Source organism: Netta rufina (assembly GCF_964035555.1).
Source record: "Netta rufina genome assembly, chromosome: Z".
In the NCBI taxonomy this organism is placed as follows: domain Eukaryota; kingdom Metazoa; phylum Chordata; class Aves; order Anseriformes; family Anatidae; genus Netta; species Netta rufina.
The window spans coordinates 70728335-70872513 of NC_140126.1; positions in this window are offsets into that span (position 1 = coordinate 70728335).

Sequence of the window (144179 nt, forward strand, 5' to 3'; positions counted from 1 at the left end):
CATGCAAATCCATTATTATCATACAACCAAGTTAGCACAGTTTGTGCAATGGTTAAACTGACATGCAATCATGAAGTTCCTGAAGACCATGTACACTGCATCAGAAACTGTTGCAGATAAGCCTGTTAGTCTGGAAAAGTCCTGTTTCAAAATTATTTCTTTTCCTTTTCTGAATTCATTTCACTTGTCCCAAAGAGTTATATTCCTGTAAGACATACAGGCATAGCAAGTAACGGCTGGTCTCTCACCTGGGCTGGTCTCTCACCTGTTGCTGATAGTACTAGCAAGGGTGGTTTCTCTTTAGTGCATCTATTCAATAATCATAGTAGATATGATAGTTGGTAACAGTAGCAGTAGTAGTAGCACTAGAAATAATAATAACAACAATTTATCCTTAGCTGAATCTTGTTTCTTTCTGCTGTCAAGCATGTATAAACATCATGACAGAAACTGACTTCAGTGAGAGTAGAACACAAAAAGGGACTCTGCAATGCTGAACATAGTAATTACAAGCTAACCTCTCTGTGAAAGAGGTGCATTGTCATGGGAATTGAGTAGTTTCTCCTCTAGCAATATATTGTAACACACAATATCAACACCAAATCTTTCACAGTCACAGAAAAGTTTACTTAGCTAGTTAATGCTTGATACCATTTAAACTGATTTAAAAAAAAAAAAAAGCAAGCCTGTCATCATGTATATTTGTAATGCTCCAAGCACAGTCCGACCATGGCTCATAGTAGTAATACCAGCCATTGCAATGATGATTACCTTGACATATTTTAAAGATTATAGTAGGATACAAGCTGCTGAAGCCTTGCTATTTTGGCTTTCTGCCACTACATGTAACAACCTGCTTAGTAATAATTAACTAAGTTATTCAGCTTCTTATTTCTCTGTCACTTCAATAGTGATTCAGCTGCTCCTGGGAGAAAGAGTATGGTGCCTATCTACTTACTTGTTACTTAGGTATGAAGGGACAGAATACAGTCTGTTCTCTTCATGTTTCCTGGCTCAGAATGAAATTGTTTCATGAAATTGGAAAACAAACAAACAAACATTTTTTTTTTTTTTTTTTTTAACCTATGATCTAGTGCAAATACTGAAATCCTCCAAACTGGGCTAGAAACTCGTATTTATTTGTATGTCAGCAGCAATTCTGAGCTCAGGAAATTGTCATAGGACCATTAAAGAAAAAAAAAAAAAAAAAAAAAGTTAAACAAACCAAAACACAACAAAAAACACAAGGCAATCTGGATTCAGGTGTGTTCATGACTTTCATGGGACCCAATCACCCCATGAGACATTAAAGATGGTTAATTCTGGAGCAGTAAAACACAGACATTTGCTATTCCATGACTGAATTCCCACTCTATGAATTTTGATAAAGTGCCTGTCTTTATCTCCTGCTTTTGATTCTACACTGTGAAGCTGCAGTGTCCCACCATAGGAAGTAGGAAGCTCTCCTCCAGCATAGATAGGGGATGGTGCAAATCCTCTTAGCCTCCCCAGACTTATTCTCTGGACCTACAGATAGGCAAATTAGATGTTCATGCCCAGATCAGAATCTTCTGTGGTAAATAACTGTTTTTAACACTTAAGACAAAAAATTCTAAGATACCATTTTCTACTTCCCCTTCTTCAACATTACATCTTTCTTCTGACTGAAGTTTTTATGGTAGCAGAAAACTGATGCTCTTTTGTGGAGGGAGAGGTGATGTCCTAAGTAGCTGTATGTATATATATATATATATATTTCAGAGGGCTTTGAATACTGCTAACAAAACCTTGACCTGGTCTCCATGTCCTCTGTAGAAGTAGCAAAGACAGAGTGCAGATTACTGGGCTGATGTATTTATTGTGACATCTTCCTAGGCAGAAAGGCCGCTGTACTCTGCAACAGATGGGGATTTTCAGTCTGCTAGGCTTCATTCCTCAATATAGTATGATGCTAGAATCAACTGTGGATGTGAAATGTTTTGCAATCCATCAGGATTAAAAGGGTTACATAAATGTGATATGCCATAAACTATTATGCTTTGATGTGATATCTACAGGTCTATACGTTCAACTTACGGAATTGCAAAGATGGAAAAAATAGTAGCAAAACCACAGTCCTGTCTTCACTAGAAAGCAAGATAATTGTTTTCCTGGGCTATTGAGATAAGAGCTCTTATTTTCTTTTGGAGTTTTACTACTCAGAACATTCTTTCTTGTATCTGGACAGGTTATTACTTTTTTTTGCAAACAAAAGGCTGGTTATAGACACAAAAAGTCTGTAGGACTTTCTAATCTGCATCATTTGGGGAAAAATGGAGACTCCATTATGAGTTACATCTATTTCAGGGTTATACATGTAAGAACAGCCTTCCTGGCTGTTTTCAGTCATGTGGCATCAACTTCTTCTGGGTATGCTCCTTCTACAGCCAGACTCTCATGTTGGGGAAATTCTTAGCTACCCTCTTGAATGGCTTTACATGTATTTTTAAACAACTAAAAGTGGTACAATTGTACAATATCATGTCTGATCACACTATGATTAAAGCTGTCAATAAAGTGAAAAAATAAAGCAGAAAAATCACTAAGACTGAGTCTTCTCTCTCTCTCTCCCCTCCCCTCCCACCCCCTTCCTTCCTCCAAAATTATTAGCTACAGAAAGTAAAGAAATTTCAACCCAAAACTGAATCAGCATACAGACCATCCAATTTAAGGTATACTGGATCTTTAATGAAAAGGCAAAATGAATGATTATGATGTGATAAACAAACAAAAATCTCTTAAAATTAATCAGTTTTCTACCTATTAACTTGTTCATCCAAGAACTCTTTGGAGAGTCAATAGTACATGTGCACTCATGGGATACCTTCAACAACAATTTCCTGCATCTCAGTTCCCTCCTGTAATAAATATGTAAAAGTTTTGATAGAATTTAGCTACTCTTCTGGGATAGTTCTTTGAACTAAAGATCATCTTGGAATTATTGGTATCATGCCCTATACCTGGAAGTGTTCAAGGCCAAGCTGCATGGGGCTATGAATAACCTTGTCTGGTGGAAGGTGTCCCTGCTCAAGGCAAGTGGTTATGACTGGATGATATTTAAGGTCCTTTCAAACCCAAAACATTCTATGATTCTGTATTTTTAATTAGAGATAACATTTTTTTCTGTTCTTATGAGCAACTTCTTATACTGAATGCTTTATTTGCTTCAGTTTTCGCTTCAAGGGCTCCCCCTCAGGATTACTCGACCCTGGAGGGAGGAGAAAGTGTCTGGGAAGTGGAGATCTCCCACCTTGTTGATGAGGGAATGGTTTGGGAGTGTCTGAGTGGGCTCAATGCACACAAATCCACGGGTCCCAATGGGATGCATCCACGTGTGCAAATGGAGTTGGCAGAGGTGATTGCTGAACCACTCTCCATCATCTTTGAAAGGCCCTGGAGAACAGGAGAGGTGCCTGAAGACTGGAGGATAGCCAATGTCACTCCGGTCTTCAAGAAGGGCAAGAAGGAGGATCCGGGCCACTACAGGCCAGTCAGTCTCACCTCTGTCCCTGGCAAGGTGTTGGAACAGCTTGTTCTGGATGCCATCTCCAAGCAATTGGAAGAGAAGAAGGTTATGAGGAGTAGTCAGCATGGATTCACCAAAGGGGAATTCGTGCTCGATCAACCTCATTGCCTTCTGTGATGGCATCACCAGCTGGGTAGATGAGGGGAGAGCAGTGGATGTCATCTACCTTGACTTTGGCAAGGCTTTCGATACTGTCTCCCATGACATCCTGCTAGCAAAGCTGAGAAAGTGTGGGATAGAGGAGTGGACAGTAAGGTGGGTTGAGAACTGGCTGACTGGCCAAGCTCAGAGGGTGGTGATCGACAGAGCAGAGTCCAGCTGGAGACATGTGACTAGCGGTGTTCCCCAGGGGTTGGTGCTGGGTCCAGTCTTGTTCAACATCTTCATCGATGACCTCGATGAGGGAATAGTGTTTGCCCTCAGCAAGTACGTCAACGACACAAAGCTGGGAGGAGTGGCTGACACGCCAGAAGGCTGTGCTGCCATTCAGCGAGACCTGGACTGGCTCAAGAGATGAGTAGGAAGAAAGCAAATGAGGTTTAATAAGAGCAAGTGTAGAGTCCTGCACCTGGGAAGGAACAACCGGACACATCAGTACAGGCTGGGGGATGACCTGTTGACGAGGAGCTCTGAGGAGAAGGACCTGGGGGTCTTGGTGGACAACAGGTTGACCATGAGCCAGCAGTGTGCCCTGGTGGCCAAGAGAGCCAATGGGATCCTGGCATGCATGAAAAGGAGCATGGCCAGCAGGTGAGGGGAGGTGATCCTCCCCCTCTACTCTGCCTTGCTCAGGCCTCACCTGGAGTACTGTGTCCGGTTCTGGGCTCCCCAGTACAAGAAAGACAGGGATCTCCTGGAAAGAGTCCAGCGGAGGGCCACAAAGATGATACGGGGCCTGGAGCATCTTCCCTATGAAGAAAGGCTGAGAAACCTGGGTCTGTTCAGCCTGGAGAAGACTTAGAGGGGATCTCATCAATGTGTATAAATAGCTGAGGTGTGGGAGACAGAGGGATTTGGCCAACCTCTTTTCAGTGGTTTGTGGTGACAGGAAAAGGAGCAATGGCCACAAGATGGAGCACAGCAAGTTCCGCACCAACATGCAAAAGAATGTCATGGTGAGGGTGGCAGAGCACAGGAACAGGCTGCCTAGGGAGGTTGTGGAGTCTCCTTCTCTGGAGAGACTCAAGGCCTGTCTGAACGACTAGCTTGGCAGCCTGCTCTAAGGAACCTGCTCTAAGGATCCTGCTTTGGCAGGGGGGGTCTACCAGATGATCTTTTGAGGTCCCTTCCAGCCCCTTCAATTCTGTGATTTTGTGATCCTGTGATTATGTGGTTCTTATGTGTAAGTGGATTCCTCTGTGGATACCAAACTCCTCTTGTTCTCAGAGAAGTTAGGAAGATACTCAATATATTAGCACTTTTCTATTCACATAACACTTACTTTGTTGTTGTTTTGTCTTTCTTCGCAGAAAAAAAAAAAAAAAAGGTGTGACTTCATCATAAAAAATACACAGAGAAAATACTTTCCCTTAATCTGTGCCAGGAGCAAGATGAAAAAATAATTTGCTTGCAAATAGCATTTTCAGGCTAACCTCCTTTCTTTGTGTGGGTTATGTTTTTTGGTAAGCTTCTTTTCTTCATGTTGTTGCTTAAGTGCAAGTATATTATAAAGCTCCAGTTTTTGTAACAACACAGTGCACTTAGCTGCTCTTTCTTCCATGAAATGAAGGCAAAGATAGGATATTTATCAATAGCTTATGTAGGAATGTATTTGTGACAAATATAAACTATGAATGATAGCTTTAGGAGAACTTTCTATTTACTTTATGCCTAAGTACTTGTTTCCCCTTTTTTACCCTTTAGCAGGACAACAATTTTTGGATTCCTAAACTGGGTCTACTCCAGAGAAACATGAAGGATGGATTTTTCTCCTTTTTGTTGCCCAGCCTTAACTGGTAAATGGAAGCTATTTCTGTATATGCACCTGCATATTTATGTTTCTGGAAGTGTACAGCCCTTGTCCTACAGTAATGTTTAGTTATGTGCCTGAATGCCAAATTCTTTTATGTTAGGTCTGTTAACCACGGAACCTTACAACAGGATGCAGAACAGGTGACACAAAAAACCTTTGCCATCCTCTCAATAACTTTTGCTCCAAAATCACTCTTCACATGCTAGTGATGTTAAAGTGCAATCAGCCCATTGATGGTCTTCCTGGACTGTCTGTGAGAGTATGACAAAATGTATATTACCCAGATCAGAAGGGGTTTGATTCTTTTTATCTCCATTTTCTCTTAACTATATTACCAACTCATAAAATTGCAGAACAGGAAAATTCACATACAATGTGATCCAAAGTCCACTGAAGCTGCTGAAGTGTATTCATTCCTTTAACTGGAACTGGATCAAATCTTCTACATATTCCAGTGTCCTAAAACAGATGGGGAAGATATAATAGTCTAGACTAACCTTACCAGATTCTGTTCCTGTTGACTGCACTCTGAGAAGCAGCAACTGATCCACAGCCTTTCTGTGTCCTTTGGTAATAATTCATACACAAAATTCACATTATTCCACTGTAGCCCTTAATTAACATAATTTAACCCACTCATTTTAAAATAACACTTTGAAGTTCTTACTGTAGAAAGACATCAGGTCATATAATGCAAAAATGGAAGCAACTAGAAGGGCTCATTGTTTTCTGAGAAAACTTTCTTCAGAATGTTGAGTGTATAGACAAATGTATATAACAAGTCAAAGATTATTTACTTCCCAGCATTCCCTAGTTACAAGCTCTGGAAATTGTAAGTGATGCGTGCTTTTCCTTTCCCACTTCAGTGCCAAGGTCAAATCTAAGTATATGCCAATAATATTCATTAAAATGCTATGCTACTACATCAGATAAAGCATGGGAAGAACTTCCTTGCTCTTCCTTTTTTGTTTATAAGTAACCTCCAGACTTCTTATAAGTAATCTTCCAGAAAAGTAATTTGAAATAAATACCAGGCATTATAAAAATGAATCCAATTTTTGTTGCAGTCCTGATACTGAATTTAGGTATAGATGATCAGATGAGAAGAAAATAATGTGAGGAATAAGATTAAATATTTCTCAGGAAATTTAATTTTAATTAAAAATTATTCTCTCTTGATCATCAGACAAGTGTCCAACATTTATTTTAATGAAGTGCTGGTGCAATACCCTGTAATCAACAATACTCAAATCTTTCACAGACTGATCTGAGAAGGTACAGATGTTTCTGTGGTGGTTCCACTCGAGTGGGCAGCCAAGCTCCACCACAGCCGCTCTCTCACTCCCCCTCCTCAAAAAGGAACACGGAGAAAATACGATGAAAAGGGCTCAAAGGTTGAGATAAGGACAAGGAGATCACACAGTAATTATTGTAACGGGCAAAACAGACTCAGCATAGGGAGATAGTAAGATTTACTGCTTATTACTAACAAGCGAGAGAAGTGAGAAACAGAGGAAAGAAACCAAAAGCACCTTCCCCCCCTCATCTGCCCTCTTCCACCTCTTCCCCCTGAGTGGTGCAGGGGAACAGGGGAATGGGGGTTATGGTCAGTCTATAGCACTTCTTCTCTGACACTCCTTCTCAGTCACTCTCGTCCCCTGTGCTGTGGGGTCCCTCCCATGGAATGCAGTCCTTCATGAACTGATCCGGTGTGGGCTTCCCACAGGCAGCAGCTCTTCCAGAACTGCTCCAGATATGGGTCCGTGCCACAGGGTCCATCCCTCAGGAGCAAACTGCTCCAAGCTGGGTCCCCCACGGGCAACAGCTCCTGCCAGGTCACCTGCTCCTGTGTGGTCTCCTCTCTACGAGCTACAGGTCTGGCCCGGAATCTGCTCCGGCAGGGGTCTTCCACAGGCTGCAGCTTCCATCGGTGCAGGTCTACCTGCTCCACCGTGGTCTCCTCAACAGGCTGCAGCGTGGAACCCTGCTCCACAGTGGTACTCCATGGGCTGCAGGGGGACATCCTGCTTCACCATGGTCCTCACCACAGGCCACAGGGGTCTTCCGCTCTGGCGCCTGGAGCACCTGTCCCCTTCCTTCTGGACTGACCTTGGTGCCTGCAAGGCTGTTCCTCACTCTCACTCTCCCAGCTGCTATGTGGCGCAACATTTTTCTTTCTCCTGTCTTAAATATGCTCTCACAGAGGCGCAAAACAACATCACTTATTGGCTCAGCTCTGGTCAGCAGTGTGGCCCTTACCAAACATGGGGCAGCTTCTAGATCCTTCTCACAGAAACCACTCCTATAATCCCCTGCTACCAAAACCTTGCCACGTAAACCAACTACAGTTTCTCACCATACAGAAATGGTATAGTCAAAGTCATCTTCTTCTGTTCTTGGACTGGATGCCATAAAAAAAAAATAAATAATTGAAAAAAAATTATACATCCTGCAGAAAACCAAGAGAAAACGTGGTAGCTGGACTCACAGGACCAAAGTCAAAGGCATAAGAGGTGGAATTAATTTGTCCAAATCGAGATGACTGCTTCGTAAATGACTACATGTAATTAATTAAATTAGACTTCCCTTCATAGTTCAGGAAAAGAGAAATGTACTTTTAATAAATGATACTTTTTAACACTTGTAGACTTTGATGTAATTCAAATGATACGCGGAATAGAAAATCCTATTTCTCTCCACTAGATGAGTAAGCAGTTAAAAAGTTTGCGGTGTTGATGCCTAAACTTAGATGAGACAAATCCTGTTTATCTGGTGGAGGCTGTTGACAGGTCAGTGGGGCACTTTGTTATCTAGTGAGAAAGTATTTGGTCAGGCAGCTAAGAAGTGTGTTAAACCAGACTGCACATGAACTACCTGTGTATTTTACTTGTAAAAATGAATAATTCTGCTTGTCCATTTCTATTAAACAGGAAAGACTAATCCATCATTGATAATTAGTGCAATAAAAGCAAAGGGCACTCTTTTGCTATATTCTTCTGTGATACTCCCCAGGGACACTGAGTCAGTGTTGTGGTTTAAACCAGCAGGGAGCTAATCACCACACAGATGTTTCCTCCCTCCCTCCTGCTCCACAGTGGGATGGGGGAAAGAATCAGAAAAAAAGAAAGGCATAACAAACAATCAAGCAACAACAAAAATACAATCATGGGAGAGATAAGGACAGTTTAATGGGAGAGAAAATGAAGGGATAAAAATAATAATTATAATAACAATAATGATAAAAGAATATATAAAGTAAGAGATGTACAATGCAATTGCTCTCCACCAAATGACCAATGCTCATCTTGTCCCTGAGCAGTTGCCCCCAGCCCAACAAACACCCTCAGTGTTATTGTCCCTCATGATCCCACATGCTATGGGACATCCACTAGCTTAGGGATATGGTTTAGTGGGGACTGTTAGCGTTAGGTCAGAGGTTGGACTCGATGATCTTGAGGTCTCTTCCAACCTAGAAATTCTGTGATTCTGTGATTCTGTAAGGGGTGTCAGTGTCCAGGTTTACATTGGGAGGGTAGGGGAGGGTGGGAGTTGCTGCACAGGTGGCCTCGGTGAGAAGACACCAGGAGCTGCCCCATGTCTTACCAGACAGTTCAAGCAAGCTCCGTGATGGACCTGTTGCTGGCCAAGTTGAGTCCATCAGTGATGCTGGTGGCACCTCTGTGATAAAATATACAAGTGTGCTGGGTCTGGCTGGGATGGAGTTAGATTTCCCTGCAGCAGCTCACACAGTACTGTACTCTACGCTTGTAGCTAGAACAGCACTGGTATCACACCAGTGTTGTGTCTGCTGCTGCACAACACAGGCACTGAATCAGGACTTCCTCCAAGCCCCAAGAGCCACCAGGCTGGGGCTGAAAAAGAGGTGGGGAGGGGATATCACCACGGCAGCTGACCTAAACCACTCAAAGGGATATTCCATGCCATATGATGTCACAATCTGCAATAAAAGGTGGCAACAATTAAAACATCAGCATGTTATCAGCACTCTTCTCATCCTAATCCAAAACATATCACCCTACTAGCTACTAGGAGGAAAATTAATTCTGTCCTAACTGAAACCAGGACAGGTGGGAAAGGGGATAAAAATTGGGGGTGTAGGGTGTGGGGGGGGAGCTCTCATCTAAGAAAACAATAACAAGAATAAACAAAGCAGGTGATGAACAATGCAACTGGTCACCACAAGCCAACCGATGCCCGCCTTGACCCTCAGCAACAGTGTCCTCTCCTGCTACTCCCTCCCCCGTCCCCCCCGACTTACTGTCCCACATGACACCACATGCTATGGGACATCCCTGTGGCCAGTTGGGGTCAGCTGTCCTGGCCATGTTCCCTCCCACCTCCCTGTGCACCCACAGCCTCCTCACTGGTGGGTATATCACTAGGGCAGCTGACCTAAACCGCTCAAACCGATATTCCATGCAATATGATGTCACAGTCTGCAATAAAAGATGGGAGAGGGGAAGGAGATGGGGGGGCTCTTGTTGTGGAAGCGTCTGTACTCCTGAACAACTGTACGTTTATTGAGGCCATGCTTCCTGGGACGTGGCCGAACACCGCTCATTGATAGGAAGAAGAGAGTAACTGCTTTTCTCTCTGTGCTTCTGCACAGTCTTTTTTTTTTTTTTTTTTTTCTTTTTCTCCCTCTTCCTCTTTCATTTAATTAAATCAGCCCTATCTCAAGCCTTGAGGTCTTTGTGTTGTATTTTCTGCCCCTTTCCCTTTGATGAGGGGGAGTGAAAGAGTGGTCGTGGTGGAACTCAGCTGCCCACCTGAGTAAAAGCACCACAGTACTGAAGACCTATTTTCTCAGTCTTTACTAGGAAGACTGAACTTTAGTAATCCCAGGTCCTAGAAACCAAGGGGAAAAGCTGGAATATGGAAGATGAATCCTTGATAGATGAGGATCAGGTCAGAGAGTACTTAAGCAAACTGGACATTTGTAAGCCCATGGGCCCTGATGGGATACACCCACAAATGCTCAGGGAACTGGCAGATGTAATGGCCGTCCTTGATAATCCTCGGTCAGTCACAGTGATTCGGAAGAGTGCCCAAAGACAGATGAAAAGAGAACATCACTCCTATCTTTAAGAAGGGTGAGAAGAAGGAGGAGGGAACGATAGGCGAATCAGCTTCACCTCAGTCCCTGGGAAGGTGATGGGACAGCTAACCGTGGAAACCATTTTCTGGCACGTGAACAAGAGAATCATTAGCAGTGGTCAGCACAGATTCACCAGGAGGAAGTCATGCTTGATAAACATCTTAAAATTATGTGATGAAAGGACTGTCTTGGAAGACAAGAAGAGGGTATTGCATATAGACAGGGGGACAGATGCCTGAAGTGCAGCCCTGCAGAAAGAGAGTTGAGTACTGAGCTGAACAAATGCTCTGCTGCTACCACACTTCTATTAGAATTCAACAAGTGTGTAATTCAGAGCTTAACCCAGCCTCACAGAAGGAAGTGAAGTCCCAAATGAGTCCTCCTGAAAACTAACAGCCTAAACACAAGTGCGACATCAGGGGAAATTCAAAGAAGATGGGACCGGTGTTGCAAAGGACAAGGCAAACTAGAATAAACAGAACATATGGTAAGAACAAAGAAAGAAAAGGTTATTCATCCCTCGAGATGTAAAAATAAGATTTCAATGGCAAGAAAAAGTGAAACAGCACTGTAAAACAGGTAAAAAGTAAAACAGGTGCATTATTTATTATATACTCTACATCTTCCCTTGGAATGGTCTTACTGAGGTCCCAACTCCCCACCCACCCCATTTTCCCTCTAACCTTTGCTGATAAGATTAGTAGATTAAGAAGATGAATAAATCTTGCCATCTTTGCTCACTGTCTCTGAGATAAGAAGCCTGCACACAGGCAGAGACGGACAAGTCTTTCTCTCAGAAAATGTAAATGAATAAATAAAAAAATAACAAAAATAAAACAGCAACACACAGAAGTAACAGCCACCTGTGAGAGAGAACTGGCACAGGGTGCCCAGAGAGGCTGTGGAGTCTTGCCCAACAGAGATCCTCAAAAGCAGCCTGCACATGCTCCTCGGCAACTTGCTGTAGGTGGCCCTGCTTGAGCGGGGCAGTAGGGTGCTGTTGGACCTCCAGAAGTCCCGTCCAACCTCAACTATTCTCTGATTCATGATTCCGTGATTCTCTTAATTTTGAAAGCAAAGAATTCACCTGAACATCAAAAGCAGCTTGAAGAAAACAGCCACGCTCTGGAAGAACACTTTGAAGGAGCATATGCAACTAAGCTGGGCCTGACTGGCAAGCAGCCATACTGCAGCCTCCAATTTGTTAGGACATGGTTTGCTCAGAACTTGGAAAAAACAACACAGGCAGAGTGAGCAGGAAGGGCACCCTTACTGCTTTTTTCTAACGCTCTTTCCCAATGGTGGTTGTAACCTAATCATGAAGAGCCTGGCCATGTTATCCTTCACGCAGAAAACCTTGGCCTCCACACCTCTTGCGGCAACTCCAGACACAGTCACCAATGGGCTACCCAGACAGAGGTCTTGGGGAAACACACAGCCGTCCAGGTCTTGGGCTGCAGGGTGTATCTGAGTCTTCTGTTGGTGTCTGACCACAGAAGCGGTAGGTGTGCCTGTGGGAGGTGTGCCCAGATGGAAGAACTGCTCAGTCCAGTGGCGGAGCTTCGGGTGGAGATAACAAAGTAAGTAACAAAGGTGCCTCTATCCCACTAGGCAGCCGCTACACAGAAGACAAATATTGCCTGCCTGTCCCCAGCCCCAGGAGAATAATGCTGCATGTGATTGTGTTTTCCTTACCTGCAGGGAGTGTGCTCTGTGAGCACTCAGAGGAAAGACAGCTCCGAATACAGATGGCCCACAAGCACAAAGAGCTTGAGGCTGAAGTGTGGAGCCAATAACATGAAGGCACCCTCTGAAGACTAAAGTGAGCCTGTGTGAGGCACTTGCCTTAGCAGAATCACACACACAGGTAGAAATGCCAAGCCATGCCCTGGGCTCGCAGAGCTAGGGCTGCAGCCTTGAAAGTGCTGTCTGTTGGTAGGAGACCCCATTGGAGAGGGTAGCCGGCTGCTGCTCAGAGCCATTTCTTTCAGGAATGCACTGGGAGGAGCAGCCTCAGCTCCTTGCAGCAGTTCTTTAGGAGACTTCCTTCTGGACTTGTAGAACTTCCACCACCCACTGGAGGGTGACCGATGTCCTTCTGTCCTCATCGGAATGGAGTACAATGAGAAGCTGAAGGAGAGGATGAATCAAAATGTCAAAGGCCAAGGCCATGTGAACCAGATGGCACCAGACGGGTGGCAGGAAGAGCCACAGATCCCCATTAGAGCACAGACAGAGTAAGTGTGTGCCAGGCCTGCTGAAGCCTGGGAACAGCTTTGGAGGCCTAGAGTCCTGCAGACATTTTCTGTGGTTCCCTGGGCTCAGAGTCTCCCCCTTCTTGGTGACACGGGAAGGAGCTGGGTGCGATGCCATGCACAGGGGCCTTCTCCACGGAAGTCGGGGAAGTGAGATGGTTTTGTGCCAGTGAGATGTTTCTCTCTCGGCTGCAGTGCATGTACTCATGCCAAAAGGCACTGGAAACATCAAAGGGACAGCTGTTGTCCTGTGGTCTTCCTCTGGCAGAAGCACCTTGTGCTGATGGAGCTAAGGTGTGAGCTATGAGCCCAGCTCTTAGAAACTGCCTCCAAGTGTACTCCCATAAGCTAAGCCTACTGTGTCTTTCTATATTACTGCCACCACTTCATGAGACATCTGAGGAGGAGATGAAGAAGCCAACACCTCCAGCTCATCCACAGCCTAAGCCACGTGAGCGCGGGGCTTTTGCTCAGGACCCTCCAACATTGGTACGCCATAGGCATTTCCCAGCCCTGTGTCCCCTTGGAGACTCCAGAGCAGGGCAGAAGCAGCAACTGTTGCTGCCCACCACCCCTGTGCTCCTGCCTGTCCCCAGCCCCAGGAGACTAATGCTGCATGCGTTTGAGTTTCTCTTGCCTGCAGGGAAGAGAAACACTCTGTAAGCACTAAGATAGAAGAAAGACAACACTGCATACTTATGGCTCATAAGCTCAAAAATCTTGAGACTAAAATGTGGAACCAATATGATTCAATGTTGTGGAGGCTGATGATGGAGCACAGGCAGCTATGGCATGCATTCAGAGCCCCCAGGAAAAAAATGTCCCCTGTGTCCCCTCCCAGCTCTTTGTGCATCCCCAGCTGCCTCGCTGGTGGAGCAGCACAAGAAGCTGGAAAACCCTTGATTCTGTGTAAGACTGCTTGCAACAACTAAAACATGGGTGTGCTATCAGCAGTGTTTTCATGCAAAACACAGAATCATATGAGCTTCTGTGAAGAAAATTAACTCTATCTCAACTGAAAACCATGACACACTTCCTTGGGATTACTTAATTTAGACTCATTTTCAGATAGTGACAATTAGTTCCAAGATTATTATCTGTTGGACAGTTTTGATAAGACGTGCATAACTATGTATGTAGTCTTTGGTGTTACTTGGTTTAACATGTTGTTAGAAGTCCTAATATCTGTTTGAAATTAAAATCATAATAGCACATCCCTTAAAATACAAAATGTCAAATCTCACTATTGCAGGGATCATGAAGGGAATCTTGTTATATTGCTAGACTATGTAACAGGTAGATGAAAGCAAATGGTTGGAAATGAATGCCCACAAATTCGTACATGTGCCTGCAAGTAACTAGGAGCTGAATTATATGAAAACAGGGAAACCATTACATATTAAGAGCTGATCATTACAGTTCTTTCTCTTGGAGTGACCTAGGGAAAAAACTTACCATCCCCTGCTGCACCCAGTTGTTGCCAGTCTGCAGGTACTGCAGGTCCAAATCAGTTACAAACACCCTGTATGTCTCTCTCATCTGGTCAGTTCTTTCTGTCTGTCTAGCTGTCCATTCATCCATCAGCATATTGGCCTTTTTTCGGAGTGAGGAATATCAAGTGACTATGCATTCAGTGTGTTCAGTAGTCATTTCCTTCTGCCAACAGAGATACTTAGCATGCATGCAGAAGTCAGTGTGTCTCCAGTAAGTACAATCAAAGTTCTGATTATTATTTTAGCATGTTCGACTGTAAACATTTGAATTTTGTCCTGTAGGCTGCATCTTCTGTGGGATTCTGCAACTAAGTGTGCTGGCAGATTGCTGTTTGATTTGACTTTCTTGTGTTTGTGCCATGAGGAGCATCCACAGTTGGTAGTACTGTGCCTGTGTCTATTTTATGGGCACTCACATGTAAGAAAAAGTGCACACTGGGAGAACTTATGTTACATGTGAAATTGTATATGGTACAGAAAATAAGGAGTCAGTTTTTAACAAAGTTCAAAATTTTTATTGTTAATGTTAATTAACATTACAATTAATTGTAAAATGTTAAAAAACAGTTTTTAACAGCTGTTTAACAAAGATCACAGTAATATTTCACTAACCAGAGCTAGAACAACACCAGGGGAAAGAACCAAGATACATTTATTTATTTGGATATTTTTCTTTTTGTAATACTCTATACCATTAATTCATATGTAAGGGAGAAGGATACTACCAGCAAATAAATCTGGTAATATTTCAGATGAACTAGATGCCAGGAGTTTTCCTAGAGCATCCTGCAGACGTTCTGTGGTGCTACCTGTTGGATTATACTTAGCTTCTAGGGAATCTGACAATCTGACGGAGTTGGATCACAAGGAAAATGAATCTGACAATCCCGGACAGAGCTGGTTCAGACCTTTTTGTTTGGTATCGCTTACAGCTATTTCCTCCCCAAAGTTTTTTGACCTACTTTCCCTCCCATAGATCATGTAAAAATAACAAGATGCAGTTTAAATTAGGTCTTCCAGCACTTTCTGACAAAATACATAGATACTAATGTGGAAGCCTAGAGGGCAGACTATGTATCTCCTGCTGCTCTGAGTAGGGCAACAGCCTTCTGGTATTTCAATATATTTGTATTAAGCACTTTCAACATATTGATTGCCAACAGCAGCTAGTCTGTTCATGTTAAGGTACAGATACTATGAGGCTGGAAGGGGAACTGCCAGTGTTTTGGTAGCATGACTGGAGATTATGCCATCATCTAAAATCATCAAAAGGTAGATGCCAATGTCAATGAAAGCAGTAAGACAGCTAAATAATGGTCTGACCATGTTTGAATAAGCACCATTTAATTCACAGGATCCTTTGTGGTCATTTACAGTTTCAATGATGTTTCTGTGGGTGTTGATGCACATGAACTCAGAGAAAACCCATGCTTTTTATCCATTGAGGGTGAGCCAGCCCTACTATGCTCACTCTGCCCAGTATAAAAAGGCAGCTGTCCAAGAGTACTTGGTTCTCAGACCAAGTAGATAACTCTAGTCCTTAGCAATGTCTGGTTCTCAGACAATGATAGCTACAGTCCTTATGTTTGAGGGGGAGAGTGAGACAAGGGACACACTCCCCTCCCACTTATTTTGAGAAAGGAATTTCTTTATATTCCTCAGTGTTTCCACACAGCCATGACGTCCAAATGGCAGTCAAGCCCTTTATGATTCAAATAATTCATTTTAGAATCTGAACTTGCTATATCATTGCTTCAGTATACATTCTCTGTCACATGCTATTGACTTTGCTGGTACTATTGCTGCTCTTTCAAGTGATGAATCTTTCTTTGCAGGCCAGGAAGAAAAAAAATCAATTCCAGAGCCCCAGAGTAGGATTTAATTTGTCAGGACTTCCGTGTTCACTATTAGCTGTATATGACATAAGTTTCATTCACCAGATCAAAGTTATGTTGTAGTAATGCCTTAGAATGTTTTTGTGACATACAGAAGGAAAGTGGCAATGAATATTTTTCTTTGTGATAAGCTTCAGTCATCTGCTTTACATACTTATGTTTGTGTGTGTGCATAAGTCATTTGTTCAAGTGTGTGGACAAGCTGTCACTGCATTAGGTTTCAACTACCTGCTCATTTTGGCCTTTCAGATTTGAAGTTTTCACACATAGTTTACTGTTTTAATTTAAATGGTAAATTTGTCAAAATATTTTATTTCAATAGAATAAAAGTCTTACTGGTGAACCAGTTTGAGGAAGGCAAACATGATTTGAAAAAAGGAGCCTTAGATCAATTGAAGGAAGAAAATCTATTGAAGAAGTGGGTGGCTGAATAAGCTAAAGAAAACATTTTAAAATCATTTTTAATCATGTGTTATGTTGTTACCTAATGACAGATTCTCCCTCCATAGAGTTCAATTCAACTTCACTGCTTTCTGTATAATCAGATTAACTAATTGTGGGGAGAGTATGGAAAGTACCCTACTAGTTGAGAAAACAAAGTGGATGAAGTATTTAAATACTGAAAACCTACACTAGTTGTTGCACATCTACATCGTTGCACAAATGTTTGTTTGCCCCACCTCTCTTGATTACCATGTTCATGCAATACTGTTTATTTCCTGATAAAATGTAACCAGAATGTTACTGTCTGATTTTTATGTTATTTCCTTTTGGATAGCCAACAGGTCTCTATCCTGAGAGATACATTTAATTTCAATTTCTACTGAACAGGTTTCTTTTTGTTTCTTTCTTTTTTTAATTGTATTAAGTCTATATGTTACATTTTTGAGACCGTGACAACAACTAATAGTCAGGACAAGACCTTGCATTAAGGAAAATGTAGATGAGTGTTTGTGGCATGTTCATGGGAACTGGGAATTAACAGAGGAAGGAGCTTTCAACAGGAACACCTGATAGAACGTTTAGCAAAAAATGTTGTTTTAGAAAGCTTTTCTAACACATAAGCTGAGTTTTGTGAACTCATCCATTCTTTATCTTCGATTGTTGCAGTTAATTAGATGTTGTGGCATGCTGGTGATGGGATGGTCACTGGGTGGAGGAAGGCATTGAGAAAAAATTGAAAAGTGTTAGCAGAAGCAAGATGGAAAAAAAAGTTCATTAAAGTTTTTAATTGGGTGTCAGCAGCTTTTCAGTATTTTATAGCAACATAATTATATTCTAATGCATCAGAATTTAGCTCCTTTCACTAAGTCCTCGGAATTACAGTTACTAGTTGGTCATAGTGTTTTGAGAGGTTGATTTGGGTTCTTTTTTTTTGAAACTGAATAACTGTAATTCTGATGAGAATGTTCTATAGGTTCCTAAATGTCTTGCTTTTACTTTCTTTTTTTTTTTTTTCTTTTCTTTTTTTTTTTTTTCTTTTCATTATAGGCAGTCTTTCTACCTCTAAGTTTAAAATAAAATATAAACAATGGGAGATGTTCACTGTAGTGAATTCAGATTTCAAATATTCGAGCACTTTGCAAAGCAAATATAATGTTAATTGATTTAGTTTAAGGAAGTTGGCAATAGAACAGGAACATAGTAAGTCATTAAAAAAAAAAAAAAAAACACAAAATAAATATACATGAAAACTTATGACAAGGGACATGATTAATGAAGTTCATGAACTACAGACAGTACAAAAGAGAGCTACTGACCTCTCAAATTATGGGAGAATAGCCACAATGACATTTTTGTAGAAAGAATGGGTGGAATCTTATCTGGAAATCTCTACAAGCAAGTGCAAGGCAAATAATTGAAGAGAAGAAAATATACATGTGTAAGGTAACTTGCCTGTTACAGATATTTAATGTCTCCTAAACAGAGTGAGTGACCAGGAAAGATGCATCCAGACAAGCAAGATTACTGAAACTGCCAGAGGAGGATCAAAGTGTGTGTTCTGGCTCTGCTTTCTCTGGAAGGCAAATCTGGTATCTTTGACCTGTTACTCACTTGACCCTCTGAGGGGACCACATGCCATCTTATGTAACTGGTTACTTTTAGGGTGAGTTATCTGGAATAGGTATTTCTTGTATTTACCTCATCTCTTGCTTCCTTTCATGAAATACTTCTTATTCCTCATATAGAGTCTTGTTACTACCATATAGTCTCAGTGATGACTCTTTATTTTTTCTGAGAGAAGAGGTTTATCTGGTCTTACCAAAAAATCCATTTCCTTTTTCTCTGGTAACTGCAATTAAAAAAATATATTAGGTTTATTATATTGTATTGTATTGTATTATATTATATTAATTATTTTTGTATTTTTTATTTCATTATTATTACTGCTGCTGCTACTATTATTACTATTGCAGTTAGTATAAGTACAGAAAACAGGAGTTGATGGTGTTGCCAATTGAGCAAAATGCGCTTTTCTAAGGTCTTGAATAGAAGTCTTCAGGATGGTACATGGTAAACTCTTTATGGACATGTATGTCTGCTCATCTTAGAGCTGGCTTAATATCTAGCTTTAGGATGGCTACAGAAAATGCAAATCTGACATGTCTGTTGGCTGCTGGGTGAACACTCCACATCCCTTGCTAAGCATTATCATGGTGTTGAGCTCTTTTTAACCCCTCTTCTTCCCTGAGGTCCAAATAGTAAATGTGTTGAGTTTTAAATAAAAAAAAAAAAAAACAAAAAAAAACAAACAAACAAACAAAAAAAACAAACAAACATAAATTAACTACACATTTTAAGTCAGTTCCTCCACATCTCTGTTGCAGTGTGGAGTGGGACCTTCCCATCTAGCATGGTTACACAGGATAGGAGGACTACCAGGAGATGGGATGGCCAAACCTTGGAGGGCTGACCCAAGGGAAGTCAGGAGCCTGCCACTGTTGGTCACTGGATGTGGAACTGGACCTTAAGGGAGACCTTGGTGCACAGGTGAGCTTTGGGGAAACATCACCAGGGAGAAAAAGTGCAGAGTGAAGTGACTGGGCAAAGTGCAGCAGCTAAACTGCATACCTTGCATTAAGTAAAGGATCTTTCATAAATACACAGTCAAGCACAGCTCCCCCTTATTTTTCCACCACCACTTTAGTGAGATCTCTCTCCTGTGCATTCCTGTTCCAGTATTGATTCCTGATTAAACAGAACTCACCCAGAAAACAGATACCACTGCAGTTCATTTTTAATGCAGATACCTACATACTATGTACTACATAGCACAATTTGTGCACCCTGACTCCTTTTCCTGACACTGGGTTAGACAGAAATTCCTTTGCCTGCAGTGGGCAGGGAGTGCAGATAGTCATAATTCTATGAAGAAAATTGGACAGCTTACGTGAATAATACTAAAATTATGCAAATTCTGAGTAGGAGGCTTGAGCAGAAGTGTAGAGAAAGATAAGACTGCACACCAGGAACAAAGTGGGTCTAGATCATCTCTTCCATGCTTCAGAAATCTATTTGTTTCATTCTGATCTGGACTGGCAATGAATTAAATTATGTGGCTTTGAATCAAATTAAGAGTCTTTAAATTATTATAAATTAAATTCAATATTCAAGAGAATAAAATGTTTGAGGACTCCTTTTCGGTCAACTCAAAATTTCATTCTGAAAAAAAAAAAAAAAGACAGTTTTTTTGTGTCAGCTCCTGTTCCATAACTCATACAATGTATATTACTTAATTGTTGTTATCAACATCATGTTCATCATCACATAGTTTTCTGTTCAAGTTAAGGAGATATTCAATATTACAATATATATTTACTTTTATTTTTTCTTTGTAAAAACACAGTATTCAAAGAGCTTGTGGACATTATTATGAGACCTCTCTCTCAACCAATTTTTAGTTGTCTTAGGAATCTGGAGAGGTTCCAGTTGACTGCAAATTGCAAAATAGCCCAATTGTAAAGAAGGTTAACAAAGAAGACCCTAACAATTACAAGCCTGTCAGTCTCATTTCAGTGCCCAGTAAAATTACGGAGAAAAATTTTCTGGGAGATACTGAGAAACAGTTGAAATACAATGCAGTCATTGGTCATGACAAAAATGGGTTGAAAAGGAGAAAGTGCACTTTAATGAACTTCATTTCCCATAATGAAAATGTTAACCACCTGGTTGACCAAGAAAAAACAGTTGACATAATCTTTTTGGATATCAGCAAAGCTTTCAATACTGTCTCTCACAGTATCATTCTCAAAGAAAAATGTCCAGCATACAGCTAAATAAGTCCAGAGACGCATGCCATGCCTCTCTTCACTCCATTATCTGTCTCCGTGTGCCTGAGTCATATTGGTCCCACAATTCACCTTCAATATTTTTGATATTATGGGCCATCAGTATTCAGTGCTGTCATTCATCCATCTGAGCACGCACAGAGCGCAATCCCTGCAGGCAAGGGAAACACAACCACATGCAGAGTTAGTCTCCTGGGACTGGGTACAGGCAGGAGCATAGGGATGGTGAGCAGCAACAGCTGCTGCTTCTGCCCTGCTCTGGAACCCCCAGGGTGAAACGGGGCTGGATAATGCCTATGGCAAAACATTGCTGAAGGCTTCTGAGAACAAGCTGGGTGCTTAGGGCTCTCAGACTGTAGATGAGCTGCAGGTTTTAGCTTCAGCAGGCTACCCTCATCAGGCTATCCTCTCCAATGGGGTCTCTTCAACAGCTACCACTGCCAAGGCTGCAGCCCTAGCTCAGTGAACCCAGGGCATGGCTTGGCATTTATGCCTCTGGGTGTGCTTCTGTTAAGGCAAGTGCCTCACACAGGCTTACTTTAGTCTTCAGAGGGTGCCTTCATATTACTGGCCCCACACTTCAGCCTCAAGCTCTTTGTGCTTGTGGGCCATCTGTATTCGGAGCTGTCTTTCCTCTGAGTGCTCACAGAGCACACTCCCTGCAGGTAAGGAAAACACAATCACATGCAGCATTATTCTCCTGGGGCTGGGGACAGGCAGGCAATATTTGTCTTCTGTGTAGCGGCTGCCTAGTGGGATAGAGGCACCTTTGTTACTTACTTTGTTATCTCCACCCGAAGCTCCGCCACTGGACTGAGCAGTTCTTCCATCTGGGCACACCTCCCACAGGCACACCTACCGCTTCTGTGGTCAGACACCAACAGAAGACTCAGATACACCCTGCAGCCCAAGACCTGGACGGCTGTGTGTTTCCCCAAGACCTCTGTCTGGGTAGCCCATTGGTGACTGTGTCTGGAGTTGCCGCAAGAGGTGTGGAGGCCAAGGTTTTCTGCGTGAAGGATAACATGGCCAGGCTCTTCATGATTAGGTTACAACCACCATTGGGAAAGAGCGTTAGAAAAAAGCAGTAAGGGTGCCCTTCCTGCTCACTCTGCCTGTGTTGTTTTTTCCAAGTTCTGAGCAAACCATGTCCTAACAAATTGGAGGCTGCAGTATGGCTGCTTGCCAGTCAGGCCCAGCTTAGTTGCATATGCTCCTTCAAAGTGTTCTTCCAGAGCGTGGCTGTTTTCTTCAAGCTGCTTTTGATGTTCAGGTGAATTCTTTGCTTTCAAAATTAAGAGAATCACGGAATCATGAATCAGAGAATAGTTGAGGTTGGACGGGACTTCTGGAGGTCCAACAGCACCCTACTGCCCCGCTCAAGCAGGGCCACCTACAGCAAGTTGCCGAGGAGCATGTGCAGGCTGCTTTTGAGGATCTCTGTTGGGCAAGACTCCACAGCCTCTCTGGGCACCCTGTGCCAGTTCTCCCTCACAGGTGGCTGTTACCTCTGCGTGTTACTGTTTTGTTTTGTTTTGTTTTATTTTATTTTATTTTATTTTATTTTATTTTATTTTATTTTATTTTATTTTATTTTATTTTATTTTATTTTATTTTATTTTATTTTATTTTATTTTATTTTTACCATACGCTGTGTTTATTCTAGTTTGCCCTGTCCTTTACAACACCGGTCCCATCTTCTCTGAATTTCCCCTGATGTCGCACTCGTGTTTAGGCTGTTAGTTTTCAGGAGGACACATTTGGGACTTCACTTCCCTCTGTGAGGCTGGGTTAAGCTCTGAATTACACACTTGTTGAATACTAATAGCAGTGTGGTAGCAGCAGAGCATTTGTGCAGCTCAGTACTCAACTCTCTTTCTGCAGGGCTGCACTTCAGCCATCAGTCCCCCTGTCTATATCCATGCAGTGGGTTTACATGCAAGGTTTTGGGAGCAGCGGGCCTTAGGAGTGGATTCTGTGAGAAGGATCTAGAAGCTGCCCCATGTTTGCTAAGAGCCCCACTGTTGACCAGAGCCAAGCCAATTTATGATGTTGTTTTGAGCCTGTATAGGTGAGAGCATATATAAGACAGGAGAAAGAAAAATGCTGCACCACACAGCAGCTGGGAGAGTGAGAGGAGTGAGGAAAAGCCTTGCCTGCACCAAGGTCAGTGAAAGTGAAGGAGGGGGATAGGTGCTCCAGGTGCCAGAGCAGAAGTCTCCTGCGGCCTGTGGTGAGGACCATGGTGGAGCAGGATTTCCCCCTGCAGCCCATGGAGTACCACTGTGGAGCAGGGTTCCACACTACAGTCCATGGAGGAAACCGGGGTGGAGCAGTTGGACCTGCACCGATGGAGGCTGCAGCCTGTGGAAGACATTCTGGTCCGAGAAGAGATTCCAGGCTGGACCTGTAGCCTGTGTAGAGGAGACCACACAGGAGCAGGTGACCTGACAGGAGCTGCTGCCCGTGGGGAACCCAGGCTGGAGCAGTTTGCTCCTGAGGGATGGACCCCGTGGTACGGACCCATATCTGGAGCAGTTCTGAAAGAGCTGCTGCCTGTGGGAAGAGGCAGTTTCTAAGAGCTGGGCTCACAGCTCACAGCTTAGCTCCAGCAGCACAAGGTGCTTCCGCAGGAGGAAGACCACGACCACACCAGGGCAACAGCTGTCTCTTTGATGTTTCCAGTGCCTTTTGGCATGAGCACATTCACTGCAGCCAAGGGAAACATCTCACTGGCACAAAACCATCTGACTTCCTCCACTTGTGTGGGGAGGAAGGGACAGAATTGTCCCAAGGCCTCACTCAATCCCCTAGCTGCGGGATGTGTTGCTATGTCCCACGCAGACGCACACCATCAGACACGGCCCCCTTGGCCCTTTGCACGCACAGCCTTCCCCTCCGGACCTGTGTCGTGGAAAGGCCTGGGGATGCCGAGAAGCCCCTGGGTTGGCATTGCACCCAGCTCCTTCCTGTGTCAAGGGGAAGGGGAGGGCTTCAAGCCCAGGAAACCCAGAACACAGTGCAGGGGCTCAGGGCCTCCAGGGCTGTTCCCAGGCCTCAGCTGGACCGGTGCACACTTTACTTTCTCTGTGCTGTCCTTGGTTGCTGTGGCACTTGCTGCCACCCCTTTGGTGCCTTCTGGCTCGTAGGCATTTGGCCTTTCAACTTGTCCTTTATTCTCTGCTTCAGCATCTTATCATACACCTTTCTCACAATGTGGGAAGGAACTCGCGTGCACTTGAGTATTTGGCAGAACGATTTCTGCAAAACGAGAAGAGAATCTCCTAAAGAACTGCTGCAAGCAGCTGAGGCTGCTCCTCCCAGTGCGTTCCTGCAGGAAATGGCTCTGAGCAGCAGCGGGCCACGCTCTCCAATGGGGTCTCCTACCAACAGACAGTGCTTTCAAGGCTGCAGCCCTTGCTCCCTGAGCCCAGGGCAGGGCCTGCTTTTTCTGCTTGCGTGTGTGCTTCTGTGAAGGCAGGTGCCTCTCACAGCCTCACTTTAGCCTTCAGGGTGCAGGTACAGCGGGCAATCATCCCCCGCAGGGCGGTACAGACCCTCGGCAGATCCTTGCCCATGCCCAGCTTGCTGCTGGCTTTGCCCTTTGCTCACTGCAACAGCTCCTCCCGCATGGCAAAACACAGGGGAGCGGGCAGACAGCAGGCACGTGCCTGGCCAGGTGGGGACTGCAACGCTGCCGTGCCGGAGACCTGCACTGCTCCCCGCCCTCCCAAGGAGCAGGGCAAAAGCCTGCTGGGGGCATTTTTTCCTAGGCTCTCTGAAAACACGCCATGCTCCTTGCTCCTACTCCATATGCATACACAGCATTGGTCCCACATTTCAGCTTCAATCTTTCTGAGCCTGTGGACCAGCAGCATTCATGCCCGTCTTCTATCTGAGCGCGCACAGAGCGCACTCCCTGCAGGCAAGGGAAACACATCTGCATGCAGCGTTAGTCTCCTGGGGCTGGGCACAGGCAGGAGCACAGGGACAGTGGGCAGCAACAGCTGCTGCTTCTGCCTTGCTCTGGAACCCCCAAAGTGAAACGGGACTGACAAATGCCTATGGCATACCATTGTTGGAGTGTCCTTATCACAAGCCGGGATTATGGATGACCGTGGATAAGCTGAAGGTGTTGGTTTCTTCAGCTCCTCCTCAGACCTCTCATGAATTGGTGGCAGGGATCTAGAAAGACACAGCAGGTTTAGCTTATGGGAGGCAGTTTCTAAAAGGCGGGCTCGCAGCTCACATCTTAGCTCCAGCAGCACAAGGTGCTTCTGCAGGAGGAAGACCACGGCCCCGCCCGGACAACTCCTGTCCCTTTGATGTTTCCAGTGCCTGCTGGCATGAGCACCGGCACTGCAGCCTATGGAAACTTCTCACTGGCACAAATGGCAAGAGCACAGCGAGTCCCCTAACTCCGCCACAACACTTCCCCAGCAGGCTCACCTGGCTTGGTCACCCTGCTTCTCTGCATCCTCCATTCTTTTCTTCTCTGCCCTCTTGGCTAGAGAAACCCTCCTCCGAGCCATCACCACCGGGTCCAGCACACTCACTGCAAGACAACACCACGATGTCACCTCTGTGTCTGTGCAGGGGAGCGGCAGCAGCAGAGCTGCTCAGCCATGCCCACCCACACTCATTGCCACCGCTGGGAGCCACCGCTCCTGGGGCATTTTATCCCACACAGCTGCCTTCTCTCCCATCCCCCCCACATCAACATTGGCTCTCCTGCCCTGCGAGGACAAAAGGAGAACACGCAACCCCCTGCCAGGAGCCCACTGGGACATTACATCTTCGGCCACCCATGCCCCAAGGCTGCGGATCTCTTCTGGGCTTGATGCAAATCGGTTTGCGTTGTGGGTCCTTAAGTATAAGCCTGCAAACAGGAAGACACCAGTTGTCAAATAAGGCACCATGTTCCCTTGGTGCCCCACACTAAGAAGCTGCTGGCAGGGTTCTTTGGGAGCCACTGCCGAGCCTCTGGAGGACACAATGGCCTGTGCGAGCTGAGGGGCCCCACAGCCTCCAGCAGCTTCTTCCCGTGCTTCTTATGCCTTACTGCCAGACCCAACACAAGTCCTCCTCACTGTCCCCTCACACCCTCCCACCGCTCTCAGGGACCCTCAACTGCAGACTGGCTGCTTCATCTGCACTGCCCAGAAGGACTGAGCAGGGGGTCAGCCTGGAAGGCCTCCCAGGAACGAGCTGGTCCTGCCTCGCTCTGGCAGGAGAGAAGCATCAAGAAGAGGCTGCACCCAAAGCACGAGCTGGGCACCAGCTCCCCTGGCCAGTCAGATGTTATAGAAGAGAAGGTACTCACGTTGGTAGTGTGAGGAAAGTATTTCCACTGATACGAGTATATTTATTTTTGCCGTTGAACGCAAGCATATCCATCATCTTGGGGTTCTGCAATGGGACAGACACACGTCAGCAGAAGCCAAGGATATGTGCTCCTTGCTCCCAAAGGTAGCAAACGTTCCCACTGCTCAGGAACGTGGCTAGCTCTCCAAAATCCTTGCCCCACTTTGTCCTTTGGTGTCATTAGCCCCCAACACAAACAGGCCAAGGTGCTACCGACAGTTTGTGTAGCTCCTCAAGCCTGTCTCACCCAAAGGTGAGGCAGGCAAGGAGAAAGCAGTTTGAGAGAGCTTTGACAGCATTGCCAGAGCTGCAAGCTGCCCTGGAGACATGATCCGCTCACCGTGAGAAGAGCTTCACGCATATTGCGTGTGTCATCCACTTCCATCAGGAACTCAGTGTAATAGTTCATGGTGACCACTCTTCTTCGCACAGTAAGAATGCCAATGCCCTTGAAGAAGAATTCCACATCGTGTTTGTCCAAGAGGCCACCAGCATAGAGAAGCAGGGTCTCGTGGATGCACTGCTCTACTATTTGTGGTCGGTAGTAGATGTCTGCGGCAATTTTCTCAAAGTCCAGCGGATCAATTAGGGTCTCGACTAGAAAACAACCATGAAGGAACAATGTCAGTCCTCACTCAGTTCAGCAAACTCACAGACTAAGTGTGTGCAGCACCCAGCCGTCGCGCGATGCTATGCCACGGGGAAGGTCCTTGCCAGCTTTGGCCACATCTCCAGAGCACAGCAGATGGGGAACAGAAGGCCAAGGGAAGCTCTGCCACCTGCTACGAGCATCCTGCTAGAGGGTGGGATGAGCTGCAGACGGGGCTGACTCCCAGGGCAGGGGCGTGTTCTGGGATGCTGTATGTGCACCCACACTCAGCCTCTCCATGGTGCAAGAGACTTTGCTCTGCCGTGGCACAAGGATGACTGCATGGAGCGAAAGGCAAGGGCTGCAGAGGGACAGCAAAGCAAAAATCTTCTTACTAGGAATTCTGCTCTCAGCACACTTGAGCTTGTAAAACATCTTCATAAACCTGCAGGGCTTGAATATGGGTTTGCGAACAACCATAGCCCTGCCATCCGCACCAGTGGTCTTCGCTGACACAACGGCAAATGTCCCGATTCCAATATTCACCGCCTGAAAACGCAAGCAAGAAGAGGGACCAATGGCAGTGCTGGGCAGAGCTGGAAGGGTGCTGGGTGACTTGCTGGCCCTGAAGATGGTGCTGTGTGGCCCAGGTCCAAAGGGGCAGGATGTAAGGCTCACCTTCTTCTGCAGCAGTTGCCTTCTGATGTATCTGCATGTACTATTCCACACTTGGGCAATTTCTGGAAAGCAAAAGACAGATCCCAAGATGCTGTGAGTTGGCAATGCCCATGAAGTCTGAACCCCCATAGCCACAGAGGTGACAGTGGTGTGTGATCAAGCTCTGCCTGGCCCTCAACCAGCACTCGCACCGCTGGGGCAAGCTGCTGCACAGCTCCTGAACCTTGCCCAGCTTGCAAGACGCCCACGCTGTGCCCAGGACAGGCCTGGGGAGGGAGAGGAGGCGTTAGATGCGCTTTGGGAAGCACATTGGATGCACTCAGGGCTCTCCTTGCAGACGCCAGGACCCTTCGGCAGCCCCAGCCCCAAGCTTTCCACAGCTCATGTTCATCTTCACAACAACAGCGCTCCCACAAGGGCCCCCCAGGGCCTTACCTTTCCTGGTGAGCTCCTTAATTAATGAAAGGTCCGCAGGCTTCAAGGGGTTGAACAGCAAGTAGTGCTTCATCTTTACCCTAGCCTTACAGAAGCCGGGAAAGACGTGCTCTTCGTGCTACAAAACTCCCTTGGCTCCTCCTCCTTTTCCTCAACACTTCCCAACCAGCGTTCTCTACCACAGGCTCCCCTCGCCTTCTGCTGCCGGCAGAGCAGCTCCTGTGGAGCAGAGTAGCGCTGGCGAGAGCAGCTCCAACACTTCCCAGGCCTTGCTGGGGAGTGTGGCCAGGCATGGTGGGGACAGTACTTATAACCGAGCCCCATGACAACACCCACCATGTCACGAAGGGGCCGACACCTCACAGGCCACGCACATCTGGCCTCAGCATGGGCAGGGGTGCAGAGGGAGGCCCCTGAGGGGGCGGTGCAGACACCTCTGCCTCCATCTCTCACCTCAGCTTGTTACCATATGCTCCTGTTACTCCAGCGCACCGTTTTCTTTGATATACTGCCTCTACCTTTCCAGCACCCCCACGTCCATTGCGATTACAGCTGTGAGGAGGACACATTTTGGACTTCACTCCCTTGTGCGAGGCTGCTTTGAGCTCAGAACTCCACACAGGCTGAATATAGGTATCACCGCAGTGCCTGTAGAGAATTTGTTCAGCTCGCTGCTCAAAACAAGACCCACAGCCTGGTTTTGCCAGGGTCTGCGCAAACCGTGTCCCGACAAGCTGGAGGCTGCAGTAAGGCTCCTTGCCAGTCAGGCCCAGCTTAGTTGCATATGCTCCTTCAAAGTGTTCTTCCAGAGCACGGCTGTCTTCTTCAGGCTGCTTTTGATGTTCAGGTGAATTCTTTGCTTTCAAAATTAAGAGAATCACGGAACCATAGATCAGAGAGGAATCCTAGATCCTCTCAAGCAGGGCCACCTACAGCAGGTTGCCGAGGAGCATGCACAGGCTGCTTTTGAGGATCTCTGTTGGGGGAGACTCCACAGCCTCTCTGGGCACCCTGTGCCAGTTCTCTGTCACAGGTGTCCCTTACGCCCGAGTGTGGATGTTTTATTTTGTTTATTAATTTATTTATCAATTTCTGAGAGAAACACTTGACTGTCTCTGCCTGGCCTGTGTGCAGGTTTCTGACTGGGGAGTGTGAGAAACAAAGATTGTGTTGTTGCAGTAGAATACCACTGAGTGTGGCTGTTTTATTTTTCGTTTGTTTGTTTGTTCTGTTGTTGTTTCTTTTTTTTTTTTTCTTTTAATTATTTTTAATTTATTTATTTATTTATTTTTCTGAGAGGTACACTTACCTCTCTCTGCCTGCGTGCAGGTTTCTTACTTGGGAGACAGCGACCAAAGATGACAAGAGTTGTTCATCTCCTTAATCTGCTGATCTTATCAGCAAGGGTTAGAGGGAAAATGGGATGGGAGGGGAGTCGGGACCTCACTGTGGCTGTTCCAAGGGAAGATGCAGGGTATATAATAAATAACGCTGTTTTTTTATTTTGTGCTGTGCTGTTTTACTTTCTCTTCGCATTGAAATCTTATTTTTATGTCTCAAGGGATGAACAACCTTTTCCTTCTTTGATCCTACCGTATGCTGTGTTTATTCTAGTTTGCCCTGTCCTTCACAACACCGGTCCCATCTTCTCTGAATTTCCCCTGATGTCGCACTTGTGTTTAGGCTGTTAGTTTTCAGGAGGACACATTTGGGACTTCACTTCCTTCTGTGAGGCTGGGTTAAGCTCTGAATTACACACTTGTTGAATACTAATAGCAGTGTGGTAGCAGCAGAGCATTTGTTCAGCTCAGTACTCAACTCTCTTTCTGCAGGGCTGCACTTCAGCCATCAGTCCCCCTGTCTATATGCAATACCCTCTTCTTGTCTTCCAAGCCAGTCCTTTCATCATGCAATTTTAAGCAGTTTATCAAGCATGATTTCCTCCCGGTGAACCTGAGAAGGCTGGGGGTGCACAGGGAGGTGGGAAGGGACACGGCCAGGACAGCTGACCCCAACTGGCCACAGGGATGTCCTATAGCATGTGGTGTCATGTGGGACAATAACGCTGGGGGGGTTGGCAGGAGAGGTCACTGTTGCTCTCTTGGGACCAGGTGGGCATCAGTTGGCTTGTGGTGACCAGCTGCATTGTGCATCACCTGCTTCTTTTATTTGTGTTATTGTTTTCTGATTTTTTTCCCTTTCTTTATTCCTTTGTCAACTGTCCTGATCTAACCCCTTTTTTGTCACATTTTCTCCTCACTTTCCTTTGAGCAGGGGTAGGGTGAGAGACCGGTGTGGTAAAGCTGAGCTAGCCATCACTGTGAAAGCACCTCCTGGCTACCACTGTTTTCTTTTGCTAATCTGAATTTTCCCTGCTACTGCTTGTTTTTTGCTCCTGGACAGTTTGTTTGGCTATCTCATGTATTCCTACACACCCATAAAATTTTAGAAATTGATCACTCAATGCTGTTGTTCCCTAATGGGTTTGTAGTAATAACTGTAGAAGTACACGCCTAGCTTGTTCCTTTGGCGGTATTTCTCTTCCATCTGGCAGAATCCATTTTCCTTCTTTCAGTTCTGCCCCTATTGTCTTTATAGTTTTTATTTCTGCTTCTGTATACTTTTTCTCTTGTGTCCCTTTTTCATTATCCGATTCCTGTAGGGTTAGAACGACATCATGCTTCCTAAGAGCTGCTTCCCTAGCTTCTTTATCTGCTAGGTTACTTCCTCTTATGTGGAAACCAGTTCCCTTTTGATGTCCTCTGACATGTACTACGGCAATTTCCCTAGGTCCTCCCAATGCGTGCAATATTTGAGTAACTACAGTTTGGTGAATTAGCCCTTTTCCTTGAGTGCCTATGAGTCCCTTTTCTTCCCCAATTTTCCCAATTTAAATTTCTGGTATTGCAAAAAAAAACAACCACCTTTTCCTGTTGGCCAGTTGCTCCTATTACACTTACAGACTAATTAACACAGAGGAAGAAGCTCCCATAACCAACAAAAAAATTCAAGCCTCTCTCTTCGTTTCCTAGTTTTATTTCAACTAGTGGACCTGCTAGGGTAGATGCTCCTGGTCCCCGTCATTCCTGACTGTTGTAAGTTTATCCTGCAGCCTAAGACAATTTCTTTCTGATATCAAGGGCCGATTGCCCTAGAAAGAGGCTAGCCAATTGCCTCTGTTTGTTTTCAGATGCCAGGTCCATGTTTTTTTTTTTTCATTGCATTTAAAAGTTGGCCCAAAAATTTGAAAATTCCATAGGGGTTCTTTTGGACCTTGTTGGAAAAGATTCTCAATTCCCAAGCTAACCAGATTTTGGTATTTACATAATTTCCAGAGTGATTAGGGTCTCAGTGAGGGGGGTGGTCAGGGTAATGCAATCGTTGACAGTTCCCTGAGCGGTCCCATTGGCAATCTGAGCTCATGCATGAACTCAGGTTGTTTTAAGAGTTAGCACCTTTTTTGTTTCCATGACAACTCTCTTGGACCCATCATGTGTGCCTTAATGAACAGGAGTAGTATCTGACCATGTTTACTAAAAGAAGTAGTGTGGAGGAATGGTTAAGTGAGGTAGGACATGTGGATGTTGAGCAGTTAGGAGGTCATGGGCTAGGGAGGTACCGTCCTCAACTCATATGATCCTGTGCATGTGCGCCGCCGGTTGAGAAACAATCAGGCCCAAGGACACGATGCCCTTGTGTGGCTGGGAAAGTCCCTAAGGCGGGACGGTAGCTAAAAGAAGGAGGAACTAACTGACAAGATAGGGAAGTGTTAGCCAATCCTGAGCTTAGTTTTTGCAATATGTATGAGTTGATTATGTTCGAACTAGATAAAAGGCGACTGAGCTATCCATTAAAGTTCAAGTTCACTGTTCACTCATATTGAGCGTCTGTGTCTTCCTTCCGTCGACAACAAAGTAGGCAGAGGCAGTGAGATTTATTCCAACGGGGTTGATAGCAAGTCCAAGAATCCTAAAGACCTCTAGTTTAGGCAAGAAAAAGGAATCATAGAATGGCTTGGGTGGAAGGGCTCTCAAGCATCACCTAGATCCAACCTCCTGCCACGGGGGCTCTGAATGCGTGACATAGCTGTTTTTGCTCTCTGCTCCTACTCCGTAGGATTGCATCGTATTCCCCACCAATTTCATCTTCAAGCTCGGTGCGCTTGTGGGCCATGAGTATTCTGTGTTGTCTTTCTGCCATCCGAGCACGCACAGAGCGCCACCTCTGCAGGCAAGGGAAACACAACCGCATGCAGCGTTAGTCTCCTGGGGCTGGGCACAGGCAGGAGGACAGGGACGGTGGGCAGCAACAGCTGCTGCTTCTGCCTTGCTCTAGAACCCCCAAAGTGAAACGGGACTGACAAATGCCTATGGCGTACCATTGTTGGAGAGTCCTTATCACAAGCCGGGATTATGGATGACTGTCGATAAGCTGAAGGTGTTGGTTTCTTCAGCTCCTCCTCAGATCTCTCATGCATTGGTGGCAGGGATCTAGAAAGACACAGCAGGTTTAGCTTATGGGAGGCAGTTTCTAAAAGGCGGGCTCGCAGCTCACATCTTAGCTCCAGCAGCACAAGGTGCTTCTGCAGGAGGAAGACCACGCCCCCGCCCGGACAACTCCTGTCCCTTTGATGTTTCCAGTGCCTGCTGGCATGAGCACCGGCACTGCAGCCTATGGAAACTTCTCACTGGCACAAAAGGCAAGAGCACAGCGAGTCCCCTAACTCCGCCACAACACTTCCCCAGCAGGCTCACCTGGCTTGGTCACCCTGCTTCTTTGCATCCTCCATTCTTTTCTTCTCTGCCCTCTTGGCTAGAGAAACCCTCCTCCGAGCCATCACCACCGGGTCCAGCACACTCACTGCAAGACAACACCACGATGTCACCTCTGTGTCTGTGCAGGGGAGCGGCAGCAGCAGAGCTGCTCAGCCATGCCCACCCACACTCATTGCTACCGCTTGCACCACCCTTCTCTCCCATCCCCCCCACATCAACATTGGCTCTCCTGCCCTGCGAGGACAAAAGGAGAACACGCAACCCCCTGCCAGGAGCCCACTGGGACATTACCTCTTCGGCCACCCATGCCCCAAGGCTGCGGATCTCTTTTGGGCTTGATGCAAATCGGTTTGTGTTGTGGGTCCTGAAGTATAAGCTGGCAGCAGGCACCAGCACTCTTTATTTGGCAGGTCCCCCTTTGGAAGGCTCTCTTCACACCCCTTGTTGACAGCTCTCACACTGCAAAGGGGGCAGCGCCATGAGCAGAGGTGGGAGCTTCTTCTCAAGTGTCCCTGGTACTGGTGCCGAGGCCTGCTCCAGCTTTTGGTATTGGTGCTGATGGCTACGGCCTCTGCAGCTGGAAGCTGCAGGGCCGCTTGCGGTTTCCTGGTGTGGACGGCACGCCCTGGGCCTTCTCACAGTGGTCCAAGAGCCTCGTCTTCTCCCCTTTCCTGCAGGATCCAAAAGAAAGGCCATCAGTTTGGGTGGGTGTGGTGTAAATGCCTGAAGTAACTAGGAAAATAAAACTAACATTCACGTTTTAAGGAAAAGGTACAGCATTGAAGAGGCTTTCAGGGTAGGGCATAACTGCATTACCTGAGCGTTCCCTAGGCTCCCAACCTTAGATGCTATCACGCTGGGGAAACTTGGTGTGCTAGCTCTAAGGAACAGCACAGAGCGTAGAGTGGAGTGGAGACACCACGGCTAGGCTCTGTAATCAGGTGGGGCCTCGATTGTTCTTGTGCACAAAGCTGCTCTTTTTGCCACCCTGAGCCAAAGAGCTGTCATGTTTTGACAAATGCTGTACCCTAGTGTACTTTTTGCTCATTATAATATCATTATAATACCAAAACACACCTCCATCCCAAAAGCTACCCGCCTCCAAGGTGCGACCACCCCTCACTGAGCATGCGCCCTGACTTTCTCGGAGCCTATTACTTTAAACGGAGACGGGAAAACTTTACTCCAATCATAACTAAGATATGCTTGACTAGAGCCACTCAAGCTCCACCTAAAAGATAGAAAATCATATAAATTGGCCCAAGAGAAAGGGGATGTTGGGGAAGATACCACCGTCAGGGGAGATACCATCCCAAGGACAACATCCTTAGGACCTCCTGACTCCTGGGATCAGTCGACGGGCTGAGCCTCTCTTCCCCCCCCATTGGGACACCTTTGGGTGAGATCTGAATACTTGCTTATAAATCTCTACAGAGTCTTTGATCCTTTTAACGCGTTTATTTCTAGGCTGCGCACCTGTGGCATCTGTGACACCTGTAAACACCTGTAACATCTGTAACATCTATAACATCTATAACACCTGTAATATCTATAACATCTATCACACCTGTAACATCTGTAACACCTACAGCACCTATAACACCTGTAACATCTGTAACACCTATAACACCTGTGTATTTCATGCATACTAGCTTGCTTTTGCAGACAGTCCCTATCACCGGCAATCCAAAAGAACCTGATTATCTGTTGCTGTAATAAACCATACTTGATTGCATTGTGATAACTCTCATTAAGTGCAACGAGGGTGAGGGTGGTTGTCCGTGATAGTTCAGTGTTCTGAATCTAACCAGACCCCCAGACGGTTAATGCATTTTTGGTGAATGTCCGAACGGACCCCCGGATGGTTAATGCGTTTTTGGTGAATGTCTGAACGGACCCCCAGACCGTTAATGCGTTGATGGTGAATGTCTGACGGGACCCCCAGACGGTTAACGTGCTTTTGGTGAATGTCCAACTGGTTCAGTACTCTGAATCCGACCGAGCCCGTAACGGTTAATCAGCTACACCCCTTAACGCGACAGTGGGGAAGAAGGGACAGAATTGTCCCAAGACCTCTATCAGTCCCCTAGCTGTGGGATGTGTTGATGTGAGGCTGTTCCCAGGCCTCAGCTGGACCGCTGCACACTTACTCTGTCTGTGCTCTCCTCAGGGGCTGTGGCTCTTCCTGCCTCCCCTCTGGTGCCTTCGGGCTCGCACCGCTCTGGCCTTTCTCATTCTGAATCATCCTCTCCATTAGCTTCTCCTTGTACTCCAACGTTGTACTCCAACTTGAAAGTACTACTCCGTTGTACTTTCAAGGCTGCAGCCCTTGCTTCCTGAGCCCAGGGCAGGGTCTGGTTTTTCTGCTTGCGTGTGTGCTTCTGCTCAGGCAGGCGTGCTTCTACCGCGTCAGAGCCCGAGCAGCCACATGCGCAGGCGCAGCGCCCGACCACGAGTGACAGGGACCTCGGGCCCTTGCTTCGCCAGGGGTGGCCCGGGACAGCAGCGCGGCCAGGCCGAAGCCGCCAGCTCTCAGGAGAGAGGCTGAGGGGAGTGTGCGTTGCCAGGGCAACGGCGACTGCGCATGTGCACTCTCGCACTCTGCCTAGAAACAGCCTCGGGGCGGGTGGGGACTTGTCGCTGCCCACTGTGAGCAGGGAGGGGCCAGCAGCGCGGGAACGCCACTCCAACCGACACTCACAAGGCGATTCCAGAGATCACAACGGAATCGCAAAGATTTTGGTAATGTAGTTGGAGCTGCTGGCCAAACTGAGAAAGATTTTTTTAAAGCAACTCCTTAAATATAAGATTGGGAAGAGATTTGTTAAAACAATCAGGAGCATGCATAACGTTTTGCCCAAGGAGCTCCAAGTAAAAGAGACGCAGCTTATCTTATCTTCCATACGAGGAAAGGCTGAGAGACCTAGGTCTGTTCAGCCTGGAGCAAAGAAGACTGAGAGGGGATCTCATCAATGCGTAGAAATAGCTGAGGTGTGGGAGACAGAGGGATTTGGCCAACCTCTTTTCAGTGGTTTGTGGAGACAGGACAAGGAGTAATGGCCACAAGATAGAGCACAGGCAGTTCCGCACCAACATGCCAAAGAACCTCTTCACGGGGAGGGTGACGGAGCACTGGGACAGGCTGCCCAGGGAGGCTGTGGAGTCTCCTTCTCTGGAGATATTCGAGGCCCGTCTGGACGCCTCCCTGGGCAGCCTGCTCTAAGGAACCTGCTTTGGCAGGGGGGTTGGACCCGATGATCTTTCGAGGTCCCTTCCAACCCCCATAGTTCTGTGATTCTGTGATTCAGCTAATCCAATTTTTAAGTTAATACAGGTACCAAAAGTACTCTCGTGCCTAGTGAAATCCTGGAGCACATCTACCCCAAATTCAAAACTGACCACGTGTGATTTACCATGTTGGGCTTGAAAGATGCCTGCTTTTGTCAAAAAGTGTTTGCTTTTGTGTGAGAAAATCCGTTAAATGGCAGAAAGATTCAGTTGTCTTGGACAGCGTTACCTCAAGGGCTTAAAATAGCCTGACGATGTTTGGTAATCAGCTAGCAAAGGAGCTAGAGGCTTGCAGCTCACTCCCAGGCAAAGGCACAGGATGTAGATGACCTAATAGCCACAACTATGCAAGAAGATTATATATATTCAGTGGACTATAAACTTGTTGATTTTTTTTTTGGATTAAGTGGGTACAGCATATCTCAAGAGAAGGCCCAATTCGATCAATATCGAAGTGGAAGTCTGAGGCAATCTGCTCAAAGTCCAGCGGAGCAAGTAGTGTCTCGGCTAAAAAACCACCTTTTCTTTTTTTTGCGCACTGAACCAGGAAAAGCAGAGTACTTCTAGTGAAGGTCTAAAGTGCTGAGAGGGCATGTGGAGAAAACCCCAAAGGAATCCCCAAAGCAGGAGAATGGGTCTGTGGGCCCACAAATGGTAGAACGGATGGCAAGGAAGGTGTCCCAGAGACAGAAGCCTGCTTGTCATTCCCGGCCATTGTTGCAAAGCAGCGAGTCCCTGGTGGCAGATGGTCCTCGTCAGCACTGCGAGAAGCCCTCTGCTGCAGGGCCCGAGGCCCTCCTGCATGAGCTGCCTCCACCAGGAGAGGTGGCTCGCAACCATGGGAGCAGTACCAGGAGTTGCAGGGCTTCTCCTCTCCTCTTCCGTGCAAAAACAAAGGCCATGCAGGGAGCAGTGCGGTCAGTCCAGCTGGCAGCAGGCACCAGCACTCTTTATTTGGCAGGTCACCCTTTGGAAGGCACTCCTCACACCCCTTGCTGACAGCTCTTACACTGCAAAGGGGGCAGAGTCATAAGCAGAGGTGGGAGCTTCTTCTCGAGTGTCCCTGGTACTGGTGCCGGCACCTGCTCCAGCTTTTGGTATGGGAGCTGATGGCTACGGCCTCTGCAGCTGGAAGCTGCAGGGCCGCTTGTGGTTTCCTGGCGTGGAATGCATGCCCTGGGCCTTCTCACGGTGGTCCAAGAGCCTCGTCTTCTCCCCTTTCCTGCAGGATCCAATACAAAGGCCATCAGTTTGGGTGGGGAAGAAGGGTCGCAATTGTCCCAAGGACTCACTCAGACCCCAGCTGTGGGATGTGTTGCTACATCCCATGCAGACGCACACCGTCAGACACGGTCCCCTTGGCCCTTTGCACCCACAGCCTTCCCCTCGGGACCTGTGTCATGCCTCAGTTGTGGGGTGCAGAGAGGTCCCTGGGTTGGCATCGCACCCAGCTCCTTCCCGTGTCACGAGGAAGGGGAAGACGAGAAGGCCTGGAACCCCAGAACACGGCTCAGCGGCTTATGGCCTCCAGGGCTGTTTCCAGGTCTCAGCTGGACAGGTGCACACTTACTCTGTCTGTGTTGTCTTCAGGGGATTTGGCTCTTCCTTCGAGGCATCTGGTGCCGTCTTACTTGCAGGGCTTTGGCCTTTGACATTCTCTTTCATCCTGTCCTTCAGCTTCTTGTCATACTCCTTTCTCACAGTGCTGGAAGGATGTTGGTCACCCTCCAGGAGGTGGTAGACAGGGTTCTGCAAAACCAGAAGAGTCTCCTAAAGACCTGCTGCAAGGAGCTGAGGCTGACCCTCCTAGTACAGTCCTGCAGGAAATGGATCTGAGCAGCAGCGGGCAACCCTCTGCGTGTTACTGTTTTATTTTATTTTATTTTATTTTATTTTATTTTATTTTATTTTATTTTATTTTATTTTTACCATATGCTGTGTTTATTCTAGTTTGCCCTGTCCTTTGCAACACCGGTCCCATCTTCTCTGAATTTCCCCTGATGTCGCACTTGTGTTTAGGCTGTTAGTTTTCAGGAGGACTCATTTGGGACTTCACTTCCTTCTGTGAGGCTGGGTTAAGCTCTGAATTACACACTTGTTGAATTCTAATAGAAGTGTGGTAGCAGCAGAGCATTTGTGCAGCTCAGTACTCAACTCTCTTTCTGCAGGGCTGCACTTCAGCCATCAGTCCCCCTGTCTATATCCATGCAGTGGGTTTACATGCAAGGTTTTGGGAGCAGCGGGCCTTAGGAGTGGTTTCTGTGAGAAGGATCTAGAAGCTGCCCCATGTTTGCTAAGAGCCCCACTGTTGACCAGAGCCAAGCCAATTTATGATGTTGTTTTGTGCCTGTATAGGTGAGAGCGTATTTAAGACAGGAGAGAGAAAAATGCTGCACCACACAGCAGCTGGGAGAGGAGTGAGGAAAAGCCTTGCCTGCACCAAGGTCAGTGAAGGAGGGGGATAGGTGCTCCAGGTGCCAGAGCAGAAGTCTCCTGCGGCCTGTGGTGAGGACCATGGTGGAGCAGGATTTCCCCCTGCAGCCCATGGAGTACCACTGTGGAGCAGGGTTCCACACTACAGTCCATGGAGGAAACCGGGGTGGAGCAGTTGGACCTGCACCGATGGAGGCTGCAGCCTGTGGAAGACATTCTGGTCCGAGAAGAGATTCCAGGCTGGACCTGTAGCCTGTGTAGAGGAGACCACACAGGAGCAAGTGATCTGACAGGAGCTGCTGCCCGTGGGGAACCCAGGCTGGAGCAGTTTGCTCCTGAGGGATGGACCCCGTGGTACGGACCCATATCTGGAGCAGTTCTGAAAGAGCTGCTGCCTGTGGGAAGCCCACGCCGGATCAGTTCATGAAGGACTGCATCCCATGGGAGGGACCCCACAGCACAGGGGACGAGAGTGACTGAGAAGGAGCAGCAGAGAAGTGCTACAGACTGACCATAACCCCCATTCCCCTGTTCCCCTGCACCGCTCGGGGGGAGGAGGTGGAAGAGGGCGGATGAGGGGGGGAAGGTGCTTTTGGTTTCTTTCCTCTGTTTCTCACTTCTCTCGCTTGTTAGTAATAAGCAGTAAATCTTACTACCTCCCTATGCTGAGTCTGTTTTGCCCGTTACGATAATTACTGTGTGATCTCCTTGTTCACATCTCAACCCTTGAGTCCTTTTCATCGTATTTTCTCCGTGTTTCTTCCTCCTGGTGAATCCGAGAAGGCTGGGGGTGCTCAGGGAGGTGGGAGGGGACACAGCCAGGACATCTGACCCCGACTGGTCAAAGGGATGTCCCATAGCATGTGGTGTCATGTGGGACAATAACGCTGGGGGGGTTGGTGGGAGAGGCCACTATTGCTCAGGGACAAGGTGGGCCTCAGTTGGCTTGTGGTGACCAGCTGCATTGCGCATCACCTGCTTCTCTTATTCTTGTTATTGTTTTCTTCTTATTATTATTTTTTAAACATATGAATCAGCAGAATCTTGAAGTTATAATGTACTTATACATCCATCCATCCATCATTGTTATGTACATTACTGAGCTGTTTGGGTTTCAAACAATAAAGTTCCAAACATCCTAATAGCAGAGGTACTCCAGCCCTTTGATCATCCTTGTGGACCTCCTCTGGGCTTGTTCTAATACATCCATGTCCTTCCTGTGCTGGGTAGAGGCCCCAGAGCTGAACGCAGCACTCCTGGTGGGGTCTCATGAGATCAGAGCAGAGGGGAACAATCACCTCCCTCTCCCTGATGGCCACGCTGCTTTTGATGCAACCCAGGATATAGATGGCTTTCTGAGCTACAATCACACATTGCTGACAATGTCGACCTTCATGTCAACCAACACCCCCAGGTCCTTCTTCTAAGAGCTGCTCTCAATCCATTTTTCTCCCAGCTTTTATTTGTGCTGGGGATTGCAGGACCTTGCACTTGGACTGGTTGATCTCCATGAGGTTCACAAAAACTCAATTCTCAGGTCTGCCTGGGTCCTTCTGGATGGCATCCCTTCCCTCCAGCCTGTCTACGGTGCCACACAGCTTCGTGTCATCATCAAACTTGCTGATTGTGCACTCAGTCCCACTGTCCATGTCACCGACAAAGATGTTGAACAGTACCAATCCAAATACTGATCCCTGAGGAATACCAGTCATTACTGATCTCCACCTGGATATTAAGCTGTTGACCACAATTCTTTGAGTGCAACCATCTAGCCAATTCCTTACCCACCAAGTGGTCCATCTGTCAAATCAAGGTCCATCTGTCAAATCTCTCAAATTTAGAGACAAAGATATCATGAGGGACATGGTATGGGCCAATTTCCTCAGGACCTGGATCCATCTTATCAGGCCCCATGGACTTGTGCACCCTTCCGGTTCCTTAGCTTGTCTTGAACCTGACCTCCTACAGTGGGAGATTAACTATCTCACCCAGTACTGGATGGCTCTGGATGGTGAAGATGCTAGCTTTGAAGCACAGCAGAGACTCATAGTGATGTTCTGGCCACTGAACGTATCACAGTACTGGCTCAACAGTGGGAAATAAATGAGGGAGCTTTTCCTAATCTTATAGATTTTACAGCCTGGAATCAAAATGAGCTCAGAAAGCCAAAACAGTTTTGGTAAGGCTTATGCAAAAGGCTACGTCTGATTCACATCACCCAAGGGAGCTATTTCTTTGGAATATGGCCTGACTGCAGTCAGCACTGCCTCACTGCTCTCTGCTCCACGTGGAGAGACAATCTCAACCCAAAGTACACAATGTGTATTGTCATCTGTTTCCTCTAAGGCCATATCATGATAGTGATGAACAAATGGAACTAGCTGAAATAAATATCCCCCACATCAGTAAGGCTCTTTTTAAAGGCCTACGTACAGTACCCAAGCAGGTATCTAATTCTAAGTCCTAAACTTACCTAAGGATGCCATGGATGCTCTGGATCCCACAGTTACTGTGCCATACTCTGAAAGAGAAGCTAGGGAGACTTAAAGACAACTTATGTGCTCAATTGAGATATTAGAAAAGCTTCTGTGGTCTGTATTATGCTGGTTTCAGAAAAGATGATCAGCTCATAAAGCTCATTTCTGGGCTTCAGGGACAAAAAAACACCCCTGTGAGGTCCTTTAAGTATAGGTTTAGAAGTTTCTGTTGTTGCAACACACAGTTCATCTGATGTGGATCACTGGCTTTTTTTATTTTTAAATCAAATATATTTCTGTGTCTTCTGCCTGGAGTAGCCATGGTAAGGTGACTGAAGAAAATTACCGTGAACCAGGCATAGTCCCATGCATACAACATTGTAACTTGTATCTCCAAATTTTAGCTGCATTCTTAAAGATACATTTCTCTCCGGGGGGATTCATTCATATCTTAACTGTAGTTAATGTAGGCATGTTTTCTAAGGCAGACGGGGAAGAAGGGAATAAGAGAGGGAAGAAAGGAGGAAGGGAGAGGATGTGAGGGAGGGGATGTTTCTTTATCCCACAAGTGTTTAAAAAGCACGCAGCAGAGAAATGTCTAAAGGCAAACTCAAAAAAAAAGAAAAGAAAAGAAAAGAAAAAAGAAAAGAAAAGAAAAGAAAAGAAAAGAAAAGAAAAGAAAAGAAAAGAAAAGAAAAGAAAAGAAAAGAAAAGAAAAGAAAAGAAAAGAAAAGAAAAGAAAAGAAAAGAAAAGAAAAGAAAAGACAAATGCTGCAGTATATTGTCCCACCAAATCCATTTTGTCTTACATAATATTGTGAGTATGAATAACAATTGGGAAGGATAGCTTCAGAGATAAAGTGTGTTTGCAATAAAAACTGCTCATGTTTACCAGAAAACTGTAAATTTCATCTCATTAATGAACTCTGGAAAACCACCATGCAGGGTACCACTTATAGCTACAGAAATCAGTTTAGCAGTGAGAACTTCTGTTTACTCATGGTGCAGCAACATCACAATGTGACAGTAACCACACTAGTTGTAAATCCAGTGGTGGAAAATGAGGAAACAGTGTGGACAAATTCCAGAAGCTTGGGACAAAATATCTTAAAAAAAAGAAAACATATCAGAGACATACAAGAAGTGCTTACATGAATTAAATGCCTACATGGATTGGAGATATATTTAAACAGTCCAACCTCTGACCTAACACTAACCCTTCCTCCACTAAACCATATCACTAAGCTCTACATTTAAACGCCTTTTAAAGACGTCCAGGGATGGTGACTCCACCACTTCCCTGGGCAGCCTGTTCCAATGTCTAACAACTCTTTTGGTAAAGAATTTCTTCCTAATATCCAACCTAAACCTCCCCTGGCGCAACTTTAGCCCATTCCCCCTTGTCCTGTCGCCAGGCACTTGGGAGAATAGACCAACCTCCACCTTGCTACAGTCTCCTTTAAGGTACCTATAGAGAGCAATAAGGTCACCCTTGAGCCTCCTCTTTTCCAGATTGAACAAGCCCAGCTCCCTCAGCCACTCCTTGTAAGACTTGTTCTCCAGACCTTCAACAGCTTTGTTGCCCTTTTCTGGACTTGCTCGAGCACCTCCATGTCCTTCTTGTAGCGAGGGGCCCAAAATTGAACACAGTACTCGAGGTGTGGCCTCACCAGAGCCGAGTACAGGGGGACGATCACTTCCCTAGCCCTGCTGGCCACGCTGCTTCTGATACAAGCCAGGATGCTGTTGGCCTTCTTGGCCACCTGAGCATACTGCTGGCTCATATTCAGCCGACTGTCAACCATCACTCCCAGGTCCTTCTCTGCCAGGCAGCTTTTCAACCACTCATCTCCCAGCCTGTAGCTCTGCTTGGGGTTGTTGTGCCCCAGGTGCAGGACCCGGCACTTGGCCTTGTTGAACTTCATACAGTTGACCTCAGCCCATCGGTCCAGCCTATCCAGATCCTCCTGCAGAGCCTTTCTACCCTCAAGCAGATCGACACACGCACCTAACTTGGTGTCATCTGCAAACTTACGGAGGGTGCACTCGATCCCCTCATCCAGATCATCGATAAAGATATTAAAGAGAACTGGCCCTAGTGCTGAGCCCTAGGGGACTCCACTAGTGATGGGCCTCCAACTGCATTTAACTCCATCCACCACGACGCTTTGTGCCAGGCTACCCAGCCAGTTTCTTGTTGCAGGAAGAACGGCCGAAGTCATGACATACCCCAATACGATCAGATCATGCTCTCTCTTTATTACCCGAATAGCCTGATTCTTATGCCAATCTAGTAGGGGCGTACAGCATCTAACACAAGATTATTGGTCAAAAGCACTCAGACAAACAACTACAAGAAAACAACCCCACCTACAAGAAAACAACCCCCTTGTGATAGCAGTCACGTAGACCTTGTCCTTGAAGAAAGTGCCAGCTGCTTGCAACAATATTTTTATTTCCTCAACTGGGGGATAGAAGAGCATTGTTATGGCAACTCCTCGTAGGCGTCCTGGTAGCTTGCTTTGCTCAGCTGCAGCAAGTCATGGCCTCCTTGCTCTTTCCAAAATTCCTCAACAGTTTCTAACCCAACAAAGCGTACGCTAGTCCAAGCCAAGAGCAGCCAGTTTCTTAAGGAGAATGCTGTGGGAAATGGTGTCAAAAGCCTTACTGAAGCTTTTCCCCCATCCACCAAGCGCGTCACTTTGTCATAGAAGGTGATCAGGTTCATCAAGCAGGACCTGCCTCTCATAAACCCATGCTGACTGGGCCTGATCGCCTGGTTGCCCTGCAAGTGCTGTGTGATGACACTCAAGATAATCTGCTCCTTGAGCTTCCCTGGCACTGAGGTCAAACTGACAGGCTTATAGTTTCCCAGGATTTACCTTCTTGTAGATGGGTGTCATGTTTTCTAGCCGCCAGTCAACTGGGACCTCCCCTCATAGCCAGGACTGCCAATAAATGATGGAAAGCAGCTTGGCCAGCTCTTCCACCAGTTCTCTCAGTACCCTCGGGTGGATCCCATATGGCCCAATCGACTTGCACACATCCAAGTGCTGGAGCAGGTCACCGAACATTTCCTGGTGGATTATGAGGGCCACATTCTGCTCCCCATCCCCTTCTACCAGCTCAGGGTACTGGGTATCCAGAGAAGAACTGGTATTGCCGCTAAAGACTGAGGCAAAGAAGGCATTAAGCACCTTAGCCTTTTCCTCATCTTTCGTCACAAAGTTTCCCCCCACATTCAGTAAAGGATGGAGATTCTCCTGAGTCCTCCTTTTTCTGTTATTGTATTTATAAAAACATTTTCTGTTATCCTTAACAGCAGTAGCCAGATTGAGCTCCCGATGAGCTTTGGCCTTTCTAATTTTGTCCCTACACATCCTTACAACATCCTTATAATCCTTCTGCGTGGCCCACCCTCTTTTCCAAAGATCATAAACCCTCTAAGCTCTACCCCCAACTCTGTTCAGCCAGGCTGGTGGTCTTCTATGCCAGCTTGTCTTTGGGCACATGGGGACAGACCGCTCCTGAGCCATTAAGATTTCCTTCTTGAGGAGTGCCTAGCCTTCCTGGACTCCTCTGCCTTTCAGAGCTGCCTCCTAAGGGACTCTACCAACCAGTGTCCTCAATAGCTCAAAGTCAGCCCTCTGGAAGTCCAAGACAGCAGTGTTAGTGGTCCCCCTCCTGACTTCGCCAAGAATAGAGAACTCTACCATTTCGTGGTCACTCTGCCCAAGACAGCTCCCAAACACCACATGTCCCACCAGTCCTTCTCTCTTTGTGAACAGAAGGTCCAGTGGGGTGTCTCCCTTGGTAGGCTCACTAACCAGCTGTGTCAGGAAGTTATCTTCCACACTCTCCAGAAGCCTCCTAGACTGCTACCTCTGAGCTGTATTGTACTTCCAGGATATGTCTGGGAAGTTGAAGTCCCCCACAAGGAGAAGAGCTGACGATTTCACAACTTTTGCCAGCTGCCTGTAGAATTCCTCATCCGTCTCCTCAACCTGGTTTGGCGGTCTGTAACAGACCCCCACCAGGATGCTTGCCTTCTTGGCCTTCCCGCTGATGCTAACCCACAGGGACTCAACCTTATCATTCCCAGTCTCAAGTTCCAAAACATCAAAACACTCTCTAATACAGAGAGCTATGCCACCACCCCTTCTGTGCTGCCTGTTCATTCTGAACAGCCTATAGCCAGTCATTGCAGCACTGCAGTCATGGGAGTGGTCCCACCACGTCTCAGTGATGGCAACCAAGTCATAGCCTGCCTGCTGCATGATTCCAAGACCTCCTGTTTGTTGCCCATGCTGCGTGCATTAGTGTAGATGTACTTCAGCTGGGCCATTGCCTGCTCCCCCAGCTCGGACATTGTTCCCCCTGGCACACCTCCAGCAAACCTTATTTCATCCCCATCTGCTTCCTACCTAGCTTAAAGCCCTCTCAATGAACCCTGCCAGCTCTTGCGCTAGTGTCTGTTTTCCCCTTGCAGGTGGGACCCATCTGCAGCCATCAGGCCGGGTGCCAAGTAAAGCGCCCCATGGTCAAAAAAACACAAAATTTCTGCACCAGCCTCTGAGCCACCTGTTTATCAGGTAGGCTTTCCGGGTCCTTTCTATACCCCTCCCTGCCATTGTAGGGATGGAGGAAAGCATGACCTGTACTCCCATTCCATCTACTAATCGTTCCAGTCCCCTAAAGTGCCATTTGATAGCCTTCAGGCTTCTCTCCTCAATATCATCTCTGCCAGAGTGGACTATCAAAAGAGGATAATAGTCAGAGGGGTGAACCAGGTTGGGAAGGTTTCTGGCAATGTCTCTGACCCAGGCCACAGGGAGGCAGCAGACTTCTCTACGGGTAGGGTCATGTCAACAAATAGGGCCCTCTGTTCCCCTGAGAAGTGAGTCACCTACAACAATCACCCTTCCTTCTTTCTTCGTGGAGGCAGTCCTGAAGCGTGGAGTTGACTTCCTTGCCCTAGGCATCCTCCTGGGTAGACTGTTCACCTCGTCCTCACCCATCAGTCTCTCAAGCTCCAGGGCCTCAAACCTGTTATGTAAGGGCACCTGGGAAGGCAGGGCCAGTAGGGAAGGGGGTTGCCTGCGATGTCTAGCAGGGACCTCTTTCCATTCCTCCTCAACTCCTAGGTCCGCTCCCTCTGCTCAGCAGGTCAGCGGGTCCGCCACTCTTTGGGGTGTCTCACCCCGGTGCCTTTCCTTCAGGCATGGCAGGGAGTTGCTATCTCCCGCTCACACTCCTGATATTCTTTGAAGACATGATCCATTCACCATGAGAAGCATTTTGAGCATGTTGCAAGTGCCAGCCACCTCCAGCATGCAGACAGTAAAGAAGATCACGGTGACCACTTTTATTTGCACGGTAAGAATGCCAATACCGTTGAAGAAGAATTCCACATCCTGTTTGTCCAAGAGGCCACCAGTGAAGAGAAGCAGGGTCTCGCGGATGCACTGCTCTACTATTTGGGGTCAGAAGTGGATGTCTGTCCTGGTTTCAGTTAGAACAGAGTTAATTTTCTTCCTAGTAGCTGGTGGAATGCTGTGTTTTGCTTAGGATGAGAAGAGTGCTGATAACACCCCGATGTTTTAATTGTTGCAGAGCAGTGCTTATACCAAGCCAAGGACACCTCAGCCTTTTGCTCTGTCCTGCAACAGGCAGGCTGGGGGTGCAGTAAGAGCTGGGAGGGGACAGACCCAGGACAGCTGACCCAAACTAGCCAAAGGGGTATTCCATACCATCTGACGTCATGCTAAACAATATATAGGGGTGGCTAGCCGGGGGAGGGGGCTGGACTGCTCGGGGTTAAGCTGGGCATCGGTCAGCGGGTGGTGAGCAATTGCATTGTGCATCACTTGTTTGTACATATTAGTAGTAGTAGTACTATTATTATCATTGTATTATTATTATTATTATTATTATTATTATTATTATTATTATTATTATTTTCCTGTCTTATTAAACTGTCTTTATCTCAACTCACGGGCTTCACTTTCCATTTCTCTCCCCCGTCCCAGAGAGGGAGGGGGGAGGGTGAGCGAACGGCTGCGTGGTGTTTAGCTGCCAGCCGGGTTAAACCACGACAGTCTTTTTGGTGCCCAACGTGGGGCTCGAAAGGTTGAGATAACGGCAGATCTGACCAGAGTGTGTTAAACTAAAATTGGTATAAGTATTAGACCTGCTTAATAGTCACTTGTCATAATGCTGATTGCTTTAATCTCAACTGTGGTGCGCCTGTTTTCCAAATTGAGTATTATAGCACGTTATTTTCCGTATGTGCTCTCTGTCATGTTGTTTATCCTCTCCGGGCCCTGGTTTCAGACCATTATGGTACTGTGTGTTGTATCAGTGGCTTATGAGATGATGAAATATCTGGCCATGACTCTAACCTGGTATTTGTACTCAGTAACATCTTCGATTCTATACTTTGGAAACTGTATTTTGGAAACTATTAGCAATTATATCTGTTGCCTTTTTTCATTAGGGAGTCAATCTGTGGAGGGGAAAGGGGAAGATAATTTTTCTTACTTGATCACTCTCCCTTTCTCCTTCACCACCCCTGTATCCTCCTTGATCACTCTCCCTTCCTCCTTCACCACCCTCTTATCCTCCGAGTTTATTACAATAGCTCTCCAAGATATTGAATATCCTTGGGATACTCAGACCAGCATAGTCTTGTTGTTCTGCCTCCTGAATGCACTTCAGGTTCTGCTTAAAGTTAAACAACTACTTAGGAAGCTCATCCGGAGATCTGCCCAGAGGCAGTATAGTTGTGGGTGGCAGGGAGTATGGGAGGATATGGGCAGGCATCTAGAGCAGTTGGCACCCCCAGTGTTTTGGAAATTCACCCCTGAACAACTGCAAAATCCTCAAAAACTGGCAGAATGCTTGAAAAAAAGGTGTCGCGATTCTGGCAGTTCCAAAGTAACACAAATCATTGTAACATGCTGGGGCCTGGCTCATGCCTATCGAGCTGCCATGGATACTGCTATCAACTTAGTGACAGACCCTGCGGCCACTCCAAGTCCCGTGACAGATCCAACGGTCACTGTGACCCCTACGGTGGACTCTGCAGCTGCTCCAATCCCAGCTCCTGCAGCCACTCCAGATCCAGTTCCTGAAGCCGCTCCAGTCCCAGCTCCTGCAGCCGCTCCAGTCCCAGTTCCTGAAGCCGCTCCAGTCCCAGCTCCTGCAGATGCTCCAGTCCCAGCTCCTGCAGCCGCTCCAGTTCCAGCTCCTGCAGCCGCTCCAGCTCCAGTTCCTGCAGCCGCTCCAGTCCCAGCTCCTGCAGCCGCTCCAGCTCCGGTTCCTGCAGCTGCTCCAGTTCAAGCTCCTGCAGCCGCACCAGTTCCAGCTCCTGCAGCTGCTCCAGCTCCGGTTCCTGCAGCTGCTCCAGTTCAAGCTCCTGCAGCCGCACCAGTTCCAGCTCCTGCAGCTGCTCCAGCTCCGGTTCCTGCAGCTGCTCCAGCTCCTGCAGCCACTCCAGCTCCTGTGGCTGGGTCAGAGAAACGAGCTGTAGCAGTGCAAGCTGACCCTGCAGAGGGTATTCCAACCTCTGTGGCAGACCCTATAACAAGGTCAGAGAAACGAGCTGTAGCAGTGCAAGTTGACCCTGTGGAGGGTATTCCAACCTCTGTGGCAGACCCTGTAACAAGGTCAGAGAAACGAGCAGTAGCAGTGCAAGCTGCCCCTGTAGAGAAGGTGAAAAAATGGTATAGAGATTCAGGTCGTTTAGAACGCAGAGAATCTTCTGCCAAATCTAGGTATAGAGACGACGGAGACGACGACGACGCTGGGACATCAAGGGTTCAGGAGGAAGATGATGGGGATGCCGAAAAATCAACAGTAACTACCCAAAGCCTAAACGAGTGTGAGTTACGAGATGTGCGAAAAGATTTTGGTCGCTGTATAGGTGAGCAGCTTGTCACCTGGCTGCTCCGATGCTGCGACACTGGAGCCAATTGTGTGGAATTAGATGGCAGGGAAGCCAAGCGACTGGGATCCCTTGCTAGAGACGCAGGCATTGACAAAGCAATTGCAGACGGAGCACAATCTCACAGCCTCTGGAGGCGTCTCCTCTCAGCTGTGAGGGAAAGGTATCCCTTCAAGGAAGAACTTTTATGTCTACCAGGCAAGTGGACCACTATGGAGAAGGGAATCCAGTACCTGAGGGAATTAGCCCTACGGGAAGTGATTTATGAGGATCCAGACCTCAGACAAACATCCAAAGATCCAGATGAAGTCAGGTGTACGCGATCCATGTGGCGGAAGTTTGTACAGAGTGCACCATCATCATATGCCAGCTCATTGGCAATAATGGCCTGGAAAGAGGATGAGGAACCCGCAGTGGATGAAGTGGCTAAACAACTCCGGCAGTACGAAGAAAGTCTCTCCTCTTCCTTACAGGCCTGCGTCTCAGCTGTGGAGAAACTTTCTGAAGAGTTCCACCAACTTAAAGAGAATCTATCTTCATCCCCACCTGAACCAACCAGTGTCCACCGACCAAAAGAGAACACTTGGGAGAAACTTTCTGAAAAGGTTCACCAACTTGAAGAGAGATTATTCTCCTCCGTACCTGTACAGAGCAGTGTCTCAGCTATCAGGGGTAGGCGTTCATCCACACAAGGAAGACGATATGGTGGGTACTCACCCCGTGCCACCCTGTGGTTTTACTTACGAGACCATGGAGAGGACATGAGAAAATGGGATGGAAAATCTACCGCGACCCTAGAGGCACGGGTACATGAGTTGCAAAAGAAAACAATCAGGAAAAAGGGGTTCTCTGAAAAGTTTGCTGCTCCAACTTCCAGCAGACAGTCCTTCAAACACAGAAACGAAGAAGATTCTGACCAGGATTAGGGAGGCCCTGCCTCCAGCCAGGGGGAGGAAAGGGATAATCGAGTTTATTGGACTGTGTGGATTCGATGGCCTGGCACATCAGACGCAGAGAAGTATAAGGCTTTAGTAGACACCGGTGCACAATGCACTATAATGCCATCGAGCTATAAAGGACCAGAGCCCATCTATATTTGTGGAGTGACAGGGGGATCTCAGCAGTTGACTGTATTGGAGGCTGAAGTGAGTCTGACTGGGAATGAGTGGGAAAAGCACCGTATTGTGACTGGCCCAGATGCTCCATGTATCCTTGGCATAGACTATCTTAGAAGAGGATATTGCAAGGACCCAAAAGGGTTCCGGTGGGCTTTTGGTATAGCTGCCTTAGAGACAGAGGGCATTAAACAATTATCTACCTTGCCTGGTCTCTCAGAGGACCCCTCTGTTGTGGGGTTGCTGAGGGTCGAAGAACAGCAAGTGCCAATCGCTACCACAACTGTGCACCGGCGGCAATATCACACTAACCGGGACTCCCTGATTCCCATCCATAAGCTAATTCGTCAATTGGAGAGCCAAGGAGTGATCAGCAAGACTCATTCACCTTTCAATAGTCCCATATGGCCAGGGCGAAAGTCTAATGGCGAGTGGAGACTAACAGTGGACTATCGTGGCCTGAACGAAGTGACGCCACCACTGAGTGCTGCAGTGCCAGGCATGCTGGAACTTCAGTACGAACTTGAATCGAAGGCAGCCAAGTGGTACGCCACAACTGATATCGCTAATGCATTTTTCTCCATCCCTCTAGCAGCAGAGTGCAGGCCACAGTTTGCTTTCACTTGGAGGGGAGTCCAATATACTTGGAATCGGCTGCCCCAGGGGTGGAAACACAGCCCTACCATTTGCCATGGACCGATCCAGTCTGCGCTAGAGCAGGGGGAAGCTCCTGAACACCTGCAGTACATCGATGACATTATTGTGTGGGGTGACACAGCAGAGGAAGTTTTCGAGAAAGGGAAGAAAATAGTCCAAATCCTTCTGAAAGCCGGTTTTGCCATAAAACAAAATAAAGTCAAAGGACCTGCACGAGAGATCCAGTTTTTAGGAATAAAATGGCAAGATGGACGTCGTCAAATCCCAATGGATGTGATCAACAAAATAACAGCTATGTCTCCACCAACTAACAAAAAAGAAACACAGACTTTCCTCGGTGTTGTGGGGTTTTGGAGAATGCACATCCCAAATTACAGTCTGATTGTAAACCCGCTCTACCAAGTAACCCATAAGAAGAATGAGTTTGAATGGGGCCCTGAGCAACGACAAGCCTTTGAACAAATCAAGCAGGAAATAGTCCATGCAGTAGCCCTTGGGCCAGTTCGAACAGGACCAGATGTAAAGAATGTGCTCTACACTGCAGCCGGGGAGAACGGCCCCACCTGGAGCCTCTGGCAGAAAGAACCTGGGGAAACTCGAGGTCGGCCCCTGGGGTTTTGGAGCCGGGGATACAGAGGGTCTGAGGCCCGCTATACTCCAACTGAAAAGGAGATATTGGCAGCATATGAAGGAGTTCGATCTGCTTCGGAGGTGGTCGGTACTGAAGCGCAGCTCCTCCTAGCACCCCGATTGCCGGTACTAGGCTGGATGTTCAAGGGAAGGGTCTCTTCTACGCATCATGCAACTGATGCTACATGGAGCAAGTGGGTTGCACTGATTACTCAGCGGGCTCGAATAGGAAACCCCAGTCGCCCAGGAATATTGGAAGTGATTATGGACTGGCCAGAAGGCAAATACTTTGGGATATCATCAGAGGAGGAGGTGGGTCGTGCTGAAGAAGCCCCACTGTACAACCAGTTACCAGAAAATGAAAAGAAATATGCCCTGTTCACTGATGGGTCCTGTCGTATTGTGGGGAAGCATCGGAGATGGAAGGCTGCTGTATGGAGCCCTACACGACGAGTTGCAGAAGCTGCTGAGGGAGAAGGTGAATCGAGTCAGTTTGCAGAAGTGAAGGCCATTCAGCTGGCTTTAGACATTGCTGAACGAGAAAAATGGCCAGTTCTCTATCTCTACACCGATTCATGGATGGTAGCAAATGCCCTGTGGGGATGGTTACAGCAATGGGCGCTGGGACATTCAAAAACTGGGATACGCATTTGGCAAAGGCCACCTGGCTAGTCAATACTAGGGGATCTGCCAACCGAGCTGGACCTGCCCAATCAAACCTGTTACGTACTGTAGATGGGGATAAAGTTCCTGTAGTGCATGTAAAAAATATGCTGGGTAAAACAGGGCTGGGCTACTCCTGCCTCAGCTGGGAGTAGCTGGGCTACTCCTGCCTCAGGAAAAGGCAAACCTATTCGTGGAATTGTTTTCGCTCAGGGACCTGGATACACTTGGTGGGTGATGCAAAAGAACGGAGAGGTCCGGTGTGTACCTCAAGGAGATTTAATACTGGGTGAGAATAGCCCATGAACTGAATTGTACCATGTTAATTACTATATAATATTGTATGTTATCACTACCATGACTACTATAGGTGACTAATTAGAATGTATGGAAAAGAGTGTAACCTGAGCATGACATAAATGGTATGGAATAAGGGGTGGATAGATGTCCTGGTTTCAGTTAGAACAGAATTAATTTTCTTCCTAGTAGCTGGTGGAATGCTGTGTTTTGGCTTAGGATGAGAAGAGTGCTGATAACACCCCGATGTTTTAATTGTTGCAGAGCAGTGCTTATACCAAGCCAAGGACACCTCAGCCTTTTGCTCTGTCCTGCCAACAGGCAGGCTGGGGGTGCAGTAAGAGCTGGGAGGGGACAGACCCAGGACAGCTGACCCAAACTAGCCAAAGGGGTATTCCATACCATCTGACGTCATGCTAAACAATATATAGGGGTGGCTAGCCGGGGGAGGGGGCTGGACTGCTCGGGGTTAAGCTGGGCATCGGTCAGCGGGTGGTGAGCAATTGCATTGTGCATCACTTGTTTGTACATATTAGTAGTAGTAGTACTATTATTATCATTGTATTATTATTATTATTATTATTATTATTATTATTTTCCTGTCTTATTAAACTGTCTTTATCTCAACTCACGGGCTTCACTTTCCATTTCTCTCCCCCGTCCCAGAGAGGGAGGGGGGAGGGTGAGCGAACGGCTGCGTGGTGTTTAGCTGCCAGCCGGGTTAAACCACGACAATGTCTGAGGCAATATGCTCAAAGTCCAGTGGAGCAAGTAGTGTCTCGGCTAGAAAACCACCTTTTCTTTTTTTTTGCGCACTGAACCAGGAAAAGCAGAGTACTTCTAGTGAAGGTCTAAAGTGCTGAGAGGGCATGTGGAGAAAACCCCAAAGGAATCCCCAAAGCAGGAGAATGGGTCTGTGGGCCCACAAATGGTAGAACGGATGGCAAGGAAGGTGTCCCGGAGACAGAAGCCTGCTTGTCATTCCCGGCCACTGTTGCAAAGCAGCAAGTCCCTGGTGGCAGATGGTCCTCGTCAGCAGTGCGAGAAGCCCTCTGCCACAGGGCCCGAGACCCCACTGCATGAGCTACCCTCCACTGGGAGAGGTGGCTCGCAACCGTGGGAGCAGTACCAGGAGTTGCAGGGCTTCTCCTCTCCTCCTCTGTGCAAAAAATAAAGGCCATGCAGGGAGCAGTGCAGTCAGTCCAGCTGGCAGCAGGCACCAGCACTCTTTATTCGGCCACTGACAGGCATCACCCTCTCCTTCAGCTTCTCATCGTACTCTTTTCTAATGTGGAAGGAAGGACGTCGGTCACACATCTGCAAGGGGTTGACGGAGTTCTGCAAAACCAGAAGAGAGTCTCCTAAAGAACTGCAGGAAGCAGCTGAGGCTGCCCCTCCCAGTGCACTGCTGCAGGAACTGGCTCTGAGCAGCTGCGGGCTACCCTCTCCAATGGGGTCTCTTTCCAACAGCCAGCACTTTCTAGGCTGCAGCCCTTACTTCCTGAGCCCAGGGCAGGGCCTGCCTTTTCTGCTTGCGTGTGTGCTTCTGCTGAGGCAGGTGCCTCGCACAGGCTTACTTTAGTCTTCAGAGTGCAGGTACAGCGGGCACTCATCCCTTGCAGGGAGGTACAGTCCTTCGGCAGACCCTTGCCCATGCCCTGCTCGCTGCTGGCTTTGCCCTTTGCTCACTGCAACAGCTCCTCCCGCATGGTAACACACAGGGGAGCGGGCAGACAGCAGGCACCTGCCTGGCCAGGTGGAGACTGCAATGCTGCCGTGCCGGAGACCTGCACTGCTCCCCTCCCTCCCAAGGAGAGAGCGAAGTGCCTGCTTGCGTTTTGTTTTTCCTCGGGGCTCGGAATCCATGTCATACCTTTCTTCGTTCAAAGAGCAGCTTCTGCGTCTTGGAATCATATTCATTCCATGCTTCAGCTAGACGCATTTTGATCCCATGGGCCATCAGCGCTTGTTCCGGTTTTTCCTCTCTTAGAGCACGCATATAGTGCTCTCCCTACAGGTAAGGAAAACACAATTGCATGCAGCATTAGTCTCCGGAGCTTGGGCACAGGCAGGAACACAGCGACAGGTGGGCAGCCAGAGCTGCTGCTTCTGCCCTGCTCTGGAATCTCCAAGGGGAAACGGGGCTGGGAAATGCCTATGGCGTACCGATGTTGCTGTTTTCTGAGCAGCAAAAGACAGGCGCTCATGGGGTTTAGTCTGTGGGTAAGCTGGTGGTTTTGGCTTCTTCAGCTCCTTCTCAGACCTCCCATGAATTGGTGGCAGGAATCTGAAAAGACACAGCAGGCTTAGCTTATGGGAGTACACTTGGAGGCAGTTTCTAAGAGCTGGGCTCACAGCTCACAGCTTAGCTCCAGCAGCACAAGGTGCTCCTGCTGGAGGAAGACCATGTCTCCACCAGGACAACAGCTGTCCCTTTGATGTTTCCAGTGCCTTTTGGCGTGAACACATTCACTGCAGCAAAGGCAAACATCTCACTGGCACAAAACCATCTGACTTCCTCCACTTGTGTGGGGAAGAAGGGACAGAAATGTCCCAAGGCCTCACTCAGGCCCCTAGCTGTGGGATGTGTTGTTACAACCCATGCAGACGCACACCATCAGACACGGCCCCCTTGGCCCTTTGCACCCACAGCCTTCCTCTCTGGACCTGTGTCTTGGAAACGCCTGGGGATGCCGAGAGGCCCCTGGGGGTGGTATCGCACCCAGCTCCTTCCCGTGTCAAGAAGAAGGGGAGGACGACAAGCCGAAAGAACCCCAGAAGATGGTGCAGGGACTCCAGGGCCTCTAGGGCTATTCCCAGGCCTCGGTGGGGCTCGTTCACACTTACTCTGTCTGAGGTCTACTGGGAAGCTGTGCCTTTTCCTTATGCTCATCTGATGTCTTGTGGCTCGCAGGGTTTTTGCCATTGACATGCAACATCCTCTCCTTCAGCTTCTCATCGTATTCTTTTCTCAAGAGGAAGGAAGGACGTTGGTCATACTCCTGTGTGGGGTAGACAGGGTTCTGCAAAACGAGAAGAGAGTCTCCTAAAGACCTGCTGCAAAGAGCTGAGGCTGCCCCTCCCAGTGCACTCCTGCAGGAACTGGCTCTGAGCAGCAGTGGGCTACCCTCTCCAATGGGGTCTCTTTCCAACAGCCAGCACTTTCAAGGCTGCAGCCCTTACTTCCTGAGCCCAGGGCAGGGCCTGCCTTTTCTGCTTGCGTGTGTGCTTCTGCTGAGGCAGGTGCCTCGCACAGCCTCACTTTAGTCTTCAGGGTGCAGGTACAGCGAGCACTCATCCCTCGCAGGGAGGTACAGTCCCTCGGCAGACCCTTGCCCATGCCCCGCTCGCTGCTGGCTTTGCCCTTTGTTCACTGCAACAGCTCCTCCCGCATGGTAACACACAGGGGAGCGGGCAGACAGCAGGCACCTGCCTGGCCAGGTGGGGACTGCAATGCTGCCGTGCCAGAGACCTGCACTGCTCCCCTCCCTCCCAAGGAGAGAGCGAAGTGCCTGCTTGCTTTTTTTTTTTTTTTCTTTGGGGCTCGGAATCCATGTCATACCTTTCTTCGTTCAAAGAGCAGCTTCTGCGTCTTGGAATCATACTCATTCCATGCTTCAACTTGACGCATTTTGATCCTGTGGGCCATCAGCGCTTGTTCCCGTTTTTCTTCTCTTAGAGCACGCATATAGTACACTCCCTGCAGGTAAGGAAAACACAATTGCATGCAGCATTAGTCTCTGGAGCTTGGGCACAGGCAGGAGCACAGCGACAGGTGGGCAGCCAGAGCTGCTGCTTCTGCCCTGCTCTGGAATCTCCAAGGGGAAACGGGGCTGGGAAATGCCTATGGCGTACCGATGTTGCTGTTTTCTGAGCAGCAAAAGACAGGCGCTCATGGGGTTTAGTCTGTGGGTAAGCTGGTGGTTTTGGCTTCTTCAGCTCCTTCTCAGACCTCCCTTTAATTGGTGACAGGAATCTGAAAAGACACAGCAGGCTTAGCTTATGGGAGTACACTTGGAGGCAGTTTCTAAGAGCTGGGCTCACAGCTCACAGCTTAGCTCCAGCAGCACAAGGTGCTCCTGCTGGAGGAAGACCATGTCTCCACCAGGACAACAGCTGTCCATTTGATGTTTCCAGTGCCTTTTGGCATGAGCACATTCACTGCAGCCAAGGGAAATATCTCACTGGCACAAAACCATCTGACTTCCTCCACTTGTGTGGGGAAGAAGGGACAGAATTGTCCCAAGGCCTCACTCAGGCCCCTAGCTGCGGGATGTGTTGTTACAACCCACGCAGACGCACACCATCAGACACGGCCCCCTTGACCCTTTGCACCCACAGCCTTCCCCTCGGGACCTGTGTCATGCCTCTGTTCTAGGGTGCAGAGAGGTCCATGGGTTGGCATCGCACCCAGCTCCTTCCCGTGTCACGAGGAAGGGGAAGACGACAAGGCCTGGAACCCCAGAACACGGCTCAGGGGCTCAGGGCCTCCAGGGCTGTTCCCAGGCCTCAGCCTGACTGGTGCACACTTACTCTGTCTGTGTTGACTTCGTGGCCTTTGGCTCTTCCTTCGAGGCATCTGGTGCCATCTTACTTACAGGGCTTTGGCCTTTGACATTCTCTTTCATCCTGTCCTTCAGCTTCTTGTCATACTCCTTTCTCACAATGCTGGATGGACGTTGGTCACCCTCCAGGAGGTGGTAGACAGGGTTCTGCAAAACCAGAAGAGTCTCCTAAAGACCTGCTGCAAGGAGCTGAGGCTGACCCTCCCAGTGCACTCCAGCAGGAAATGGCTCTGAGCAGCTGCGGGCCACCCTCTCCAATGGGGTCTCTTACCAACACTTTCAAGGCTGTAGCCCTTGCTCCCTAAGACCAGGGCAGGGCCTGTTCTTTCTGCTTGCGTGTGTGCTTCTGCTGAGGGAGGTGCCTCGCACAGCCTCACTTTAGTCTTCAGAGTGCAGGTACAGCGGGCACTGCTCCCTTGCAGGGAGGTACGGTCCCTTGGCAGACCCGTGCCCATGCTCCGCTCGCTGCTGGCTCTGCCCTTTGCTTCTTGCAACAGCTCCTCCCGCATGGCAACGTGCAGGGGAGCGGGCAGACAGCAGGCACGTGCCTGGCCAGGTGGGGACTGCAACGCTGCCATGCCGGAGACCTGCACTGCTCCCCTCCCTCCCAAGGAGTGGGGGAATTGCTTTCCTGGGGCTTTTCTTTCCTGGGGGCTCTGAATACGTGACATACCTGTTTTCGCTCTCTGCTCCTACTCCGTAGGATTGCATCATATTCCCCACAAATTTCATCTTCAAGCTCTGCGCGCTTGTGGGCCATGAGTATTCTGTGCTGTCTTTCTGCCATCCGAGCACGCACAGAGCGCCACCTCTGCAGGCAAGGGAAACACAACCGCATGCAGCGTTAGTCTCCTAGGACTGGGCACAGGCAGGAGCACAGGGACGGTGGGCCGCCACATCTGCTGCTTCTGCCCTGCTCTGGAGTCTCCAAGGGGAAACGGGGCTGGGAAATGCCTATGGCGTACCGATGTTGGAGGGTCCTGAGGATTATCCAGGCACTCAGGGGTCCTAGGCTTTGGGTAAGCTGGAGGTGTTGGTTTCTTCAGCTCCTCAGTCCTCCCATGAATTGGTGGCAGGAATCTGAAAAGACACAGCAGGCTTAGCTTATGGGAGTACACTTGGAGGCAGTTTCTAAGAGCTGGGCTCACAGCTCACAGCTTAGCTCCAGCAGCACAAGGTGCTTCCGCAGGAGGAAGACCACGACCACACCAGGGCAACAGCTGTCCCTTTGATGTTTCCAGTGCCTTTTGGCATGAGCACATTCACTGCAGCCAAGGGAAATATCTCACTGGCACAAAACCATCTGACTTCCTCCACTTGTGTGGGGAGGAAGGGACAGAATTGTCCCAAGGCCTCACTCAGGCCCCTAGCTGCGGGATGTGTTGCTATGTCCCACGCAGACGCACACCATCAGACACGGCCCCCTTGGCCCTTTGCACCCACAGCCTTCCCCTCAGGACCTGTGTTGTGGAAAGGCCTGGGAATGCCAAGAAGCCCCTGGGTTGGCATTGCACCCAGCTCCTTCCTGTGTCAAGGGGAAGGGGAGGGCTTCAAGCCCAGGAAACCCAGAACACAGTGCAGGGGCTCAGGGCCTCCAGGGCTGTTCCCAGGCCTCAGCTGGACTGCTGCACACTTACTCTGTCTGTGCTCTCCTCAGGGGCTGTGGCTCTTCCTGCCTCCCCTCTGGTGCCTTTGGGCTCGCACCGCTCTGGCCTTTCTCGTTCTTTTTCATCCTCTCCATTAGCTTCTCGTTGTAATCCATTCTCACTTGGAATGAAGAACGTTGGTCATGCTCCATCGGCTGGTGAGAGTTTTTCTGCAAAACCAGAAGAGAGTCTCCTAAAGAACTGCAGGAAGCAGCCGAGGCTGCCTCTCCCAGTGCACTGCTGCAGGAACTGGCTCTGAGCAGCTGCGGGCTACCCTCTCCAATGGGGTCTCTTTCCAACAGCCAGCACTTTCAAGGCTGCAGCCCTTACTTCCTGAGCCCAGGGCAGGGCCTGCCTTTTCTGCTTGCGTGTGTGCTTCTGCTGAGGGAGGTGCCTCGCACAGCCTCACTTTAGTCTTCAGGGTGCAGGTACAGCGGGCACTCATCCCTTGCAGGGAGGTACAGTCCCTTGGCAGACCCATGCCCATGCCCAGCTCACTGCTGGCTCTGCCCTTTTCTTCTTGCAATAGCTCGTCCCGCATGGCAACACACAGGGGAGAGGGCAGACAGCAGGCACGTGCCTGGCCAGGTGGGGACTGCAATGCTGCTGTGCCGGAGACCTGCACTGCTCCCCTCCCTCCCAAGGAGCAGGGGAAATGCCTGTTGGGACATTTTCTTCCTGGGGGCTCTGAACGCATGTCATACCTGCTTGTGCTCCATCATCAGCTTTTTCAGCGTTGAGTCATATTGGTTCCATGTTTCAGCCTCAAGATTTTTGAGCTTATGGGCCATCAGTATGCGGTGCCTTCTTTCTTCTATCTTAGCGCGTACAGAGCGCGCTCCCTGCAGGCAAGGAAAACACATCCGCATGCAGCGTTAGTCTCCTAGGACTGGGCACAGGCAGGAGCACAGGGACGGTGGGCCGCCACATCTGCTGCTTCTGCCCTGCTCTGGAGTCTCCAAGGGGAAACGGGGCTGGGAAATGCCTATGGCGTACCGTTGTTGAAGGGTCCTGAGGATTATCCAGGCACTCAGGGGTCCTAGGCTTTGGGTAAGCTGGAGGTGTTGGTTTCTTCAGCTCCTCCTCAGATCCCTCGTAAATTGGTGGCATTAATCTAGAAAGACAGAACAGGCTTAGTTTATGGGGGTACACTTGGAGGCAGTTACTCAGAGCTGGGCTCGCAGCTCACATCTTATCTCCAGCACCACAAGGTGCTTCTGGCAGAGGAAGACCACGACCACACCAGGACGACAGCTGTCCCTTTGATGTTTCCAGTGCCTTTTGGCATGAGCACATTCACTGCAGCCAAGGCAAACATCTCACTGGCACAAAACCATCTGACTTCCTCCACTTGTGTGGGGAAGAAGGGACAGAAATGTCCCAAGGCCTCACTCAGGCCCCTAGCTGCGGGATGTGTTGCTAAGTCGAACACAGACGCACACTATCAGACACGGCCCCCTTGGCCCTTTGCACCCACAGCCTTCCCCTCGGGACCTGTGTCATGCCTCAGTTATGGGGTGCAGAGAGATCCCTGGGTTGGCATCGCACCCAGCTCCTTCCCGTGTCACGAGGAAGGGGAAGATGAGAAGGCCTGGAAACCCAGAACACGGTGCAGGGGCTCAGGGCCTCCAGGGCTGTTCCCAGGCCTCAGCTGGACCGGTGCACACTTACTTTCTCTGTGCTGTCCTTGGTTGCTGTGGCACTTGCTGCCACCCCTTTGGTGCCTTCTGGCTCGTAGGCATTTGGCCTTTCAACTTGTCCTTTATTCTCTGCTTCAGCATCTTATCATACTCCTTTCTCACAATGTGGGAAGGAACTCGCGTGCACTTGAGTATTTGGCAGAACGATTTCTGCAAAACGAGAAGAGAGTCTCGTAAAGAACTGCTGCAAGCAGCTGAGGCTGCTCCTCCCAGTGCGTTCCTGCAGGAAATGGCTCTGAGCAGCAGCGGGCCACGCTCTCCAATGGGGTCTCCTACCAACAGACAGTGCTTTCAAGGCTGCAGCCCTTGCTCCCTGAGCCCAGGGCAGGGCCTGTTCTTTCTGCTTGCGTGTGTGCTTCTGCTGAGGCAGGTGCCTCGCACAGCCTCACTTTAGTCTTCAGGGTGCAAGTACAGCGGGCACTCATCCCTCGCAGGGCGGTACAGACCCTCGGCAGATCCTTGCCCATGCCCAGCTCGCTGCTGGCTTTGCCCTTTGCTCGCTGCAACAGCTCGTCCCGCATGGCAACGTGCAGGGGAGCGGGCAGACAGCAGGCACGTGCCTGGCCAGGTGGGGACTGCAACGCTGCCGTGCCAGAGACCTGCACTGCTCCCCTCCCTCCCAAGGAGCAGGGCAAAAGCCTGCTGGGGGCATTTTTTCCTAGGCTCTCTGAAAACACGCCATGCTCCTTGCTCCTACTCCATATGCATACATATCATTGGTCCCACATTTCAGCTTCAATCTTTCTGAGCCTGTGGACCAGCAGCATTCATGCCCGTCTTCTACCTGAGCGCGCACAGAGCGCACTCCCTGCAGGCAAGGGAAACACATCTGCATGCAGCGTTAGTCTCCTGGGGCTGGGCACAGGCACGAGCACAGGGACAGCGGGCAGCAACAGCTGCTGCTTCTGCCTTGCTCTGGAACCCCCAAAGTGAAACGGGACTGACAAATGCCTATGGCATACCATTGTTGGAGTGTCCTTATCACAAGCCGGGATTATGGATGACCGTGGATAAGCTGAAGGTGTTGGTTTCTTCAGCTCCTCCTCAGACCTCTCATGAATTGGTGGCAGGGATCTAGAAAGACACAGCAGGTTTAGCTTATGGGAGGCAGTTTCTAAAAGGCGGGCTCGCAGCTCACATCTTAGCTCCAGCAGCACAAGGTGCTTCTGCAGGAGGAAGACCACGGCCCCGCCCGGACAACTCCTGTCCCTTTGATGTTTCCAGTGCCTGCTGGCATGAGCACCGGCACTGCAGCCTATGGAAACTTCTCACTGGCACAAAAGGCAAGAGCACAGCGAGTCCCCTAACTCCGCCACAACACTTCCCCAGCAGGCTCACCTGGCTTGGTCACCCTGCTTCTTTGCATCCTCCATTCTTTTCTTCTCTGCCCTCTTGGCTAGAGAAACCCTCCTCCGAGCCATCACCACCGGGTCCAGCACACTCACTGCAAGACAACACCACGATGTCACCTCTGTGTCTGTGCAGGGGAGCGGCAGCAGCAGAGCTGCTCAGCCATGCCCACCCACACTCATTGCCACCGCTGGGAGCCACCGCTCCTGGGGCATTTTATCCCACACAGCTGCCTTCTCTCCCATCCCCCCCACATCAACATTGGCTCTCCTGCCCTGCGAGGACAAAAGGAGAACACGCAACCCCCTGCCAGGAGCCCACTGGGACATTACATCTTCGGCCACCCATGCCCCAAGGCTGCGGATCTCTTCTGGGCTTGATGCAAATCGGTTTGCGTTGTGGGTCCTTAAGTATAAGCCTGCAAACAGGAAGACACCAGTTGTCAAATAAGGCACCATGTTCCCTTGGTGCCCCACACTAAGAAGCTGCTGGCAGGGTTCTTTGGGAGCCACTGCCGAGCCTCTGGAGGACACAATGGCCTGTGCGAGCTGAGGGGCCCCACAGCCTCCAGCAGCTTCTTCCCGTGCTTCTTATGCCTTACTGCCAGACCCAACACAAGTCCTCCTCGCTGTCCCCTCACACCCTCCCACCGCTCTCAGGGACCCTCAACTGCAGACTGGCTGCTTCATCTGCACTGCCCAGAAGGACTGAGCAGGGGGTCAGCCTGGAAGGCCTCCCAGGAACGAGCTGGTCCTGCCTCGCTCTGGCAGGAGAGAAGCATCAAGAAGAGGCTGCACCCAAAGCACGAGCTGGGCACCAGCTCCCCTGGCCAGTCAGATGTTATAGAAGAGAAGGTACTCACGTTGGTAGTGTGAGGAAAGTATTTCCACTGATACGAGTATATTTATTTTTGCCGTTGAACGCAAGCATATCCATCATCTTGGGGTTCTGCAATGGGACAGACACACGTCAGCAGAAGCCAAGGATATGTGCTCCTTGCTCCCAAAGGTAGCAAACGTTCCCACTGCTCAGGAACGTGGCTACCTCTCCAAAATCCTTGCCCCACTTTGTCCTTTGGTGTCATTAGCCCCCAACACAAACAGGCCAAGGTGCTACCGACAGTTTGTGTAGCTCCTCACCCAAAGGTGAGGCAGGCAAGGAGAAAGCAGTTTGAGAGAGCTTTGACAGCATTGCCAGAGCTGCAAGCTGCCCTGGAGACATGATCCGCTCACCGTGAGAAGAGCTTCACGCATATTGCGTGTGTCATCCACTTCCATCAGGAACTCAGTGTAATAGTTCATGGTGACCACTCTTCTTCGCACAGTAAGAATGCCAATGCCCTTGAAGAAGAATTCCACATCCTGTTTGTCCAAGAGGCCACCAGCATAGAGAAGCAGGGTCTCGTGGATGCACTGCTCTACTATTTGTGGTCGGAAGTAGATGGCTGCGGCAATTTTCTCAAAGTCCAGCGGATCAATTAGGGTCTCGACTAGAAAACAACCATGAAGGAACAATGTCAGTCCTCACTCAGTTCAGCAAACTCACAGACGAAGTGTGTGCAGCACCCAGCCCTCGCGCGATGCTGTGCCACGGGGAAGGTCCTTGCCAGCTTTGGCCACATCTCCAGAGCACAGCAGATGGGGAACAGAAGGCCAAGGGAAGCTCTGCCACCTGCTACGAGCATCCTGCTAGAGGGTGGGATGAGCTGCAGACGGGGCTGACTCCCAGGGCAGGGGCATGTTCTGGGATGCTGTATGTGCACCCACACTCAGCCTCTCCATGGTGCAAGAGACTTTGCTCTGCCGTGGCACAGGGACGACTGCATGGAGCGAAAGGCAAGGGCTGCAGAGGGAAAGCAAAGCAAAAATCTTCTTACTAGGAATTCTGCTCTCAGCACACTTGAGCTTGTAAAACATCTTCATAAACCTGCAGGGCTTGAATATGGGTTTGCGAACAACCATAGCCCTGCCATCCGCACCAGTGGTCTTCGCTGACACAACGGCAAATGTCCCGATTCCAATATTCACCGCCTGAAAACGCAAGCAAGAAGAGGGACCAATGGCAGTGCTGGGCAGAGCTGGAAGGGTGCTGGGTGACTTGCTGGCCCTGGAGATGGTGCTGTGTGGCCCAGGTCCAAAGGGGCAAGATGGGCCAGGGGCAGGATGTAAGGCTCACCTTCTTCTGCAACAGTTGCCTTCTGATGTATCTGCATGTACTATTCCACACTTGGGCAATTTCTGGAAAGCAAAAGACAGATCCCAAGATGCTGTGAGTTGGCAATGCCCGTGAAGTCTGAACCCCCACAGCCACAGAGGTGACAGTGGTGTGTGATCAAGCTCTGCCTGGCCCTCAACCAGCACTCGCACCGCTGGGGCAAGCTGCTGCACAGCTCCTGAACCTTGCCCAGCTTGCAAGACGCCCACGCTGTGCCCAGGACAGGCCTGGGGAGGGAGGGGAGGCGTTAGATGCGCTTTGGGAAGCACATTGGATGCACTCAGGGCTCTCCTTGCAGACGCCAGGACCCTTCAGAAGACCTTCCCCCGGCAGCCCCAGCCCCAAGCTTTCCACAGCTCATGTCCATCTTCGCAACAACAGCGCTCCCACAAGGGCCCCCCAGGGCCTTACCTTTCCTGGTGAGCTCCTTAATTAATGAAAGGTCCTCAGGCTTCAAGGGGTTGAACAGCAAGTAGTGCTTCATCTTTACCCTAGCCTTACAGAAGCCGGGAAAGACGTGCTCTTCGTGCTACAAAACTCCCTTGGCTCCTCCTCCTTTTCCTCAACACTTCCCAACCAGCGTTCTCTACCACAGGCTCCCCTCGCCTTCTGCTGCCGGCAGAGCAGCTCCTGTGGAGCAGAGTAGCGCTGGCGAGAGCAGCTCCAACACTTCCCAGGCCTTGCTGGGGAGTGTGGCCAGGCACGGCAGGGCCGGTATTTATAGCCGAGCCCCATGACATCATCAAACGCGTCACAATGGGATGACACCTCATAGGCCACCCACATCTGGCCTCAGCATGGGCAGGGGTGCAGAGGGAGGCCCCTGAGGGGGCGGTGCAGACACCTCTGCCTCCATCTCTCACCTCAGCTTGTTACCATATGCTCCTGTTACTCCAGCGCACCATTTTCTTTGATATACTGCCTCCACCTTTCCAGCACCCCCACGTCCATTGCGATTACAGTTGTGAGGAGGACACATTTTGGACTTCACTCCCTTGTGTGAGGCTGCTTTGAGCTCAGAACTCCACACAGGCTGAATATAGGTATCACCGCAGTGCCTGTAGAGAATTTGTTCAGCTCATTGCTCAAAACAAGACCCACAGCCTGGTTTTGCCAGGGTCTGCACAAAGCGTGTCCCGACAAGCTGGAGGCTGCAGTAAGGCTCCTTGCCAGTCAGGCCCAGCTTAGTTGCATATGCTCCTTCAAAGTGTTCTTCCAGAGCACGGCTGTCTTCTTCAGGCTGCTTTTGATGTTCAGGTGAATTCTTTGCTTTCAAAATTAAGAGAATAACGGAACCATAGATCAGAGAGGAATCCTAGATCCTCTCAAGCAGGGCCACCTACAGCAGGTTGCCGAGGAGCATGCACAGGCTGCTTTTGAGGATCTCTGTTGGGGGAGACTCCACAGCCTCTCTGGGCACCCTGTGCCAGTTCTCTGTCACAGGTGTCCCTTACGCCCGAGTGTGGATGTTTTATTTTGTTTGTTAATTTATTTATCAATTTCTGAGAGAAACACTTGACTGTCTCTTCCTGTGTGCAGGTTTCTGACTGGGGAGTGTGAGAAACAAAGATTGTGTTGTTGCAGTAGAATACCACTGAGTGTGGCTGTTTTATTTTTCGTTTGTTTGTTTGTTCTGTTGTTGTTTCTTTTTTTTTTTTTTCTTTTAATTATTTTTATTTTATTTATTTATTTATTTTTCTGAGAGGTACACTTACCTCTCTCTGCCTGCGTGCAGGTTTCTTACCTGGGAGACAGCGACCAAAGATGACAAGAGTTGTTCATCTCCTTAATCTGCTGATCTTATCAGCAAGGGTTAGAGGGAAAATGGGATGGGAGGGGAGTCGGGACCTCACTGTGGCTGTTCCAAGGGAAGATGCAGGGTATATAATAAATAATGCTGTTTTTTTATTTTGTGCTGTGCTGTTTTACTTTCTCTTCGCATTGAAATCTTATTTTTATGTCTCAAGAGATGAACAACCTTTTCCTTCTTTGATCCTACCGTATGTTGTGTTTATTCTAGTTTGCCCTGTCCTTCACAACACCGGTCCCATCTTCTCTGAATTTCCCCTGATGTCGCACTTGTGTTTAGGCTGTTAGTTTTCAGGAGGACACATTTGGGACTTCGCTTCCTTCTGTGAGGCTGGGTTAAGCTCTGAATTACACACTTGTTGAATACTAATAGCAGTGTGGTAGCAGCAGAGCATTTGTTCAGCTCAGTACGCAACTCTCTTTCTGCAGGGCTGCACTTCAGCCATCAGTCCCCCTGTCTATATGCAATACCCTCTTCTTGTCTTCCAAGCCAGTCCTTTCATCATGCAATTTTAAGCAGTTTATCAAGCATGATTTCCTCCTGGTGAACCTGAGAAGGCTGGGGGTGCACAGGGAGGTGGGAGGGGACACGGCCAGGACAGCTGACCCCAACTGGCCACAGGGATGTCCTATAGCATGTGGTGTCATGTGGGACAATAACGCTGGGGGGGTTGGCAGGAGAGGTCACTGTTGCTCTCTTGGGACCAGGTGGGCATCAGTTGGCTTGTGGTGACCAGCTGCATTGTGCATCACCTGCTTCTTTTATTTGTGTTATTGTTTTCTGATTTTTTTCCCTTTCTTTATTCCTTTGTCAACTGTCCTGATCTAACCCCTTTTTTGTCACATTTTCTCCTCACTTTCCTTTGAGCAGGGGTAGGGTGAGAGACCGGTGTGGTAAAGCTGAGCTAGCCATCACTGTGAAAGCACCTCCTGGCTAACACTGTTTTCTTTTGCTAATCCGAATTTTCCCTGCTACTGCTTGTTTTTTGCTCCTGGACAGTTTGTTTGGCTATCTCATGTATTCCTACACACCCATAAAATTTTAGAAATCGATCACTCAATGCTGTTGTTCCCTAATGGGTTTGTAGTAATAACTGTAGAAGTACACGCCTAGCTTGTTCCTTTGGCAGTATTTCTCTTCCATCTGGCAGAATCCATTTTCCTTCTTTCAGTTCTGCCCCTATTGTCTTTATAGTTTTTATTTCTGCTTCTGTATACTTTTTCTCTTGTGTCCCTTTTTCATTATCCGATTCCTGTAGGGTTAGAACTACGTCGTGCTTCCTAAGAGCTGCTTCCCTAGCTTCTTTATCTGCTAGGTCATTCCCTCTTATGTGGAAACCAGTTCCCTTTTGATGTCCTCTGACATGTACTACGGCAATTTCCCTAGGTCCTCTCAATGCGGGCAATATTTGAGTAACTACAGTTTGGTGAATTAGCCCTTTTCCTTGAGTGCCTATGAGTCCCTTTTCTTCCCCAATTTTCCCAATTTAAATTTCTGGTATTGCAAAAAAAAAAAACACCTTTTCCTGTTGGCCAGTTGCTCCTATTACATTTACAGACTAATTAACACAGAGGAAGAAGCTCCCATAACCAACAAAAAAATTCAAGCCTCTCTCTTCGTTTCCTAGTTTTATTTCAACTAGTGGACCTGCTAGGGTAGATGCTCCTGGTCCCCGTCATTCCTGACTGTTGTAAGTTTATCCTGCAGCCTAAGACAATTTCTTTCTGATATCAAGGGCCGATTGCCCTAGAAAGAGGCTAGCCAATTGCCTCTGTTTGTTTTCAGATGCCAGGTCCATTATTTTTTTTTTTCATTGCATTTAAAAGTTGGCCCCAAAATTTGAAAATTCCATAGGGGTTCTTTTGGACCTTGTTGGAACAGATTCTCAGTTCCCAAGCTAACCAGATTTTGGTATTTACATAATTTCCAGAGGGATTAGGGTCTCAGTGAGGGGGGTGGTCAGGGTAATGCAGTCGTTGACAGTTCCCTGAGCGGTCCCATTGGCAATCTGAGCTCATGCATGAACTCAGGTTGTTTTAAGAGTTAGCACCTTTTTTGTTTCCATGACAACTCTCTTGGACCCATCATGTGTGCCTTAATGAACAGGAGTAGTATCTGACCATGTTTACTAAAAGAAGTAGGCAGAGGCAGTGAGATTTATTCCAATGGGGTTGATAGCAAGTCCAAGCATCCTAAAGACCTCTAGTTTAGGCAAGAAAAAGGAATCATAGAATGGCTTGGGTGGAAGGGCTCTCAAGCATCACCTAGATCCGCCCCCCTGCCATGGGCAGGGACGCCACCCACTAGATGGTGTTGCTCAGGGCCTCATCTCAGTAGCTGAGGTCAGCCGCGTCAGAGCCGGAGCAGCCACATGCGCAGGCGCAGCGCCAGACCACGAGTGACGCGTCACTGCCCACTGTGAGCAGGGAGGGGCCAGCAGCGCGGGAACACCACTCCACCCAACACTCACAAGGCGATTCCAGAGATCACAATGGAATCGCAAAGATTTTGGTAATGTAGTTGGAGCTGCTGGCCAAACTGAGAAAGATTTTTTTAAAGCAACTCCTTAAATATAAGATTGGGATGCAAAGTGGTACGCATCAATTTTTGTATTTGCCAGGATCACCTAAACCATTGTTGGGAAGAGATTTGTTAAAACAATCAGGAGCATGCATAACGTTTTGCCCAAGGAGCTCCAAGTAAAAGAGACGCAGCTTATCTTATCTTCCCTATGAGGAAAGGCTGAGAGACCTAGGTCTGTTCAGCATGGAGCAAAGAAGACTGAGAGGGGATCTCATCAATGCGTAGAAATAGCTGAGGTGTGGGAGACAGAGGGATTTGGCCAACCTCTTTTCAGTGGTTTGTGGAGACAGGACAAGGAGTAATGGCCACAAGATAGAGCACAGGCAGTTCCGCACCAACATGCCAAAGAACCTCTTCACGGGGGTGGGTGACGGAGCACTGGGACAGGCTGCCCAGGGAGGTTGTGGAGTCTCCTTCTCTGGAGATATTCGAGGCCCGTCTGGACGCCTCCCTGGGCAGCCTGCTCTAAGGAACCTGCTTTGGCAGGGGGGTTGGACCTGATGATCTTTCGAGGTCCCTTCCAACCCCTACAGTTCTGTGATTCTGTGATTCAGCTAATCCAATTTTTAAGTTAATACAGGTACCAACAGTACTCTCGTGCCTAGTGAAATCCTGGAGCACATCTACCCCAAATTCAAAACTGACCATGTGTGATTTACCATGTTGGGCTTGCAAGATGCCTTCTTTTGTCAAAAAATATTTGCTTTTGTGTGAGAAAATCCGTTAAATGGCAGAAAGATTCAGTTGTCTTGGACAGCGTTACCTCAAGGGCTTAAAATAGCCTGACGATGTTTGGTAATCAGCTAGCAAAGGAGCTTGAGGCTTGGAGCTCACTCCCAGGCAAAGGCACAGGATGTAGATGACCTAATAGCCACAACTATGCAAGAAGAATATATATATTCAGAGGACTATAAACTTGTTGATTTTTTTTTGGATTAAGTGGGTACAGCGTATCTCAAGAAAAGGCCCAATTCGATCAATATCGAAGTGGATGTCTGAGGCAATCTGCTCAAAGTCCAGCGGAGCAAGTAGTGTCTCGGCTAAAAAACCACCTTTTCTTTTTTTGCACATTGAACCTGGAAAAGCAGAGTGTTGCGAAGCACGGACGAAAGCACGACAGACACCAGTCGAGTCAGATCATGCTGCTCCATTTTATTGCCCGAATAGCCCAACTTTTATAGTGAATTTTACAGGGGTGGACAGTGTTTCACACAAGATTATTGGTCAAGAGCACTCAGACAAACCGTTAAGAAAATAACACCACCTGCAAGAAAAGAACCCCCCTTTTGATTAGAAGTTAGGAAAACAACCCCCTTTGTGCTTAACGGTCACGTAGACCTAGCCCTTGAGGCCAGCTGCTGATAACAATATTATCTGAGTTCCTTAATTGGGTGATGTGGGAGTCATTGCAGTGGGAGCTTCTCACAGTTACTCTGGCAGCTTGGTTTGCTCAGCTACAGCAGGCCCTGAGATTTCTAAGGCCTACTCCTGGTTGCTTAAAGCAAGCTTAGATCGAACAATTATGCCAATTCCCAACAATTCCCCCGTTTTCTTTTTGTACAAGCAGTACTTGGTTTTACAGCAGATGTCAAATACATAACATAACACAACTATATAACTTAATCCTAATAACACTACAATTACCGTAAGCACTTAATGGTAACACAATTTAATAGTAAGTAACACAACTTAATAGTAACACACTTAAACCTAATCACTTGACGGTGATCAAAGGCTGTTCTTGACAGTCCTTGAGGTGTCACAGCCCACGTCATTGTCAGAATGATTATCAGGAACCTCTTCATGGTCGTCTTCAGCGGGTACAGATTCTAAAACTGCTTCAGTCCACTTTGCAGTGATCCACTGGGTACCTGTTCCCGGCACCACTTCAAAATCCCTATAACATTTTGCAAGTAACCCTTTAATCACATTTATCACAATACTACGTGTAATGATGATTGACACCACAATGAACAGAATCCTTAATCCCCCTTTGACTAATCCCAGTAACCATCTATGCATTGTTTCAAACAAATCAGTAAACCATTGATTGAAACGATTGATACCATATTGACTCTTTCTCATGTGCTCTTTCAGGAAAATAATGACTTTGTGAGTTGAAAAGGTCTAAACAGTACATTCCCTTAAATTTCTCCAAGTGGCTACTTCAAACAATGACTCCGTACTAGTGAAACTTGATTTTGCTCAACCGATCACAACTAGCCCTGCTAGTTGCTTACAACTGACTCCCCGTTTTTCTAACAGCGCTGTAATAAATCCATTTCTTCTGATTTTTGCTGGCACCAATTTCCTATGCTTTTAGCCTGCCCTATGGCTATATTCCGGGATCCTGCACTGTGGCAACAATAACCTGAACTATGGCTATATTCCGGAATCCTGCACTATGGCAATGATAACCTGTACTAGGGCCATATTCCGGAATCCTGCACTATGGCAATAACCTGCACTAAGGCAATAACCTGCACTGTGGCAAACCTGCACTAAGGCAATAACCTGCACTGTGGCAAACCTGCACTATGGCAATAACCTGCACTATGGCAAACCTGCACTAAGGCAATAACCTGCACTGTGGCAAAAGCGCGCTCTCACTCACACAGTACACAGCACAATCACACATACAGAGCACAATCGCACACCCAGAGGCCTCTGGCACATCTCACTCTCAATCATACCACAACCTCAATCATACCACGAGAATATAATTTAGAATGATAAGCAAACAAACAAGTATTGTCTCTCATTGTGTTCCTCGTGAAATGACTTGCAACACTTTGTTTTAAAACCTTACCCTTACACAAATACTTTCAACACAAAATACCTGGACATTTAAGAATAACACACACAATTATTAACACTCCAGTTAGTATCCCTCCAGCAGCTGAAAACATACTGTTTGTCTGCAGCTTCAGGAGATCTTTGTCTGCTCCTGCGGTGAGCAGCTGAGAGTGGAGTCCCCTCCGAACAAAACGCTCAGGGTGCACCTAGGGGCGTCCACACCACAGCCGATCCCCGCAGCCGAGCAGTTGTTACGTGCGGCCGCAGATGCCACTCCAGGCACTAAAATTGCCAATGCCGCTCTAGCTGCAACCCCACACAATTCAACACTATCATTGCAATCCGGTGCAAGCAATGCCCATTTATGTCTGGTGATCTCACACAACTGTAACAAGCTAGGAGCAAATACAACGAGTTTATCTAAGTAACATGGACATCTGATAGCATTTGCAGCAATACCTTGCCAGGCCCTATCCCCACAAATCAGAAAAACATCAGGAGGTAAGGCCAAAGCTGTACAATTGTTCCAAACACTGTAGTTGTGACCCCTTGTCTCCATGCTATAAACCCCTAAACCCTGCTTAGCAGCGTCATTGTAATCACAGGTGTTATTTGTATTTCTATACCCGTATGGCCCTTTCCAGGTTCCTGTAGCAGAATTCATCTGATAGCCACGGCTACATTCACATTTGTAGCCACCTTTCAGGTTGATACAGATTTGACTACAGATACCAGGGTTTTGACATTCATCAATATCTCCACAGTTTCTCTTGTCTACAAACTCAAACCCAGCTGGACAGTCACATTTATTTTTGTTGCATTCCTTCAGGGGCTCATCACCCCAGTCCTTGCAGTCTCTTTGCTGGTTACACACTATATTGATATCTACGCATTCTCCACTTCTGCACTTGAATTTGCCAGGTCCAGAGCACTGAATAACATTGTTACATTTTGCTTCATCAGTGCCATCCAGACAGTCTCTCACACCACTGCACTGCCTACTCCCATGGACACAGTTCCCATCTTCACATCTGAACTGGTCTGGCCTGCAGGTCTGAGAAGGGCAGTTAATTTCATCACTTCCACCCTTACAATCAGGATCTCTGTCACAGTCTTTTTCACCATCACATTTCCAGGACACTGGGATACACTGGGTTGACTGAGGACCACAGCTGATTTCATTTAGCCGGCATGCTCTCATATGACACAGCTCAGAACTTTCGTCAGACCCATCTTCACAGTCCAGATCCCTATCACACTGCCATCTGTTTGGCACACACTGACCACTGTTGCACACAAAGTCAGATTCAGCACACATCTTCTTCACACAAGCACTCTCATCACTGCCATCTGAGCAGTCTTCACATTTTGTTCTAGCACTGTCGGCAGCAGTGCACAGGCCGGCGAGGGCGAGCAGCAGGCAGAGTGCCCCGCAGCACAGCAGCGCCCGCCGCCGCCCTGCACCTGTGTCACTTATACTACTCCTATTACCCGTGCTGTTACTGTCAGTGGCATCCTCTTGGTACCGTTTCTGTCTTTGTCGCCCCTTACTCTCCCCCTTTTCTTTTTGCCACTGACCAATCGCCACAAATGGATGAGACACATGATTACTAGTTAGGAAAGAGAGTGTAACGTCTGCTATACGGCTGCAGGCTGTGCCAGCTGCAACCCTAGAAGCTGTTTGTGAACAAGCCTGCCGGTGGTCATTTGGCGGTGTAATCTGCGTCTCTGCACTCCTGCCCTGCAATAGGGCTAAATCGTCATGAATAGTCTGTAGAATGTGGCAACCCCACGGAATGTTATCCAGAAACATAGTTATAACACCGATCTGGGGACGAATAGTCTTTTTTGCATTGCAAGATAAACCTCTTATAAAAGGAATGCTAGAGAGAAGCAGCACAGCCGCTGCTGCCGCTGCCTCCATGGTTCCGTCAGACAGGCTGCAGGGTCCTGATGTCCATCCCTCTGCTCTGTGCCGACTCGCCACACGGTGAGAGTCGACTGCCGTTGTCCACTGACGCCTCTGGTCTCCGGTAGCAACTCGATCTCGGATGTCCCGCATCACACCGCGATTACTTCAATTTCCCTCGTTTTCCGCGGCTCCGTTTCCCACGTCTCTCCGCAATTCCTTTTTCCACGTCCCTCCGCGATTCCTTTTCCCGCGCTTCCCCGCGGATCTTTTCCCACGCTCCCCACGGTTTCTTTTCCCCGTGTCTTACCGTGAGTCCTTTGTACAGTGTTTGCGGCTCAGTGTCTGGTCAGGTGCAGCGCCAGTCCGATGTCCGCTCCGATGTCCACTCCGATGTCCTGCGCCGCTCCGATGTCTCAGTCTTGGCGCTGTGATGTCGCGGCGCCGCTGGTCCCCTGCGGCACTGGTCCCGGTGCCGTGCCGATGTCCCGGCGCCGCTGGTCCCGATGCCGCTGGCCTCCTGCTTTGCCTGCGTTCGGATGTGCCGGCGCCGCTGGTGTCCCGCTGCGCTGGTGTCCCGCTGCGCTGCGATGTTCGCCCCGGCGCCGCTGCGATGTCCGTGCTCGGCTGCGATGTCTGCTCCGGTGCTGCGATGTCCTGCTCCGGTGCGATGTCTGTCCCGCTGCGATGTCCTGTTCAGGTCCTGTTCAGGTCTCAGCCTGTTCGGGCGCCATTTGTTGCGAAGCACGGACGAAAGCACGACAGACACCAGTTGAGTCAGATCATGCTGCTCCATTTTATTGCCCGAATAGCCCAACTTTTATAGTGAATTTTACAGGGGTGGACAGTGTTTCACACAAGATTATTGGTCAAGAGCACTCAGACAAACCGTTAAGAAAATAACACCACCTGCAAGAAAAGAACCCCCCTTTTGATTAGAAGTTAGGAAAACAACCCCCTTTGTGCTTAACGGTCACGTAGACCTAGTCCTTGAGGCCAGCTGCTGATAACAATATTATCTGAGTTCCTTAATTGGGTGATGTGGGAGTCATTGCAGTGGGAGCTTCTCACAGTTACTCTGGCAGCTTGGTTTGCTCAGCTACAGCAGGCCCTGAGATTTCTAAGGCCTACTCCTGGTTGCTTAAAGCAAGCTTAGATCGAACAATTATGCCAATTCCCAACAGCAGAGTACTTCTAGTGAAGGTCTAAAGTGCTGAGAGGGCATGTGGAGAAAACCCCAAAGGAATCCCCAAAGCAGGAGAATGGGTCTGTGGGCCCACAAATGGTAGAACGGATGGCAAGGAAGGTGTCCCAGAGACAGAAGCCTGCTTGACATTCCCGGCCATTGTTGCAAAGCAGCAAGTCCCTGGTGGCGGATGGTCCTTGTCAGCACTGTGAGAAGCCCTCTGCCGCAGGGCCCGAGGCCCTCCTGCGTGAGCTGCCCTCCACCAGGAGAGGTGGCTCGCAACCACGGGAGCAGTACTGGGAGTTGCAGGGCTTCTCCTTTCCTGTGCAAAAACAAAGGCCATGCAGGGAGCAGTGCGGTCAGTCCAGCTGGCAGCAGGCACCAGCACTCTTTATTTGGCAGGTCACTCTTTGGAAGGCGCTCCTCACACCCCTTGCTTACAGCTCTCACACTGAAAAGGGGACAGCGCCATGAGCAGAGGTGGGAGCTTCTACTCGAGTGTCCCTGGTACTGGTGCCGGCACCTGCTCCAGCTTTTGGTATTGGTGCTGATGGCTACGGCCTCTGCAGCTGGAAGCTGCAGGGCCGCTTGCGGTTTCCTGGCGTGGACGGCATGCCCTGGGCCTTCTCACGGTTGTCCAAGAGCCTCGTCTTCTCCCCTTTCCTGCAGGATCCAAAAGAAAGGCCATCAGTTTGGGTGGGGAAGAAGGGACAGAATTGTCCCAAGGCCTCACTCAGGCCCCTAGCTGTGGGATGTGTTGTTACAACCCATGCAGACGCACACCATCAGACATAGCCCCCTTGGCCCTTTGCACCCACAGCCTTCCCCTCCGGACCTGTGTCTTGGAAAGGCCTGGGGATGCCGAGAGGCCCCTGGGGGTGGCATCGCACCCAGCTCCTTCCCGTGTCAAGAAGAAGGGGAGGACGACAAGCCGAAAGAACCCCAGAAAACGGTGCAGGGACTCCAGGGCCTCTAGGGCTATTCCCAGGCCTCGGTGGGGCTCGTGCACACTTACTCTGTCTGAGGTCTCCTGGGAAGCTGTGCCTTTTCCTCATGCCCATCTGATGTCTTGTGGCTCGCAGGGCTTTTGCCATTGACATGCAACATCCTCTCCTTCAGCTTCTCATCGTATTCTTTTCTCAAGAGGAAGGAAGGATGTTGGTCACCCTCCAGGAGGTGGTAGATAGGGTTCTGCAAAACCAGAAGTGTCTCCCAAAGACCTGCTGCAAGGAGCTGAGGCTGACCCTCCTAGTACAGTCCTGCAGAAAATGGATCTGAGCAGCAGCGGGCAACCCTCTGCGTGTTACTGTTTTGTTTTGTTTTGTTTTGTTTTGTTTTGTTTTATTTTATTTTATTTTATTTTATTTTATTTTATTTTATTTTATTTTATTTTATTTTATTTTATTTTTACCATATGCTGTGTTTATTCTAGTTTGCCCTGTCCTTTGCAACACCGGTCCCATCTTCTCTGAATTTCCCCTGATGTCGCACTTGTGTTTATGCTGTTAGTTTTCAGGAGGACTCATTTGGGACTTCACTTCCTTCTGTGAGGCTTGGTTAAGCTCTGAATTACACACTTGTTGAATACTAATAGCAGTGTGGTAGCAGCAGAGCATTTGTGCAGCTCAGTACTCAACTCTCTTTCTGCAGGGCTGCACTTCAGGCATCAGTCCCCCTGTCTATATCCATGCAGTGGGTTTACATGCAAGGTTTTGGGAGCAGCGGGCCTTAGGAGTGGTTTCTGTGAGAAGGATCTAGAAGCTGCCCCATGTTTGCTAAGAGCCCCACTGTTGACCAGAGCCAAGCCAATTTATGATGTTGTTTTGTGCCTGTATAGGTGAGAGCATATTTAAGACAGGAGAGAGAAAAATGCTGCACCACACAGCAGCTGGGAGAGGAGTGAGGAACAGCCTTGCCTGCACCAAGGTCAGTGAAGGAGGGGGATAGGTGCTCCAGGTGCCAGAGCAGAAGTCTCCTGCGGCCTGTGGTGAGGACCATGGTGGAGCAGGATTTCCCCCTACAGCCCATGGAGTACCACTGTGGAGCAGGGTTCCACACTACAGTCCATGGAGGAAACCGGGGTGGAGCAGTTGGACCTGCACCGATGGAGGCTGCAGCCTGTGGAAGACATTCTGGTCCGAGAAGAGATTCCGGGCTGGACCTGTAGCCTGTGTAGAAGAGACCACACAGGAGCAGGTGACCTGACAGGAGCTGCTGCCCGTGGGGAACCCAGGCTGGAGCAGTTTGCTCCTGAGGGATGGACCCCGTGGTACGGACCCATATCTGGAGCAGTTCTGAAAGAGCTGCTGCCTGTGGGAAGCCCATGCCGGATCAGTTCATGAAGGACTGCATCCCATGGGAGGGACCCCACAGCACAGGGGACGAGAGTGACCGAGAAGGAGCAGCAGAGAAATGCTATAGACTGACCATAACCCCCATTCCCCTGTTCCCCTGCACCGCTCGGGGGGAGGAGGTGGAAGAGGGCGGATGAGGGGCGGAAGGTGCTTTTGGTTTCTTTCCTCTGTTTCTCACTTCTCTAGCTTGTTAGTAATAGGTAATAAACCTTACTACCTCCCTATTCTGAGTCTGTTTTTCCCATCACGATAATTACTGTGTGATCTCCTTGTTCATATCTCAACCCTTGAGTCCTTTTCATCGTATTTTCTCCGTGTTCCTCTTTGAGGAGGGGGAATGAGATAGCGGTTGTGCTGGAGCTCGGCTGCCCACCCAAGTAAAACCACCATAATCCAATGCCCTCTTCTTGTCTTCCAAGCCAGTCCTTTCATTATATAATTTTAAGAGGTTTATCAAGCATGACTTCCTCCTGGTGAATCCGAGAAGGCTGGGGGTGCTCAGGGAGGTGGGAGGGGACACGGCCAGGACATCTGACCCCGACTGGTCAAAGGGATGTCCCATAGCATGTGGTGTCATGTGGGACAATAACGCTGGGGGGGTTGGTGGGAGAGGCCACTATTGCTCAGGGACAAGGTGGGCCTCAGTTGGCTTGTGGTGACCAGCTGCATTGTGCATCACCTGCTTCTCTTATTCTTGTTATTGTTTTCTTCTTATTATTATTTTTTAAACATATGAATCAGCAGAATCTTGAAGTTATAATGTACTTATACATCCATCCATCATTGTTATGTACATTACTGAGCTGTTTGGGTTTCAAACAATAAAGTTTCAAACATCCTAATAGCAGAGGTACTCCAGCCCTTTGATCATCCTTGTGGACCTCCTCTGGGCTTGTTCTAATACATCCATGTCCTTCCTGTGCTGGGTAGAGGCCCCAGAGCTGAACGCAGCACTCCTGGTGGGGTCTCATGAGATCAGAGCAGAGGGGAACAATCACCTCCCTCTCCCTGATGGCCACGCTGCTTTTGATGCAACCCAGGATATAGATGGCTTTCTGAGCTACAATCACACATTGCTGACAATGTCGACCTTCGTGTCAACCAACGCCCCCAGGTCCTTCTCCTCAGAGCTGCTCTCAATCCATTTTTCTCCCAGCCTTTATTTGTGCTGGGGATTGCAGGACCTTGCACTTGGACTGGTTGAACTCCATGAGGTTCACAAAAACTCAATTCTCAGGTCTGCCTGGGTCCTTCTGGAGAAGGACCTTCCCTCCAGCCTGTCTACGGTGCCACACAGCTTCGTGTCATCATCAAACTTGCTGATTGTGCACTCAGTCCCACTGTCCATGTCACCGACAAAGATGTTGAACAGTACCAATCCAAATACTGATCCCTGAGGAATACCAGTCATTACTGATCTCCACCTGGATATTAAGCTGTTGACCACAATTCTTTGAGTGCAACCATCTAGCCAATTCCTTACCCACCAAGTGGTCCATCTGTCAAATCAAGGTCCATCTGTCAAATCTCTCAAATTTAGAGACAAAGATATCATGAGGGACATGGTATGGGCCAATTTCCTCAGGACCTGGATCCATCTTATCAGGCCCCATGGACTTGTGCACCCTTCCGGTTCCTTAGCTTGTCTTGAACCTGACCTCCTACAGTGGGAGATTAATTATCTCACCCAGTACTGGATGGCTCTGGATGGTGAAGATGCTAGCTTTGAAGCACAGCAGAGACTCATAGTGATGTTCTGGCCACTGAACGTATCACAGTACTGGCTCAACAGTGGGAAATAAATGAGGGAGCTTTTCCTAATCTTATAGATTTTACAGCCTGGAATCCAAATGAGCTCAGAAAGCCAAAACAGTTTTGGTAAGGCTTATGCAAAAGGCTACGTCTGATTCACATCACCCAAGGGAGCTATTTCTTTGGAATATGGCCTGACTGCAGTCAGCACTGCCTCACTGCTCTCTGCTCCACGTGGAGAGACAATCTCAACCCAAAGTACACAATGTGTATTGTCATCTGTTTCCTCTAAGGCCATATCATGATAGTGATGAACAAATGGAACTAGCTGAAATAAATATCCCCCACATCAGTAAGGCTCTTTTAAAGGCCTACGTACAGTACCCAAGCAGGTATCTAATTCTAAGTCCTAAACTTACCTAAGGATGCCATGGATGCTCTGGATCCCACAGTTACTGTGCCATACTCTGAAAGAGAAGCTAGGGAGACTTAAAGACAACTTATGTGCTCAATTGAGATATTAGAAAAGCTTCTGTGGTCTGTATTATGCTGGTTTCAGAAAAGATGATCGGCTCATAAAGCTCATTTCTGGGCTTCAGGACAAAAAACACCCCTGTGAGGTCCTTTAAGTATAGGTTTAGAAGTTTCTGTTGTTGCAACACACAGTTCATCTGATGTGGATCACTGGCTTTTTTTATTTTTAAATCAAATATATTTCTGTGTCTTCTGCCTGGAGTAGCCATGGTAAGGTGACTGAAGAAAATTACCGTGAACCAGGCATAGTCCCACGCATACAACATTGTAACTTGTATCTCCAAATTTTAGCTGCATTCTTAAAGATACATTTCTCTCCGGGGGGATTCATTCATATCTTAACTGTAGTTAATGTAGGCATGTTTTCTAAGGCAGACGGGGAAGAAGGGAATAAGAGAGGGAAGAAAGGAGGAAGGGAGAGGATGTGAGGGAGGGGATGTTTCTTTATCCCACAAGTGTTTAAAAAGCACGCAGCAGAGAAATGTCTAAAGGCAAACTCAAAGAAAAGAGAAGAGAAGAGAAGAGAAGAGAAGAGAAGAGAAGAGAAGAGAGAGAGAAGAGAAGAGAAGAGAGAGAAGAGAAGAGAAGAGAAGAGAAGAGAAGAGAAGAGAAGAAGAGAAGAGAAAGAAAGAGAAGAGAAAGAGAAGAGAAGAGAAGAGAAGAGAAGAGAAGAGAAGAGAAGAGAAGAGAAGAGAAGAGAAGAAGAGAAGAGAAGAGAAGAAGAAGAGAAGAGAGAGAAGAGAAAGAGAAGGAAGAGAAGAAGGGAAGGGAAGGGAAGGGAAGGGAAGGGAAGGGAAGGGAAGGGAAGGGAAGGGAAGGGAAGGGAAGGGAAGGGAAGGGAAGGGAAGGGAAAGGGAAGGGAGGGAAGGGAAGGGAAGGGAAGGGAAGGGAAGGGAAGGGAAGGGAAGGGAACGGGAAGGAAGGGAAGGGAAGGGAAGGGAAGGGAAGGAAGGGAAGGAAGGGAGGGAAGGAAGGAAGGGAAGGGAAGGGAAGGGAAGGGAAGGGAAGGGAAGGGAGGGAAGGGAAGGGAAGGGAAGGGAAGGGGAAGGGAAGGGAAGGGAAGGGAAGGGAAGGGAAGGAAGGGAAGGGAAGGAGGAAGGGAAGGGAAGGGAAGGGAAGGGAAGGGAAGGGAAGGGAAGGGAAGGGAAGGGAAGGGAAGGGAAGGGAAGGGAAGGAAGGGAAGGGAAGGAAGGGAAGGGAAGGGAAGGGAAGGAAGGAAAGGAAAGGAAAGGAAAGAAAAGAAAAAGAAAAGAAAAGAAAAGAAAAGAAAAGAAAAGAAAAGAAAAGAAAAGAAAAGAAAGAAAAGAAAAGAAAAGAAAAGAAAAGAAAAGAAAAGAAAAGAAAAGAAAAGAAAAGAAAAGAAAAGAAAAGACAAATGCTGCAGTATATTGTCCCACCAAATCCATTTTGTCTTACATAATATTGTGAGTATGAATAACAATTGGGAAGGATAGCTTCAGAGATAAAGTGTGTTTGCAATAAAAACTGCTCATCTTTACCAGAAAACTGTAAATTTCATCTCATTAATGAACTCTGGAAAACCACCATGCAGGGTACCACTTATAGCTACAGAAATCAGTTTAGCAGTGAGAACTTCTGTTTACTCATGGTGCAGCAACATCACAATGTGACAGTAACCACACTAGTTGTAAATCCAGTGGTGGAAAATGAGGAAACAGTGTGGACAAATTCCAGAAGCTTGGGACAAAATATCTTAAAAAAAAGAAAACATATCAGAGACATACAAGAAGTGCTTACATGAATTAAATGCCTACATGGATTGGAGATATATTTAAACAGTCCCAACCTCTGACCTAACACTAACCCTTCCTCCACTAAACCATATCACTAAGCTCTACATTTAAACGCCTTTTAAAGACGTCCAGGGATGGTGACTCCACCACTTCCCTGGGCAGCCTGTTCCAATGTCTAACAACTCTTTTGGTAAAGAATTTCTTCCTAATATCCAACCTAAACCTCCCCTGGCGCAACTTTAGCCCATTCCCCCTTGTCCTGTCGCCAGGCACTTGGGAGAATAGACCAACCTCCACCTTGCTACAGTCTCCTTTAAGGTACCTATAGAGAGCAATAAGGTCACCCTTGAGCCTCCTCTTTTCCAGATTGAACAAGCCCAGCTCCCTCAGCCACTTCTTGTAAGACTTGTTCTCCAGACCTTCAACAGCTTTGTTGCCCTTTTCTGGACTTGCTCGAGCACCTCCATGTCCTTCTTGTAGCGAGGGGCCCAAAATTGAACACAGTACTCGAGGTGTGGCCTCACCAGAGCCGAGTAGAGAGGGACAATCACTTCCCTAGCCCTGCTGGCCACGCTGCTTCTGATACAAGCCAGGATGCCGTTGGCCTTCTTGGCCACCTGAGCATACTGCTGGCTCATATTCAGCCGACTGTCAACCATCACTCCCAGGTCCTTCTCTGCCAGGCAGCTTTTCAACCACTCCTCTCCCAGCCTGTAGCTCTGCTTGGGGTTGTTGTGCCCCAGGTGCAGGACCCGGCACTTGGCCTTGGTGAACTTCATACAGTTGACCTCAGCCCATCGGTCCAGCCTATTCAGATCCTCCTGCAGAGCTTTCCTACCCTCAAGCAGATCGACACACGCACCTAACTTGGTGTCATCTGCAAACTTACTGAGGGTGCACTCGATCCCCTCATCCAGATCATCGATAAAGATATTAAAGAGAACTGGCCCTAGTGCTGAGCCCTAGGGGACTCCACTAGTGATGGGCCTCCAACTGCATTTAACTCCATCCACCACGATGCTTTGTGCCAGGCTACCCAGCCAGTTTCTTGTTGCAGGAAGAACGGCCGAAGTCATGACATACCCCAATACGATCAGATCATGCTTTCTCTTTATTACCCGAATAGCCTGATTCTTATGCCAATCTAGTAGGGGCGTACAGCATCTAACACAAGATTATTGGTCAAAAGCACTCAGACAAACAACTACAAGAAAACAACCCCACCTACAAGAAAACAACCCCTTGTGATAGCAGTCACGTAGACCTTGTCCTTGAAGAAAGTGCCAGCTGCTTGCAACAATATTTTTAATTCCTCAACTGGGGGATAGAAGAGCATTGTTATGGCAACTCCTCGTAGGCGTCCTGGTAGCTTGCTTTGCTCAGCTGCAGCAAGTCATGGCCTCCTTGCTCTTTCCAAAATTCCTCAACAGTTTCTAACCCAACAAAGCGTACGCTAGTCCAAGCCAAGAGCAGCCAGTTTCTTAAGGAGAATGCTGTGGGAAATGGTGTCAAAAGCCTTACTGAAGCCTTTCCCTCATCCACCAAGCGCGTCACTTTGTCATAGAAGGTGATCAGGTTCATCAATCAGGATCTGCCTCTCATAAACCCATGCTGACTGGGCCTGATCGCCTGGTTGCCCTGCAAGTGCTGTGTGATGACACTCAAGATAATCTGCTCCTTGAGCTTCCCTGGCACTGAGGTCAAACTGACAGGCTTATAGTTTCCCAGATTTACCTTCTTGTAGATGGGCGTCATGTTTGCTAGCCGCCAGTCAACTGGGACCTCCCCTCATAGCCAGGACTGCCAATAAATGATGGAAAGCAGCTTGGCCAGCTCTTCCACCAGTTCTCTCAGTACCCTCGGGTGGATCCCATATGGCCCAATCGACTTGCACACATCCAAGTGCTGGAGCAGGTCACCGAACATTTCCTGGTGGATTATGAGGGCCACATTCTGCTCCCCATCCCCTTCTACCAGCTCAGGGTACTGGGTATCCAGAGAAGAACTGGTATTGCCGCTAAAGACTGAGGCAAAGAAGGCATTAAGCACCTCAGCCTTTTCCTCATCTCTCGTCACAAAGTTTCCCCCCACATTCAGTAAAGGATGGAGATTCTCCTGAGTCCTCCTTTTTCTGTTATTGTATTTATAAAAACATTTTCTGTTATCCTTAACAGCAGTAGCCAGATTGAGCTCCCGATGAGCTTTGGCCTTTCTAATTTTGTCCCTACACATCCTTACAACATCCTTATAATCCTTCTGCGTGGCCCACCCTCTTTTCCAAAGATCATAAACCCTCTAAGCTCTACCCCCAACTCTCTGTTCAGCCAGGCTGGTGGTCTTCTATGCCAGCTTGTCTTTGGGCACATGGGGACAGACCGCTCCTGAGCCATTAAGATTTCCTTCTTGAGGAGTGCCTAGCCTTCCTGGACTCCTCTGCCTTTCAGAGCTGCCTCCTAAGGGACTCTACCAACCAGTGTCCTCAATAGCTCAAAGTCAGCCCTCTGGAAGTCCAAGACAGCAGTGTTAGTGGTCCCCCTCCTGACTTCGCCAAGAATAGAGAACTCTACCATTTCGTGGTCACTCTGCCCAAGACAGCTCCCAAACACCACATGTCCCACCAGTCCTTCTCTCTTTGTGAACAGAAGGTCCAGTGGGGTGTCTCCCTTGGTAGGCTCACTAACCAGCTGTGTCAGGAAGTTATCTTCCACACTCTCCAGAAGCCTCCTAGACTGCTACCTCTGAGCTGTATTGTACTTCCAGGATATGTCTGGGAAGTTGAAGTCCCCCACAAGGAGAAGAGCTGACGATTTCACAACTTTTGCCAGCTGCCTGTAGAATTCCTCATCCGTCTCCTCAACCTGGTTTGGCGGTCTGTAACAGACCCCCACCAGGATGCTTGCCTTCTTGGCCTTCCCGCTGATGCTAACCCACAGGGACTCAACCTTATCATTCCCAGTCTCAAGTTCCAAAACATCAAAACACTCTCTAATACAGAGAGCTATGCCACCACCCCTTCTGTGCTGCCTGTTCATTCTGAACAGCCTATAGCCAGTCATTGCAGCACTGCAGTCATGGGAGTGGTCCCACCACGTCTCAGTGATGGCAACCAAGTCATAGCCTGCCTGCTGCATGATTCCAAGACCTCCTGTTTGTTGCCCATGCTGCGTGCATTAGTGTAGATGTACTTCAGCTGGGCCATTGCCTGCTCCCCCAGCTCAGACATTGTTCCCCCTGGCACACCTCCAGCAAACCTTATTTCATCCCCATCTGCTTCCTACCTAGCTTAAAGCCCTCTCAATGAACCCTGCCAGCTCTTGCGCTAGTGTCTGTTTTCCCCTTGCAGGTGGGACCCATCTGCAGCCATCAGGCCGGGTGCCAAGTAAAGCGCCCCATGGTCAAAAAAACACAAAATTTCTGCACCAGCCTCTGAGCCACCTGTTTATCAGGTAGGCTTTCCGGGTCCTTTCTATACCCCTCCCTGCCATTGTAGGGATGGAGGAAAGCATGACCTGTACTGCCATTCCATCTACTAATCGTTCCAGTCCCCTAAAGTCCCGTTTGATAGCCTTCAGGCTTCTCTCCTCAATATCATCTCTGCCAGCGTGGACTATCAAAAGAGGATAATAGTCAGAGGGGTGAACCAGGTTGGGAAGCTTTCTGGCAATGTCCCTGACCCAGGCCGCAGGGAGGCAGCAGACTTCTCTACGGGGAGGGTCATGTCAACAAATAGGGCCCTCTGTTCCCCTGAGAAGTGAGTCACCTACAACAATCACCCTTCCTTCTTTCTTCGTGGAGGCAGTCCTGAAGCGTGGAGTTGACTTCCTCGCCCTAGGCATTCTCCTGGGTAGACTGTTCACCTCGTCCTCACCCATCAGTCTCTCAAGCTCCAGGGCCTCAAACCTGTTGTGTAAGGGCACCTGGGAAGGCAGGGCCAGTAGGGAAGGGGGTTGCCTGCGATGTCTAGCAGGGACCTCTTTCCATTCCTCCTCAACTCCTAGGTCCGCTCCCTCTGCTCAGCAGGTCAGCGGGTCCGCCACTCTTTGGGGTGTCTCACCCCGGTGCCTTTCCTTCAGGCATGGCAGGGAGTTGCTATCTCCCGCTCACACTCCTGATATTCTTTGAAGACATGATCCATTCACCATGAGAAGCATTTTGAGCATGTTGCAAGTGCCAGCCACCTCCAGCATGCAGACAGTAAAGAAGATCACGGCGACCACTTTTATTTGCACGGTAAGAATGCCAATACCGTTGAAGAAGAATTCCACATCCTGTTTGTCCAAGAGGCCACCAGTGAAGAGAAGCAGGGTCTCGCGGATGCACTGCTCTACTATTTGGGGTCAGAAGTGGATGTCTGTCCTGGTTTCAGTTAGAACAGAATTAATTTTCTTCCTAGTAGCTGGTGGAATGCTGTGTTTTGGCTTAGGATGAGAAGAGTGCTGATAACACCCCGATGTTTTAATTGTTGCAGAGCAGTGCTTATACCAAGCCAAGGACACCTCAGCCTTTTGCTCTGTCCTGCAACAGGCAGGCTGGGGGTGCAGTAAGAGCTGGGAGGGGACAGACCCAGGACAGCTGACCCAAACTAGCCAAAGGGGTATTCCATACCATCTGACGTCATGCTAAACAATATATAGGGGTGGCTAGCCGGGGGAGGGGGCTGGACTGCTCGGGGTTAAGCTGGGCATCGGTCAGCGGGTGGTGAGCAATTGCATTGTGCATCACTTGTTTGTACATATTAGTAGTAGTAGTACTATTATTATCATTGTATTATTATTATTATTATTATTATTATTATTATTATTATTATTATTATTATTATTATTATTATTATTATTTTCCTGTCTTATTAAACTGTCTTTATCTCAACTCACGGGCTTCACTTTCCATTTCTCTCCCCCGTCCCAGAGAGGGAGGGGGGAGGGTGAGCGAACGGCTGCGTGGTGTTTAGCTGCCAGCCGGGTTAAACCACGACAGTCTTTTTGGCGCCCAACGTGGGGCTCGAAAGGTTGAGATAACGGCAGATCTGACCAGAGTGTGTTAAACTAAAATTGGTATAAGTATTAGACCTGCTTAATAGTCACTTGTCATAATGCTGATTGCTTTAATCTCAACTGTGGTGCGCCTGTTTTCCAAATTGAGTATTATAGCACGTTATTTTCCGTATGTGCTCTCTGTCATGTTGTTTATCCTCTCCGGGCCCTGGTTTCAGACCATTATGGTACTGTGTGTTGTATCAGTGGCTTATGAGATGATGAAATATCTGGCCATGACTCTAACCTGGTATTTGTACTCAGTAACATCTTCGATTCTATACTTTGGAAACTGTATTTTGGAAACTATTAGCAATTATATCTGTTGCCTTTTTTCTTAGGGAGTCAATCTGTGGAGGGGAAAGGGGAAGATAATTTTTCTTACTTGATCACTCTCCCTTTCTCCTTCACCACCCCTGTATCCTCCTTGATCACTCTCCCTTCCTCCTTCACCACCCTCTTATCCTCTGAGTTTATTACAATAGCTCTCCAAGATATTGAATATCCTTGGGATACTCAGACCAGCATAGTCTTGTTGTTCTGCCTCCTGAATGCACTTCAGGTTCTGCTTAAAGTTAAACAACTACTTAGGAAGCTCATCCGGAGATCTGCCCGGAGGCAGTATAGTTGTGGGTGGCAGGGAGTATGGGAGGATATGGGCAGGCATCTAGAGCAGTTGGCACCTCCAGTGTTTTGGAAATTCACCCCTGAACAACTGCAAAATCCTCAAAAACTGGCAGAATGCTTGAAAAAAAGGTGTCGCGATTCTGGCAGTTCCAAAGTAACACAAATCATTGTAACATGCTGGGGCCTGGCTCATGCCTATCGAGCTGCCATGGATACTGCTATCAACTTAGTGACAGACCCTGCGGCCACTCCAAGTCCCGTGACAGATCCAACGGTCACTGTGACCCCTACGGTGGACTCTGCAGCTGCTCCAGTCCCAGCTCCTGCAGATGCTCCAGTCCCAGTTCCTGAAGCCGCTCCAGTCCCAGCTCCTGCAGATGCTACAGTCCCAGCTGCTGCAGCCGCTCCAGTCCCAGCTCCTGCAGCCGCTCCAGCCCCGGTTCCTGCAGCTGCTCCAGTCCCAGCTCCTGCAGCTGCTCCAGTCCCAGCTCCTGCAGCCGCTCCAGCTCCGGTTCCTGCAGCTGCTCCAGTTCAAGCTCCTGCAGCTGCACCAGTTCCAGCTCCTGCAGCTGCTCCAGCTCCGGTTCCTGCAGCTGCTCCAGCTCCTGCAGCCACTCCAGCTCCTGTGGCTGGGTCAGAGAAACGAGCTGTAGCAGTGCAAGTTGACCCTGCAGAGGGTATTCCAACCTCTGTGGCAGACCCTATAACACGGTCAGAGAAACGAGCTGTAGCAGTGCAAGTTGACCCTGCGGAGGGTATTCCAACCTCTGCGGCAGACCCTGTAACAAGGTCAGAGAAACGAGCAGTAGCAGTGCAAGCTGCCCCTGTAGAGAAGGTGAAAAAATGGTATAGAGATTCAGGTCGTTTAGAACGCAGAGAATCTTCTGCCAAATCTAGGTATAGAGACGACGGAGACGACGACGACGCTGGGCCATCAAGGGTTCAGGAGGAAGATGATGGGGATGCCGAAAAATCAACAGTAACTACCCGAAGCCTAAACGAGCGTGAGTTACGAGATGTGCGAAAAGATTTTGGTCACTGTATAGGTGAGCAGCTTGTCACCTGGCTGCTCCGATGCTGCGACACTGGAGCCAATTGTGTGGAATTAGATGGCAGGGAAGCCAAGCGACTGGGATCCCTTGCTAGAGACGCAGGCATTGACAAAGCAATTGCAGACGGAGCACAATCTCACAGCCTCTGGAGGCATCTCCTCTCAGCTGTGAGGGAAAGGTATCCCTTCAAGGAAGAACTTTTATGTCTACCAGGCAAGTGGACCACTATGGAGAAGGGAATCCAGTACCTGAGGGAATTAGCCCTACGGGAAGTGATTTATGAGGATCCAGACCTCAGACAAACATCCAAAGATCCAGATGAAGTCAGGTGTACACGACCCATGTGGCGGAAGTTTGTACGGAGTGCACCATCATCATATGCCAGCTCATTGGCAATAATGGCCTGGAAAGAGGATGAGGAACCCACAGTGGATGAAGTGGCTAAACAACTCCGGCAGTACGAAGAAAGTCTCTCCTCTTCCTTACAGGCCTGCGTCTCAGCTGTGGAGAAACTTTCTGAAGAGTTCCACCAACTTAAAGAGAATCTATCTTCATCCCCACCTGAACCAACCAGTGTCCACCGACCAAAAGAGAACACTTGGGAGAAACTTTCTGAAAAGGTTCACCAACTTGAAGAGAGATTATTCTCCTCCGTACCTGTACAGAGCAGTGTCTCAGCTATCAGGGGTAGGCGTTCATCCACACAAGGAAGACGATATGGTGGGCACTCACCCCGTGCCACCCTGTGGTTTTACTTACGAGACCATGGAGAGGACATGAGAAAATGGGATGGAAAATCTACCGCGACCCTAGAGGCACGGGTACGTGAGTTGCAAAAGAAAACAATCAGGAAAAAGGGGTTCTCTGAAAAGTTTGCTGCTCCAACTTCCAGCAGACAGTCCTTCAAACACAGAAACGAAGAAGATTCTGACCAGGATTAGGGAGGCCCTGCCTCCAGCCAGGGGGAGGAAAGGGATAATCGAGTTTATTGGACTGTGTGGATTCGATGGCCTGGCACACCAGACGCAGAGAAGTATAAGGCTTTAGTAGACACCGTTGCACAATGTACTATAATGCCATCGAGCTATAAAGGACCAGAGCCCATCTATATTTGTGGAGTGACAGGGGGATCTCAGCAGTTGACTGTATTGGAGGCTGAAGTGAGTCTGACTGGGAATGAGTGGGAAAAGCACTGTATTGTGACTGGCCCAGATGCTCCATGTATCCTTGGCATAGACTATCTTAGAAGAGGATATTGCAAGGACCCAAAAGGGTTCCGGTGGGCTTTTGGTATAGCTGCCTTAGAGACAGAGGGCATTAAACAATTATCTACCTTGCCTGGTCTCTCAGAGGACCCCTCTGTTGTGGGGTTGCTGAGGGTCGAAGAACAGCAAGTGCCAATCGCTACCACAACTGTGCACCGGCGGCAATATCGCACTAACCGGGACTCCCTGATTCCCATCCATAAGCTAATTCATCAATTGGAGAGCCAAGGAGTGATCAGCAATAGTCCCATATGGCCAGGGCGAAAGTCTAATGGCGAGTGGAGACTAACAGTGGACTATCGTGGCCTGAACGAAGTGACGCCACCACTGAGTGCTGCAGTGCCGGACATGCTGGAACTTCAGTACGAACTTGAATCGAAGGCAGCCAAGTGGTACGCCACAATTGATATCGCTAATGCATTTTTCTCCATCCCTCTAGCAGCAGAGTGCAGGCCACAGTTTGCTTTCACTTGGAGGGGAGTCCAATATACTTGGAATCGGCTGCCCCAGGGGTGGAAACACAGCCCTACCATTTGCCATGGACCGATCCAGTCTGTGCTAGAGCAGGGGGAAGCTCCTGAACACCTGCAGTACATCGATGGCATTATTGTGTGGGGTGACACAGCAGAGGAAGTTTTCGAGAAAGGGAAGAAAATAGTCCAAATCCTTCTGAAAGCCGGTTTTGCCATAAAACAAAATAAAGTCAAAGGACCTGCACGAGAGATCCAGTTTTTAGGAATAAAATGGCAAGATGGACGTCGTCAAATCCCAATGGATGTGATCAACAAAATAACAGCTATGTCTCCACCAACTAACAAAAAAGAAACACAGACTTTCCTCGGTGTTGTGGGGTTTTGGAGAATGCACATCCCAAATTACAGTCTGATTGTAAACCCGCTCTACCAAGTAACCCATAAGAAGAATGAGTTTGAATGGCGCCCTGAGCAACGACAAGCCTTTGAACAAATCAAGCAGGAAATAGTCCATGCAGTAGCCCTTGGGCCAGTTCGAACAGGACCAGATGTAAAGAATGTGCTCTACACTGCAGCCGGGGAGAACGGCCCCACCTGGAGCCTCTGGCAGAAAGAACCTGGGGAAACTCGAGGTTGGCCCCTGGGGTTTTGGAGCCGGGGATACAGAGGGTCTGAGGCCCGCTATACTCCAACTGAAAAGGAGATATTGGCAGCATATGAAGGAGTTCGATCTGCTTCGGAGGTGGTCGGTACTGAAGCGCAGCTCCTCCTAGCACCCCGATTGCCGGTACTAGGCTGGATGTTCAAGGGAAGGGTCTCTTCTACGCATCATGCAACTGATGCTACATGGAGCAAGTGGGTTGCACTGATTGCTCAGCGGGCTCGAATAGGAAACCCCAGTCGCCCAGGAATATTGGAAGTGATTATGGACTGGCCAGAAGGCAAATACTTTGGGATATCATCAGAGGAGGAGGTGGGTTGTGCTGAAGAAGCCCCACTGTACAACCAGTTACCAGAAAATGAAAAGAAATATGCCCTGTTCACTGATGGGTCCTGTCGTATTGTGGGGAAGCATCGGAGATGGAAGGCTGCTGTATGGAGTCCTACACGACGAGTTGCAGAAGCTGCTGAGGGAGAAGGTGAATCGAGTCAGTTTGCAGAAGTGAAGGCCATTCAGCTGGCTTTAGACATTGCTGAACGAGAAAAATGGCCATTTCCATATCTCTACACCGATTCATGGATGGTAGCAAATGCCCTGTGGGGATGGTTACAGCAATGGGCGCTGGGACATTCAAAAACTGGGATACGCATTTGGCAAAGGCCACCTGGCTAGTCAATACTAGGGGATCTGCCAACCAAGCTGGACCTGCCCAATCAAACCTGTTACGTACTGTAGATGGGGATAAAGTTCCTGTAGTGCATGTAAAAAATATGCTGGGTAAAACAGTCTGGGCTACTCCTGCCTCAGGAAAAGGCAAACCCATTCGTGGAATTGTTTTCGCTCAGGGACCTGGATACCCTTGGTGGGTGATGCAAAAGAACGGAGAGGTCCGGTGTGTACCTCAAGGAGATTTAATACTGGGTGAGAATAGCCCATGAACTGAATTGTACCATGTTAATTACTATATAATATTGTATGTTATCACTACCATGACTACTATAGGTGACTAATTAGAATGTATGGAAAAGAGTGTAACCTGAGCATGACATAAATGGTATGGAATAAGGGGTGGATAGATGTCCTGGTTTCAGTTAGAACAGAATTAATTTTCTTCCTAGTAGCTGGTGGAATGCTGTGTTTTGGCTTAGGATGAGAAGAGTGCTGATAACACCCCGATGTTTTAATTGTTGCAGAGCAGTGCTTATACCAAGCCAAGGACACCTCAGCCTTTTGCTCTGTCCTGCCAACAGGCAAGCTGGGGGTGCAGTAAGAGCTGGGAGGGGACAGACCCAGGACAGGTGACCCAAACTAGCCAAAGGGGTATTCCATACCATCTGACGTCATGCTAAACAATATATAGGGGTGGCTAGCCGGGGGAGGGGGCTGGACTGCTCGGGGTTAAGCTGGGCATCGGTCAGCGGGTGGTGAGCAATTGCATTGTGCATCACTTGTTTGTACATATTAGTAGTAGTAGTACTATTATCATCATTGTATTATTATTATTATTATTATTATTATTATTATTATTATTATTATTATTATTATTATTATTTTCCTGTCTTATTAAACTGTCTTTATCTCAACTCACGGGCTTCACTTTCCATTTCTCTCCCCCGTCCCAGAGAGGGAGGGGGGAGGGTGAGCGAACGGCTGCGTGGTGTTTAGCTGCCAGCCGGGTTAAACCACGACAATGTCTGAGGCAATATGCTCAAAGTCCAGTGGAGCAAGTAGTGTCTCGGCTAGAAAACCACCTTTTCTTTTTTTTTGCGCACTGAACCAGGAAAAGCAGAGTACTTCTAGTGAAGGTCTAAAGTGCTGAGAGGGCATGTGGAGAAAACCCCAAAGGAATCCCCAAAGCAGGAGAATGGGTCTGTGGGCCCACAAATGGTAGAACGGATGGCAAGGAAGGTGTCCCGGAGACAGAAGCCTGCTTGTCATTCCCGGCCACTGTTGCAAAGCAGCAAGTCCCTGGTGGCAGATGGTCCTCGTCAGCAGTGCAAGAAGCCCTCTGCCACAGGGCCTGAGACCCCACTGCACGAGCTACTCTCCACTGGGAGAGGTGGCTCGCAACCGTGGGAGCAGTACCAGGAGTTGCAGGGCTTCTCCTCTCCTGCTCTGTTCAAAAAATAAAGGCCATGCAGGGAGCAGTGCAGTCAGTCCAGCTGGCAGCAGGCACCAGCACTCTTTATTCGGCCACTGACAGGCATCATCCTCTCCTTCAGCTTCTCATCGTACTCTTTTCTAATGTGGAAGGAAGGACGTCGGTCAAACATCTGCAAGGGGTTGACGGAGTTCTGCAAAACCAGAAGAGAGTCTCCTAAAGAACTGCAGGAAGCAGCTGAGGCTGCCCCTCCCAGTGCACTGCTGCAAGAACTGGCTCTGAGCAGCTGCGGGCTACCCTCTCCAATGAGGTCTCTTTCCAACAGCCAGCACTTTCAAGGCTTCAGGCCTTACTTCCTGAGCCCAGGGCAGGACCCGCCTTTTCTGCTTGCGTGTGTGCTTCTGCTGAGGCAGGTGCCTCGCACAGGCTTACTTTAGTCTTCAGAGTGCAGGTACAGTGAGCACTCATCCCTCGCAGGGAGGTACAGTCCCTCGGCAGACCCTTGCCCATGCCCTGCTCGCTGCTGGCTTTGCCCTTTGCTCACTGCAACAGCTCCTCCCGCATGGTAACATGCAGGGGAGCGGGCAGACAGCAGGCACCTGCCTGGCCAGGTGGAGACTGCAATGCTGCCGTGCCGGAGACCTGCACTGCTCCCCTCCCTCCCAAGGAGAGAGCGAAGTGCCTGCTTGCGTTTTGTTTTTCCTCGGGGCTCGGAATCCATGTCATACCTTTCTTCGTTCAAAGAGCAGCTTCTGCGTCTTGGAATCATTCTCATTCCATGCTTCAGCTTGACGCATTTTGATCCTGTGGGCCGTCAGCGCTTGTTCCGGTTTTTCCTCTCTTAGAGCACGCATATAGTGCACTCCCTGCAGGTAAGGAAAACACAATTGCATGCAGCATTAGTCTCCGGAGCTTGGGCACAGGCAGGAGCACAGCGACAGGTGGGCAGCCAGAGCTGCTGCTTCTGCCCTGCTCTGGAATCTCCAAGGGGAAACGGGGCTGGGAAATGCCTATGGCGTACCGATGTTGCTGTTTTCTGAGCAGCAAAAGACAGGCGCTCATGGGGTTTAGTCTGTGGGTAAGCTGGAGGTTTTGGCTTCTTCAGCTCCTTCTCAGACCTCCCATGAATTGGTGGCAGGAATCTGAAAAGACACGGCAGGCTTAGCTTATGGGAGTACACTTGGAGGTAGTTTCTAAGAGCTGGGCTCACAGCTCACAGCTTAGCTCCAGCAGCACAAGGTGCTTCTGGCAGAGGAAGACCACGACCACACCAGGACGACAGCTGTCCCTTTGATGTTTCCAGTGCCTTTTGGCATGAATACATTCACTGCAGCCAAGGCAAACATCTCACTGGCACAAAACCATCTGACTTCCTCCACTTGTGTGGGGAAGAAGGGACAGAATTGTCCCAAGGCCTCACTCAGGCCCCTAGCTGTGGGATGTGTTGTTACAACCCACGCAGACGCACACCGTCAGACACAGCCCCCTTGGCCCTTTGCACCCACAGCCTTCCTCTCTGGACCTGTGTCGTGGAAAGGCCTGGGGATGCCGAGAGGCCCCTGGGGGTGGCATCGCACCCAGCTCCTTCCCGTGTCAAGAGGAAGGGGAGGACGACAAGCCGAAAGAACCCCAGAAGACGGTGCAGGGGCTCAGAGCCTCTAGGGCTATTCCCAGGCCTCGGTGGGGCTCGTGCACACTTACTCTGTCTGAGGTCTCCTGGGAAGCTGTGCCTTTTCCTTATGCCCATCTGATGTCTTGTGGCTTTTGCCATTGACATGCAACATCCTCTCCTTCAGCTTCTCATCGTATTCTTTTCTCAAGAGGAAGGAAGGACGTCGGTCATACTCCTGTGTGGGGTAGACGGGGTTCTGCAAAACGAGAAGAGAGTCTCCTAAAGAACTGCTGCAAGGAGCTGAGGCTGCCCCTCCCAGTGCACTGCTGCAGGAAATGGTGCTGAGCAGCAGTGGGCTACCCTCTCCAATGGGGTCTCTTTCCAACAGCCAGCACTTTCAAGGCTGCAGCCCTTACTTCCTGAGCCCAGGGCAGGGCCTGCCTTTTCTGCTTGCGTGTGTGCTTCTGCTGAGGCAGGTGCCTCGCACAGCCTCACTTTAGTCTTCAGGGTGCAGGTACAACGGGCACTCATCCCTCGTAGGGAGGTACAGTCCCACAGCAGACCCATGCCCATGCCCAGCTCACTGCTGGCTCTGCCCTTTTCTTCTTGCAACAGCTCGTCCCGCATGGCAACGTGCAGGGGAGCGGGCAGACAGCAGGTACCTGCCTGGCCAGGTGGGGACTGCAATGCTGCTGTGCCGGAGACCTGCACTGCTCCCCTCCCTCCCAAGGAGCAGGGGAAATGCCTGTTGGGACATTTTCTTCCTGGGGGCTCTGAACGCATGTCATACCTGCTTGTGCTCCATCATCAGCTTTTTCAGCGTTGAATCATATTGGTTCCATGTTTCAGCCTCAAGATTTTTGAGCTTATGGGCCATCAGTATGCGGTGCCTTCTTTCTTCTATCTTAGCGCGTACAGAGCGCGCTCCCTGCAGGCAAGGAAAACACATCCGCATGCAGCGTTAGTCTCCTAGGACTGGGCACAGGCAGGAGCACAGGGACGGTGGGCCGCCACATCTGCTGCTTCTGCCCTGCTCTGGAATCTCCAAGGGGAAACCGGGCTGGGAAATGCCTATGGCGTACCGTTGTTGAAGGGTCCTGAGGATTATCCAGGCACTCAGGGGTCCTAGGCTTTGGGTAAGCTGGAGGTGTTGGTTTCTTCAGCTCCTCCTCAGATCCCTCGTAAATTGGTGGCATTAATCTAGAAAGACAGAACAGGCTTAGTTTATGGGGGTACACTTGGAGGCAGTTACTCAGAGCTGGGCTCGCAGCTCACATCTTATCTCCAGCACCACAAGGTGCTTCTGGCAGAGGAAGACCACGACCACACCAGGACGACAGCTGTCCCTTTGATGTTTCCAGTGCCTTTTGGCATGAGCACATTCACTGCAGCCAAGGCAAACATCTCACTGGCACAAAACCATCTGACTTCCTCCACTTGTGTGGGGAAGAAGGGACAGAAATGTCCCAAGGCCTCACTCAGGCCCCTAGCTGCGGGATGTGTTGCTAAGTCGAACACAGACGCACACTATCAGACACGGCCCCCTTGGCCCTTTGCACCCACAGCCTTCCCCTCGGGACCTGTGTCATGCCTCAGTTATGGGGTGCAGAGAGATCCCTGGGTTGGCATCGCACCCAGCTCCTTCCCGTGTCACGAGGAAGGGGAAGACGAGAAGGCCTGGAAACCCAGAACACGGTGCAGAGGCTCAGGGCCTCCAGGGCTGTTCCCAGGCCTCAGCTGGACCGGTGCACACTTACTTTCTCTGTGCTGTCCTTGGTTGCTGTGGCACTTGCTGCCACCCCTTTGGTGCCTTCTGGCTCGTAGGCATTTGGCCTTTCAACTTGTCCTTTATTCTCTGCTTCAGCATCTTATCATACACCTTTCTCACAATGTGGGAAGGAACTCGCGTGCACTTGAGTATTTGGCAGAACGATTTCTGCAAAACGAGAAGAGAGTCTCGTAAAGAACTGCTGCAAGCAGCTGAGGCTGCTCCTCCCAGTGCGTTCCTGCAGGAAATGGCTCTGAGCAGCAGCGGGCCACGCTCTCCAATGGGGTCTCCTACCAACAGCCAGCACTTTCAAGGCTGCAGCCCTTGCTCCCTGAGCCCAGGGCAGGGCCTGTTCTTTCTGCTTGCGTGTGTGCTTCTGCTGAGGCAGGTGCCTCTCACAGCCTCACTTTAGTCTTCAGGGTGCAGGTACAGCGGGCACTCATCCCTCGCAGGGCGGTACAGACCCTCGGCAGATCCTTGCCCATGCCCAGCTCGCTGCTGGCTTTGCCCTTTGCTCACTGCAACAGCTCGTCCCGCATGGCAACGTGCAGGGGAGCGGGCAGACAGCAGGCACCTGCCTGGCCAGGTGGGGACTGCAATGCTGCCGTGCCAGAGACCTGCACTGCTCCCCTCCCTCCCAAGGAGCAGGGCAAAAGCCTGCTGGGGGCATTTTTTCCTAGGCTCTCTGAAAACACGCCATGCTCCTTGCTCCTACTCCATATGCATACATATCATTGGTCCCACATTTCAGCTTCAATCTTTCTGAGCCTGTGGACCAGCAGCATTCATGCCTGTCTTCTATCTGAGCGCGCACAGAGCGCACTCCCTGCAGGCAAGGGAAACACATCTGCATGCAGCGTTAGTCTCCTGGGGCTGGGCACAGGCACGAGCACAGGGACAGTGGGCAGCAACAGCTGCTGCTCCTGCCTTGCTCTGGAACCCCCAAAGTGAAACGGGACTGACAAATGCCTATGGCATACCATTGTTGGAGTGTCCTTATCACAAGCCGGGATTATGGATGACCGTGGATAAGCTGAAGGTGTTGGTTTCTTCAGCTCCTCCTCAGACCTCTCATGAATTGGTGGCAGGGATCTAGAAAGACACAGCAGGTTTAGCTTATGGGAGGCAGTTTCTAAAAGGCGGGCTCGCAGCTCACATCTTAGCTCCAGCAGCACAAGGTGCTTCTGCAGGAGGAAGACCACGCCCCCTCCCGGACAACTCCTGTCCCTTTGATGTTTCCAGTGCCTGCTGGCATGAGCACCGGCACTGCAGCCTATGGAAACTTCTCACTGGCACAAAAGGCAAGAGCACAGCGAGTCCCCTAACTCCGCCACAACACTTCCCCAGCAGGCTCACCTGGCTTGGTCACCCTGCTTCTTTGCATCCTCCATTCTTTTCTTCTCTGCCCTCTTGGCTAGAGAAACCCTCCTCCGAGCCATCACCACCGGGTCCAGCACACTCACTGCAAGACAACACCACGATGTCACCTCTGTGTCTGTGCAGGGGAGCGGCAGCAGCAGAGCTGCTCAGCCATGCCCACCCACACTCATTGCCACCGCTGGGAGCCACCGCTCCTGGGGCATTTTATCCCACACAGCTGCCTTCTCTCCCATCCCCCCCACATCAACATTGGCTCTCCTGCCCTGCGAGGACAAAAGGAGAACACGCAACCCCCTGCCAGGAGCCCACTGGGACATTACATCTTCGGCCACCCATGCCCCAAGGCTGCGGATCTCTTCTGGGCTTGATGCAAATCGGTTTGCGTTGTGGGTCCTTAAGTATAAGCCTGCAAACAGGAAGACACCAGTTGTCAAATAAGGCACCATGTTCCCTTGGTGCCCCACACTAAGAAGCTGCTGGCAGGGTTCTTTGGGAGCCACTGCCGAGCCTCTGGAGGACACAATGGCCTGTGCGAGCTGAGGGGCCCCACAGCCTCCAGCAGCTTCTTCCCGTGCTTCTTATGCCTTACTGCCAGACCCAACACAAGTCCTCCTCGCTGTCCCCTCACACCCTCCCACCGCTCTCAGGGACCCTCAACTGCAGACTGGCTGCTTCATCTGCACTGCCCAGAAGGACTGAGCAGGGGGTCAGCCTGGAAGGCCTCCCAGGAACGAGCTGGTCCTGCCTCGCTCTGGCAGGAGAGAAGCATCAAGAAGAGGCTGCACCCAAAGCACGAGCTGGGCACCAGCTCCCCTGGCCAGTCAGATGTTATAGAAGAGAAGGTACTCACGTTGGTAGTGTGAGGAAAGTATTTCCACTGATACGAGTATATTTATTTTTGCCGTTGAACGCAAGCATATCCATCATCTTGGGGTTCTGCAATGGGACAGACACACGTCAGCAGAAGCCAAGGATATGTGCTCCTTGCTCCCAAAGGTAGCAAACGTTCCCACTGCTCAGGAACGTGGCTACCTCTCCAAAATCCTTGCCCCACTTTGTCCTTTGGTGTCATTAGCCCCCAACACAAACAGGCCAAGGTGCTACCGACAGTTTGTGTAGCTCCTCAAGCCTGTCTCACCCAAAGGTGAGGCAGGCAAGGAGAAAGCAGTTTGAGAGAGCTTTGACAGCATTGCCAGAGCTGCAAGCTGCCCTGGAGACATAATCCGCTCACCGTGAGAAGAGCTTCACACATATTGCCTGTGTCATCCACTTCTATCAGGAACTCAGTGTAATAGTTCATGGTGACCACTCTTCTTCGCACAGTAAGAATCCCAATGCCCTTGAAGAAGAATTCCACATCCTGTTTGTCCAAGAGGCCACCAGCATAGAGAAGCAGGGTCTCGTGGATGCACTGCTCTACTATTTGTGGTCGGAAGTAGATGGCTGCGGCAATTTTCTCAAAGTCCAGCGGATCAATTAGGGTCTCGACTAGAAAACAACCATGAAGGAACAATGTCAGTCCTCACTCAGTTCAGCAAACTCACAGACGAAGTGTGTGCAGCACCCAGCCCTCGCGCGATGCTGTGCCACGGGGAAGGTCCTTGCCAGCTTTGGCCACATCTCCAGAGCACAGCAGATGGGGAACAGAAGGCCAAGGGAAGCTCTGCCACCTGCTACGAGCATCCTGCTAGAGGGTGGGATGAGCTGCAGACGGGGCTGACTCCCAGGGCAGGGGCATGTTCTGGGATGCTGTATGTGCACCCACACTCAGCCTCTCCATGGTGCAAGAGACTTTGCTCTGCCGTGGCACAGGGACGACTGCATGGAGCGAAAGGCAAGGGCTGCAGAGGGAAAGCAAAGCAAAAATCTTCTTACTAGGAATTCTGCTCTCAGCACACTTGAGCTTGTAAAACATCTTCATAAACCTGCAGGGCTTGAATATGGGTTTGCGAACAACCATAGCCCTGCCATCCGCACCAGTGGTCTTCGCTGACACAACGGCAAATGTCCCGATTCCAATATTCACCGCCTGAAAACGCAAGCAAGAAGAGGGACCAATGGCAGTGCTGGGCAGAGCTGGAAGGGTGCTGGGTGACTTGCTGGCCCTGGAGATGGTGCTGTGTGGCCCAGGTCCAAAGGGGCAAGATGGGCCAGGGGCAGGATGTAAGGCTCACCTTCTTCTGCAACAGTTGCCTTCTGATGTATCTGCATGTACTATTCCACACTTGGGCAATTTCTGGAAAGCAAAAGACAGATCCCAAGATGCTGTGAGTTGGCAATGCCCGTGAAGTCTGAACCCCCACAGCCACAGAGGTGACAGTGGTGTGTGATCAAGCTCTGCCTGGCCCTCAACCAGCACTCGCACCGCTGGGGCAAGCTGCTGCACAGCTCCTGAACCTTGCCCAGCTTGCAAGACGCCCACGCTGTGCCCAGGACAGGCCTGGGGAGGGAGGGGAGGCGTTAGATGCGCTTTGGGAAGCACATTGGATGCACTCAGGGCTCTCCTTGCAGACGCCAGGACCCTTCAGAAGACCTTCCCCCGGCAGCCCCAGCCCCAAGCTTTCCACAGCTCATGTCCATCTTCGCAACAACAGCGCTCCCACAAGGGCCCCCCAGGGCCTTACCTTTCCTGGTGAGCTCCTTAATTAATGAAAGGTCCTCAGGCTTCAAGGGGTTGAACAGCAGGTAGTGCTTCATCTTTACCCTGGCCTTACAGAAGCTGGGAAAGACGTGCTCTTCGTGCTACAAAACTCCCTTGGCTCCTCCTCCTTTTCCTCAACACTTCCCAACCAGCGTTCTCTACCACAGGCTCCCCTCGCCTTCTGCTGCCGGCAGAGCAGCTCCTGTGGAGCAGAGTAGCGCTGGCGAGAGCAGCTCCAACACTTCCCAGGCCTTGCTGGGGAGTGTGGCCAGGCACGGCAGGGCCGGTATTTATAGCCGAGCCCCATGACATCATCAAACGCGTCACAATGGGATGACACCTCATAGGCCACCCACATCTGGCCTCAGCATGGGCAGGGGTGCAGAGGGAGGCCCCTGAGGGGGCGGTGCAGACACCTCTGCCTCCATCTCTCACCTCAGCTTGTTACCATATGCTCCTGTTACTCCAGCGCACCATTTTCTTTGATATACTGCCTCCACCTTTCCAGCACCCCCACGTCCATTGCGATTACAGTTGTGAGGAGGACACATTTTGGACTTCACTCCCTTGTGTGAGGCTGCTTTGAGCTCAGAACTCCACACAGGCTGAATATAGGTATCACCGCAGTGCCTGTAGAGAATTTGTTCAGCTCACTGCTCAAAACAAGACCCACAGCCTGGTTTTGCCAGGGTCTGCACAAAGCGTGTCCTAACAAGCTGGAGGCTGCAGTAAGGCTCCTTGCCAGTCAGGCCCAGCTTAGTTGCATATGCTCCTTCAAAGTGTTCTTCCAGAGCACGGCTGTCTTCTTCAGGCTGCTTTTGATGTTCAGGTGAATTCTTTGCTTTCAAAATTAAGAGAATAACGGAACCATAGATCAGAGAGGAATCCTAGATCCTCTCAAGCAGGGCCACCTACAGCAGGTTGCCGAGGAGCATGCACAGGCTGCTTTTGAGGATCTCTGTTGGGGGAGACTCCACAGCCTCTCTGGGCACCCTGTGCCAGTTCTCTGTCACAGGTGTCCCTTACGCCCGAGTGTGGATGTTTTATTTTGTTTGTTAATTTATTTATCAATTTCTGAGAGAAACACTTGACTGTCTCTTCCTGTGTGCAGGTTTCTGACTGGGGAGTGTGAGAAACAAAGATTGTGTTGTTGCAGTAGAATACCACTGAGTGTGGCTGTTTTATTTTTCGTTTGTTTGTTTGTTCTGTTGTTGTTTCTTTTTTTTTTTTTCTTTTAATTATTTTTATTTTATTTATTTATTTATTTTTCTGAGAGGTACACTTACCTCTCTCTGCCTGCGTGCAGGTTTCTTACCTGGGAGACAGCGACCAAAGATGACAAGAGTTGTTCATCTCCTTAATCTGCTGATCTTATCAGCAAGGGTTAGAGGGAAAATGGGATGGGAGGGGAGTCGGGACCTCACTGTGGCTGTTCCAAGGGAAGATGCAGGGTATATAACAAATAATGCTGTTTTTTTATTTTGTGCTGTGCTGTTTTACTTTCTCTTCGCATTGAAATCTTATTTTTATGTCTCAAGAGATGAACAACCTTTTCCTTCTTTGATCCTACCGTATGTTGTGTTTATTCTAGTTTGCCCTGTCCTTCACAACACCGGTCCCATCTTCTCTGAATTTCCCCTGATGTCGCACTTGTGTTTAGGCTGTTAGTTTTCAGGAGGACACATTTGGGACTTCGCTTCCTTCTGTGAGGCTGGGTTAAGCTCTGAATTACACACTTGTTGAATACTAATAGCAGTGTGGTAGCAGCAGAGCATTTGTTCAGTTCAGTACGCAACTCTCTTTCTGCAGGGCTGCACTTCAGCCATCAGTCCCCCTGTCTATATGCAATACCCTCTTCTTGTCTTCCAAGCCAGTCCTTTCATCATGCAATTTTAAGCAGTTTATCAAGCATGATTTCCTCCTGGTGAACCTGAGAAGGCTGGGGGTGCACAGGGAGGTGGGAGGGGACACGGCCAGGACAGCTGACCCCAACTGGCCACAGGGATGTCCTATAGCATGTGGTGTCATGTGGGACAATAACGCTGGGGGGGTTGGCAGGAGAGGTCACTGTTGCTCTCTTGGGACCAGGTGGGCATCAGTTGGCTTGTGGTGACCAGCTGCATTGTGCATCACCTGCTTCTTTTATTTGTGTTATTGTTTTCTGATTTTTTTCCCTTTCTTTATTCCTTTGTCAACTGTCCTGATCTAACCCCTTTTTTGTCACATTTTCTCCTCACTTTCCTTTGAGCAGGGGTAGGGTGAGAGACCGGTGTGGTAAAGCTGAGCTAGCCATCACTGTGAAAGCACCTCCTGGCTAACACTGTTTTCTTTTGCTAATCCGAATTTTCCCTGCTACTGCTTGTTTTTTGCTCCTGGACAGTTTGTTTGGCTATCTCATGTATTCCTACACACCCATAAAATTTTAGAAATCGATCACTCAATGCTGTTGTTCCCTAATGGGTTTGTAGTAATAACTGTAGAAGTACACGCCTAGCTTGTTCCTTTGGCAGTATTTCTCTTCCATCTGGCAGAATCCATTTTCCTTCTTTCAGTTCTGCCCCTATTGTCTTTATAGTTTTTATTTCTGCTTCTGTATACTTTTTCTCTTGTGTCCCTTTTTCATTATCCGATTCCTGTAGGGTTAGAACTACGTCGTGCTTCCTAAGAGCTGCTTCCCTAGCTTCTTTATCTGCTAGGTCATTCCCTCTTATGTGGAAACCAGTTCCCTTTTGATGTCCTCTGACATGTACTACGGCAATTTCCCTAGGTCCTCTCAATGCGGGCAATATTTGAGTAACTACAGTTTGGTGAATTAGCCCTTTTCCTTGAGTGCCTATGAGTCCCTTTTCTTCCCCAATTTTCCCAATTTAAATTTCTGGTATTGCAAAAAAAAAAAACACCTTTTCCTGTTGGCCAGTTGCTCCTATTACATTTACAGACTAATTAACACAGAGGAAGAAGCTCCCATAACCAACAAAAAAATTCAAGCCTCTCTCTTCGTTTCCTAGTTTTATTTCAACTAGTGGACCTGCTAGGGTAGATGCTCCTGGTCCCCGTCATTCCTGACTGTTGTAAGTTTATCCTGCAGCCTAAGACAATTTCTTTCTGATATCAAGGGCCGATTGCCCTAGAAAGAGGCTAGCCAATTGCCTCTGTTTGTTTTCAGATGCCAGGTCCATTATTTTTTTTTTTCATTGCATTTAAAAGTTGGCCCCAAAATTTGAAAATTCCATAGGGGTTCTTTTGGACCTTGTTGGAACAGATTCTCAGTTCCCAAGCTAACCAGATTTTGGTATTTACATAATTTCCAGAGGGATTAGGGTCTCAGTGAGGGGGGTGGTCAGGGTAATGCAGTCGTTGACAGTTCCCTGAGCGGTCCCATTGGCAATCTGAGCTCATGCATGAACTCAGGTTGTTTTAAGAGTTAGCACCTTTTTTGTTTCCATGACAACTCTCTTGGACCCATCATGTGTGCCTTAATGAACAGGAGTAGTATCTGACCATGTTTACTAAAAGAAGTAGGCAGAGGCAGTGAGATTTATTCCAATGGGGTTGATAGCAAGTCCAAGCATCCTAAAGACCTCTAGTTTAGGCAAGAAAAAGGAATCATAGAATGGCTTGGGTGGAAGGGCTCTCAAGCATCACCTAGATCCGCCCCCCTGCCATGGGCAGGGACGCCACCCACTAGATGGTGTTGCTCAGGGCCTCATCTCAGTAGCTGAGGTCAGCCGCGTCAGAGCCGGAGCAGCCACATGCGCAGGCGCAGCGCCAGACCACGAGTGACGCGTCACTGCCCACTGTGAGCAGGGAGGGGCCAGCAGCGCGGGAACACCACTCCACCCAACACTCACAAGGCGATTCCAGAGATCACAATGGAATCGCAAAGATTTTGGTAATGTAGTTGGAGCTGCTGGCCAAACTGAGAAAGATTTTTTTAAAGCAACTCCTTAAATATAAGATTGGGATGCAAAGTGGTACGCATCAATTTTTGTATTTGCCAGGATCACCTAAACCATTGTTGGGAAGAGATTTGTTAAAACAATCAGGAGCATGCATAACGTTTTGCCCAAGGAGCTCCAAGTAAAAGAGACGCAGCTTATCTTATCTTCCCTATGAGGAAAGGCTGAGAGACCTAGGTCTGTTCAGCATGGAGCAAAGAAGACTGAGAGGGGATCTCATCAATGCGTAGAAATAGCTGAGGTGTGGGAGACAGAGGGATTTGGCCAACCTCTTTTCAGTGGTTTGTGGAGACAGGACAAGGAGTAATGGCCACAAGATAGAGCACAGGCAGTTCCGCACCAACATGCCAAAGAACCTCTTCACGGGGGTGGGTGACGGAGCACTGGGACAGGCTGCCCAGGGAGGTTGTGGAGTCTCCTTCTCTGGAGATATTCGAGGCCCGTCTGGACGCCTCCCTGGGCAGCCTGCTCTAAGGAACCTGCTTTGGCAGGGGGGTTGGACCTGATGATCTTTCGAGGTCCCTTCCAACCCCTACAGTTCTGTGATTCTGTGATTCAGCTAATCCAATTTTTAAGTTAATACAGGTACCAACAGTACTCTCGTGCCTAGTGAAATCCTGGAGCACATCTACCCCAAATTCAAAACTGACCATGTGTGATTTACCATGTTGGGCTTGCAAGATGCCTTCTTTTGTCAAAAAATATTTGCTTTTGTGTGAGAAAATCCGTTAAATGGCAGAAAGATTCAGTTGTCTTGGACAGCGTTACCTCAAGGGCTTAAAATAGCCTGACGATGTTTGGTAATCAGCTAGCAAAGGAGCTTGAGGCTTGGAGCTCACTCCCAGGCAAAGGCACAGGATGTAGATGACCTAATAGCCACAACTATGCAAGAAGAATATATATATTCAGAGGACTATAAACTTGTTGATTTTTTTTTGGATTAAGTGGGTACAGCGTATCTCAAGAAAAGGCCCAATTCGATCAATATCGAAGTGGATGTCTGAGGCAATCTGCTCAAAGTCCAGCGGAGCAAGTAGTGTCTCGGCTAAAAAACCACCTTTTCTTTTTTTGCACATTGAACCTGGAAAAGCAGAGTGTTGCGAAGCACGGACGAAAGCACGACAGACACCAGTCGAGTCAGATCATGCTGCTCCATTTTATTGCCCGAATAGCCCAACTTTTATAGTGAATTTTACAGGGGTGGACAGTGTTTCACACAAGATTATTGGTCAAGAGCACTCAGACAAACCGTTAAGAAAATAACACCACCTGCAAGAAAAGAACCCCCCTTTTGATTAGAAGTTAGGAAAACAACCCCCTTTGTGCTTAACGGTCATGTAGACCTAGTCCTTGAGGCCAGCTGCTGATAACAATATTATCTGAGTTCCTTAATTGGGTGATGTGGGAGTCATTGCAGTGGGAGCTTCTCACAGTTACTCTGGCAGCTTGGTTTGCTCAGCTACAGCAGGCCCTGAGATTTCTAAGGCCTACTCCTGGTTGCTTAAAGCAAGCTTAGATCGAACAATTATGCCAATTCCCAACAATTCCCCCGTTTTCTTTTTGTACAAGCAGTACTTGGTTTTACAGCAGATGTTAAATACATAACATAACGCAACTATATAGCTTAATCCTAATAACACTACAATTACCGTAAGCACTTAATGGTAACACAATTTAATAGTAAGTAACACAACTTAATAGTAACACACTTAAACCTAATCACTTGATGGTGATCAAAGGCTGTTCTTGACAGTCCTTGAGGTGTCACAGCCCACGTCATTGTCAGAATGATTATCAGGAACCTCTTCATGGTCGTCTTCAGCGGGTACAGATTCTAAAACTGCTTCAGTCCACTTTGCAGTGATCCACTGGGTACCTGTTCCCGGCACCACTTCAAAATCCCTATAACATTTTGCAAGTAACCCTTTAATCACATTTATCACAATACTACGTGTAATGATGATTGACACCACAATGAACAGAATCCTTAATCCCCCTTTGACTAATCCCAGTAACCATCTATGCATTGTTTCAAACAAATCAGTAAACCATTGATTGAAACGATTGATACCATATTGACTCTTTCTCATGTGCTCTTTCAGGAAAATAATGACTTTGTGAGTTGAAAAGGTCTAAACAGTACATTCCCTTAAATTTCTCCAAGTGGCTACTTCAAACAATGACTCCGTACTAGTGAAACTTGATTTTGCTCAACCGATCACAACTAGCCCTGCTAGTTGCTTACAACTGACTCCCCGTTTTTCTAACAGCGCTGTAATAAATCCATTTCTTCTGATTTTTGCTGGCACCAATTTCCTATGCTTTTAGCCTGCCCTATGGCTATATTCCGGGATCCTGCACTGTGGCAACAATAACCTGAACTATGGCTATATTCCGGAATCCTGCACTATGGCAATGATAACCTGTACTAGGGCCATATTCCGGAATCCTGCACTATGGCAATAACCTGCACTAAGGCAATAACCTGCACTGTGGCAAACCTGCACTAAGGCAATAACCTGCACTGTGGCAAACCTGCACTATGGCAATAACCTGCACTATGGCAAACCTGCACTAAGGCAATAACCTGCACTGTGGCAAAAGCGCGCTCTCACTCACACAGTACACAGCACAATCACACATACAGAGCACAATCGCACACCCAGAGGCCTCTGGCACATCTCACTCTCTATCATACCACAACCTCAATCATACCACGAGAATATAATTTAGAATGATAAGCAAACAAACAAGTATTGTCTCTCATTGTGTTCCTCGTGAAATGACTTGCAACACTTTGTTTTAAAACCTTACCCTTACACAAATACTTTCAACACAAAATACCTGGACATTTAAGAATAACACACACAATTATTAACACTCCAGTTAGTATCCCTCCAGCAGCTGAAAACATACTGTTTGTCTGCAGCTTCAGGAGATCTTTGTCTGCTCCTGCGGTGAGCAGCTGAGAGTGGAGTCCCCTCCGAACAAAACGCTCAGGGTGCACCTAGGGGCGTCCACACCACAGCCGATCCCCGCAGCCGAGCAGTTGTTACGTGCGGCCGCAGATGCCACTCCAGGCACTAAAATTGCCAATGCCGCTCTAGCTGCAACCCCACACAATTCAACACTATCATTGCAATCCGGTGCAAGCAATGCCCATTTATGTCTGGTGATCTCACACAACTGTAACAAGCTAGGAGCAAATACAACGAGTTTATCTAAGTAACATGGACATCTGATAGCATTTGCAGCAATACCTTGCCAGGCCCTATCCCCACAAATCAGAAAAACATCAGGAGGTAAGGCCAAAGCTGTACAATTGTTCCAAACACTGTAGTTGTGACCCCTTGTCTCCATGCTATAAACCCCTAAACCCTGCTTAGCAGCGTCATTGTAATCACAGGTGTTATTTGTATTTCTATACCCGTATGGCCCTTTCCAGGTTCCTGTAGCAGAATTCATCTGATAGCCACGGCTACATTCACATTTGTAGCCACCTTTCAGGTTGATACAGATTTGACTACAGATACCAGGGTTTTGACATTCATCAATATCTCCACAGTTTCTCTTGTCTACAAACTCAAACCCAGCTGGACAGTCACATTTATTTTTGTTGCATTCCTTCAGGGGCTCATCACCCCAGTCCTTGCAGTCTCTTTGCTGGTTACACACTATATTGATATCTACGCATTCTCCACTTCTGCACTTGAATTTGCCAGGTCCAGAGCACTGAATAACATTGTTACATTTTGCTTCATCAGTGCCATCCAGACAGTCTCTCACACCACTGCACTGCCTACTCCCATGGACACAGTTCCCATCTTCACATCTGAACTGGTCTGGCCTGCAGGTCTGAGAAGGGCAGTTAATTTCATCACTTCCACCCTTGCAATCAGGATCTCTGTCACAGTCTTTTTCACCATCACATTTCCAGGACACTGGGATACACTGGGTTGACTGAGGACCACAGCTGATTTCATTTAGCCGGCATGCTCTCATATGACACAGCTCAGAACTTTCGTCAGACCCATCTTCACAGTCCAGATCCCTATCACACTGCCATCTGTTTGGCACACACTGACCACTGTTGCACACAAAGTCAGATTCAGCACACATCTTCTTCACACAAGCACTCTCATCACTGCCATCTGAGCAGTCTTCACGTTTTGTTCTAGCACTGTCGGCAGCAGTGCACAGGCCGGCGAGGGCGAGCAGCAGGCAGAGTGCCCCGCAGCACAGCAGCGCCCGCCGCCGCCCTGCACCTGTGTCACTTATACTACTCCTATTACCCTTGCTGTTACTGTCAGTGGCATCCTCCTGGTACCGTTTCTGTCTTTGTCGCCCCTTACTCTCCCCCTTTTCTTTTTGCCACTGACCAATCGCCACAAATGGATGAGACACATGATTACTAGTTAGGAAAGAGAGTGTAACGTCTGCTATACGGCTGCAGGCCGTGCCAGCTGCAACCCTAGAAGCTGTTTGTGAACAAGCCTGCCGGTGGTCATTTGGCGGTGTAATCTGCGTCTCTGCACTCCTGCCCTGCAATAGGGCTAAATCGTCATGAATAGTCTGTAGAATGTGGCAACCCCACGGAATGTTACCAGAAACATAGTTATAACACCGATCTGGGGACGAATAGTCTTTTTTGCATTGCAAGATAAACCTCTTATAAAAGGAATGCTAGAGAGAAGCAGCACAGCCGCTGCTGCCGCTGCCTCCATGGTTCCGTCAGACAGGCTGCAGGGTCCTGATGTCCGTCCCTCTGCTCTGTGCCGACTCGCCACACGGTGAGAGTCGACTGCCGTTGTCCACTGACGCCTCTGGTCTCCGGTAGCAACTCGATCTCGGATGTCCCGCATCACACCGCGATTACTTCAATTTCCCTCGTTTTCCGCGGCTCCGTTTCCCACGTCTCTCCGCAATTCCTTTTTCCACGTCCCTCCGCGATTCCTTTTCCCGCGCTTCCCCGCGGATCTTTTCCCACGCTCCCCACGGTTTCTTTTCCCCATGTCTTACCGTGAGTCCTTTGTACAGTGTTTGCGGCTCAGTGTCTGGTCAGGTGCAGCGCCAGTCCGATGTCCGCTCCAATGTCCACTCCGATGTCCCGCGCCGCTCCGATGTCTCAGTCTCGGCGCTGTGATGTCGCGGCGCCGCTGGTCCCCTGCGGCACTGGTCCCGGTGCCGTGCCGATGTCCCAGCGCCGCTGGTCCCGACGCCGCTGGTCTCCTGCTTTGCCTGCGTTCGGATGTGCCGGCGCCGCTGGTGTCCCGCTGCGCTGGTGTCCCGCTGCGCTGCGATGTTTGCCCCGGCGCCGCTGCGATGTCCATGCTCGGCTGCGATGTCTGCTCCGGTGCTGCGATGTCCTGCTCCGGTGCGATGTCTGTCCCGCTGCGATGTCCTGTTCAGGTCCTGTTCAGGTCTCAGCCTGTTCGGGTGCCATTTGTTGCGAAGCACGGACGAAAGCACGACAGACACCAGTTGAGTCAGATCATGCTGCTCCATTTTATTGCCCGAATAGCCCAACTTTTATAGTGAATTTTACAGGGGTGGACAGTGTTTCACACAAGATTATTGGTCAAGAGCACTCGGACAAACCGTTAAGAAAATAACACCACCTGCAAGAAAAGAACCCCCCTTTTGATTAGAAGTTAGGAAAACAACCCCCTTTGTGCTTAACGGTCATGTAGACCTAGTCCTTGAGGCCAGCTGCTGATAACAATATTATCTGAGTTCCTTAATTGGGTGATTTGGGAGTCATTGCAGTGGGAGCTTCTCACAGTTACTCTGGCAGCTTGGTTTGCTCAGCTACAGCAGGCCCTGAGATTTCTAAGGCCTACTGGTTGCTTAAAGCAAGCTTAGATCGAACAACTATGCCAATTCCCAACAGCAGAGTACTTCTAGTGAAGGTCTAAGGTGCTGAGAGGGCATGTGGAGAAAACCCCAAAGGAATCCCCAAAGCAGGAGAATGGGTCTGTGGGCCCACAAATGGTAGAACGGATGGCAAGGAAGGTGTCCCAGAGACAGAAGCCTGCTTGTCATTCCCGGCCATTGTTGCAAAGCAGCAAGTCCCTGGTGGCAGAGGGTCCTCGTCAGCACTGCGAGAAGCCCTCTGCCGCAGGGCCCGAGGCCCTCCTGCATGAGCTGCCCTCCACCAGGAGAGGTGGCTCGCAACCACGGGAGCAGTACTGGGAGTTGCAGGGCTTCTCCTTTCCTGTGCAAAAACAAAGGCCATGCAGGGAGCAGTGCGGTCAGTCCAGCTGGCAGCAGGCACCAGCACTCTTTATTTGGCAGGTCACTCTTTGGAAGGTGCTCCTCACACCCCTTGCTGACAGCTCTCACACTGCAAAGGGGACAGCGCCATGAGCAGAGGTGGGAGCTTCTACTCCAGTGTCCCTGGTACTGGTGCCGGCGCCTGCTCCAGCTTTTGGTATTGGTGCTGATGGCTACGGCCTCTGCAGCTGGAAGCTGCAGGGCCGCTTGCGGTTTCCTGGCGTGGACGGCATGCCCTGGGCCTTCTCACAGTTGTCCAAGAGCCTCGTCTTCTCCCCTTTCCTGCAGGATCCAAAAGAAAGGCCATCAGTTTGGGTGGGGAAGAAGGGACAGAATTGTCCCAAGGCCTCACTCAGGCCCCTAGCTGTAGGATGTGTTGTTACAACCCATGCAGACGCACACCATCAGACACAGCCCCCTTGGCCCTTTGCACCCACAGCCTTCCCCTCCGGACCTGTGTCTTGGAAAGGCCTGGGGATGCCGAGAGGCCCCTGGGAGTGGCATCGCACCCAGCTCCTTCCCGTGTCAAGAAGAAGGGGAGGACGACAAGCCGAAAGAACCCCAGAAGACAGTGCAGGGACTCCAGGGCCTCTAGGGCTATTCCCAGGCCTCGGTGGGGCTCGTGCACACTTACTCTGTCTGAGGTCTCCTGGGAAGCTGTGCCTTTTCCTTATGCCCATCTGATGTCTTGTGGCTCGCAGGGCTTTTGCCATTGACATGCAACATCCTCTCCTTCAGCTTCTCATCGTATTCTTTTCTCAAGAGGAAGGAAGGATGTTGGTCACCCTCCAGGAGGTGGTAGACAGGGTTCTGCAAAACCAGAAGTGTCTCCCAAAGACCTGCTGCAAGGAGCTGAGGCTGACCCTCCTAGTACAGTCCTGCAGGAAATGGATCTGAGCAGCAGCGGGCAACCCTCTGCGTGTTACTGTTTTGTTTTGTTTTGTTTTGTTTTGTTTTGTTTTATTTTATTTTATTTTATTTTATTTTATTTTATTTTATTTTATTTTATTTTATTTTATTTTATTTTATTTTATTTTATTTTATTTTATTTTATTTTTACCATATGCTGTGTTTATTCTAGTTTGCCCTGTCCTTTGCAACACCGGTCCCATCTTCTCTGAATTTCCCCTGATGTCGCACTTGTGTTTATGCTGTTAGTTTTCAGGAGGACTCATTTGGGACTTCACTTCCTTCTGTGAGGCTTGGTTAAGCTCTGAATTACACACTTGTTGAATACTAATAGCAGTGTGGTAGCAGCAGAGCATTTGTGCAGCTCAGTACTCAACTCTCTTTCTGCAGGGCTGCACTTCAGCCATCAGTCCCCCTGTCTATATCCATGCAGTGGGTTTACATGCAAGGTTTTGGGAGCAGCGGGCCTTAGGAGTGGTTTCTGTGAGAAGGATCTAGAAGCTGCCCCATGTTTGCTAAGAGCCCCACTGTTGACCAGAGCCAAGCCAATTTATGATGTTGTTTTGTGCCTGTATAGGTGAGAGCATATTTAAGACAGGAGAGAGAAAAATGCTGCACCACACAGCAGCTGGGAGAGGAGTGAGGAACAGCCTTGCCTGCACCAAGGTCAGTGAAGGAGGGGGATAGGTGCTCCAGGTGCCAGAGCAGAAGTCTCCTGCGGCCTGTGGTGAGGACCATGGTGGAGCAGGATTTCCCCCTACAGCCCATGGAGTACCACTGTGGAGCAGGGTTCCACACTACAGTCCATGGAGGAAACCGGGGTGGAGCAGTTGGACCTGCACCGATGGAGGCTGCAGCCTGTGGAAGACATTCTGGTCCGAGAAGAGATTCCGGGCTGGACCTGTAGCCTGTGTAGAGGAGACCACACAGGAGCAGGTGACCTGACAGGAGCTGCTGCCCGTGGGGAACCCAGGCTGGAGCAGTTTGCTCCTGAGGGATGGACCCCGTGGTACGGACCCATATCTGGAGCAGTTCTGAAAGAGCTGCTGCCTGTGGGAAGCCCATGCCGGATCAGTTCATGAAGGACTGCATCCCATGGGAGGGACCCCACAGCACAGGGGACGAGAGTGACCGAGAAGGAGCAGCAGAGAAGTGCTATAGACTGACCATAACCCCCATTCCCCTGTTCCCCTGCACCGCTCGGGGGGAGGAGGTGGAAGAGGGCGGATGAGGGGCGGAAGGTGCTTTTGGTTTCTTTCCTCTGTTTCTCACTTCTCTAGCTTGTTAGTAATAGGTAATAAACCTTACTACCTCCCTATTCTGAGTCTGTTTTTCCCATCACGATAATTACTGTGTGATCTCCTTGTTCATATCTCAACCCTTGAGTCCTTTTCATCGTATTTTCTCCGTGTTCCTCTTTGAGGAGGGGGAATGAGATAGCGGTTGTGCTGGAGCTCGGCTGCCCACCCAAGTAAAACCACCATAATCCAATGCCCTCTTCTTGTCTTCCAAGCCAGTCCTTTCATTATATAATTTTAAGAGGTTTATCAAGCATGACTTCCTCCTGGTGAATCCGAGAAGGCTGGGGGTGCTCAGGGAGGTGGGAGGGGACACGGCCAGGACATCTGACCCCGACTGGTCAAAGGGATGTCCCATAGCATGTGGTGTCATGTGGGACAATAACGCTGGGGGGGTTGGTGGGAGAGGCCACTATTGCTCAGGGACAAGGTGGGCCTCAGTTGGCTTGTGGTGACCAGCTGCATTGTGCATCACCTGCTTCTCTTATTCTTGTTATTGTTTTCTTCTTCTTATTATTTTTTAAACATATGAATCAGCAGAATCTTGAAGTTATAATGTACTTATACATCCATCCATCATTGTTATGTACATTACTGAGCTGTTTGGGTTTCAAACAATAAAGTTTCAAACATCCTAATAGCAGAGGTACTCCAGCCCTTTGATCATCCTTGTGGACCTCCTCTGGGCTTGTTCTAATACATCCATGTCCTTCCTGTGCTGGGTAGAGGCCCCAGAGCTGAACGCAGCACTCCTGGTGGGGTCTCATGAGATCAGAGCAGAGGGAAACAATCACCTCCCTCTCCCTGATGGCCACGCTGCTTTTGATGCAACCCAGGATATAGATGGCTTTCTGAGCTACAATCACACATTGCTGACAATGTCGACCTTCGTGTCAACCAACGCCCCCAGGTCCTTCTCCTCAGAGCTGCTCTCAATCCATTTTTCTCCCAGCCTTTATTTGTGCTGGGGATTGCAGGACCTTGCACTTGGACTGGTTGAACTCCATGAGGTTCACAAAAACTCAATTCTCAGGTCTGCCTGGGTCCTTCTGGAGAAGGACCTTCCCTCCAGCCTGTCTACGGTGCCACACAGCTTCGTGTCATCATCAAACTTGCTGATTGTGCACTCAGTCCCACTGTCCATGTCACCGACAAAGATGTTGAACAGTACCAATCCAAATACTGATCCCTGAGGAATACCAGTCATTACTGATCTCCACCTGGATATTAAGCTGTTGACCACAATTCTTTGAGTGCAACCATCTAGCCAATTCCTTACCCACCAAGTGGTCCATCTGTCAAATCAAGGTCCATCTGTCAAATCTCTCAAATTTAGAGACAAAGATATCATGAGGGACATGGTATGGGCCAATTTCCTCAGGACCTGGATCCATCTTATCAGGCCCCATGGACTTGTGCACCCTTCCGGTTCCTTAGCTTGTCTTGAACCTGACCTCCTACAGTGGGAGATTAATTATCTCACCCAGTACTGGATGGCTCTGGATGGTGAAGATGCTAGCTTTGAAGCACAGCAGAGACTCATAGTGATGTTCTGGCCACTGAACGTATCACAGTACTGGCTCAACAGTGGGAAATAAATGAGGGAGCTTTTCCTAATCTTATAGATTTTACAGCCTGGAATCCAAATGAGCTCAGAAAGCCAAAACAGTTTTGATAAGGCTTATGCAAAAGGCTACGTCTGATTCACATCACCCAAGGGAGCTATTTCTTTGGAATATGGCCTGACTGCAGTCAGCACTGCCTCACTGCTCTCTGCTCCACGTGGAGAGACAATCTCAACCCAAAGTACACAATGTGTATTGTCATCTGTTTCCTCTAAGGCCATATCATGATAGTGATGAACAAATGGAACTAGCTGAAATAAATATCCCCCACATCAGTAAGGCTCTTTTTAAAGGCCTACGTACAGTACCCAAGCAGGTATCTAATTCTAAGTCCTAAACTTACCTAAGGATGCCATGGATGCTCTGGATCCCACAGTTACTGTGCCATACTCTGAAAGAGAAGCTAGGGAGACTTAAAGACAACTTATGTGCTCAATTGAGATATTAGAAAAGCTTCTGTGGTCTGTATTATGCTGGTTTCAGAAAAGATGATCGGCTCATAAAGCTCATTTCTGGGCTTCAGGGACAAAAAACACCCCTGTGAGGTCCTTTAAGTATAGGTTTAGAAGTTTCTGTTGTTGCAACACACAGTTCATCTGATGTGGATCACTGGCTTTTTTTATTTTTAAATCAAATATATTTCTGTGTCTTCTGCCTGGAGTAGCCATGGTAAGGTGACTGAAGAAAATTACCGTGAACCAGGCATAGTCCCACGCATACAACATTGTAACTTGTATCTCCAAATTTTAGCTGCATTCTTAAAGATACATTTCTCTCCGGGGGGATTCATTCATATCTTAACTGTAGTTAATGTAGGCATGTTTTCTAAGGCAGACGGGGAAGAAGGGAACAAGAGAGGGAAGAAAGGAGGAAGGGAGAGGATGTGAGGGAGGGGATGTTTCTTTATCCCACAAGTGTTTAAAAAGCACGCAGCAGAGAAATGTCTAAAGGCAAACTCAAAGAAAAGGGAAGGGAAGGGAAGGGAAGGGAAGGGAAGGGAAGGGAAGGGAAGGGAAGGGAAGGGAAGGGAAGGGAAGGGAAGGGAAGGGAAGGGAAGGGAAGGGAAGGGAAGGGAAGGGAAGGGAAGGGAAGGGAAGGGAAGGGAAGGGAAGGGAAGGGAAGGGAAGGGAAGGGAAGGGAAGGGAAGGGAAGGGAAGGGAAGGGAAGGGAAGGGAAGGGAAGGGAAGGGAAGGGAAGGGAAGGGAAGGGAAGGGAAGGGAAGGGAAGGGAAGGGAAGGGAAGGGAAGGGAAGGGAAGGGAAGGGAAGGGAAGGGAAGGGAAGGGAAGGGAAGGGAAGGGAAGGGAAGGGAAGGGAAGGGAAGGGAAGGGAAGGGAAGGGAAGGGAAGGGAAGGGAAGGGAAGGGAAGGGAAGGGAAGGGAAGGGAAGGGAAGGGAAGGGAAGGGAAGGGAAGGGAAGGGAAGGGAAGGGAAGGGAAGGGAAGGGAAGGGAAGGGAAGGGAAGGGAAGGGAAGGGAAGGGAAGGGAAGGGAAGGGAAGGGAAGGGAAGGGAAGGGAAGGGAAGGGAAGGGAAGGGAAGGGAAGGGAAGGGAAGGAAAGGAAAGGAAAGGAAAGGAAAGGAAAGGAAAGAAAAGAAAAGAAAAGAAAAGAAAAGAAAAGAAAAGAAAAGAAAAGAAAAGAAAAGAAAAGAAAAGAAAAGAAAAGAAAAGAAAAGAAAAGAAAAGAAAGGAAAAGAAAAGAAAAGAAAAGAAAAGAAAAGAAAAGACAAATGCTGCAGTATATTGTCCCACCAAATCCATTTTGTCTTACATAATATTGTGAGTATGAATAACAATTGGGAAGGATAGCTTCAGAGATAAAGTGTGTTTGCAATAAAAACTGCTCATGTTTACCAGAAAACTGTAAATTTCATCTCATTAATGAACTCTGGAAAACCACCATGCAGGGTACCACTTATAGCTACAGAAATCAGTTTAGCAGTGAGAACTTCTGTTTACTCATGGTGCAGCAACATCACAATGTGACAGTAACCACACTAGTTGTAAATCCAGTGGTGGAAAATGAGGAAACAGTGTGGACAAATTCCAGAAGCTTGGGACAAAATATCTTAAAAAAAAGAAAACATATCAGAGACATACAAGAAGTGCTTACATGAATTAAATGCCTACATGGATTGGAGATATATTTAAACAGTCCAACCTCTGACCTAACACTAACCCTTCCTCCACTAAACCATATCACTAAGCTCTACATTTAAACGCCTTTTAAAGACGTCCAGGGATGGTGACTCCACCACTTCCCTGGGCAGCCTGTTCCAATGTCTAACAACTCTTTTGGTAAAGAATTTCTTCCTAATATCCAACCTAAACCTCCCCTGGCGCAACTTTAGCCCATTCCCCCTTGTCCTGTCGCCAGGCACTTGGGAGAATAGACCAACCTCCACCTTGCTACAGTCTCCTTTAAGGTACCTATAGAGAGCAATAAGGTCACCCTTGAGCCTCCTCTTTTCCAGATTGAACAAGCCCAGCTCCCTCAGCCACTCCTTGTAAGACTTGTTCTCCAGACCTTCAACAGTTTTGTTGCCCTTCTCTGGACTTCCTCGAGCACCTCCATGTCCTTCTTGTAGCGAGGGGCCCAAAACTGAACACAGTACTCGAGGTGCGGCCTCACCAGAGCCGAGTAGAGAGGGACAATCACTTCCCTAGCCCTGCTGGCCACGCTGCTTCTGATACAAGCCAGGATGCCGTTGGCCTTCTTGGCCACCTGAGCACACTGCTGGCTCATATTCAGCCGACTGTCAACCATCACTCCCAGGTCCTTCTCTGCCAGGCAGCTTTTCAACCACTCATCTCCCAGCCTGCAGCTCTGCTTGGGGTTGTTGTGCCCCAGGTGCAGGACCCGGCACTTGGCCTTGGTGAACTTCATACAGTTGACCTCAGCCCATCGGTCCAGCCTATCCAGATCCTCCTGCAGAGCCTTTCTACCCTCGAGCAGATCAACACACGCACCTAACTTGGTGTCATCTGCAAACTTACGGAGGGTGCACTCGATCCCCTCATCCAGATCATCGATAAAGATATTAAAGAGAACTGGCCCTAGTGCTGAGCCCTAGGGGACTCCACTAGTGATGGGCCTCCAACTGCATTTAACTCCATCCACCACGACGCTTTGTGCCAGGCTACCCAGCCAGTTTCTTGTTGTAGGAAGAACGGCCGAAGTCATGACATACCCCAATACGATCAGATCATGCTCTCTCTTTATTACCCGAATAGCCTGATTCTTATGCCAATCTAGTAGGGGCGTACAGCATCTAACACAAGATTATTGGTCAAAAGCACTCAGACAAACAACTACAAGAAAACAACCCCACCTACAAGAAAACAACCCCCTTGTGATAGCAGTCACGTAGACCTTGTCCTTGAAGAAAGTGCCAGCTGCTTGCAACAATATTTTTAATTCCTCAACTGGGGGATAGAAGAGCATTGTTATGGCAACTCCTCGTAGGCGTCCTGGTAGCTTGCTTTGCTCAGCTGCAGCAAGTCATGGCCTCCTTGCTCTTTCCAAAATTCCTCAACAGTTTCTAACCCAACAAAGCGTACGCTAGTCCAAGCCAAGAGCAGACAGTTTCTTAAGGAGAATGCTGTGGGAAATGGTGTCAAAAGCCTTACTGAAGCCTTTCCCCCATCCACCAAGCGCGTCACTTTGTCATAGAAGGTGATCAGGTTCATCAAGCAGGACCTGCCTCTCATAAACCCATGCTGACTGGGCCTGATCGCCTGGTTGCCCTGCAAGTGCTGTGTGATGACACTCAAGATAATCTGCTCCTTGAGCTTCCCTGGCACTGAGGTCAAACTGACAGGCTTATAGTTTCCCAGGATTTACCTTCTTGTAGATGGGCGTAATGTTTGCTAGCCGCCAGTCAACTGGGACCTCCCCTCATAGCCAGGACTGCCAATAAATGATGGAAAGCAGCTTGGCCAGCTCTTCCACCAGTTCTCTCAGTACCCTCGGGTGGATCCCATATGGCCCAATCGACTTGCACACATCCAAGTGCTGTAGCAGGTCACCGAACATTTCCTGGTGGATTATGAGGGCCACATTCTGCTCCCCATCCCCTTCTACCAGCTCAGGGTACTGGGTATCCAGAGAAGAACTGGTATTGCCGCTAAAGACTGAGGCAAAGAAGGCATTAAGCACCTCAGCCTTTTCCTCATCTCTCGTCACAAAGTTTCCCCCCACATTCAGTAAAGGATGGAGATTCTCCTGAGTCCTCCTTTTTCTGTTATTGTATTTATAAAAACATTTTCTGTTATCCTTAACAGCAGTAGCCAGATTGAGCTCCCGATGAGCTTTGGCCTTTCTAATTTTGTCCCTACACATCCTTACAACATCCTTATAATCCTTCTGCGTGGCCCACCCTCTTTTCCAAAGATCATAAACCCTCTAAGCTCTACCCCCAACTCTCTGTTCAGCCAGGCTGGTGGTCTTCTATGCCAGCTTGTCTTTGGGCACATGGGGACAGACCGCTCCTGAGCCATTAAGATTTCCTTCTTGAGGAGTGCCTAGCCTTCCTGGACTCCTCTGCCTTTCAGAGCTGCCTCCTAAGGGACTCTACCAACCAGTGTCCTCAATAGCTCAAAGTCAGCCCTCTGGAAGTCCAAGACAGCAGTGTTAGTGGTCCCCCTCCTGACTTCGCCAAGAATAGAGAACTCTACCATTTCGTGGTCACTCTGCCCAAGACAGCTCCCAAACACCACATGTCCCACCAGTCCTTCTCTCTTTGTGAACAGAAGGTCCAGTGGGGTGTCTCCCTTGGTAGGCTCACTAACCAGCTGTGTCAGGAAGTTATCTTCCACACTCTCCAGAAGCCTCCTAGACTGCTACCTCTGAGCTGTATTGTACTTCCAGGATATGTCTGGGAAGTTGAAGTCCCCCACAAGGAGAAGAGCTGACGATTTCACAACTTTTGCCAGCTGCCTGTAGAATTCCTCATCCGTCTCCTCAACCTGGTTTGGCGGTCTGTAACAGACCCCCACCAGGATGCTTGCCTTCTTGGCCTTCCCGCTGATGCTAACCCACAGGGACTCAACCTTATCATTCCCAGTCTCAAGTTCCAAAACATCAAAACACTCTCTAATACAGAGAGCTATGCCACCACCCCTTCTGTGCTGCCTGTTCATTCTGAACAGCCTATAGCCAGTCATTGCAGCACTGCAGTCATGGGAGTGGTCCCACCACGTCTCAGTGATGGCAACCAAGTCATAGCCTGCCTGCTGCATGATTCCAAGACCTCCTGTTTGTTGCCCATGCTGCGTGCATTAGTGTAGATGTACTTCAGCTGGGCCATTGCCTGCTCCCCCAGCTCGGACATTGTTCCCCCTGGCACACCTCCAGCAAACCTTATTTCATCCCCATCTGCTTCCTACCTAGCTTAAAGCCCTCTCAATGAACCCTGCCAGCTCTTGCGCTAGTGTCTGTTTTCCCCTTGCAGGTGGGACCCATCTGCAGCCATCAGGCCGGGTGCCAAGTAAAGCGCCCCATGGTCAAAAAAACACAAAATTTCTGCACCAGCCTCTGAGCCACCTGTTTATCAGGTAGGCTTTCCGGGTCCTTTCTATACCCCTCCCTGCCATTGTAGGGATGGAGGAAAGCATGACCTGTACTCCCATTCCATCTACTAATCGTTCCAGTCCCCTAAAGTGCCATTTGATAGCCTTCAGGCTTCTCTCCTCAATATCATCTCTGCCAGCGTGGACTATCAAAAGAGGATAATAGTCAGAGGGGTGAACCAGGTTGGGAAGGTTTCTGGCAATGTCCCTGACCCAGGCCACAGGGAGGCAGCAGACTTCTCTACGGGTAGGGTCATGTCAACAAATAGGGCCCTCTGTTCCCCTGAGAAGTGAGTCACCTACAACAATCACCCTTCCTTCTTTCTTCGTGGAGGCAGTCCTGAAGCGTGGAGTTGCCTTCCTTGCCCTAGGCATCCTCCTGGGTAGACTGTTCACCTCGTCCTCACCCATCAGTCTCTCAAGCTCCAGGGCCTCAAACCTGTTGTGTAAGGGCACCTGGGAAGGCAGGGCCAGTAGGGAAGGGGGTTGCCTGCGATGTCTAGCAGGGACTTCTTTCCATTCCTCCTCAACTCCTAGGTCCGCTCCCTCTGCTCAGCAGGTCAGCGGGTCCGCCACTCTTTGGGGTGTCTCACCCCGGTGCCTTTCCTTCAGGCATGGCAGGGAGTTGCTATCTCCCGCTCACACTCCTGATATTCTTCGAAGACATGATCCATTCACCATGAGAAGCATTTTGAGCATGTTGCAAGTGCCAGCCACCTCCAGCATGCAGACAGTAAAGAAGATCACGGCGACCACTTTTATTTGCACGGTAAGAATGCCAATACCGTTGAAGAAGAATTCCACATCCTGTTTGTCCAAGAGGCCACCAGTGAAGAGAAGCAGGGTCTCGCGGATGCACTGCTCTACTATTTGGGGTCAGAAGTGGATGTCTGTCCTGGTTTCAGTTAGAACAGAGTTAATTTTCTTCCTAGTAGCTGGTGGAATGCTGTGTTTTGGCTTAGGATGAGAAGAGTGCTGATAACACCCCGATGTTTTAATTGTTGCAGAGCAGTGCTTATACCAAGCCAAGGACACCTCAGCCTTTTGCTCTGTCCTGCAACAGGCAGGCTGGGGGTGCAGTAAGAGCTGGGAGGGGACAGACCCAGGACAGGTGACCCAAACTAGCCAAAGGGGTATTCCATACCATCTGACGTCATGCTAAACAATATATAGGGGTGGCTAGCCGGGGGAGGGGGCTGGACTGCTCGGGGTTAAGCTGGGCATCGGTCAGCGGGTGGTGAGCAATTGCATTGTGCATCACTTGTTTGTACATATTAGTAGTAGTAGTACTATTATCATCATTGTATTATTATTATTATTATTATTATTATTATTATTATTTTCCTGTCTTATTAAACTGTCTTTATCTCAACTCACGGGCTTCACTTTCCATTTCTCTCCCCCGTCCCAGAGAGGGAGGGGGGAGGGTGAGCGAACGGCTGCGTGGTGTTTAGCTGCCAGCCGGGTTAAACCACGACTGTCTTTTTGGTGCCCAACGTGGGGCTCGAAAGGTTGAGATAACGGCAGATCTGACCAGAGTGTGTTAAACTAAAATTGGTATAAGCATTAGACCTGCTTAATAGTCACTTGTCATAATGCTGATTGCTTTAATCTCAACTGTGGTGCGCCTGTTTTCCAAATTGAGTATTATAGCACGTTATTTTCCGTACGTGCTCTCTGTCATGTTGTTTATCCTCTCCGGGCCCTGGTTTCAGACCATTATGGTACTGTGTGTTGTATCAGTGGCTTATGAGATGATGAAATATCTGGCCATGACTCTAACCTGGTATTTGTACTCAGTAACATCTTCGATTCTATACTTTGGAAACTGTATTTTGGAAACTATTAGCAATTATATCTGTTGCCTTTTTTCTTAGGGAGTCAATCTGTGGAGGGGAAAGGGGAAGATAATTTTTCTTACTTGATCACTCTCCCTTTCTCCTTCACCACCCCTGTATCCTCCTTGATCACTCTCCCTTCCTCCTTCACCACCCTCTTATCCTCTGAGTTTATTACAATAGCTCTCCAAGATATTGAATATCCTTGGGATACTCAGACCAGCATAGTCTTGTTGTTCTGCCTCCTGAATGCACTTCAGGTTCTGCTTAAAGTTAAACAACTACTTAGGAAGCTCATCCGGAGATCTGCCCGGAGGCAGTATAGTTGTGGGTGGCAGGGAGTATGGGAGGATATGGGCAGGCATCTAGAGCAGTTGGCACCTCCAGTGTTTTGGAAATTCACCCCTGAACAACTGCAAAATCCTCAAAAACTGGCAGAATGCTTGAAAAAAAGGTGTCGCGATTCTGGCAGTTCCAAAGTAACACAAATCATTGTAACATGCTGGGGCCTGGCTCATGCCTATCGAGCTGCCATGGATACTGCTATCAACTTAGTGACAGACCCTGCGGCCACTCCAAGTCCCGTGACAGATCCAACGGTCACTGTGACCCCTACGGTGGACTCTGCAGCTGCTCCAGTCCCAGCTCCTGCAGATGCTCCAGTCCCAGCTCCTGATGCCGCTCCAGTCCCAGCTCCTGCAGATGCTACAGTCCCAGCTGCTGCAGCCGCTCCAGTTCCAGCTCCTGCAGCCGCTCCAGCCCCGGTTCCTGCAGCTGCTCCAGTCCCAGCTCCTGCAGCTGCTCCAGTTCCAGCTCCTGCAGCCGCTCCAGCTCCAGTTCCTGCAGCCGCTCCAGTCCCAGCTCCTGCAGCCGCTCCAGCTCCGGTTCCTGCAGCTGCTCCAGTTCAAGCTCCTGCAGCCGCACCAGTTCCAGCTCCTGCAGCTGCTCCAGCTCCGGTTCCTGCAGCTGCTCCAGCTCCTGCAGCCACTCCAGCTCCTGTGGCTGGGTCAGAGAAACGAGCTGTAGCAGTGCAAGTTGACCCTGCAGAGGGTATTCCAACCTCTGTGGCAGACCCTATAACACGGTCAGAGAAACGAGCTGTAGCAGTGCAAGTTGACCCTGCGGAGGGTATTCCAACCTCTGCGGCAGACCCTGTAACAAGGTCAGAGAAACGAGCAGTAGCAGTGCAAGCTGCCCCTGTAGAGAAGGTGAAAAAATGGTATAGAGATTCAGGTCGTTTAGAACGCAGAGAATCTTCTGCCAAATCTAGGTATAGAGACGACGGAGACGACGACGACGCTGGGCCATCAAGGGTTCAGGAGGAAGATGATGGGGATGCCGAAAAATCAACAGTAACTACCCGAAGCCTAAACGAGTGTGAGTTACGAGATGTGCGAAAAGATTTTGGTCGCTGTATAGGTGAGCAGCTTGTCACCTGGCTGCTCCGATGCTGGGACTCTGGAGCCAATTGTGTGGAATTAGACGGCAGGGAAGCCAAGCGACTGGGATCCCTTGCTAGAGACGCAGGCATTGACAAAGCAATTGCAGATGGAGCACAATCTCACAGCCTCTGGAGGCGTCTCCTCTCAGCTGTGAGGGAAAGGTATCCCTTCAAGGAAGAACTTTTATGTCTACCAGGCAAGTGGACCACTATGGAGAAGGAAATCCAGTACCTGAGGGAATTAGCCCTACAGGAAGTGATTTATAAGGATCCAGACCTCAGACAAACATCCAAAGATCCAGATGAAGTCAGGTGTACACGACCCATGTGGCGGAAGTTTGTACGGAGTGCACCATCATCATATGCCAGCTCATTGGCAATAATGGCCTGGAAAGAGGATGAGGAACCCACAGTGGATGAAGTGGCTAAACAACTCCGGCAGTACGAAGAAAGTCTCTCCTCTTCCTTACAGGCCTGCGTCTCAGCTGTGGAGAAACTTTCTGAAGAGTTCCACCAACTTAAAGAGAATCTATCTTCATCCCCACCTGAACCAACCAGTGTCCACCGACCAAAAGAGAACACTTGGGAGAAACTTTCTGAAAAGGTTCACCAACTTGAAGAGAGATTATTCTCCTCCGTACCTGTACAGAGCAGTGTCTCAGCTATCAGGGGTAGGCGTTCATCCACACAAGGAAGACGATATGGTGGGTACTCACCCCGTGCCACCCTGTGGTTTTACTTACGAGACCATGGAGAGGACATGAGAAAATGGGATGGAAAATCTACCGCGACCCTAGAGGCACGGGTACGTGAGTTGCAAAAGAAAACAATCAGGAAAAAGGGGTTCTCTGAAAAGTTTGCTGCTCCAACTTCCAGCAGACAGTCCTTCAAACACAGAAACGAAGAAGATTCTGACCAGGATTAGGGAGGCCCTGCCTCCAGCCAGGGGGAGGAAAGGGATAATCGAGTTTATTGGACTGTGTGGATTTGATGGCCTGGCACATCAGACACAGAGAAGTATAAGGCTTTAGTAGACACCGTTGCACAATGTACTATAATGCCATCGAGCTATAAAGGACCAGAGCCCATCTATATTTGTGGAGTGACAGGGGGATCTCAGCAGTTGACTGTATTGGAGGCTGAAGTGAGTCTGACTGGGAATGAGTGGGAAAAGCACTGTATTGTGACTGGCCCAGATGCTCCATGTATCCTTGGCATAGACTATCTTAGAAGAGGATATTGCAAGGACCCAAAAGGGTTCCGGTGGGCTTTTGGTATAGCTGCCTTAGAGACAGAGGGCATTAAACAATTATCTACCTTGCCTGGTCTCTCAGAGGACCCCTCTGTTGTGGGGTTGCTGAGGGTCGAAGAACAGCAAGTGCCAATCGCTACCACAACTGTGCACCGACGGCAATATCGCACTAACCGGGACTCCCTGATTCCCATCCATAAGCTAATTCGTCAATTGGAGAGCCAAGGAGTGATCAGCAAGACTCATTCACCTTTCAATAGTCCCATATGGCCAGGGCGAAAGTCTAATGGCGAGTGGAGACTAACAGTGGACTATCGTGGCCTGAACGAAGTGACGCCACCACTGAGTGCTGCAGTGCCGGACATGCTGGAACTTCAGTACGAACTTGAATCGAAGGCAGCCAAGTGGTACGCCACAATTGATATCGCTAATGCATTTTTCTCCATCCCTCTAGCAGCAGAGTGCAGGCCACAGTTTGCTTTCACTTGGAGGGGAGTCCAATATACTTGGAATCGGCTGCCCCAGGGGTGGAAACACAGCCCTACCATTTGCCATGGACCGATCCAGTCTGTGCTAGAGCAGGGGGAAGCTCCTGAACACCTGCAGTACATCGATGGCATTATTGTGTGGGGTGACACAGCAGAGGAAGTTTTCGAGAAAGGGAAGAAAATAGTCCAAATCCTTCTGAAAGCCGGTTTTGCCATAAAACAAAATAAAGTCAAAGGACCTGCACGAGAGATCCAGTTTTTAGGAATAAAATGGCAAGATGGACGTCGTCAAATCCCAATGGATGTGATCAACAAAATAACAGCTATGTCTCCACCAACTAACAAAAAAGAAACACAGACTTTCCTCGGTGTTGTGGGGTTTTGGAGAATGCACATCCCAAATTACAGTCTGATTGTAAACCCGCTCTACCAAGTAACCCATAAGAAGAATGAGTTTGAATGGGGCCCTGAGCAACGATAAGCCTTTGAACAAATCAAGCAGGAAATAGTCCATGCAGTAGCCCTTGGGCCAGTTCGAACAGGACCAGATGTAAAGAATGTGCTCTACACTGCAGCCGGGGAGAACGGCCCCACCTGGAGCCTCTGGCAGAAAGAACCTGGGGAAACTCGAGGTTGGCCCCTGGGGTTTTGGAGCCGGGGATACAGAGGGTCTGAGGCCCGCTATACTCCAACTGAAAAGGAGATATTGGCAGCATATGAAGGAGTTCGATCTGCTTCGGAGGTGGTCGGTACTGAAGCGCAGCTCCTCCTAGCACCCCGATTGCCGGTACTAGGCTGGATGTTCAAGGGAAGGGTCTCTTCTACGCATCATGCAACTGATGCTACATGGAGCAAGTGGGTTGCACTGATTACTCAGCGGGCTCGAATAGGAAACCCCAGTCGCCCAGGAATATTGGAAGTGATTATGGACTGGCCAGAAGGCAAATACTTTGGGATATCATCAGAGGAGGAGGTGGGTCGTGCTGAAGAAGCCCCACTGTACAACCAGTTACCAGAAAATGAAAAGAAATATGCCCTGTTCACTGATGGGTCCTGTCGTATTGTGGGGAAGCATCGGAGATGGAAGGCTGCTGTATGGAGTCCTACACGACGAGTTGCAGAAGCTGCTGAGGGAGAAGGTGAATCGAGTCAGTTTGCAGAAGTGAAGGCCATTCAGCTGGCTTTAGACATTGCTGAACGAGAAAAATGGCCAGTTCCATATCTCTACACCGATTCATGGATGGTAGCAAATGCCCTGTGGGGATGGTTACAGCAATGGGCGCTGGGACATTCAAAAACTGGGATACGCATTTGGCAAAGGCCACCTGGCTAGTCAATACTAGGGGATCTGCCAACCAAGCTGGACCTGCCCAATCAAACCTGTTACGTACTGTAGATGGGGATAAAGTTCCTGTAGTGCATGTAAAAAATATGCTGGGTAAAACAGTCTGGGCTACTCCTGCCTCAGGAAAAGGCAAACCCATTCGTGGAATTGTTTTCGCTCAGGGACCTGGATACCCTTGGTGGGTGATGCAAAAGAACGGAGAGGTCCGGTGTGTACCTCAAGGAGATTTAATACTGGGTGAGAATAGCCCATGAACTGAATTGTACCATGTTAATTACTATATAATATTGTATGTTATCACTACCATGACTACTATAGGTGACTAATTAGAATGTATGGAAAAGAGTGTAACCTGAGCATGACATAAATGGTATGGAATAAGGGGTGGATAGATGTCCTGGTTTCAGTTAGAACAGAATTAATTTTCTTCCTAGTAGCTGGTGGAATGCTGTGTTTTGGCTTAGGATGAGAAGAGTGCTGATAACACCCCGATGTTTTAATTGTTGCAGAGCAGTGCTTATACCAAGCCAAGGACACCTCAGCCTTTTGCTCTGTCCTGCCAACAGGCAAGCTGGGGGTGCAGTAAGAGCTGGGAGGGGACAGACCCAGGACAGGTGACCCAAACTAGCCAAAGGGGTATTCCATACCATCTGACGTCATGCTAAACAATATATAGGGGTGGCTAGCCGGGGGAGGGGGCTGGACTGCTCGGGGTTAAGCTGGGCATCGGTCAGCGGGTGGTGAGCAATTGCATTGTGCATCACTTGTTTGTACATATTAGTAGTAGTAGTACTATTATCATCATTGTATTATTATTATTATTATTATTATTATTATTATTATTATTATTATTATTTTCCTGTCTTATTAAACTGTCTTTATCTCAACTCACGGGCTTCACTTTCCATTTCTCTCCCCCGTCCCAGAGAGGGAGGGGGGAGGGTGAGCGAACGGCTGCGTGGTGTTTAGCTGCCAGCCGGGTTAAACCACGACAATGTCTGAGGCAATATGCTCAAAGTCCAGTGGAGCAAGTAGTGTCTCGGCTAGAAAACCACCTTTTCTTTTTTTTTGCGCACTGAACCAGGAAAAGCAGAGTACTTCTAGTGAAGGTCTAAAGTGCTGAGAGGGCATGTGGAGAAAACCCCAAAGGAATTCCCAAAGCAGGAGAATGGGTCTGTGGGCCCACAAATGGTAGAACGGATGGCAAGGAAGGTGTCCCGGAGACAGAAGCCGGCTTGTCATTCCCGGCCATTTTTGCAAAGCGGCAAGTCCCTGGTGGCAGATGGTCCTCGTCAGCAGTGCGAGAAGCCCTCTGCCACAGGGCCTGAGACCCCACTGCACGAGCTACTCTCCACTGGGAGAGGTGGCTCGCAACCGTGGGAGCAGTACCAGGAGTTGCAGGGCTTCTCCTCTCCTGCTCTGTTCAAAAAATAAAGGCCATGCAGGGAGCAGTGCAGTCAGTCTAGCTGGCAGCAGGCACCAGCACTCTTTATTCGGCCACTGACAGGCATCACCCTCTCCTTCAGCTTCTCATCGTACTCTTTTCTAATGTGGAAGGAAGGACGTCGGTCAAACATCTGCAAGGGGTTGACGGAGTTCTGCAAAACCAGAAGAGAGTCTCCTAAAGAACTGCAGGAAGCAGCTGAGGCTGCCCCTCCCAGTGCACTGCTGCAAGAACTGGCTCTGAGCAGCTGCGGGCTACCCTCTCCAATGAGGTCTCTTTCCAACAGCCAGCACTTTCAAGGCTTCAGGCCTTACTTCCTGAGCCCAGGGCAGGACCCGCCTTTTCTGCTTGCGTGTGTGCTTCTGCTGAGGCAGGTGCCTCGCACAGGCTTACTTTAGTCTTCAGAGTGCAGGTACAGCGAGCACTCATCCCTCGCAGGGAGGTACAGTCCCTCGGCAGACCCTTGCCCATGCCCTGCTCGCTGCTGGCTTTGCCCTTTGCTCACTGCAACAGCTCCTCCCGCATGGTAACATGCAGGGGAGCGGGCAGACAGCAGGCACCTGCCTGGCCAGGTGGAGACTGCAATGCTGCCGTGCCGGAGACCTGCACTGCTCCCCTCCCTCCCAAGGAGAGAGCGAAGTGCCTGCTTGCGTTTTGTTTTTCCTCGGGGCTCGGAATCCATGTCATACCTTTCTTCGTTCAAAGAGCAGCTTCTGCGTCTTGGAATCATTCTCATTCCATGCTTCAGCTTGACGCATTTTGATCCTGTGGGCCGTCAGCGCTTGTTCCCGTTTTTCCTCTCTTAGAGCACGCATATAGTGCACTCCCTGCAGGTAAGGAAAACACAATTGCATGCAGCATTAGTCTCCGGAGCTTGGGCACAGGCAGGAGCACAGCGACAGGTGGGCAGCCAGAGCTGCTGCTTCTGCCCTGCTCTGGAATCTCCAAGGGGAAACGGGGCTGGGAAATGCCTATGGCGTACCGATGTTGCTGTTTTCTGAGCAGCAAAAGACAGGCGCTCATGGGGTTTAGTCTGTGGGTAAGCTGGAGGTTTTGGCTTCTTCAGCTCCTTCTCAGACCTCCCATGAATTGGTGGCAGGAATCTGAAAAGACACGGCAGGCTTAGCTTATGGGAGTACACTTGGAGGCAGTTTCTAAGAGCTGGGCTCACAGCTCACAGCTTAGCTCCAGCAGCACAAGGTGCTTCTGGCAGAGGAAGACCACAACCACACCAGGACGACAGCTGTCCCTTTGATGTTTCCAGTGCCTTTTGGCATGAATACATTCACTGCAGCCAAGGCAAACATCTCACTGGCACAAAACCATCTGACTTCCTCCACTTGTGTGGGGAAGAAGGGACAGAAATGTCCCAAGGCCTCACTCAGGCCCCTAGCTATGGGATGTGTTGTTACAACCCACGCAGACGCACACCGTCAGGCACAGCCCCCTTGGCCCTTTGCACCCACAGCCTTCCTCTCTGGACCTGTGTCGTGGAAAGGCCTGGGGATGCCAAGAGGCCCCTGGGGGTGGCATCGCACCCAGCTCCTTCCCGTGTCAAGAGGAAGGGGAGGACGACAAGCCGAAAGAACCCCAGAAGACGGTGCAGGGGCTCAGAGCCTCTAGGGCTATTCCCAGGCCTCGGTGGGGCTCGTGCACACTTACTCTGTCTGAGGTCTCCTGGGAAGCTGTGCCTTTTCCTTATGCCCATCTGATGTCTTGTGGCTTTTGCCATTGACATGCAACATCCTCTCCTTCAGCTTCTCATCGTATTCTTTTCTCAAGAGGAAGGAAGGACGTCGGTCATACTCCTGTGTGGGGTAGACGGGGTTCTGCAAAACGAGAAGAGAGTCTCCTAAAGACCTGCTGCAAAGAGCTGAGGCTGCCCCTCCCAGTGCACTCCTGCAGGAAATGGTGCTGAGCAGCAGTGGGCTACCCTCTCCAATGGGGTCTCTTTCCAACAGCCAGCACTTTCAAGGCTGCAGCCCTTACTTCCTGAGCCCAGGGCAGGGCCTGCCTTTTCTGCTTGCGTGTGTGCTTCTGCTGAGGCAGGTGCCTCGCACAGCCTCACTTTAGTCTTCAGGGTGCAGGTACAACGGGCACTCATCCCTCGTAGGGAGGTACAGTCCCACAGCAGACCCATGCCCATGCCCAGCTCACTGCTGGCTCTGCCCTTTTCTTCTTGCAACAGCTCGTCCCGCATGGCAACGTGCAGGGGAGCGGGCAGACAGCAGGTACCTGCCTGGCCAGGTGGGGACTGCAATGCTGCTGTGCCGGAGACCTGCACTGCTCCCCTCCCTCCCAAGGAGCAGGGGAAATGCCTGTTGGGACATTTTCTTCCTGGGGGCTCTGAACGCATGTCATACCTGCTTGTGCTCCATCATCAGCTTTTTCAGCGTTGAATCATATTGGTTCCATGTTTCAGCCTCAAGATTTTTGAGCTTATGGGCCATCAGTATGCGGTGCCTTCTTTCTTCTATCTTAGCGCGTACAGAGCGCGCTCCCTGCAGGCAAGGAAAACACATCCGCATGCAGCGTTAGTCTCCTAGGACTGGGCACAGGCAGGAGCACAGGGACGGTGGGCCGCCACATCTGCTGCTTCTGCCCTGCTCTGGAATCTCCGAGGGGAAACCGGGCTGGGAAATGCCTATGGTGTACCGTTGTTGAAGGGTCCTGAGGATTATCCAGGCACTCAGGGGTCCTAGGCTTTGGGTAAGCTGGAGGTGTTGGTTTCTTCAGCTCCTCCTCAGATCCCTCGTAAATTGGTGGCATTAATCTAGAAAGACAGAACAGGCTTAGTTTATGGGGGTACACTTGGAGGCAGTTACTCAGAGCTGGGCTCGCAGCTCACATCTTATCTCCAGCACCACAAGGTGCTTCTGGCAGAGGAAGACCACGACCACACCAGGACGACAGCTGTCCCTTTGATGTTTCCAGTGCCTTTTGGCATGAGCACATTCACTGCAGCCAAGGCAAACATCTCACTGGCACAAAACCATCTGACTTCCTCCACTTGTGTGGGGAAGAAGGGACAGAAATGTCCCAAGGCCTCACTCAGGCCCCTAGCTGCGGGATGTGTTGCTAAGTCGAACACAGACGCACACTATCAGACACGGCCCCCTTGGCCCTTTGCACCCACAGCCTTCCCCTCGGGACCTGTGTCATGCCTCAGTTATGGGGTGCAGAGAGATCCCTGGGTTGGCATCGCACCCAGCTCCTTCCCGTGTCACGAGGAAGGGGAAGACGAGAAGGCCTGGAAACCCAGAACACGGTGCAGGGGCTCAGGGCCTCCAGGGCTGTTCCCAGGCCTCAGCTGGACCGGTGCACACTTACTTTCTCTGTGCTGTCCTTGGTTGCTGTGGCACTTGCTGCCACCCCTTTGGTGCCTTCTGGCTCGTAGGCATTTGGCCTTTCAACTTGTCCTTTATTCTCTGCTTCAGCATCTTATCATACACCTTTCTCACAATGTGGGAAGGAACTCGCGTGCACTTGAGTATTTGGCAGAACGATTTCTGCAAAACGAGAAGAGAGTCTCCTAAAGAACTGCTGCAAGCAGCTGAGGCTGCTCCTCCCAGTGCGTTCCTGCAGGAAATGGCTCTGAGCAGCAGCGGGCCACGCTCTCCAATGGGGTCTCCTACCAACAGACAGTGCTTTCAAGGCTGCAGCCCTTGCTCCCTGAGCCCAGGGCAGGGCCTGTTCTTTCTGCTTGCGTGTGTGCTTCTGCTGAGGCAGGTGCCTCTCACAGCCTCACTTTAGTCTTCAGGGTGCAGGTACAGCGGGCACTCATCCCTCGCAGGGCGGTACAGACCCTCGGCAGATCCTTGCCCATGCCCAGCTCGCTGCTGGCTTTGCCCTTTGCTCACTGCAACAGCTCGTCCCGCATGGCAACGTGCAGGGGAGCGGGCAGACAGCAGGCACCTGCCTGGCCAGGTGGGGACTGCAATGCTGCCGTGCCAGAGACCTGCACTGCTCCCCTCCCTCCCAAGGAGCAGGGCAAAAGCCTGCTGGGGGCATTTTTTCCTAGGCTCTCTGAAAACACGCCATGCTCCTTGCTCCTACTCCATATGCATACATATCATTGGTCCCACATTTCAGCTTCAATCTTTCTGAGCCTGTGGACCAGCAGCATTCATGCCCGTCTTCTATCTGAGCGCGCACAGAGCGCACTCCCTGCAGGCAAGGGAAACACATCTGCATGCAGCGTTAGTCTCCTGGGGCTGGGCACAGGCACGAGCACAGGGACAGTGGGCAGCAACAGCTGCTGCTCCTGCCTTGCTCTGGAACCCCCAAAGTGAAACGGGACTGACAAATGCCTATGGCATACCATTGTTGGAGTGTCCTTATCACAAGCCGGGATTATGGATGACCGTGGATAAGCTGAAGGTGTTGGTTTCTTCAGCTCCTCCTCAGACCTCTCATGAATTGGTGGCAGGGATCTAGAAAGACACAGCAGGTTTAGCTTATGGGAGGCAGTTTCTAAAAGGCGGGCTCGCAGCTCACATCTTAGCTCCAGCAGCACAAGGTGCTTCTGCAGGAGGAAGACCACGCCCCCGCCTGGACAACTCCTGTCCCTTTGATGTTTCCAGTGCCTGCTGGCATGAGCACCGGCACTGCAGCCTATGGAAACTTCTCACTGGCACAAAAGGCAAGAGCACAGCGAGTCCCCTAACTCCGCCACAACACTTCCCCAGCAGGCTCACCTGGCTTGGTCACCCTGCTTCTTTGCATCCTCCATTATTTTCTTCTCTGCCCTCTTGGCTAGAGAAACCCTCCTCCGAGCCATCACCACCGGGTCCAGCACACTCACTGCAAGACAACACCACGATGTCACCTCTGTGTCTGTGCAGGGGAGCGGCAGCAGCAGAGCTGCTCAGCCATGCCCACCCACACTCATTGCCACCGCTGGGAGCCACCGCTCCTGGGGCATTTTATCCCACACAGCTGCCTTCTCTCCCATCCCCCCCACATCAACATTGGCTCTCCTGCCCTGCGAGGACAAAAGGAGAACACGCAACCCCCTGCCAGGAGCCCACTGGGACATTACATCTTCGGCCACCCATGCCCCAAGGCTGCGGATCTCTTCTGGGCTTGATGCAAATCGGTTTGCGTTGTGGGTCCTTAAGTATAAGCCTGCAAACAGGAAGACACCAGTTGTCAAATAAGGCACCATGTTCCCTTGGTGCCCCACACTAAGAAGCTGCTGGCAGGGTTCTTTGGGAGCCACTGCCGAGCCTCTGGAGGACACAATGGCCTGTGCGAGCTGAGGGGCCCCACAGCCTCCAGCAGCTTCTTCCCGTGCTTCTTATGCCTTACTGCCAGACCCAACACAAGTCCTCCTCGCTGTCCCCTCACACCCTCCCACCGCTCTCAGGGACCCTCAACTGCAGACTGGCTGCTTCATCTGCACTGCCCAGAAGGACTGAGCAGGGGGTCAGCCTGGAAGGCCTCCCAGGAACGAGCTGGTCCTGCCTCGCTCTGGCAGGAGAGAAGCATCAAGAAGAGGCTGCACCCAAAGCACGAGCTGGGCACCAGCTCCCCTGGCCAGTCAGATGTTATAGAAGAGAAGGTACTCACGTTGGTAGTGTGAGGAAAGTATTTCCACTGATACGAGTATATTTATTTTTGCCGTTGAACGCAAGCATATCCATCATCTTGGGGTTCTGCAATGGGACAGACACACGTCAGCAGAAGCCAAGGATATGTGCTCCTTGCTCCCAAAGGTAGCAAACGTTCCCACTGCTCAGGAACGTGGCTACCTCTCCAAAATCCTTGCCCCACTTTGTCCTTTGGTGTCATTAGCCCCCGACACAAACAGGCCAAGGTGCTACCGACAGTTTGTGTAGCTCCTCAAGCCTGTCTCACCCAAAGGTGAGGCAGGCAAGGAGAAAGCAGTTTGAGAGAGCTTTGACAGCATTGCCAGAGCTGTAAGCTGCCCTGGAGACATAATCCGCTCACCGTGAGAAGAGCTTCACACATATTGCCTGTGTCATCCACTTCTATCAGGAACTCAGTGTAATAGTTCATGGTGACCACTCTTCTTCGCACAGTAAGAATCCCAATGCCCTTGAAGAAGAATTCCACATCCTGTTTGTCCAAGAGGCCACCAGCATAGAGAAGCAGGGTCTCGTGGATGCACTGCTCTACTATTTGTGGTCGGAAGTAGATGGCTGCGGCAATTTTCTCAAAGTCCAGCGGATCAATTAGGGTCTCGACTAGAAAACAACCATGAAGGAACAATGTCAGTCCTCACTCAGTTCAGCAAACTCACAGACGAAGTGTGTGCAGCACCCAGCCCTCGCGCGATGCTGTGCCACGGGGAAGGTCCTTGCCAGCTTTGGCCACATCTCCAGAGCACAGCAGATGGGGAACAGAAGGCCAAGGGAAGCTCTGCCACCTGCTACGAGCATCCTGCTAGAGGGTGGGATGAGCTGCAGACGGGGCTGACTCCCAGGGCAGGGGCATGTTCTGGGATGCTGTATGTGCACCCACACTCAGCCTCTCCATGGTGCAAGAGACTTTGCTCTGCCGTGGCACAGGGACGACTGCATGGAGCGAAAGGCAAGGGCTGCAGAGGGACAGCAAAGCAAAAATCTTCTTACTAGGAATTCTGCTCTCAGCACACTTGAGCTTGTAAAACATCTTCATAAACCTGCAGGGCTTGAATATGGGTTTGCGAACAACCATAGCCCTGCCATCCGCACCAGTGGTCTTCGCTGACACAACGGCAAATGTCCCGATTCCAATATTCACCGCCTGAAAACGCAAGCAAGAAGAGGGACCAATGGCAGTGCTGGGCAGAGCTGGAAGGGTGCTGGGTGACTTGCTGGCCCTGGAGATGGTGCTGTGTGGCCCAGGTCCAAAGGGGCAAGATGGGCCAGGGGCAGGATGTAAGGCTCACCTTCTTCTGCAACAGTTGCCTTCTGATGTATCTGCATGTACTATTCCACACTTGGGCAATTTCTGGAAAGCAAAAGACAGATCCCAAGATGCTGTGAGTTGGCAATGCCCGTGAAGTCTGAACCCCCACAGCCACAGAGGTGACAGTGGTGTGTGATCAAGCTCTGCCTGGCCCTCAACCAGCACTCGCACCGCTGGGGCAAGCTGCTGCACAGCTCCTGAACCTTGCCCAGCTTGCAAGACGCCCACGCTGTGCCCAGGACAGGCCTGGGGAGGGAGGGGAGGCGTTAGATGCGCTTTGGGAAGCACATTGGATGCACTCAGGGCTCTCCTTGCAGACGCCAGGACCCTTCAGAAGACCTTCCGCTGGCAGCCCCAGCCCCAAGCTTTCCACAGCTCATGTCCATCTTCGCAACAACAGCGCTCCCACAAGGGCCCCCCAGGGCCTTACCTTTCCTGGTGAGCTCCTTAATTAATGAAAGGTCCTCAGGCTTCAAGGGGTTGAACAGCAGGTAGTGCTTCATCTTTACCCTGGCCTTACAGAAGCTGGGAAAGACGTGCTCTTCGTGCTACAAAACTCCCTTGGCTCCTCCTCCTTTTCCTCAACACTTCCCAACCAGCGTTCTCTACCACAGGCTCCCCTCGCCTTCTGCTGCCGGCAGAGCAGCTCCTGTGGAGCAGAGTAGCGCTGGCGAGAGCAGCTCCAACACTTCCCAGGCCTTGCTGGGGAGTGTGGCCAGGCACGGCAGGGCCGGTATTTATAGCCGAGCCCCATGACATCATCGAACGCGTCACAATGGGATGACACCTCATAGGCCACCCACATCTGGCCTCAGCATGGGCAGGGGTGCAGAGGGAGGCCCCTGAGGGGGCGGTGCAGACACCTCTGCCTCCATCTCTCACCTCAGCTTGTTACCATATGCTCCTGTTACTCCAGCGCACCATTTTCTTTGATATACTGCCTCCACCTTTCCAGCACCCCCACGTCCATTGCGATTACAGTTGTGAGGAGGACACATTTTGGACTTCACTCCCTTGTGTGAGGCTGCTTTGAGCTCAGAACTCCACACAGGCTGAATATAGGTATCACCGCAGTGCCTGTAGAGAATTTGTTCAGCTCACTGCTCAAAACAAGACCCACAGCCTGGTTTTGCCAGGGTCTGCACAAAGCGTGTCCTAACAAGCTGGAGGCTGCAGTAAGGCTCCTTGCCAGTCAGGCCCAGCTTAGTTGCATATGCTCCTTCAAAGTGTTCTTCCAGAGCACGGCTGTCTTCTTCAGGCTGCTTTTGATGTTCAGGTGAATTCTTTGCTTTCAAAATTAAGAGAATAACGGAACCATAGATCAGAGAGGAATCCTAGATCCTCTCAAGCAGGGCCACCTACAGCAGGTTGCCGAGGAGCATGCACAGGCTGCTTTTGAGGATCTCTGTTGGGGGAGACTCCACAGCCTCTCTGGGCACCCTGTGCCAGTTCTCTGTCACAGGTGTCCCTTACGCCCGAGTGTGGATGTTTTATTTTGTTTGTTAATTTATTTATCAATTTCTGAGAGAAACACTTGACTGTCTCTTCCTGTGTGCAGGTTTCTGACTGGGGAGTGTGAGAAACAAAGATTGTGTTGTTGCAGTAGAATACCACTGAGTGTGGCTGTTTTATTTTTCGTTTGTTTGTTTGTTCTGTTGTTGTTTCTTTTTTTTTTTTTTCTTTTAATTATTTTTATTTTATTTATTTATTTATTTTTCTGAGAGGTACACTTACCTCTCTCTGCCTGCGTGCAGGTTTCTTACCTGGGAGACAGCGACCAAAAATGACAAGAGTTGTTCATCTCCTTAATCTGCTGATCTTATCAGCAAGGGTTAGAGGGAAAATGGGATGGGAGGGGAGTCGGGACCTCACTGTGGCTGTTCCAAGGGAAGATGCAGGGTATATAATAAATAATGCTGTTTTTTTATTTTGTGCTGTGCTGTTTTACTTTCTCTTCGCATTGAAATCTTATTTTTATGTCTCAAGAGATGAACAACCTTTTCCTTCTTTGATCCTACCGTATGTTGTGTTTATTCTAGTTTGCCCTGTCCTTCACAACACCGGTCCCATCTTCTCTGAATTTCCCCTGATGTCGCACTTGTGTTTAGGCTGTTAGTTTTCAGGAGGACACATTTGGGACTTCGCTTCCTTCTGTGAGGCTGGGTTAAGCTCTGAATTACACACTTGTTGAATACTAATAGCAGTGTGGTAGCAGCAGAGCATTTGTTCAGTTCAGTACGCAACTCTCTTTCTGCAGGGCTGCACTTCAGCCATCAGTCCCCCTGTCTATATGCAATACCCTCTTCTTGTCTTCCAAGCCAGTCCTTTCATCATGCAATTTTAAGCAGTTTATCAAGCATGATTTCCTCCTGGTGAACCTGAGAAGGCTGGGGGTGCACAGGGAGGTGGGAGGGGACACGGCCAGGACAGCTGACCCCAACTGGCCACAGGGATGTCCTATAGCATGTGGTGTCATGTGGGACAATAACGCTGGGGGGGTTGGCAGGAGAGGTCACTGTTGCTCTCTTGGGACCAGGTGGGCATCAGTTGGCTTGTGGTGACCAGCTGCATTGTGCATCACCTGCTTCTTTTATTTGTGTTATTGTTTTCTGATTTTTTTCCCTTTCTTTATTCCTTTGTAAACTGTCCTGATCTAACCCCTTTTTTGTCACATTTTCTCCTCACTTTCCTTTGAGCAGGGGTAGGGTGAGAGACCGGTGTGGTAAAGCTGAGCTAGCCATCACTGTGAAAGCACCTCCTGGCTAACACTGTTTTCTTTTGCTAATCCGAATTTTCCCTGCTACTGCTTGTTTTTTGCTCCTGGACAGTTTGTTTGGCTATCTCATGTATTCCTACACACCCATAAAATTTTAGAAATCAATCACTCAATGCTGTTGTTCCCTAATGGGTTTGTAGTAATAACTGTAGAAGTACACGCCTAGCTTGTTCCTTTGGCAGTATTTCTCTTCCATCTGGCAGAATCCATTTTCCTTCTTTCAGTTCTGCCCCTATTGTCTTTATAGTTTTTATTTCTGCTTCTGTATACTTTTTCTCTTGTGTCCCTTTTTCATTATCCGATTCCTGTAGGGTTAGAACTACGTCGTGCTTCCTAAGAGCTGCTTCCCTAGCTTCTTTATCTGCTAGGTTACTTCCTCTTATGTGGAAACCAGTTCCCTTTTGATGTCCTCTGACATGTACTACGGCAATTTCCCTAGGTCCTCTCAATGCGGGCAATATTTGAGTAACTACAGTTTGGTGAATTAGCCCTTTTCCTTGAGTGCCTATGAGTCCCTTTTCTTCCCCAATTTTCCCAATTTAAATTTCTGGTATTGCAAAAAAAAAAAACACCTTTTCCTGTTGGCCAGTTGCTCCTATTACATTTACAGACTAATTAACACAGAGGAAGAAGCTCCCATAACCAACAAAAAAATTCAAGCCTCTCTCTTCGTTTCCTAGTTTTATTTCAACTAGTGGACCTGCTAGGGTAGATGCTCCTGGTCCCCGTCATTCCTGACTGTTGTAAGTTTATCCTGCAGCCTAAGACAATTTCTTTCTGATATCAAGGGCCAATTGCCCTAGAAAGAGGCTAGCCAATTGCCTCTGTTTGTTTTCAGATGCCAGGTCCATTATTTTTTTTTTTCATTGCATTTAAAAGTTGGCCCCAAAATTTGAAAATTCCATAGGGGTTCTTTTGGACCTTGTTGGAACAGATTCTCAGTTCCCAAGCTAACCAGATTTTGGTATTTACATAATTTCCAGAGGGATTAGGGTCTCAGTGAGGGGGGTGGTCAGGGTAATGCAATCGTTGACAGTTCCCTGAGCGGTCCCATTGGCAATCTGAGCTCATGCATGAACTCAGGTTGTTTTAAGAGTTAGCACCTTTTTTGTTTCCATGACAACTCTCTTGGACCCATCATGTGTGCCTTAATGAACAGGAGTAGTATCTGACCATGTTTACTAAAAGAAGTAGGCAGAGGCAGTGAGATTTATTCCAATGGGGTTGATAGCAAGTCCAAGCATCCTAAAGACCTCTAGTTTAGGCAAGAAAAAGGAATCATAGAATGGCTTGGGTGGAAGGGCTCTCAAGCATCACCTAGATCCGCCCCCCTGCCATGGGCAGGGACGCCACCCACTAGATGGTGTTGCTCAGGGCCTCATCTCAGTAGCTGAGGTCAGCCGCGTCAGAGCCGGAGCAGCCACATGCGCAGGCGCAGCGCCAGACCACGAGTGACGCGTCACTGCCCACTGTGAGCAGGGAGGGGCCAGCAGCGCGGGAACACCACTCCACCCAACACTCACAAGGCGATTCCAGAGATCACAATGGAATCGCAAAGATTTTGGTAATGTAGTTGGAGCTGCTGGCCAAACTGAGAAAGATTTTTTTAAAGCAACTCCTTAAATAGAAGATTGGGATGCAAAGTGGTACGCATCAATTTTTGTATTTGCCAGGATCACCTAAACCATTGTTGGGAAGAGATTTGTTAAAACAATCAGGAGCATGCATAATGTTTTGCCCAAGGAGCTCCAAGTAAAAGAGACGCAGCTTATCTTATCTTCCCTATGAGGAAAGGCTGAGAGACCTAAGTCTGTTCAGCATGGAGCAAAGAAGACTGAGAGGGGATCTCATCAATGCGTAGAAATAGCTGAGGTGTGGGAGACAGAGGGATTTGGCCAACCTCTTTTCAGTGGTTTGTGGAGACAGGACAAGGAGTAATGGCCACAAGATAGAGCACAGGCAGTTCCGCACCAACATGCCAAAGAACCTCTTCACGGGGGTGGGTGACGGAGCACTGGGACAGGCTGCCCAGGGAGGTTGTGGAGTCTCCTTCTCTGGAGATATTCGAGGCCCGTCTGGACGCCTCCCTGGGCAGCCTGCTCTAAGGAACCTGCTTTGGCAGGGGGGTTGGACCTGATGATCTTTCGAGGTCCCTTCCAACCCCTACAGTTCTGTGATTCTGTGATTCAGCTAATCCAATTTTTAAGTTAATACAGGTACCAACAGTACTCTCGTGCCTAGTGAAATCCTGGAGCACATCTACCCCAAATTCAAAACTGACCATGTGTGATTTACCATGTTGGGCTTGCAAGATGCCTTCTTTTGTCAAAAAATATTTGCTTTTGTGTGAGAAAATCCGTTAAATGGCAGAAAGATTCAGTTGTCTTGGACAGCGTTACCTCAAGGGCTTAAAATAGCCTGACGATGTTTGGCAATCAGCTAGCAAAGGAGCTTGAGGCTTGGAGCTCACTCCCAGGCAAAGGCACAGGATGTAGATGACCTAATAGCCACAACTATGCAAGAAGAATATATATATTCAGAGGACTATAAACTTGTTGATTTTTTTTTGGATTAAGTGGGTACAGCGTATCTCAAGAAAAGGCCCAATTCGATCAATATCGAAGTGGATGTCTGAGGCAATCTGCTCAAAGTCCAGCGGAGCAAGTAGTGTCTCGGCTAAAAAACCACCTTTTCTTTTTTTGCACATTGAACCTGGAAAAGCAGAGTGTTGCGAAGCACGGACGAAAGCACGACAGACACCAGTCGAGTCAGATCATGCTGCTCCATTTTATTGCCCGAATAGCCCAACTTTTATAGTGAATTTTACAGGGGTGGACAGTGTTTCACACAAGATTATTGGTCAAGAGCACTCAGACAAACCGTTAAGAAAATAACACCACCTGCAAGAAAAGAACCCCCCTTTTGATTAGAAGTTAGGAAAACAACCCCCTTTGTGCTTAACGGTCATGTAGACCTAGTCCTTGAGGCCAGCTGCTGATAACAATATTATCTGAGTTCCTTAATTGGGTGATGTGGGAGTCATTGCAGTGGGAGCTTCTCACAGTTACTCTGGCAGCTTGGTTTGCTCAGCTACAGCAGGCCCTGAGATTTCTAAGGCCTACTCCTGGTTGCTTAAAGCAAGCTTAGATCGAACAATTATGCCAATTCCCAACAATTCCCCCGTTTTCTTTTTGTACAAGCAGTACTTGGTTTTACAGCAGATGTTAAATACATAACATAACGCAACTATATAGCTTAATCCTAATAACACTACAATTACCGTAAGCACTTAATGGTAACACAATTTAATAGTAAGTAACACAACTTAATAGTAACACACTTAAACCTAATCACTTGATGGTGATCAAAGGCTGTTCTTGACAGTCCTTGAGGTGTCACAGCCCACGTCATTGTCAGAATGATTATCAGGAACCTCTTCATGGTCGTCTTCAGCGGGTACAGATTCTAAAACTGCTTCAGTCCACTTTGCAGTGATCCACTGGGTACCTGTTCCCGGCACCACTTCAAAATCCCTATAACATTTTGCAAGTAACCCTTTAATCACATTTATCACAATACTACGTGTAATGATGATTGACACCACAATGAACAGAATCCTTAATCCCCCTTTGACTAATCCCAGTAACCATCTATGCATTGTTTCAAACAAATCAGTAAACCATTGATTGAAACGATTGATACCATATTGACTCTTTCTCATGTGCTCTTTCAGGAAAATAATGACTTTGTGAGTTGAAAAGGTCTAAACAGTACATTCCCTTAAATTTCTCCAAGTGGCTACTTCAAACAATGACTCCGTACTAGTGAAACTTGATTTTGCTCAACCGATCACAACTAGCCCTGCTAGTTGCTTACAACTGACTCCCCGTTTTTCTAACAGCGCTGTAATAAATCCATTTCTTCTGATTTTTGCTGGCACCAATTTCCTATGCTTTTAGCCTGCCCTATGGCTATATTCCGGGATCCTGCACTGTGGCAACAATAACCTGAACTATGGCTATATTCCGGAATCCTGCACTATGGCAATGATAACCTGTACTAGGGCCATATTCCGGAATCCTGCACTATGGCAATAACCTGCACTAAGGCAATAACCTGCACTGTGGCAAACCTGCACTAAGGCAATAACCTGCACTGTGGCAAACCTGCACTATGGCAATAACCTGCACTATGGCAAACCTGCACTAAGGCAATAACCTGCACTGTGGCAAAAGCGCGCTCTCACTCACACAGTACACAGCACAATCACACATACAGAGCACAATCGCACACCCAGAGGCCTCTGGCACATCTCACTCTCTATCATACCACAACCTCAATCATACCACGAGAATATAATTTAGAATGATAAGCAAACAAACAAGTATTGTCTCTCATTGTGTTCCTCGTGAAATGACTTGCAACACTTTGTTTTAAAACCTTACCCTTACACAAATACTTTCAACACAAAATACCTGGACATTTAAGAATAACACACACAATTATTAACACTCCAGTTAGTATCCCTCCAGCAGCTGAAAACATACTGTTTGTCTGCAGCTTCAGGAGATCTTTGTCTGCTCCTGCGGTGAGCAGCTGAGAGTGGAGTCCCCTCCGAACAAAACGCTCAGGGTGCACCTAGGGGCGTCCACACCACAGCCGATCCCCGCAGCCGAGCAGTTGTTACGTGCGGCCGCAGATGCCACTCCAGGCACTAAAATTGCCAATGCCGCTCTAGCTGCAACCCCACACAATTCAACACTATCATTGCAATCCGGTGCAAGCAATGCCCATTTATGTCTGGTGATCTCACACAACTGTAACAAGCTAGGAGCAAATACAACGAGTTTATCTAAGTAACATGGACATCTGATAGCATTTGCAGCAATACCTTGCCAGGCCCTATCCCCACAAATCAGAAAAACATCAGGAGGTAAGGCCAAAGCTGTACAATTGTTCCAAACACTGTAGTTGTGACCCCTTGTCTCCATGCTATAAACCCCTAAACCCTGCTTAGCAGCGTCATTGTAATCACAGGTGTTATTTGTATTTCTATACCCGTATGGCCCTTTCCAGGTTCCTGTAGCAGAATTCATCTGATAGCCACGGCTACATTCACATTTGTAGCCACCTTTCAGGTTGATACAGATTTGACTACAGATACCAGGGTTTTGACATTCATCAATATCTCCACAGTTTCTCTTGTCTACAAACTCAAACCCAGCTGGACAGTCACATTTATTTTTGTTGCATTCCTTCAGGGGCTCATCACCCCAGTCCTTGCAGTCTCTTTGCTGGTTACACACTATATTGATATCTACGCATTCTCCACTTCTGCACTTGAATTTGCCAGGTCCAGAGCACTGAATAACATTGTTACATTTTGCTTCATCAGTGCCATCCAGACAGTCTCTCACACCACTGCACTGCCTACTCCCATGGACACAGTTCCCATCTTCACATCTGAACTGGTCTGGCCTGCAGGTCTGAGAAGGGCAGTTAATTTCATCACTTCCACCCTTGCAATCAGGATCTCTGTCACAGTCTTTTTCACCATCACATTTCCAGGACACTGGGATACACTGGGTTGACTGAGGACCACAGCTGATTTCATTTAGCCGGCATGCTCTCATATGACACAGCTCAGAACTTTCGTCAGACCCATCTTCACAGTCCAGATCCCTATCACACTGCCATCTGTTTGGCACACACTGACCACTGTTGCACACAAAGTCAGATTCAGCACACATCTTCTTCACACAAGCACTCTCATCACTGCCATCTGAGCAGTCTTCACGTTTTGTTCTAGCACTGTCGGCAGCAGTGCACAGGCCGGCGAGGGCGAGCAGCAGGCAGAGTGCCCCGCAGCACAGCAGCGCCCGCCGCCGCCCTGCACCTGTGTCACTTATACTACTCCTATTACCCTTGCTGTTACTGTCAGTGGCATCCTCCTGGTACCGTTTCTGTCTTTGTCGCCCCTTACTCTCCCCCTTTTCTTTTTGCCACTGACCAATCGCCACAAATGGATGAGACACATGATTACTAGTTAGGAAAGAGAGTGTAACGTCTGCTATACGGCTGCAGGCCGTGCCAGCTGCAACCCTAGAAGCTGTTTGTGAACAAGCCTGCCGGTGGTCATTTGGCGGTGTAATCTGCGTCTCTGCACTCCTGCCCTGCAATAGGGCTAAATCGTCATGAATAGTCTGTAGAATGTGGCAACCCCACGGAATGTTACCAGAAACATAGTTATAACACCGATCTGGGGACGAATAGTCTTTTTTGCATTGCAAGATAAACCTCTTATAAAAGGAATGCTAGAGAGAAGCAGCACAGCCGCTGCTGCCGCTGCCTCCATGGTTCCGTCAGACAGGCTGCAGGGTCCTGATGTCCGTCCCTCTGCTCTGTGCCGACTCGCCACACGGTGAGAGTCGACTGCCGTTGTCCACTGACGCCTCTGGTCTCCGGTAGCAACTCGATCTCGGATGTCCCGCATCACACCGCGATTACTTCAATTTCCCTCGTTTTCCGCGGCTCCGTTTCCCACGTCTCTCCGCAATTCCTTTTTCCACGTCCCTCCGCGATTCCTTTTCCCGCGCTTCCCCGCGGATCTTTTCCCACGCTCCCCACGGTTTCTTTTCCCCGTGTCTTACCGTGAGTCCTTTGTACAGTGTTTGCGGCTCAGTGTCTGGTCAGGTGCAGCGCCAGTCCGATGTCCGCTCCAATGTCCACTCCGATGTCCCGCGCCGCTCCGATGTCTCAGTCTCGGCGCTGTGATGTCGCGGCGCCGCTGGTCCCCTGCGGCACTGGTCCCGGTGCCGTGCCGATGTCCCGGCGCCGCTGGTCCCGACGCCGCTGGTCTCCTGCTTTGCCTGCGTTCGGATGTGCCGGCGCCGCTGGTGTCCCGCTGCGCTGGTGTCCCGCTGCGCTGCGATGTTTGCCCCGGCGCCGCTGCGATGTCCATGCTCGGCTGCGATGTCTGCTCCGGTGCTGCGATGTCCTGCTCCGGTGCGATGTCTGTCCCGCTGCGATGTCCTGTTCAGGTCCTGTTCAGGTCTCAGCCTGTTCGGGTGCCATTTGTTGCGAAGCACGGACGAAAGCACGACAGACACCAGTTGAGTCAGATCATGCTGCTCCATTTTATTGCCCGAATAGCCCAACTTTTATAGTGAATTTTACAGGGGTGGACAGTGTTTCACACAAGATTATTGGTCAAGAGCACTCAGACAAACCGTTAAGAAAATAACACCACCTGCAAGAAAAGAACCCCCCTTTTGATTAGAAGTTAGGAAAACAACCCCCTTTGTGCTTAACGGTCACGTAGACCTAGTCCTTGAGGCCAGCTGCTGATAACAATATTATCTGAGTTCCTTAATTGGGTGATTTGGGAGTCATTGCAGTGGGAGCTTCTCACAGTTACTCTGGCAGCTTGGTTTGCTCAGCTACAGCAGGCCCTGAGATTTCTAAGGCCTACTGGTTGCTTAAAGCAAGCTTAGATCGAACAACTATGCCAATTCCCAACAGCAGAGTACTTCTAGTGAAGGTCTAAGGTGCTGAGAGGGCATGTGGAGAAAACCCCAAAGGAATCCCCAAAGCAGGAGAATGGGTCTGTGGGCCCACAAATGGTAGAACGGATGGCAAGGAAGGTGTCCCAGAGACAGAAGCCTGCTTGTCATTCCCGGCCATTGTTGCAAAGCAGCAAGTCCCTGGTGGCAGAGGGTCCTCGTCAGCACTGCGAGAAGCCCTCTGCCGCAGGGCCCGAGGCCCTCCTGCATGAGCTGCCCTCCACCAGGAGAGGTGGCTCGCAACCACGGGAGCAGTACTGGGAGTTGCAGGGCTTCTCCTTTCCTGTGCAAAAACAAAGGCCATGCAGGGAGCAGTGCGGTCAGTCCAGCTGGCAGCAGGCACCAGCACTCTTTATTTGGCAGGTCACTCTTTGGAAGGTGCTCCTCACACCCCTTGCTGACAGCTCTCACACTGCAAAGGGGACAGCGCCATGAGCAGAGGTGGGAGCTTCTACTCCAGTGTCCCTGGTACTGGTGCCGGCGCCTGCTCCAGCTTTTGGTATTGGTGCTGATGGCTACGGCCTCTGCAGCTGGAAGCTGCAGGGCCGCTTGCGGTTTCCTGGCGTGGACGGCATGCCCTGGGCCTTCTCACAGTTGTCCAAGAGCCTCGTCTTCTCCCCTTTCCTGCAGGATCCAAAAGAAAGGCCATCAGTTTGGGTGGGGAAGAAGGGACAGAATTGTCCCAAGGCCTCACTCAGGCCCTTAGCTGTAGGATGTGTTGTTACAACCCATGCAGACGCACACCATCAGACACAGCCCCCTTGGCCCTTTGCACCCACAGCCTTCCCCT